We start from the raw sequence: 140800 nt of genomic DNA, 5'->3' as shown, positions 1-140800 counted from the left end.
ATCCTGAAACTGCAGAGAACCATCAAAGTGAGTTCTGTCTCTTTCTCCTTTTCTTTTCTTTTTTTTGAGTCCTGACTTGTCTTTAAGACGATAACCATACACTTTTTTCCCTCCACTGTAATTTATCATTTTAAGCAATTTGACTCTCATTCAGCCCTCAATTTTGCAGCTGAAAAGTGTCTCGGTAGGGTACCCGGTAGTAGGTATACCGTGCAGTATTGTATACTGTGGTGTTTTGTATGCTTTAAAATAACGTTGTGTTTTAGTCAAACGTGTTGCAGATTTGAATGTTTGTACAGCTGTTTTAGTTTTTTCTTAGACTCCTTCACAGTTACCGACTGATACCAATATTATTATGCTTCTCTAGTCTAGCCTTCACTTTCAGACACCACAGGTTCCACCACCTGGCCTAAAACCTAATAGGAAATAAGCAAGATTAAAACATTAAAATCAGTGATGGAACTGGCTTGACATGTCAAGCCAAGTGTCTATATACTACTACTACTACTACTATTAATAATAATAATTATAATAATAATAATAATAATAAAATAATAATAAAAGTGTCTGTTATAATTTTTTGTTTTTATTTTATAATTATAATAATAATTATTATTGTTGTTGTTAAATGCTTCCATTCTTCAGTATTTTGGGCAGACCATTTCTTATAGGTGTGATTTTTGTCCCTATCAGGAGCTGCGAGAGACAATGGGCAAGGAGGTCGACGAACACCAGCATGAACTGGCCGTGTTACAGGATGCCCACCGTCAGAAACTGGCCGACATCACAAAACGGCACAGAGAGGAACTTGCAGAGTACGAGGAGAGGATAGAGGAGCTGGAGGAGCAAATTCAAAGTGGTGAGGAGTTCTGATGACAGCCTAAGTTAAGCTCTGTTTTATTGATGAAGGGCATGAAGTGTGCAGGAATGGGTGGGTCCTGGATCGAGGTAAGATAACCTACACATTTGTAGACGTCTTTGGAAATAAACTCCATATGGTTTAGTTTCTCTTTTGTGTTTCCCTTTCACCAGGAGGTGGTGCCACGGTTGCCACGCCAGCAGCACCACAGGATCCCTCCAAACTCGAGGAGTTACAGGCCACTATTCGATCTCTGCGAGAGGAGGCGGGGCTGCAGAAGGTCAAGCATGATGAGCTGATGGCCAGTCTCGAGGAGGGTGGGCGTCTGAGAGCGGCGTTAGAACGTGAGAAGGAGGAGGCCAAGGCAGAGAACGCAGAACTCCTGCAGAACTACAGCCGCCTTCAGAGCTCCGTCAGTGAACTTCAGACTCGCGTGCAGGAGCAGGAGGGCAAGGCCATGTTCAAAGCCCATCAGGATGTCGAGATCCAGACCTTGAGGAAAGCCCTCGCAGGTAACTGTGATGCTGTCAGAATGTGCTTGAGGTGTACAGGTGATGGTTTCATGCGATTGGGGAATATGAATTGCCTCCAATATGTTTAATTTGTTATTCTGTAGCTGCTGAGCAGGAGATGTCCAGGCTGAAGTCCTTCAGTGAAGTAAGTCTGCTTCTGGTGCTTTTTTCATAACCGTTGTGACCAGCACCACATGAACATTATCATTATGATGGTCATGCTTCATGCTTTTCTTCAGACAATGTGTTGCTCAATTGTTTGTTTTCTTTATTTTCCTTTGACACCAATCAGAGCGAATCTAATGCAGAGGTTGAGCATGCTGACATCCTAGAGCTTAACACAATCATCGGTACCCTGAGACAGGAGAACGAGGAATTGGAGAAGGAGAAGGTTTGTTAATACGTCTTGAGGTCCTGCTTAGTTTTGTAGATGGCAAAAACCAAATAAGCAGTTCTGTGTCATTTTAACAGTGGATGGGGGGTTGGGGGGGGTTGCCAAATTCACTTGAGTAAACAAAAGTGTTCCAAAGCTGATAGGTTGCGCTCTGCCCCCTCCCCAAATATCACTGGGTCCACTGAATTACAAGGTCAGTGAGTAGTCAAAATACAAATATTGCTGCATGCATGTAGGGTTGCAGCGGTAACTGGTTTCACGGTGTACCACCGTATTAAAATGCACGGTTATCATACCGTACTTGTGCTCCTCGGCCAGTGACGTCACACTGAAGCACACAGCGGCGAAAATGACAGAGTAGAGAAATCTCTATAATGAAGATCATGTCCGAAATGATCCCCTCCGTCTGTAGTATCTGGTTATTATCCACTAACTTAGCACTAAAACAGATGCTTTTTTTTTTTTAGTTTTTTTTTTTACATCACAACTGTCATCACAAATAGTTCCACTACAATAAATCATTTATTATAAACAGAAACCCTTTCTTTATCGGTCAGTTTAAGTGCTAAAATATGTGAAATGCCGTGACACTGAAATATTTTCTGAGGCGGTTATCATACCGCGACAATTTCATACCGTTGCAACCCTTCATGCGTGTTAGTAGGCGTGTCCTGTGACTTAAATTTGGATTGAGGTCATACTTAGTTTTGTGGATGGCAAAAAAACCAAATAAGCAATGCTGGCTCTAAGGGTGTGTTCTGTTAACGGTGCCTTGAGGACACCAGATGTTTCTCTGAACACCTGAGTAAAAACAAAAACTCAAAACTGGATTGGGATTAAGAGCAGATACTCCATCCATTCAAATATCCCTGGATCGAATTGGGACATCCCTACATAAAAGTGCTTACCTCAGTGTGTATGAATTCTTCTTCTTTCTTTTTGGTAGTATTTTAATGTCCTGACTGCATCTTCTTTTTTCTGCCTCTGTCACCCTGAGCAGTCGACGTTAGTTGAGAAGTTAAGACTAGCAATGGAGAGAGAACTTTCAGCTCCACCTGAGGACTCTGGGGACCTGCAGCTGGAAATCTCAGACCTAAAGAACCAGCTGGATCAGAGAGAGCAGGCTCTAAAGCAAGCACATCTCGACATGGACACGCTCACAGCTGAGCTAGAGGAACTCGACCGGCAGAACCAGGACGCCACACAGGTTTGTTTCCAGTTGTGGACTGGGCATTTGCTTTTCATGTGTATGTAAGATCCAGTTAAATGTAGTGTATTGAATTTGAGCCTAAACTTTATGTCGTCAGTTTTCTTTACTTATTACTACTTTATTTTATTCAGCATCTCATCACTCTGAAGGATCAACTTGCTGCACAGAAATCTCAGGCAGAAGCTGAAGTTACCCGTCTGAAGGCAGAGCTTTCTGATTCTCTCGCTCAAAAAGAGCTGTTGAATCAAGAGCTGGAGTCTCAGAAGCACAAGCTCAGCCAGAGTGCCTTCACCCTCAACGACCTGCACATGGGCAAACAGCAACTGGAGGCCACGGTGAAGGAGCTGAGGGACAAATTGAGCAAGTCTCAGGAACTTGGTAAAGAGGCACGCCTCGAGGCCTCCGACTTGAAGAGGCTCGTGCAGGAAAAGGAAGCCCTGCTTTCTGCTGCTCGTGAGGAGCTTAGTCGTGCTGGAAAACAAGGGAGTGAAGTTGAAAGTGGAAAGATGTTTCTGGAGGAGAAGGATCGAGAGATCCAGGACTTGAGGAGAGAACTAGCAGAGCTGAAGATCTCATATGAGAAAAGTTCATCAGAGGACTTCGAACTGAAGATAGAGAACAGGAAGTTGAAGGAAGAGGGCGCTCAGGCTCTTGAGAAAGTGCAGAATCTGGACCGGCAGTTGCGGGATAACCAAACGTCTCTCAGCAGAGTGGTCTTGGAGAAGGACACTCGCATCGAGGCTTTGAAACTGGAGAAGAGCCAGCTAGAAGGAGAACTGAGTCATTTAGAGAAGCGGCTAGCGGATCAGGCTAAGCAGTACCAAGGAACCATTGAGGAGCTGACCAGAGCTCGCTCTATGGACGCCTCAGCGTTGCAAATGGAACACGAGCGTGCCGTGAAGCTGAACCAAGAAAAAGAGCTGATGATTGCAGACCTAAAGCATGAGCTGGAGCAGATGGCATCCGACCATAGAGACACCAACGAGATGTTGGAAATTACTGTGGCCGGACAGAAGCAGCTTACAGAGCTTCTGCAGGAGAAGGATGCTTTTGCAGCGTCACTCAAAGCTCAGGCTGCTGATATGCAGAAGGAGTTGGAGGCCAGCATCTCGCAGGTAAAGCAAGAAGGTGATGCCCTCAGGAAGTCCGGAGAGGAGAAGGACAAGCAGCTTGGGGCCATGAAGGAGGAGAACAGCCACCTGAAGGAAGAAATTGACCGTCTGCGGGACCAGCAGAGCAGACCGCAGCTGATGTCTGAACCGAGGACACTGGACATAATCACTGAGCTGGAAACAGAAGTTGCACAGCTCAAAGCCGCCAAAGACAAACTCCAAGAGGAGGCGGGAGCTTTGAGGACGGCCTCAGAAGAGCAGCTTGAATCGCTGTTGCGGTCTCAACACAGTCTGCAGGTGCAGCAGAGTGAGCTGGAGCAGGCGCGGTCAAGACATGAGCAAAGCACTCTCAACTACGAAAGGCTCATCAGTGCCAAGGACGAGGAAATTTCTCAGCTGCAGTCAGAGGTTGAAAGCCTCAGTGTGCAGAGGCAATCTCATCCTCAGACTGTGGACATCCTTCAAGAGGACAAGACTCGATCTCTCGGTGGTGAGAATGGCAACGAGAAGCATGACCTATCAAAGGTGGAGATTGAGAGGCTTGTGAAGGGCATCAAGGAGAAGGAGACCGAGATCATCCAACTGAACGAGAAGAATCTTTCGTTGGCCAAACAGCTAGATCAGCTCGTGGTCTCCCGCGATGAACTGGGCAGACTTTCACAGATGGTGCTTCAGAAGGATCTGGAGATCCAAGCGCTTCACGCGCGAGTGTCTGGTGGACACGGTCAAGAAGTTCTGTTGCTCCAGCAGCAGATGCAAGCTTACGCGGTGGAACGGGAGCAAGTGCTTGCTGTGCTGAATGAGAAAACTCGGGAGAACAGCCAGCTGCGGTCAGAATACCATCGCATCATGGATATCGTGGCAGCCAAAGAAGCTGCCCTGCTTAAAATTCAGCAGGAAAACCAGCGTCTGTCCACCATGAGCGACCCGTCAGGCAGTCAGGAAATGTTCAGAGAGACCATACAGAACTTGTCTCGAATCATTCGTGAGAAGGACATTGAGATTGACGCTCTTACGCAGAAATGCCAAACGCTGGTCACCGTCCTCCAAACATCCAGCGGAGACTCAGGAAGTGGTGGACAGGGCGGTGTGAGCAGCAACCAGTTTGAAGAGCTCTTGCAGGAGAGGGACACCCTCAAGCAACAGGTCAAGAAGATGGATGAGTGGAAGCAGCAGGTGATCACCACAGTGAAGAACATGCAGCACGAATCTGCCCAGCTTCAGGAGGAGCTTCTTAAACTGCAGGGACAGGTGTCTGCTGACAGCGATTGCAGCTCCAAACTCTCGGTCGACTACTCCAGACTCATCCAGAGCTACGAGCAGAAGGAGAAAAAGCTGGGCTCTTTGAGTCAAGAACTTGCTCAGGTACAACAGACCATCAGCCAGCTTAGTAGCACCAAAGATGTCCTGCTTGGTAAACTAGACAGTTTTTCTCAGGATCCAGATGTGTCCACGCCTACTGTCCAGATTGCTGAACAGCTCCAGGTTGCTTCAGGTCCACCTTCCAGAATCATGGATGAACCCTTAAGACAGGACTTGGAGTCCTTGCGGAGGCTGCTAGCAGAGAAGGAGGGTATGATCAGGACACTTCAGGAGAACAACCATCGCTTGTCAGATTCTGCATCGCTGTCCGAGAGTGAACAGCGGGGCCATGCAGAGGAGCTGAGGCAGTCCCGGGAAAGGATTGACACGCTACAGCGGTCCCTCCGAGAAAAAGACCTGCTTATCAAGACCAAGGGTGACCAGCTAATTCAGGTGAGTCCAGATATGGTATGGGTTTCCTAACAATTTTCTCACACATCTTTTATACACAAATGGTTGGATGACCACTGGAGAAAATCTAGGGAGTCTTCTTAAACTAAGGGGATGAGAGGCTGATGGATTGTGCCTGCTGGTGATGAGCCTTTCATTAAAAAAAGTTATGACCAGAACTGTGGTACATGTATATGTCCAGCAGGGGGTGCAAGAAGGCCTCAAAGCACAGTCATGTTTTAGTTGCCTCTCGTTAAATACCATCATTATTAAAAATTAAAAAATATTTTGCCTTTTCTAATTGTATCGTTTAATCCCCTGTCTGCTTCAGGTGAGTGAAAATTTGCGGAATCGTGAAAACGATAACGAGGTTTTGAAGCAGGCGGTCACAAACCTGAAGGAGCGGGCCCTGATTCTCGAGCTGGATGTCAAGAAGCTGAAAGATGAGAACGAAGCCATAGCGGTGAAATCACGAGAGAAGGAGACGGAGTTCCGTGCCCTGCAGGAGACCAACATGCAGGTGTCGCTGTTGCTCCGGGAACGAGAGTTTGAGTGGAAAGCAGTGAGCGAGAAGGCGGCAGCCATGGAGAAGTTGCTAAAAGATCGAGAACAGGTATGTGCATGTTAATGAGAACTTAGAATCTGTCAACTTGGTTCTTCTGGAGTGCAGTTTCTATTGCTGGAAAGCCTGTGAGAATCATGTATACTGGTCGTTAATGTCAAATCAGACACAACTTGGATTCGTAACATTGCTTTTGGTTTCTTAACATGGCGTAATCTCCTCTATAAAGTTAAGTAGGCCATGCTAATATTGTGTTTGCGTCTATCAGGGTAAGTCTGGAGAGCTCAACCAGCTGCTAAACGAAGTGAGGTCCATGCAGGAGAAGGCAATAGCCTTCCAACAGGAGAGAGACCAAGTGATGATGGCTCTAAAACAGAAGCAGATGGAGACGTCAGCACTACAGAGTGAGGTGGGCACCAGTGAGGGAGAGTTGGACAGTGTGGAAGTAACTGAAAAGTGCACTTGCTCACCATCTGTTGTCCAGTTCGGTATGAAGGATCACTATGGAAGGCTGGTTGAGGTTATTGGAATGTATGTAAGTCCAGACACCTCACTTAATTGGGTTTTCGAGTAAGACCGGAGTGTCCAGTCTTATATGCAAAGGATGCAGAGTGTAGAGGATGTGCCCCGTGTTTGTTAGCCATGTTAGCCTAGCATCTCCCAATCTATACTAAAGAAGCTGATGCCCGATAACAAACATGTCTTAGCTAATCGGCCGCATCCGAGATCAGTGATTAGTCCAGTTTCTTTGGTTTTTTATTTAAACCATTGCTCTAAGTGCTTTGTGGCACTGTATGATACACACAGTCGTACCAGAACGTTATGACCACCCTGGTTATGAACTCTGCCCATATATCATATATTACAGACTATATGTACAGTCTATCTGTGTCTCTGCATACTTTGTTAGCCTCCTTTCACCCTGTTCTTCAATGGTCAGGACCCCACAGGACTGACCGCCACAGATGGTGTGACATAATGGGCATTCATTCCAAATTCATTCCAAACCAGGGGTGCTCATAATATTCTGACATGACCGTGTAGGATGGTTACTGAACTCCAGATGAAACCTAAAAACAATTGTCTTGTTGGTGGCCATGTAGCTGCAGCACACTAAGGATAAGGAGCAGAGGCTGAAGTTGGAGTTGGAGCGCTTGCGTAATCACCTGCTGGAGATTGAGGACTCGTACACACGAGAGGCACTGGCAGCCGAGGACCGAGAGAGCGAGCTCAGGCGCAGGGTGGCACAGCTGGATGAGAAGCTGGCATCGTCCTGCAGCGCAGTGGAGAACGCCAGGTTAGAGAAAGACTGTCCGATAGCAAACCCTAAATGTATTAAAACTGTTTAATTGGGCCATATATCTCTCTGTTTGCTTGTGAAATCATGTGTAAATTGTAGAATGAATGCAGTTATTGATAAATGATCATTTATTGATATTAATTTTTTGTTTCTTAGAGGAACTTGCTTCAGTTTTTCGATGTAGTCCAGCTACTGCTTGCACTTACAGGATTGATTGATTAGCCCAAACATAAGTTGAATGATGCTAGTCACTCACAGTCCAGCAGCACTTTAGGGATGACTAAGCTATGCACTGACAGACAGACAGTCAGTCACAAATCACTGTTAATTTTAATAAAGACGCTTATGTGCTACTTCTCTTTTATTTAATGTTTGTTTATTGTAAATTAATGCATATTAAAACAAATAGCAATAGAAACAACAAAAATCAGCAAGCCTAGTTTTGCCAGATCACCACTGACTGCATAGAACGGTCAGTGGCATTTCAGTAATGGGAAGTTTGGGACCAAAATATCTGAGAAATTCTAAGATCAGTAGTTTTAAACCATTGAAATTATTCAAGACTATATTGTTTCTCACTAATAGTCTTTTGTTTTTTCATCTGGGTACAGTCAGCAGGCCAGTTTGCAGGTGGAGTCTCTTCAGGAACAGCTGAATGTAGTGGTCAGGCAGAGGGATGAGGCCTTGGTCCAGCTCCAGGCTGCTCAGGAACAAGTCAATCAGTATGCAGTGTCCCTCTCCAACCTGCAGATGGTGCTAGAGCAGTTCCAGCAAGGCAAGAACCCTCCTGACATACGCATACGCATAATCTACTGTAGCTGGACTTTGCTTGTTTGTTTGTTTGCATGCATAGATTTAACATCTCTCCACACTTAAGAACTGTACTACAGTAAAAAGGCTGGGGTCTGTGTTGAGATGGGTTTTGACTATATCCCCTTTTGTCTGCACACAGAGGAGAAAGCCATGTACTCAGCAGAGCTTGAAAAGCACAAAAAAGAGAAGGAGGACTGGCGAAGGAAGGCGGAGACGCTGGAGGACAAGGCATCCGCCCTCCAGGTGAAATCATTTCTCTGAGTGTTGGGCACTTTAGAAGCTGTAGGAAACACTCAAGCAGACATCGCCATATTCTAATGTGTCAGGATAATGAGTCAATTCTGTGCAATCTCACCCTGCCTTATTTTAAAACCGAAAAATGACCAAATACAACAGATTTTAAATTGTTCACAGGGTGACCAAGTGAACACTGCACAGCTTTAAATCAATCATTCAATGAATGAAGCTGGTTAGCATTAGCCTATTTGGCAGAATAACAATAATTCAGGTCTGTCTGACTAAAAGTCCACTTATAAATGTTGAGAAAATAAATAAATAAATAGATGAGATGAGAATGACTGACTGTCTAAGCTTGGGTCCAACACATCACCTAACAGACCTCACAGATCTCAGCCAACATTGCATATTGAGTGATGAGGTTAGAGCGTGCCATCCACCCACCCGGACCAATTGTGCCCCTTCTGCTCTCTCTGACTCCAGCTGCAGATGGTCAAGCGGCATGGCTTGGCATTCAAACTCGCAGCCCTCAGGCAAAAGTGTTAGACAGCTGAGCCACTCTGAGCCCTCCAAACATCTTGTGTAATTTCCACAGCATTAACAATAGAAAGGGACACTCTGGAGGTCACCATACATGAACATCTAGACACTGGATATTATAAATATTATAGATGCATTCTAATGTGAAATATTAGCCAGTATGGGACCGTTACACATCCACTGAGGTGTTTGTGTGTTTTTTATTATTTATTGCTACAGCTGAACTTGGATGAGGCGAACACTGCCTTAGAATCGGCCTCCCGGCTCACAGACCAGCTGGACCTGAAGGAGGAGCAGATCGAGGAGCTGAAGAAACAAGGTGAGAACTGCTCTGAGAAGCTTCTGCCATGATGCCACTGCTTCTTTAACATATGGAGACATCTGGGCTTTATTCAAGTGCTTTATTACTATTTTAATAGTCTTATAACTTGAAGCCCAGTTATTCAGCTTTCTCCCCAGTTTAGTCATTTCCAGTTCGCACCCAATAGCTAAAACTCCCCCATCACACCATGAAATGAGTGCAGGGAGGAGGAAGGCTAGCACAGCCTTGCTCAGAGACGCTCCGAAAGCTCCACCACATGTTTCAAACTGCTGCAAACACACCACCACTGGAGCTCAACACGCTTGCAGGAGAACACTAACTGCTGATTCGGTTAGCTCAGCTTGCATTGCCCAACTATGAGGGATGGAGGAGAGGGAGGGCCGTCCTACCCACTCAGGCAGTTTATGCTTTCTGGGACCCTGGGCGTTGGATGGCTGTGGCATCAAATCAGCGACATACCGATGATTGGGGCGCTTAGACCGTTGCACCACTCCATTATGCTGGATATATAGAGATTATATAGAGATGTAGTCTCATTTAGTCCATCCAGTTGACAGACAACGTGGACAGTGATAGGAGCACATTTTCCAGAGCTTTGATGTAATAAGCAGGACAGAAGGAGGGTGAGTATGCAGGTGTCTGTGTGTCTGTGTGTCTGTGTGTGTGTGTGTGTGTGTGTGTGTGTGTGTGTCCTCCTGGCAGGATGTTAAAGATGGTATGGATGCTTTGCATTCCTTGCTCTTTTCTCTTTGACAGAATTTTTTTTTTTATGATTTGGATAGGAAGGTCAGCCAAGCTTGTCGTAGAGAGACATAGTGAAATAGAAGAGAGAGAGTTTCACTTCTTCCACATTGCCTCCCTGTTTTTTATTATCCTCTGTCTCTCTCTCTCTCTCGCTGTCTCGCTCTCTCTTTGTGTGTGTGTGCGCTGTAGAGCAGTTCAGACTGATCATTACTGTCACGGCACACTGCGATTAGTTAGAGCCTCATTATCCTGTTGCAGCGTTCTGCCACATCAGCGCTGCGGAGGCCAGTATCACAATAGCGATTAGCCGCGATCTCGCTCAGCGTTAGATTGCAGACATTCCTTTGCGTTCTGCAGCCGTGAGCACATTCTCCTGCTCTTATCAAGCAGCTCAAATAAGCAAAATCCAAACAGTCTGCTTACAAGAAAAACTCGCTCCCACGGCTGTCACTGTATGAGACTGTATGTGTGTGTGAGAGGCCTTTCTTACATTACGTCAGTGCACTAGACCTACTCACACTTTTTACTCCTTCAGGGTTTTGATCTGATTTCAGAACATGCACTGCCTTGGGGTTTTAGACACCTAATCATGTGAATGCAGTTCATGTCTCTCAGCAATAAGGGAGAGTTCTTACTGTAGAATCTCCAGATCCCATTAGAACCAATATAGGTTCCGTTTGGTCAGAATTTCATGATGAACGTGAGGGTTCTGAGTGGTCCAGAAAAAAAGGGCACTGTCACTATGACCACAGGATCAGTTGCAGTTCGAATCCCGCTCATGCTACTAGCCATCGGCAGCCGGGGGACCCCGAGAGAGCAGGTAGGTGGCACTTTCTCCCCACGTCACTCCAGAGAAGTGCTGGCCGGCACTGGCATCTGCTGGCCGATGTGTTTTCTTGCTTGGTCCGGACCAGGAGAACAAAACCACATATAAAGTAGAAACACACCCTGAAAGGACTTCTTCAGGAATCAGGTGTGTTGGGAGAATTGAAAGGCTTCTCAGCGGGTGCTGTCCAGAGTAATGTTTTGAGGGTATCTCTTTCGAAAGCTGTTTATAGCTGATTTTAAACTCTGGAGCCAAAAATAAGTGGGCTTGTTCCATGACTGTGTTATAAGCACTTTACAGAGTTCGCCAAATTTACTGAGTCCTGTAGATGAACCCTGGTTTCGTCTGAAAATGTATGAAAACCAACACGCACATTTACACACACTCCACATGCGCAAAATATCCAGACTATGGGTCCTGATATTGCCTCTAATACATGCATTCACACACACACACCATCAGGAGTGTTCCAGACATTAGGTAGGCATTAGGTTGTTTTTATAAAACAGCCCATTGAAAGCTCTGAAGCAGCGCTGCAGTTAAAACAACACCGACTGCTTATGGAAGTGGTGACCGGTTTTCCTTACCATGCCCAAAAAAAAGACTCTCCACTCATGATTGTGCGTGTGTGTTGCAGTGGAGGTGAGGCAGGAGATGCTGGAGGAGGCCCAGAAAAAGCTGACCAACCTTCTTAGCAGCACAGAGGGCAAAGTGGACAAGTAAGTGAGGAGTGTGTGTGTTTTTGAGGAAAGGCTTTGGTTAAATTATCAGTATTTTAAGTGTTAACACTTGGCATAGTGCACAGACTGTGGTTCTCCAGGTGCACGTCTTCAGGTCGTCTTTAGGTTCTTCCTCCCTTTGACTTTAAATAAACCCCATAAACTACAACCCCTAAAATTGGCGAAACTTCAGAAGAAAAAAAAACTGTTATTTGAGTGTGGGTGTGTCCATAGCACCCCTTGTCCGCTCACTCCACATTGATAGACTGCCCCCAAATGCCTAGTTTTGGTGAAGGACTAGGGGTTTCTAGAATGAAAGGCGAGCAGGGTCGTGTCAGTGATGCATTATTAATAATTTATTTCATTATTTAAATTTATTCTATATGTAGCACTCTGATTTGTTATACGCTGATACTAAATTATCATGATTAGCTTTCTGGAGTACACTCACACTGGCCTACAGCGTGCTCCTCAGAACATGGAGATGGAGACCAGTAGAGGAGAACCTGTAAAGAACTACCAGTGATTGTGAACTGTGGATATAAGCTTATTTCATGTTTATGTCTCCCTCTCATGCTCTCTCCCTCTCTCCCTCCCCGTTAGAGTCCTAATGAAGAATCTGTTTTTGGGATATTTCCACACCCCACAAAACAAACGCGCCGAGGTTCTGAGGCTTATGGGCAATGTGCTTGGGTTGGAGCAGGACGAAGTGGAGCAGGTGGGGTGTCTCTCTCTCTCTCTCTCTCCTTTTCTCCCTGTTTAGCTTCTCCAGAATACCCTCCACCCTCCCTCTATCCTCACTCCTTTTGTTCTGCATGTCTTCAGTGTTTCCCTCGTTCTTCAGGCCTCTTTTATATCACCTCACAGGGCCATGAGTTCAGTTCAGTGCAGTGCAATGCTTCACCCACCTATAGACACCAGGCCAAGATGCTCTCAGAAGTCTGACTGGGAGAGAATTAAAACCTGGCAATACACCAATAATAGTAGTGACTGGAATCAGACACTAATGCTAGTTTGAGGCATTTTTATTAATGATTATACTGTTTTGTTCCTCAACCTGGTAGCAGCTTTAAAGGCTTAGTCGGCATAAGTCATGCCATAGCCATTCACTCGTAACTTCACAGAATTAGCTAGCTAGCTGCTTTATTAATGTTAAAACAAAAGAGGGTGGAAAGTCTGAAGAATTATGGCCAGTGAACAGGCCACAGAATCTGAGATACATTGACAAGAACCAAACAACTGAGTCAGAACATCTCCAAAATACCAGGCAGGTCTTGTGGGGTGCTCCTGGTATGCAGTGGTCAGTACCTACCAAAAGTGGTCCAATGAAGGACACTCTTGGCTCATGGATGCTTAAGTCTTATTCATTCACATGGAAGTCGCACCTCACAATTTACAGGGCTTAAAGGGTCTGCTGCTAACATTGGTCATGGTTCCAGATACCACAGGATATGTTCTAAGGTCTTGTGGAGTCCATATCTTGATGAGTCAGAGCTTTTGGTGGCGCAAGGGGATCTACACAGTATTAGGCAGGTGGTTTTAATGTTAGGACTGACTGTGGCTGGTTGCTATCATGAGATAGAAAGACCTAGATTATCAGCGACTAATATTGGGAGAAAATGTAGTTAAATAATATTAATAAAAACAATGACCGTCTACAAGCCTAAACTGACCTGTGATCTGTTCTTGGTCATTATCCATCAGAGTTAGGTCAGTGTGTAGTACTGTGCTGTTTTGCTTGGCCACCTGCAATCTGAAGCATGATTCTGTCCCCGTTCCCGAGCTGGAGGACTCTGAGGTTTGTATGAAAGTAAAAGGGTGGGATTTCAGTGAATCGGCTTCTATCAAGAGCCAATTCTAGATCTGCTATCTGAGGTAACCCCTCATGTTTTTGTTGGCTTTACAATAACAGTATTTCCTATTTCCTAATGAGCATTAACGCCCCCAAAGGCTCTTAGGGGACTGACGTGAGGCGTGCTGTGCCAGACAGGATGAAGACACTTCATGTTTTGATGTTTGACTATTTAATTTGAATTTAATTGTGAAATAATTCACACAGTCTTTCGTGAGTCGGAGGGGAATCACTGTTAGATCATTGGACCACATGGGATTCAGATTTGAGTGTGAACCAATTTGGGCTGTCTTGAGGAAGGGGGTGAATGCCTTGAGACTTTAACATATATTAAGTATCACATTAAAAATTGTAGGATTTATATCCTGTAAACGTGCATACAGGTCCTGGAACTGTGTGGCCTGTCTGTTCTCCAACATTTTATAATATATATGAAATATTTTAGAGCCAGAACTGAGGCATTAAACTATAAACATAATACTTGTGATTGCAGTTTCTTTTATTAATTGTTTGTCGTTACCATTATCATTTATAAATGTCCTGCGATGATGTAGAAACCTGGACAGTGTGTTTAAAGCAAAATAAAAAAAAACCTTGCTCTGTTATTGAAATATGGGCTTTAGAAAACAGCAAATCACATTGAAACGCAGATGCTAAGGTTAGCGGACAGCCCTAATGAGTGCTATGTTATTAGTCTGTCCGTAATAGTCTGCTTTTTGAATCATGGGATTGGGGTTTGTGGCTCGTACATGAAGCTGAAAGGACAGCGAGAGGAACCGAGACAGGCAGGCAGGCAGGCAGAGCGACAGACAGACACGCAGACATGCCACACTGGCGCTGAAAGACGGAAAGCTGTCCAGTCGTGTTAAAATGCAAGAGCAAAATCCTGGAAGGGTTAATACAGATAAGTAAGCTGGTTGGAATGTCATAGGTGGTCAGAGCGAGAAAGAGTGAGCGAGTTTGAACGGAATGAGGGAGAGAGAGAGAGAGAGACAGAAGGCCGTGCCAGGTCTCCCCTAAAAGCCCTTCTTTCCTTATTGGGCCTTCACCAAGTGGACTGGCTTTGAGCCAGTTGTGTCTAGCTGTACAACAGAACCGTACTGGACAGCTGTGATCAGGGCCCCGAACGAACACTCGCCTGAACAATCTTTGTGTGCGTGCGTGGGTGTTCTCCATTTCCATTTCTGCACCTCCACATCCAGTGCTTGCAACTAACAACCTTTGCATTATAATTATTCCGAGAAGCCATAAAAAAAAAAAAAAACACTTTCTGGTCCTGAAACTGGTCTAATGGGTCCGTACCGGCACGCGGCCTTAGTAACCAGTTAACCCTGCAGTGGAAAAGTGGTCATGATCTCTAATGGACTTGATGGCTGATGTGGTCTTAAAGAGCATTTTCCTGAATAAACACGTCTGCACCCAGGACCGATTCTGGGCTCGTTTCTGGGAGGGCTCGTTATCACTGGTTTGCTTTCACACTGATAAATTTCATACATCCGAGCCGAGAAGGTTTTTAGCCCTGCTGGTGATTAGGTGAAGCAGTCACATGCCAGGGTCCGGAAAAGACACTAGTGTAAGAATGCCCTCACGCTGTATGACTCACTATTAGCTATTAGCTTCGACCACCATGGCAGTGCTAATTGATGTACATAAGCCTCTATTACGTTAGCCACGTTAGTGTCGCAGCTTTTGAAGAGTACGCAAGGAGAGGGGACACGTGTGAAGCTATGTTTGTGCTGAATGATGACCAAAAAAAAAGTGGTCAGTTCTGTGGCCTTGTGTCCTCAAGAGAGGGTTGAATGCAGGCCGTGCTTTAGGGGATGAAGATAGTGAGGTGCTTTTAGACTGAGCCAGAGGTCACTGGGATTGGTTTAGGGTTTTGATGCCACCCTGTGGTTTGGTTTGGTTTTTAGGGACTGGAAAAAGATTTTTTGTTCCCATGATGGTCTATATCCAGCTCTGTTTGTACAGGCTGGACGTTTTTGTTGGGGTCTGTCAATATTATGTCTGCTGAAGGGCAGAGAGAAGGAGAGGGAGAGAGAGAGGTTGGTTGCCGGACCGCTTAGACATTTCCTCGTACTGATGATAAAAAGTGATAAGCTAAGATGCATATCTGTGCTACTGAGAGCAGTAGGAGATGAGGTTGGGTCTCCTTGCTTGAAAGATTAGCATACCGTTAAGTGATGTGAGGCACACTGTGACATTTATGTATCAGTAGCAATAGCACATTAGCCCAACAGTGCTACCGCGGCATTAGCAGCTTGCCGGCCGCACCTAGCACTGCAGCCACAGCATGCTGCTCGCTACCGTGGCATTTACGTTGCTACTGCGTTGACCACCGGCCTCATCCAGCGTTGCTACAGCGGTCACCAGCCATGTTTACAAGGCCCTGGACCCTTCATATCTATATATAGTGTAAATAAGTGGACACATCTTAAGGGTCTGAAGGCAAGGCTTAAATCCTTCACCAGGCAGGGTCACAGGAAATGCCACAGAACCTTTTTCACAATAAAGCTGAGCTGGATTTCTGGACCCAGACTGCCATTAAATGCCATTGACCGTTCCCAATTGTCGGCAAAAGAGGTTCCTCCACAGTTTCAAACTGAAAAACCTTGTACTTTTAACAGTGTATGATCCCTTGATAAGGTGCCATGCGCCCATGGCTCATCAGTGCAGGGCGATGAAGGCTATCTCGTCTGGGTGGAACTGACAGAAAAGCTACTGTGGTGTAAGTCACAGAGATTACAGGAGAAATATGTTGCACACATCACACAGTGCAGCGCCCCCTGCTGAGTGCCCATGCTTACCCCTGTCTACTGTCAAAACGCCCACAAAGGCCAATCCGGCATCAGGACTTTACCTCTGAGCAATAAAGGAAGGTGGCCTGGTCCAACAAATTCTGTTTTTGGGACCAAAGATGTGAGCATGGTGTACCTGTGGGAGGCACTTGAGAAGCAAATCTGATCTGCAGTGGCTTAAGTACCCAAGAACTTAGAGGTCGGATACCACAAATACCATCTTAAGGGGTCATGTGGACCCTAGCCTCAATATCCAAAACTAAATGATTTTGCCCTTGAAACCTGGAGCTTTGTGTGTGTGTGTGTGTGTGTGTGTGTGTGTGTGTGTGTGTGTGTGTGTGTGTACAGTGCTGTCTTACTGTCCCATTGACCTGTATACATAACATTCCTGTGTCTCCCTCTCTCGGTCTGTAGATGTTGAGTGATGAAGGGAAGAAAGGGGTTACCGGCTGGGTTTCTGGTTGGCTGGGCGGTGGCCGAGCGGTGCAGAGCGTGCCCAACACACCCCAAAGACCCACACACACCCAAAACCTCAACGGGGTAAGCTATTCCTCATACACAGCATAAACATCAGCCACATGCAAAACACATACCACCTACACTTCCAGTACACATTCCAGCACTCACTAACCACTCACATGCTGTGTTAAAGCTTTGTCCACACACACACATCCACGGAATGGGAGGGTTTAGCATAAGCTAACACACACACATTAGGTTTAGACTTTCACAGAAGAACAGTAGAACAGTCCTTGACCATCTCCTTTTTGTGTGTGTGTGTGTGTGTTTCATGCAGTCTTTCTCTGAGATGTTTGTGAAGTTTCTGGAAGTGGAGTCCAGTCCAGCAGCTCCTGCACCTAAACTGCCTGTTTACGACATTAAGCCCCTGAGCGCGCCCCCTTCTGGAAGGAGTAGCGCAGCCGCATCTGCAGCAGGTACTGCAGCACCGTGGCAAGCTTAAGCACACTACACACACTCACACACTCATCAGTGTAACAGTGTTACATGAGCTGGATTTTAGTACATTTACTCCATGTTTTCGGCCCCTCTTCTTCTGCAGGTGCAGCAGGCCCTGGTAAGCGCAGCGGGGAGTCCAATCCGTTTCTAGCCCCTCGTTCTGCAGCCATCCCTCTTTTGACCCCTGGCGCTCCCGGCGGTGGAGGACCTGCGAGCGGTCATCTGCTCATGAAGCCCATCTCGGACGCTCTGCCCACTTTCACGCCTATGCCTGTGTCCGCCGAGGCCAGCGCAGGGGCCGTCCTCAAAGACTTGCTTAAGCAGTGAGTGGTCAGACATGCTGCACTGCCACTTAAAGCACTTTAGCCAATCAGCCGGACACACACCAGACACTACACTACCAGTCTCCCCGGCTGGACAGCGGTGGCATCCATCGGAGCGTTTTCAACACCGGTGATGATGGCACTCATTAAAGGACCAATTAACTAGGTTAAGTAGAAAGCTCAAATATATATATATATATATATGCGATGTTGGGCAAAAGTTTGGGCACCCCCGTAATTCTTGAAGTTAAATGAGAACCCCCCCCCCCCCCCGCAACCCCACCCTGCACAGTTTATTTATATATGAAATGTTGTCACTGTCACATCAGACCTGCGTCTCCATGTTTTGAGTGAACCAATAGAAATGCTCCAAATTGACTTTTTACAGTACTGTGCAAAAGTTTTAGGCATGAGTGAAAGTTAGAATTAAAAGCTACTTATCAAATCCCGGGTCGTGCTGTTTGCTATCAGCAACCGGAACATGAGAGAGCACAACTAACCTTGCACTCTCTGGGTGGGAGATGGCTCTCACGCTCTCTCCCCAAATCACTTCAGTGTAATGCGTCAGCACAGTCGTCTGCAGGCCGATGCATCAGAGCTGGGTACCCGACTCTTTCCTCTGAGTGCGTTGGGTGCCCGGAGAAGGCATGTGTCAGTCTCACTCTCCCAGTGTCAGGAGCTTTACATGTGAAAGGGAAAGAGTATTAACGAGGGGGTTGGGTAATTGGTTCTGAAACTGGGAAGGAAAATTGATTTAAAATAAATAAATGAATAAAATATAATCAAATCTGGACAGTAAGTGTTTATCCCCTCAGTAAAACACTAAAATATAATATAATAACAGTCCTACAGAAAGTGGTGGTGGTTCTCCATCACTGTGTTCATCATTAGAACATCTCCAAAGTTCTCCTCATGGAGTCTAGAGTTCTCCTCAGATCAACACCTGGTTTGGTGGTAAATCAGGGCTTAATGATGGTAAATCAGGTGAGCTGCTGCTGCTGCTGCTGCTGCTGATGGAGTTGAACACAGGAGAACCCTGGAGGAACCGAGCTCTGTTCTTCAGACTAGCTCACCGACAAGATCTCACTACTTTCTTTCTTCAGAATGAGAAGCTCTTGTTTCTCCTTTTACTGGATTTATGTTCACCTGCTTTATCTGTTCTGATCAGATCTGGAGCTTCAACAGTAAAAACTCTCACCGATGAGAAACAGGGTTTACAATAAAGTGATCAGGGTCCTAAAACATCTGCACAGTGCTGTGTGTGAGTATATATATTCTGATACTGCACAGTATGGACACCAGTATTGTGGGATAATTTTCATTCTGTCATCTGCAGTCATCTGTTGAGTTACATGAATGCCCTGATTCATTAAAGCAACACACTCCCATCCGGAGCTGTGACTGTTGGGAAGCTAGGGTTGGATCTAACCAATCGGAGGCGTAAGAGGTGAGGAGAATTGTATTATCTTGGTATTATCTCAACACTTTCAGCACTCTTGCTTGGTATTTATTGCATGTGTAATCAACCGGTTTTGTTGGGTTTTTCTTTTTTCCCCTGCATTTACTCTGTATTTGCAGAGGATAATTTATCGATGATCCCATTCCATCTGGCTTCTGCCCGCCTGTGGGATTTATTAGACCCTTTCCGCATCTGTGAAAACCATACAAATAGCTCTGCAAAATACTCCCCACTCGCTTCTCTTTTCTTTTCTGTTTTTCCGGATGACTGCCAGTTTGGTGCGTGTCGGTTACAGTGATGGCTATAATGGACGGTTGAGGTTTGACGGCTGATTATTAGACTTCTGCTGTGTAAATCTATACTTCATAAATGTGTAGTTATATACACGGAAATCAGTTTGTGTTTTCCCTATTTTAATCACATGGGAAGTGGTCAAAAAGTAAATGAATCAGACTTGGAAGGTCACAGACGGGGGAAGAAACCCATACTTGTGTGTGTGTGTGTGTGTGTGTGCGTGTGTGTGTGTGTGTGTGTGTGTGTGTACATAATCCGATTCCAAGAGAAGCTGCATCTTGTTTTCCATTTTCATCCAAATGAAGGTTCTGTAAATGTAGCTGTACATTTTTTAATCAGTCAACAGGCAATAAAATTGGAAAGGAATGTATTTAAATTCCCAGAATTTCCCAAATATTAAAGTTATTTTGCCCCTGTATAAAGAAACGCAGTTTTATGGAAATACGGGCTCAGAAACGGGGTTGGTTTATTACTTTATTAAAAGTTTGAGTGAGTGCTGTGGCATTATATAAGGGCTGAAGGTGTGTTTACTTAACATTTTGGGGGGTTTCAGACACGGCCTGTGGTTTGAATTTGTGTCACTCTTCCAGTGTTTGTTACATCATGCAGAAAATAAAATCTCTGCGTATGCAACCATGTTGAGCTTTCTGATTTTATTTATTTATTTATTTATTTATTTATTCATTGACCAACTCTAAAAGCACTAATCTAGGACTTAAGCAGGTAAATTCTCTCAATAAACCCTGAACCTGCTCAGAGCAACTGTAGAGAGCAGAGAAGCATCTCAGAATGAGCAGTACAGCGTCCAATCTTGAGGAGGATGGATGGAAGAGCAGAAGACCACATCAGGTTCCACTTCTGTCAGCCAAGGACAGAAAGCTGAGGCTGCAGTGGCTCAGCACAGGCTCACCAACTCCTGGACAGGAAACTTAGCCTGATTTGATGGATCTCTGTGCAGGGATGCAGCTGTTTGGGTCAGAATGCGGCATTAAAAGCATGAATCCATGGATGCAACCCAACCTGGCTTGTGTCGACAGTCCAGGCTGGTAGAGGTGGTGTAACGGTGTGGGTAGGTTTTCGTGGCACACTTTGGACCGTTAATACTAATCAATCATTGCTTGAAAGCTGCAGACTTGCCTTGTTGCTGACCATGTGCATCCCTTCATGACCTCTTTACCAATCTTTATTGATTACTTTCAGTATGATAATTCATCATATTGCAAAGTAAAGGTCGTCTCAGACTGGTCTAACTTCTGAAGTCAAGGTCGAGCCCATATTAGAAACCCGGCTAACTGGGTTTCTCTCTGATAGAAATGAATGGGGTTTAACAAAATCGCTGCTGTCCAGACTGTGCACATTAAACCTTCAAACCCCAAACGTTTGTGCCACAGGATGTTCGGAATTATGGAAATTCATGAGTCAAAATAAGTATAATGCTACATCTGTGCTAAGCAGGCTAGCTAACACTTCTGCGCATCAGCTAAACTCTAGCTAATACTGTTGCATATCGACCCCAGCTACTCAGACTTCACTCTACTACTGCCACAAACACTCACCTAACCTCATTTTAGTAAGCTTCCTGGTTTGTTAGCAGGTATTTTCTCAGGTTACCATGTCAGTATAGTGCATGTTGGCTAGCAGTGTTCGCTAGCTCACATGTAGCAATTCAGAGCATCCAGTGGGTTTTAGAAGAAAACCCACTGAAACTCAGGAACACACTTCTGCTTACAACAGGCCGCGTTAGCCGCCATCATCAAATGTTAAATTAGCTTAGCTTAGAGTTGCTAACGGGAAGATATGACACCCACTACAGAATGACGACATGTCTTCAGCGGTCTGTGGGAATGAGACCGCCCAAGTACTCTGAGAAAACGCTGGAATTCGGCCCCGTGCTAGCACAGTTACACCTTAGCCTTCGCTATGACACAGTTGAACATTTTCCTCACACCTGCTGATGTTTGCGGCTGGAGGGTGTAGATAAAGTGAGGTATTAGGGGTAAACCGCACACTGAAGCTCACATTTCTCATCATACGTTTGTAATAATTGACCTGCTAAAGTGCTGAAGTGCTGAAGTGCTAGATTAGCGGTTTGTATGGAGCGCTCCTCCGGGCCGGGCCTGAGCTCAGGGTGGAGAAGGAATGTAAACCGTTTGCTCTGTAATGAGCTATTAAGGGGGGAAACAGAGTGGTCCTGGATTGTGCCGAGGTTTTCCTCGACATGTTGCACTGAGGTCGACCGAAAAGTGTGTGTGTGTGTGTGTGTGTGTGAGGCTTGTTTATGCTCTTACATATTAATAGCGTTTTTTCTGCCTTTGTACTGTAGTAACGGATTCTCCTGACTGTACTCAGTCAGTGTATATTAATGGCGTGGAGGGTCCAGTTCAAACGCGAGCTGCCTCTCTACAGCCAGGCATAATAAACCTGCACTTCTAAAAAGCACCTGATCCCAACGTCTGCATTCTTCTGCCCCATTTATTTATCTCCCGTGAAACATTCCGATATTCCGGACTCTCAGATCTCGCTTATCAGACGGCACCTAAACCCTTATATTTGACCGAGTATCACCAAAATATTCTTCACTCGTTTTTCTGAAGAGGACGAAGGCCATCATGATAAATATGCTCATTCCAACCTTACACAATATTTTACAACATTGTATAAAATAGGGCTCTAGACGAGTCCTGTGTTTCTCTCGTCATAGCTGAATAATGAGAGCTCAGCACACGGAAGTGACAAGCCGTGGACCTCAAACCGTGATGTTCCTCATTGAAGAGAACATCCAGCAGAACCAAAACGGAGTAGTAAAACAGGCCGATTCCAAAACCCCAAAACTGTTACATCACAGTCTTGATGACTTTGGTCATGGTAACTTTGGTTGAATGGTGTTGGTCATCACCTCCAGACTCTGCTAATTATGGGAATACACAGACAGGAACCAGGCCTCAAGACCACGGCTTTTCCTGTGCCAGCTAAGCTAACACTAGTCTTTTCATCATTGGCTCCCTAAAAAACAAACTGGGCTCCCTCAGCTGAACCAAACTGGAGCTAAACTCACATCAGAGGGGAAAGGTTTTTACGGCTTATGTTTTTACTGGTAAGCGTGAAAGCCAAAGCCGGGGAAATGAGCGGGGCAAGGCTAAAAGCTTAAGCTCTGCTAACAACACATCGCACTGAGAGGACACAATGAGAGGACATCAGCACTATCCGGTGAGACTTTGTTAAAGTGTATTTTTACCTCAAGGCAACTCACATACATTTACTTTTTATACATCAAACAACAACTTAAATACAAGTACTAATAAATATGATTATTTTAAAGGGTCTAATTATTAATAATAAATAATAAATATTCAATAAACATGTTTTTAGATGTCAGCTAAAACCTAATAATGACACAAGACTAGTACTAGTACTTTAGCTGTGAGAATACCACTGCAAGAATGCCACGCCAACCTATCCCAATGATACCAGACAAGGAATGAAGATTTCTCCACAAATGCCCTCTCTTCACTTGCATCTTCAGGGCTGAACAGTGAAAGCTCTGGCGCTGGAAGGACAGCGGGCTGAAGGAAGTTGGAGAGTACCTTGCAGGCGTGTGGGAGACTTAGGCTGCTGACAGGATCATTCCATCTCTCTCTCACTCGCCGAGGCCGCTGGGCCCTCCGTATCGACAGGCCCTCGAGACGGACTTACGCCGAAGTATGCGGGCTGTATTTAACGTAGCTGCACATCTGGTCTGTTTGGCTGCCAAGAAGGAGTCAGGACTGCTGAGTGAAGGAAAACACAGAGTGGCTGAGATGATGGCAGGTGGCTGATTTACATATCACTAAATATGTCTAAATATCATTGATCATCAAAGACAAACATGGATCTTTAAAAAAATTGTTTTTTAGGAAAATGGAGAATGTATTTTGGCCTAACAGCGATATTGCATTTATTAGGGGTGTAACAATGCATCGATACCTTCTGATGTCACTGAGTGCATTGTGGAGAAGATTGTGTGGCATTGTGGAAAACAGCCAGTAGGCCCAGACCTGCATTCTTAGTGCTTTATCTTCAGAACTACTCATCCAGCTTCCATTGTTCTCCAGGACTCTATGATCTGCTTTGGGGTGTAATAGGCATGGGATTCTGGGGAGGTATCTCTCTGTCTGTCTATCTATCTATCCATCTATCTATCTGTCTGTCTGTCTGTCCGTCCGTCCGTCCGTCCGTCCGTCCGTCTATCCGTCTGTCTGTCTGTCTGTCTGTCTGTCTGTCTGTCCGTCCGTCCGTCCGTCCATCTATCTATCTATCTATCTATCTATCTGACTGTCTGTCTGTCTGTCTATCTATCTATCTGTCTGTATGACTGTCTATCTCTATCTATCTATCTGACTGTCTGTCTGTCTATCTATCTATCTGACTGTCTGTATGAATGTCTATCTCTATCTATCTATCTTTATATCTATCTATCTATCTGTTTATCTGACTGTCTGTCTGTCTGTCTATCTATCTGTCTATCTGACTGTCTATCTCTCTATCTATCTATCTATCTATCTATCTATCTGTCTGTCTGTCTGTCTGTATGACTGTCTATCTCTATCTGTCTGTCTGTCTGTCTGTCTGTCGGTCTGTCTGTCGGTCTGTCTGATGGTCTGTCGATCTATCTACTTACCTACCTGTGTAATGTTGTGGAAAACAGCCAGGAGCTTCCAGTAGGCCCAGGCCTGAATTCTTAGTGCTTTAACTTGAGCACTACTCATCCAGCTTCCATCGTTCCATCCTTCCAGGGTGTAATAAGCATGGGATTCTGGGGAGGTAATTGTGATCTAATGCAACTGGAGTGTTCCAACACCAAAATATGTAAACAACTGGCATCAACCCACATCCCACTCCAGCATGCTCACATCATGCACTGCACTCCTCCCGCCTCCCAGCTCTAATCTCATTTATAGGTCATTATCTTGAGCCCTGTGAACTGAATGGTGGGCTGAGTGTATCGTTACACCCTGAGCATTAGCTGTAGGATTATGGGATTAAATTCAGCCAATAAAACTCTAACTCTACATTTAAAATGACCAACAGTCTTGAAGGTGGACTGGTAGGTGGACTGGCAGCGTAGGTGGTGTACAGTGGTTTAAATGTGTACTGAACGTTTAAAGGTTAGTGGTTCAGGGGTGATGTTGTATATTTGCTCTGAGTGACAGAACACTGCACTCACCTGATAACCTGTCTGTGGTGATGGGCACTGTATGATCTAGCAACAGAATTTATCTGTCTGTCTCTTTACCTCTATGTCTGTTTGTCTGTCTGCCTACCTGCCTTCCTATCTATCTATCTGTCTATCTATCTGTCTATCTATCTATCTGTCTCACTGGTCACTGTCTGTCTATCCATCTATCTATCTTTCTATCTATTTACCTGCCTGTCAGTCTATCCATATGTCTGTTTGTCTATATGTCTATCTTTCTCACTGTCTGTCTGTCTGTCTATACATCTATTTATCTATGTGTCTATCTATTTACCTCCCTGCCTGTCTATCTATCTATCTATCTGGCTGTTCAGACTGAGTCACATTGTCGCATATCTGATGTGTATCACATCGGACCGTGTTTTCTGTTGTTCACACTGCCACTCAGATAACACATCTGTGTCATGCATGATGAAAGAGCTCAGATTTGGGTCACTATAATGCAATAAAGTAGTTCCAGACCAGTTGTTAGACTGCATGTGTTTAATTATCACATTTGACAATATGTCAGGAATAATAGCATAGCCGTTTCTGCATTAGCGCTATAACCGGGTTTTAGGGAAAAAATGGATTATTCCTTTAAGACCTGATTTGAGGCTTTCTCCGTTAAGACACAGAGCCACATAGATGCACTGAAACATCTGTCTCCACATCTGCTTTTAGGTGAGGAGTGTAACCAGAGAGGCCCAACAGTAGCCTCCTCCAGCAGCCTGCTAAGCCTTACAAATTAGCGCTACGTCATAGCTTCATGGTTGTGATTTTTAGTCTTTTTTAAATATTTTTTATTTTTTCTGTCCATGTTGGCTCACGGGGTTCCGTGGCAGCTCGCAGAGCTTCTCACTCCAAACCAGGCTGTGTGCGTTTGATGGAGGCCAGCTGTGGCTGAAGGACTCTGGGCCTACGTTTATTTGCACTGCTAAACAGTCCGTGCACTGAAGTGGGCCGAGAAGGGGGACAGAACAGCACAATGCGTTTTGCAGGACACTCCCCCTTACTATCAACCCATGGGTCTATTGTAATTCGCTCCCTACCAGAGAACTAGTGCACTATGTGGTGGCCTGTTCACTCTTTTAGACCCATGATGCACTGTGTATTGTAACATACAGGTCAAAGCGAGCTGCAGCTGGCAGTGGATATTAGGATGGGAAGGTGACTTACCCAAGAGCCTGTCCAGTTGCCTTCTGAACAAGTGGTCTCATAAGAAGCCAATATGGCAATTAAGACACATGTAAGCATTGGATGAACATGTAAATAGCTGCCTTGCTAATATTAGGATGTTGGCATTTAACACAGATGGTCAGTGTGGTTGTAAAGCTAGTCAGTCAGGCTGAAACCTATGCTGGTAAGCTCGTTAGTTAACCAGCTCAGCTTTTGACCAGCAAACGACAGGCTAACCATCTATTCATTTGCTAACTGCCTTCATATTGAACTATGTAGATTTTTACCGATGTATGAAATGGCATGCTTACAATGCAATGTCACTCGCCATTCCCTTTAAGAGCCAGGTGCGGCCTTGCTTTGGCGGACTGCTATTTCAGGGGCGCAGCTACCTGCGTGTACGTGTTGACGTCTGCCTAGGACGTTTTCAGTCAGTGGAGCTCCTGTGTTTTCCGTTGCCAAGATGGCAATACGCCAGAAAGTGACCTGAGCACACTTCATTTGCAGACCACCGCGCCCATTAGCGTAGATATATTCACAAACACCAGCACTACTTAAACGCCACTGGCAGAAGGCGTGAAAATAGACTGTTGGTGGGATGTAAGATAGCAATGAGCATCGCGACTAGTCTGCACAGGGTGTAAGATAGGGCCCACAGTACCACCAAGACTGGTCTTACTGCTCAGGTGTACAAAATACTCCTATCATCATTTACGAATCATGATAATCATACTATAGTATAACTAATATCATCATAGTAGAGATGGTAAGAATAATAAGAGTAATGATGGTAATAATAATGGTGGCAGGAGGGTGGGCAGCTAGTCTGACACGGGTGACAGGGGAGCAGGGAGGAGGTAAAGAGACTTTAACACTTTTATTACTATATTATTATTACTTTAAATATATCTGCTCGTTTATTGGACGTGTTTTGTTGATGTTGCCAGGTCTTTTAGTGCCAGTTTATTGCGTGTTAGTAATGTGAGCTAGCTCACCTGTAGCAACATTCGTATTTCTACTCGTTAGCTTTATTGGGGCTCCTAATAAAGGCCTGCAGCTGACCAGTGATAACTTCAGTGGTTTCGTAGATCAGGGATCCAGTGACATTCAGTGGGAATGATAAGCCCCATATATAGTGGGTCAAGCTGTCCTGAGCACTGTACTGTACGTAGTATGTAATAACTAGTGTACAAGTGTGCAAGAACTGTAGTGTGCGAATCGGGACACAGCCTCATGCTGGGACCAAATACAGTTTCCATTGTCTAAAGGCTTCAACCAATCCGCAGCAGTGCAGTCTGATAGTGGGCGTGGTCTTGGCAGCGCATTATTTAGTTGTTTTAAATATGCCGTAACTCCACCCCCTGCGCGAGGCGGGATACTCTCGTCCATCCGTGGCGCAGGAGGCGTGGCACCTCAAGCCAATGCTGGCGCGGGAGGGCGTGGCCTAAGGGATTACGGAGCGGGGTAACCAAAGCCAGGTGTGGAGTTTCTGGTGCTGGGCGCTGCTTTTTGGTCCTGCGAGCCCCTCGTAGGGAGCAAGAAGGGAAAGTCATCGCTTTCTGCTGCCGTGCTGTGTTCGCTTTGGAGAGGGGAGACCACAAAAATCCATAAAAACATGCAGTTTGAAGGACGTGGCTTGCATTCCTCCACCTACGAGAGGTTCGTTTCATCCTTTTGGTTCTTTAAAAAAAAGGAGTTGCTGGTTATTTCTCTGGGTCCAGTGCCAGGAGCCAGGAGCTTCCCATAAGCCTTTGAAAATGTGATCAGAGCTTTTGGTTATGGAGCTAAATGAATGGAGCAGATAGTGGAGACAATGCTTTCCCTCAGGCTGGTCAGAGTTGGTCCTCATCAGTAATGCTTGTCTGTTGTTTTGCAGAATTTTGGCAGCTTTAATATTTGTGCTGTGCTGCTTTCAGTCAGGGAAAAGTCAGGTAAGTTGAGCCTTTGCTTTTGCTCTTCTGGCACAGTGACCCTGTGTGTCGCAACTGGCTTGTTTTTCCATCTTCATGGTCTTTCATGCTTTTGTTTTTTTTAGTTTTTTAGCTGTATTACTCATTTCGACACACACTTTTGCATGGGAAATGAATGAAAACCCTGGTACCATTTAGTTTCCACACACATACTTGTGTACTTGTGCACTACCTAGTCCATCCTAGTACACTAGCCACCATAAACCTAGTCTGCTTGTGTTCTTACTCACAGTGCTACCTCCTATTCTGGTGTTATTACTACCCTGCATTAGCTGGTGTTATTACTGTAGACTCGAGTGCTCCACCTGTGGTTCCACCTTTTTCCTCTCTTTGCAGAGATGCACCGAGGGATTTGCGTACGACCACCGCGCAAGGCAGTGCATCGGTCAGTAGGTCAAAGATCAGTAGTACGACAGAGCTGCGTTAGAGGTGATCAAAGCATGGATGTGTGACGTCTTGTTGTTCTTGCAGATGTGGACGAGTGCCGGACCGTGCCGGACCCTTGCCGGGGGGACATGCGCTGCGTGAACCAGAACGGGGGTTACCTGTGCCTGCCCCGGAGCCTTTACTCCCAGCCCTATGCCAGAGCAGAGCAGCCGGCCTACCCGGAGGCGTCCTACCCTGACACCTCCATTGGGGCTCCCGACCAGTTCCCACTTTCTCCTGCACTGGGCCCCAGAACTGGCCCTGGCCCGGGCCCAAGCTATCCCATAGTGAGCCGCTCCTCCACGCCATGCCTGCTGGGATACACGCTTGGAGAGGATGGGACGTGTGTTGGTGAGTGCGCCCTTTTTAGGGTCCATGATTGCCACAGTTCAGTTCCATATAATAATTAGTTAGGATTATCGAGGCTGCAGTTGAACGATATAATGTAAGTCTGGGGTTTGATGTGGAAAGCTCTGCTAAGCGCTTCCTATAATTGGCCAATTTATTAGAACCCCCAACCTTGTGTTTCCAATAACCCGCCACTTTATGATCTTCCTCTTCTACCTTATAGGCCCACTACATAGGTGTACGGTTACAGACTGCAGCCCAAACAGATGCACAGTTTGCCAGCTGCCCAGTACTCCATTCATCATTGGTCAGTTCTTGACCACAGGAGCGCTGCTGACCCAAATATATCCAGCAAGGAAAGGCGCTGTGGTCTGAAACTGACCACTGATGAAGGGTTACAGGATGGCTAACACATCCTGCATCAACAGATGGGCTACAGTCTCTAACTGCACACCAGAAATGTGGAGCTACACGATGGTTTCTGATAAAGTGGCCAATGGGTGTATAGAAAAAAAAGCATCTCTGATGCTGCTCATAAGTTAGCCTTGGGGCCTCAGGAAGTGCGTCAGATGTACCTGTTCACATTGATGTGGTTGTGATTGATCTGTCTTTGATCTGGATCTGATCTTTGTAAGAGCTGTGTGATGCGGGCTGCTGGTAGGATGTGTCTATCTGGGCAGGATGAGGCTTTGCTGTGGTGTTTACTCCATTCTGGGGTCTCTTTTAGTGGGTCATGCGTCTGTCGGTGTCTCAGACAGTGCACAGACACAATAAAAGCAGCGGGGCTGTAATTTACTCATATCTGTGGTGGTCTGCAGGGCTTCAGTGGGACGGGCTATCAGCTTAAAGACTTTAGCAGAGCTTCTCTCTACGGTTGGTCTGACTCATCTGTCTCCATTAAGCCACGGAGAGTAATACAGAAGCCTGGTGTGTATCTGTCGTAGCTTGCTGTGTAAAGTGGGTCTGCAGTGAGAAAGACCACCCTGTTAGATTCGATTAGGTGCAGTTAATTACGTCTTGTAATTGAGCTACATGTAATCCGTGCAACATGCTGAAAAACGTGCAAGTGGAATCCGGAGAATGGCCTTCAGTTAGTATTCCCTATGATTCTTTTTTTTAATAAAACTAGCAGATTAGAATTAAAATAGCTGGTGACTGATCTGCTTAGTTTATCAGTCGTTTTTACATTATTATTTTTTTTACAATTTTCAGTTGTTCCCAGCTACAACAAACCTAGCTTAAACTTTAGTTAAAGTTAAAGTAGCTTAAACTTAAAGTTTAAATAGCTAAAAGTAGCTCTGGTGATGTTCTGCTTAGTTTATCGGTAGTTGGGCCACTTGCAAATTTGATACACAAACTTTTAGTTATTCCCTATGTAAAAAATGTCTGTTACAAAATAAATGAGTTTATTTGGTACCTCAGTTAGCCAGTAACATCCAGAGAGCAGTCTTAAGTCATTCTAAACAATTAAAATAAATTGTGTTACAAATTAAGGTGGTGGTGCAAATGAACCTAGCTGAAACCTAGCTATGAAGAGGTGTAGTTGGGTCTGCTAGGTAATGGTGTTAATATAGCTGAAGCTGGTGAACGTTTAGCTTAGTATATCAGTAGTTAGGCCACTTACAATACTGCTAAAATATCCAGAGGGCAGTCTAAAGTTATTCCAAACTATGAAAAATGTGTTTTACAAATAAAGGTAGTGGTACCTCGTTTTAGCTGATGCTGCAGTAACTGTGCTAGCTATTGATGTTAAAATAGCTGAAGCGAGTGAACATTCTGCTTAGTTTATTGGTAGTTTAGCCATTTTTGGATATTGATATCTGGTATCCAGGGTCTGGTTTTTATTTTTTCCCAGCCACGACAAACGGCTGTTGCTGATAAACCTAGCTTAAATGTAGCTAACAAGAGGTGCAGTTGGGCCGGCTAGCTAATGATGGTAAAATAGCTGAAACTGGTGAAAGGGTTGTTAGGTTTATCAATAATTAGGCCACATCTAATACTGATCTGATACACAAACCATTAGTTATTCCCTATAAATTAATATACAATTTGGTACCCCTGTTAGCTAGGAACATTAAAATAGCTGGTGACTGGTCTGCTTAGTTTATCAGTAGTTAGGCCACTTTCAAACCCATTACACAATCTTTAGAAATATTATTACAAACTATGAAGACTTTGTGTTAGAAATAAAGGTAGTGGTACCTTGTTTTAGCTGTCAGCATTAAGATTACATTAATGTAAAGTAACGTTGCTAGAGGAACATTTTGCTTAGTTTATTAGTAGTTGGGCCACTTTCAAACTTATTACACAATCTTTAGTTATTTCTTGCCTGTTACAAAAAAGCTAGTTTATTTGGTACCTCTTTTAGCTAGGAATGTTCTACTTAGTGTATCAGTAGTTGGGCCACTTGCACTTCTAAAACAATACCCAGTAAATAACAACAGCTATTCAGAAATATGAAACATATCTGTTACAAATGAAGAAGGGTATTTTAACTAGTTAACTAGTGGCATTACAATTCTGCAGTAACTGCTAGCTGCTGTTGTTTAAATAGCTGAAGCTGATGAATGTTCTGCCTTGTTTATCAGTAGTTGGGCCACTTGCAAATCTGATCCTTCACTTATTCTCTATGACAAAATGACTGTTGCAAATAAAACTGGCTGTATAGAAGTGGAGGTTGCAGTGGTATCTCAGTTAGCTGGCAATATTAAAATACAGCACTTTCTCTTTCTTATTCTCTGGATATTGGAATATCCATGACCATTAACCAGAGTTTGGCCACTTCGGCTATTCCCTGTGAGAAATGCCTATTAAAATAAAGTTAGCATCCCATCAAGGGATGTACCTGTAACTGTATAGCCTAAAAATGGCTATTCCCAATATCGGCCACTTCCGCATATTGCGCATTTTCATTTTGCCAATCGCTTGGATGAAATAAATGGCATTCAAATTGCGGAAAAATGCCCGATAATGGGAACAGTCGCTTTTAGGGGAATATATATATTAGCTCAGTTAGCTTAAAAACTATTATTATTATTATTATTATTATTATTGTTATTAATATTAATAATAATCATCATCCAATTTGAAGCATTTTGAGCAACTACAGCTGGACAATATGAGCACTGATAGGTTAGCTAGAATATGTTGCAGTTGTGGATGGATTGACTGCAAGCCTAAATCTCATATAATCTTACTGATGTGGTTTCTGACAAGACTGCTTGCTAGTCTCTTACTTAACTATTTAGTATGTGATGATGTTGGCGTGCATGTTGCGTAATGCTAATGCTAATGTTAGCTTTTGACATATTTTTGATAGTTGTCTTAAAATAAATGATAAAATGATAATAAATACTGAACTCTTACTTTGATTACCTCTCTGTTGAACAAGGTGCCTGTGGAGTCTTTCTGCATTTGACAAATAGCAAAACAAATCCTTAAAATGTCAATCAAAAGTTCCTCCCACCTTCAAGAAACATCATCAGAAGGGGGTTCTAGTTTTATACTGGATAGACTGACTCTAGAGAGACTGCTGCTAGAGCGCTGCTGCAGGAGGCAAGCAGGCATGTTTACGACCGATTCAGCGATGACTGAAATTTTCATTTTGGTCATACTACTCCTTTAAGTGATGCAACTCATTTAGTAGTAATAACTGATGGCGGTGTGGTGAACTGTATTTTAGTGCTCCAGACTATAGCATGCTGTAATTTCAGAGTGTGCACATTGCTGGGGGAAGAGATGCCCGTCCCAAATGCGTTCTCCAGTCGTCTGCCAGTGTCTTTTAGGGTCACTTTGATAGATTTGCAACCCACTACGTCCACAAGGGATACGCTATAAAAAGAACGCATGCATTTTTCCAGAGAAATCCTGTTAGACGAAAGCCGCATTCCCCTGAAATCAAGTGGAACTGGGTAATAGGTGGAAAGTGGAGCCAGATATTCGGCTCAGGCTGCTCGTTTCTGCTTCGAGACAGATAATCAGCTCTTTTGGGATGTTAGGAAAGTCTCAGCCTTTTGGGTTCTGTAAGCCTTGTTTGGGTAAGCCGCGAAATAGCCCACTCTCTTCAGCATATTGTGGTAAGCCACGCCAGCGATGAAGTCATCAGATGTTGAAGGAGATTTCCTATTGGCCGGCTGGGGCACTCTGTCATTTGTTGGGGAGGGGTTATGGTGTATGTGTATGTGCTGAAAGAAGTTATGGAGCTGAAAATATGCAGACTCCAAGCATGCCATCCGTCATCTGACAGTAATGGCTTTGTGAGTGAGTGTGTGTGTAAGTGGGAGACTGTCTGTAGAGTGGGCAAGGCAGGGAATGCCCTAATGTTGTCAATGGCACCCAGTCGGTCGCGTCAGACTCTCTCAAGCTGTCCGTCACAGCTGTCAAGCGCACCTTGTTCCACAGCTCAGATAATAAAAAAAAATAATGCTCCGCCCACTAATGCATTTGTTCCTAGTTATTGTTGCTAGGTTGGACAAGCTTTAGAGAATGCGGGCTGAAATCCCGCTCAACCAAATAATAGCGTTTTTGTCAAAATACCCGCATTAACTGTGAGATTGATTTCTAATTTGTCGATTTTAACCCTTTTTCTCCCAATCTGGTACTGACCATTAACCCACCCGCTCGTAGCTCCCCCCAGCTTTAGCAATGCTTCCGACACTAGGAGGGTAAGGACTTCTTTCGGCGGGTCCCCAGTTCTGCCACACCAGCTAACAGATGCTTGTGCCGTGCCAACAGCGTTTAATGAGGCATGAGAGGAGAGAGCGCCATCTACCCACCAGGAGAGAGCCTGGCTAGTTGTGCTCTCTCTGACTCCGGCTGCTCATGGCAAAGCGGCATGGTTCGGAAATCATCTTGCCACCCCCAGGCCATAGTGGCAGCGCCTGGTGGCACATAGGCCATTGTCTTAGCTTTGATTAGCTACAATAAGACAGTCCAGCTTGGTAGCGGAGCATTTTAAAGGCCCATGTTAGGGCTTGGGGATTTTTTTTTTTACAGTATTGTGGTATTGTATTGTGGATGATATTTCATTTAGCATTAATAAAGTTCTGAGGATTCTGTTCCTCTTACAAACCTGATATAGGTTGTTTTGACTGAACCGAACTGAATTTTATGGCATTATATCAATATATTATATAATATTTTATCAATGTTTTTGAATTATATTAATTATTTGATATTAAAAGGCTCAGTTTCTCTGTCCTGTAGATTAATAGCAACTCAGTTTGCCCTTGCGCTTGTAACTAGAGATAGGCGATATGGCTAAAATATGATCATATTTTATTTTATTACCATACCTAAAGCCATGATATGATAAACAGCTTGCCCACCTCTGCTTGTAATTACTGAATAAAAGGGGTTCAGCTGGAAACTGTCTGTGATTTAGCAAATTTTAACCCAAATCAGCTGCAATGTCCCGTTAGGTTGAACAGGATTTGGGCCAGTGTTCTCTACAGCCTTGCATGAATTGCTTCAATGGAAGCATTTGTGGGCGGAGCTTGGATGCACAATTTGCAAGGCACTCAGTCTGCTGGCAACAGACCTGAGATCTAGAATTACTTTGAACTCTTATTAGGGTCTGGTGTTGTTTAGTCTATCCACAGCCCCCGTGTTCACGCTTTGCCGTTACGTCTGTAGGTAATGAGGTGTGTTTGGAGAGTGGTGGACCGTTTCATGTGTCCATCAACTCCACAGAATGTCCACTGGTGAGATCAGCCTCCAAACTGATGACATAATTGGAAAGGTTGTGGTTCAGAAGGCTGTATGTTGAGTTCCTCAAGTCAAGCAGGCAAGTGGGGCATTCATTAGTGTGGTATCAGTTTATTTACCATTATTAGAGTCTCCACTCCAGGTAGGCCTTAACACAGGCCTGCTTTCCAGGTTTCATACTAGACCAGGTGTACCACAGCGACCACCCTGCTCCTGTCGTACTGTATACCGTGTCTCACCTTAATTATACAACCTATCTACAGTGTTTTAGTCTTTTAACCCTGCAGAGGTGTTGCTTGACTGAACCGACCCACCAGGAAAGTGATGCAGATGAACGGGGGTAAAGGGCTTTGTGTTGTGTGTGGAATTCCCTTCATGCCTCCTTTTAACTGTAATCTCTTTATTATAGCTTCATGTAAGCAACCCGTGCATGGAGAGAGAGATGTGTGTGCTTAATCTTTGGGGTGAATGTTGTGTTCTGTGCAGTTGCTGAGACCTTTGTCGGGATTTGCCAGCTTGCATGCACTTCATCACATCACTGGATCTGATCTGGACGCCAAACCAGCGGCTGTATATTCCACAATCACCTCCTTTAGGTCTAGTGCAAAGTTCTGTATGGAAAATTGGCTCGCAGTGTCTGATATCCGTCTCTCTCTCTCTCTCTCTCTCTTTCTCTCTCCACACAATTTATCCCTTTTTCCCCTAATCTGCCCCCCTAACCCCAGTCGGTCTCTTTTTCGCTTTATCTTTCCCGCTTCGTCTGAATGATGAGTGCGGTAAGTTCAGGCCCTCGCTACGTTCCGCCAAACGAGTCTATATAAGGACCTGAAGTGAACCTTTCCAAAAACGGCCCAATTCTCCTCGCCCTGCTCCACATCTGCTAATTCTGCCCTGCTGTGGCGCATGTGTAGCCCACATGCCGTGCCCACCTCCCTCCGTTCCTCACTGGACTGCGCAGTCTTAAAGCAGTAGATCAGATTTACACATTTTTACCTCGTTCTTCCAAAAGCAGTCAATGTCCAAATGTTTGTGGACACCCCTTCTAATGAATGCATTCAGCTGCTTTTAGTTGCACCTGTTGCTGACACAGATATGCACAGTCCTGACATTCACAGAACGCAATCAAATCCTCACAGCAATGCTCCTCTGAAGACTAGTAGAAAGCCTTCTTTTCTGGACTGTAGAGACAGTTACTCCAACAAAAGACAAGAGCAGGATAAACTCTTTTTTAATACCCTTGATTTCAGAAGACAAAAGGAATGAACAGGTGTCCCAATACTTATGTCCAAATAGTGTATCTAACAAGTAGGCATGTCCAGATATACATATATTTTTTGTCCTTCAATCTGATCTGAGTATCGTCTGATCCAATTCTATCCAATCTGTGTAGTTTTATAGCTAATACAGTTTTAATAGATGATTATTACTTTATTATGTAAATGTTGTTTATTTGGGTGTTTTGGAGTGTTAGCAGTGCTAAAAACAGTGACGATAAGCTAGCCACAAGCTAATTTACACTCTCTGCTGTGTTTTTTATTTTTTTTATTTTTTTTATTTATTATTATAGCCTACTGCATGCTGTATAATCAGTAGTGCGTTGAACAAATTCAATTTAATATGCTGTATTAATACACTCTACAATTATTTGTTAATATAGCATCAATGCTAACTTACACCGAACATGTCTTAATTAGTCAACACCATTTGAGCTGAGGGGGATTACCCCCTTTTTTTTCAGTGCTATCAAGTGCTGGCCTGAGGTCGGATTGGAACACGGCCCGATTCTGAACCCCTATGCGGTGCTAGACGGTGGTCCCCCGAGCGCCGTCCGCTATCAGCCACCTCCAGCCTGGATAAACAGGACTAATTATCTGGAGTTAACACTCAGCCACCCCTCGACTCACACACACATACATGCACGCCATTTGCTCTCTTTTTAAGTGTGTGACTTCACTGTCTGAGAACCGAGTGGGGTTGTGATTTCCACATAAGGAAATATGCTGGTAATGGGACGCAGCGATACCAGAGCGAGTGGTCGAGAGAGAGAGAGAGAGCGTTGAGACTTGCACTGCAGAGTGTTAGTTTTAGATGGCTGCTGATGATTAAAAGGTGATGTATTTGAAGCCGTGGGAGAGCAGCTCGGTGGAGCCATAATGATGATGGATGTGGCCTGTAGGCATGTTCCCAGCTTTCTGTTCCATATGTATGCACTACACCCTTGGGTCACTTTATTTGGTTTGCAGACAGGTAAAGCGCTGCAAAAGTCCGGCCTGTAGTAGCCAAGCTAGTGTGTTTCCTGAAGGACTGATGTTCTCCCACAGATTTCCTGAGTAAACAAGTGTAGGAGTCCACTAATTCATGTTGCTAACATGAATTGAAAGCTTATGTACACCAATTAGCATCATCACACGCTCGCCCCAAACGTGTAGAGATGTTCAGTGATGGCTAATAAACTTGATTATGTGGTTTCTGACACTGTATGACTCACTGCTATCTAGAACATGGGCTGAAGTATGTTAGCATAGCTAAAAACTGGTGGTTGGTGTGGCGCAACAGATAACACCACCACCTACCATTGCGTTACAACAACACCATGTGGGAGACCAGGGTTCGATTCCCAGTCTGGGTGACTGTGCTGCGCTACACCAATAAGAGTCCTTGGGCAAGACACTGGCCCTCCTCTGTAATACCAGTAACCTTGTAAGTCGCTCTGGATAAGAGCGTCTGCTAAATGCCATAAATGTAAATGTAAATGTAAAAACAGTGGCCGCCACCTCAGAGCCTGGATTTTGGATCAGATCTATGAGAGATAACTGAACATCTCCAAACGGTCAGATGGTCTAAGCTGGTGTTTGATGGTCAAGGTGGTTAAAACTGGTCATCCAGGCAAAACATAGGCTACCCTATGCTAGTAAACCACCTGGCTAAGGTAGATAACCTGCTTAGCTCTTGACCAGTGTCGCTTGATGGACTATCAACATGACCAACTTGACCAAGCTAGTTGTCAAGCTAGTCATACTGGTTGACTCGTTGGGTAAAGCTGGTGGACCGGTTTGGTCAAGCTAGTCATACTGGTGGACCAGCATTGTCTTGACGGACAACAAGCTTGGTCATATTGGTTGACTGGCTTAGTCGGGTTGCTCATGCTGGTAGACCAGCTAAACCATCAAATTCAATAGAAAACATCTGCTAAGATGGTCCACCAGTTTAAGCAGGTGTTTTTTTTGTATGTGATGATTTACTGATACTGTTAGCACCATGTTAGCACCATGCTAATGTGTGGTAATTAACTTCAACTGCAAACTTGTTAGCTACTCTATCTGTTTGTATACATGGTTTTTGACGCACAGTTATCTCTAAAGATGGACTGAAGTGTGAAGCCCTTCTCCTCGTTCTTCTCTTCTCTTCTCACAGATATCGATGAGTGTGAGGCAGAATCCCATCAGTGCAATCCCACGCAGGTGTGTATAAACACGGCGGGCGGCTACACTTGCTCCTGTACAGAGGGCTACTGGCTGGTGGGTGGACAATGCCAGGGTGAGTATCATGCTGCGTCTTATCAGAGGAAAGCCAATGTAGATGCGGAGGCCCGTTTTTTCCCCCCTCTGGTTTGCGTTTGCAGGCGCATTACAGTCTAAACAAATACGAAACTACACAAACAGGCAAAATATCTGAGATTTCATAACAAACTAAACAAGAACAATAGCTTCATTGTGTGAATGGAATGTGCCGGCGTCCATGTGGTAGTGTGTTAGAGTAGCCTTTACTTCATATCAAGTGTCCGTTTGTTGAGGACACGCTCTTATTTGGACATATTGCACCAACTGTTTAGTTTAATATCAAAATACCACAGTTTCTCCTTCACTCCAGATGTAGTCGATCAGTCTAGTCGTGTTTGGTGTCTGTATTTTGCCTCTTTTGTAGATTTTGCACTAGAAGCTAATATATAACACCGTAATTAAAGCTTAAACCCCACCAGTTAGCATCACAGGCTTCAAATATCAGCTTCTTACCATAAACAGTGAACTAAATTCAGGCTGTTTTCACCAAGAGGATGACAAAGCTAGCGGTCCACTGGCATTTAGTTTGGAGCAACTTTTTAAATGACTGGTTTAAACTCTATAGTGTTTATTAACTTACCGTCCAGTCTGACTGACCCACCTGACCATTCAGCTTCCAGCTCCTTCACAGCTCACCACATTCTAACCATGCGGAATCCTCGCAAGCTCCTTTACCACCCTGTTATTGTATCTCAGAATTAAACACACTGATTATTCTTTAGTTTCTGAACAAAAAATTATAAGATCTGCCTGCCTAGCAACCGCTCGCTTTCAGAGATTTCAGAGGCTTTACGATTCCTTGTAGCGTAAGCCTTTAGCCTGTTTAACCTCACTTCCATGTTCTGTTGTAGCCGCCGCATTTAGCCGTAAAAGGCCGCGCTGATTAGTCTGTCCTACAGTCTAGAGTTTATTGAACTTGCCTCATCTCTTCTGTTTTAACCCCTCTACTCTCCTCCCATCCAGATATTGATGAGTGTCGCTATGGTTACTGCCAGCAGCTGTGTGCCAATCTGCCAGGCTCATATTCCTGCTCCTGCAACCCGGGATTTAACCTTAATACGGACAGCAGGACGTGCCAAGGTACACACACACACACACACACACACACGCAGGCAAACACACAGAATATCATTGGCTCAGCCATGCAGAGTTGAATGTCAATGGCCTTATCAAAAGAAATCTGCAGTGTCAAATAGCTGTGACTAAACTGGGGGAAGAAGGTTAAAAATAAAACTGTAAAATGTTCCAGAAATCAGAAATCAAGCTAGAAAGAAACATAAATCATTAAAGTAAGTTAACGTTGCTTAGAAATAAAATGAAAGCCATGGTTCCTGAGCTTTAAAAGTGGTTTAAATTTCTTTATTTTCTTTACTTTAATAGTTGTCTAACAGTGATTGAAAAAAGGTTCAGAAATGATGATTACTGGAACCCAAACAACCAGATAATATTTTGCTTTCCTCTGAAATTGATGGAGAACATTGATTGATGTTTAAATTACATTAAATCTCTCTCTTTTAGACTGGCCTTTAAACATGACTTTTGAATTAGCATTGTTGTTGAACATGTACTAGGGGTACATGGCGATATTTTTTGGAATCGGGATGAATTTTGTTATGGTGATGCACCTCACAGCACGATCAGTGCTTAAAGAACCAAGCAAGTTAGGTGTAATTACTCATGTTTAATTGGATGGAGTAGAAAAATAATAAGTGCATTAAAAATCACTGCACTTAGTATGGGAGTGTTTGGATAGCAGGACTTTTTATAGGGTTACATGAAAAAAGAACAGGATACATTTTACTATATTAGAGATATAGGATATGTACATGGAAGTGAAAGGAATAAAATCAGTACACTTTAAAATGAAAAAAAAAAAAAATAATAAAATTGAGGGAAAAGACAATAGAATAAACACACTTTTTTAACTTAAGGGAAAAGAAAAACCTTTTGTAAATCTTTTGTACACACACACATGCAAACACACAGCATATCATTGGTTCAGCCAGGCAGAGTTGACAGAATAATAGGCTGCACTGGATAATGGCACCATCATAAGAAATCTGTAGTGTCAAACTGGTAAGCGTTGATATGCATCGCAGTAAATATTGTGTGTGTCGTGAAAATGTCTTTCGCTCGCTTGTCCACTTGTTCAGCAAGAAGAGTAACATGATCACTGGTCTTAAAGTAGAAAAACAACTAGATTGCAACCAAGTGAAAGTGAATCCTGGCCACATAGGGCTTAATCTGCTGCACTTTTGCAATAGTAATGAAATGCTTGAGAAGATAAGCTGGATCAGACATGCCAACACATTATGATTCTTTGTATGTCTACATTTTATGGGCTAGTATTCTGTAAATAATTAAAAACAGTGTAAAATGACTCACCTGCAGGTGTGTAAATGTTGATGGATGTAGTGAGATTGGTGAAATTAGTGCCTCATTTTTTCTCTCTGCAGACATAGATGAGTGTGAGACTGACCCCTGCACTCACGGCTGTCTGAACACGTACGGCTCCTTCCTGTGCAACTGTGACGAAGGCTTCGAACTCGCTGCCGATGGAACGACCTGCAACGGTGAACAGAGGAGCACAGATAGGCCCTAGTCTCAGTCTATATACACTATATAGTGCACTATATGTTCTGCCTTAGATCCAGTGCATAGTCTTACACCCCACCGGTGCTCTATATAATACCCCTGATTTACCAATGTAGAAAACAGAGATATGGGTTCCAGGAGAACGGATCAGCAGAAAACGACTGATGAGGAATGGGAAATCCAAAGTTTAAAGAACTAAAGGATGCAGCCAGCATGTAAAAACTAAAAAAATACAAGAATAGAGATTCATACATACATTATATGGACGAAAGTATTGGGACACCTTCATATGCATTGTTTTTTTCTAAAATTAAGACTATTAAAAAAAGAGTTGATCCTGCTGTTGTCTCTATTGTCCAGGGAAGAAGGCTTTCTACTAGATTTTTGTATCTCCTCATATTGCTGTGAGGATTTGATTGCATTTGATTTGTAGAACTCACCCCAAAAGTATTGGATGCAGCTCCATCCATCATCCTAGAGAACACCGTTCCACTTCTCCACAACTCAATGCTGGGGGGCTTAATACCCTTCTAGCACTGTCCTATTCTTTCCTATTCTGTTGACAGTACTTTTGTACAGGGACTAGATAAGCTGTGTGTGTGTGCATTTGCACATCTGTGTCAGCAATAAGTGCAGCTTAAAGTAGCCGAATGCATTCATTAGAAGGGGTGTCCACAAACTTTTGAATGTATTGGACATATATATATATATATAGTACATATAGGACATATCATTACAGTAGAAATGTATGTACATGTATATAATACAAACGTGGCATATTATTAATATTATTATTATTATTATACTACATAATAATATATGATATACTGTATTATTATTAATACACATTGATACTTACAAATAGAAAACATACGACACCTGACTGTGTTTCCATGCAACATTTGTTTTTGAGATTTCTCTCCACTCTCCTTTCAGACCTGGATGAGTGCAGCTTCTCAGACTTCCTGTGTCAGCACACATGTTTAAACACTCCGGGGTCGTACTCATGTGCCTGTCCACCTGGCTACTACGTTTTTGAGGATGGCAGGACCTGTGAAGGTAGTACGCCTTCTTACCACCAAACCAAACCTGTACAGCTTGTACAGCTTGTTTTATTTTTTACTGTTTTTTGTTTTATTGTCAAAAAGTTTTAGAATGTATGGGAGCTGATATGCATGTACAGTATTACTGCATGTGTTTATTCTGTACTAAACAGCACTGTCTTATAAACATGTTATAACTTGTTAATGTGTTTCTTCTGCCTGTAGCTGTTACTAGTGATGATGATGATGCGAATGTTGATCATCCTGACCCCTAACTCACTGTTGTGTGTTTGATTTCAAAGACCTCAATGAATGTGAGTCTGGTAACAACACGTGTACAACAGCACAAGTGTGTTTCAATTTCCAGGGAGGGTACACATGCCTGGACCCCCTCACATGTCATCCGCCCTATGTAGAGCTCAGTGACAAGTAAGTAAGTCTGAGAAAGATCTCCTTTATAATATGCAGAGCTGTAGATGATCCTGAAATTACAGAAAAGAAAAGTTTGAATATTACCAGCATCCAGAAAACGTTACATTTGGAACAATGTGACCAAATCTTGAGGCAAACATTTTGACAAGAAACAGATAATTAGTAATTATTTTGGGGCAAGAATTATTAAGGCAGTGATTTCTGATTGGATAACTATTGTGATATGACATGTAATGCTGTGTCATGTGATTTATGGTAAATTATACACTTCTTTAAAAAGCAGATCTTTGATAAACACATTTAATAATACATTAAATACATGAATCAATTAAACTGCCTCAAATAATGTATCACAAATTGGGAAGTCTGTGGATTGATGCTGTATTTACATTCAAATACAAACATTTACATATGTTAATATTCTCCCCATTACAGTAAATGTTGCGGTATGTTATGTAGAATTTATACATTATTGGTGGCTTCAATATTGGAAAAAACATACAATATTGTGATGTGATATATATAAATTAAAAATCCAACGTGAAATTAATGTGTAGGACAGTGTAGTGTGCCTGTAGAAGTATATACTTATATATATATATATATATATATATATATATATATATATATATATATATATATATATATATTATATTATATGTCATTATTATTCTGTAGGGGCACTTTAATTGTAAATGTATTGATGTCACCTTAATCTTAGGCAAAGTATTATTTATGTCAATCTCTCTCTCTCTTTCTCTCTCTCTCTCTCTCTGTCTGTCTGTCTGTCTGTCTCTCGTTATCTCTCTCAGTCAGTGCGTGTGTTCTGCGGAGAACCCTGCCTGTAGAGACAGGCCGTTCACTGTTCTGTATCGCCACATGGACATGTCCTCTGGTCGGAGTGTTCCTGCAGATATTTTCCAGATGCAGGCGACCACCCGCTACCCAGGAGCCTTTTACATCTTTCAGATCAAGTCTGGCAACGAGGGGCGTGAGTTTTACATGCGGGTGAGTGGAGCTTTTCGTAGACTGAATTCATAGAATTTCAGACTACTCTCAATTCTCTGCCTCCAACACTCCCTGCTTTTCGACATGCCTGTTTTCTTTACAGTAACATTAAATTACACCTTTCAACCACATCCAGTCTGTGCTTTTAACAGATGTTTGGAGAAGAAAACTGTCCGATTCATCTGCAGATAAAAGCTGTTCCTCATACCAAGGAAGAGACTTTGAACATTCATCTGAGGGCTGCAGATAAATCTGCCTAAAGCTTTAGAGCTCAGCTTCGCTGAGGTTTTTAATACTAAAGCTCTTCTCGGCAGGGTGTTCCCATAGCTTTGACCGGTAGTATATATGGTGTAAAGTGAACCATGCCACTCTTTAAAGCATACATCCCATTTAGCATTCTGGGTGTTTGCAAAGTATGGCCAGAAGATGGAGCTATAAGCACAGGAATATGTGGGAAGCTCGCCATCCCAGTTTGCCTTCCGGATTTTGCTTGTCTGGCTTTGCTCTGGGGAGTAAAAGAACATCAGCATCCAAACAAAACTTCATATGATAACTAAATACAGGACTGAAAAGAAAATTAAAGGGAGTATATAATGGAAAATCTGATTATTATTTATTATTATTATTATTATTATTTATTATAATTTTTTTCTGCAATAATATTCAAATATGGGCACAAAGATGCATTTCAAATTGAAGGCATTTGCATTTGCATAATATGTTTATTGTAGGTTGAAGGTTTAACGGGGGTTTCTGACTGAACCCCAATTTAGCTAAACCAATTAACCCACCCGCTCACTAGGACAACACCCCCCCCCCCCCCCCCATCACTTGCAATGCACCTGGCACTAGGAGACTGAGGACAAGCACATGCCTCCTCTGGTACTCTGAACTGCCGCCAATGCAGCATCATTAGGCAGCCAACCATCAACCAACAGACGGGAAGAGTGCCATCTACCCACCTAGAGAGAGTACGGTCAATTGTGCTCTCTCAGGTTCCGGGTGCTGATGGCGAAGCGTAGTGTCAATGTCTTAGTCTATTCAAAGAATTTAACGAATCTGAGGCCCTGAACTGCTTTTTCAGTGACACTGAATTCAGGGCATCCAATAGAAACAGACATAATTTGCATATATCAGTCCTAAAGCCACAGTAACAAAAACATGGTTGATGCCACAGCCATCCGTGTTCAAGAGTCCCAAAGAGTGTAATGTCTTTTCTCTTTCTGGGTGGGTAGGGTCTTCCCCATCAATCAGCATGGGTAATGCTAGGCAGCACGGGTGTCTGTTAGCTCATGTAGCAGTTAGCATTGTCCATGCTTGTAGCAGCAGTTTGAGAAGATGTGGTAGAGCTTCTTCACGTGTGTCAGAGGCGCTGGTAGCACTGTGTGATACCAGGGCAGTCCTGGATAGTGTGTGGGGTTTAAAAATGACTAAATTGGGGAGAAAATTGGTTTTAAAAAGTCAAAATCACAGCAAAAGAATGTAAGCTTGGTATTTAACGCTTGCTGTTCTTCCTTTCACAGCAAACCAGCAACGTTAGCGCTACGCTGGTCCTGGCTCGGCCGATCAGAGGACCAAAGACGGTTGTCCTGGACCTGGAAATGGTCACCGTCAACAACGTCATCAACTTCCGCGGCAGTTCCATCATTCGCCTCACGATATTCGTCTCCGAGCACCCCTTCTGAAGCCCACCTACAAACAACTCTGACACGTGTCACCTTTCCGTGCCCCTTACCTCCATCATGGACTTTCTGTTACTGCATTACCCATCAGGCAGCTGCGTTTATTCATATCTGTTCTGGAATGTATTTTACACTGCTTTTTTCCTTATTTGTTTTGTTTTTTCGTCACCCTCCTCCTCATATTAAGTCTGGACTGATGTGTTGCACCAAATAGTGCCTCTCACCATCTGTGCCTCTTCACAGTGGACTTTTAATATACAAGCTGCCTTCTGCAACCCCTGCACCCCCTACATTTACCTACCTACATCCACTCAGAAGGATATTTATGTCGTTTTTCTTTGTTCCTGTTTGAGTTCGTGTTTGCGTTTCCTCTACGGGAAATGAAATGGTTCAAGCTCAGTTTCCTCATTCTTAAAGAGGCTTTTCTCAACGTTACACCACCTCCGGTTCTTTCCTCCAGTCAACTGTGAAAACCAACTTATATGAAAAAAAAGTCCACAGTTTTTAACTTTCCAACCAGAGCCAGTACTTTCCAGTCTTCCAGTGCTTGTATTCCATCTTGAAGCATTACAGTAGTTTTATACCTGAACCCTTAAAGCCTCCAGTCCAGCAGGCATCTGTCCCCTAAGTCATTTCTCTTCTCTGCCTTTTTTTATATGTCAGTGTAACAAGAGAGCCTGGTCAGTCCAATAAAGATGAACGTGATGACCTGAGAATATGTGTCGTGTCATTTCGTCACACTGCAGGTAATCTACATTTACACTTTATGGCTGAAGCTCTTGAAAATACATGTGAATCAGTTTACAAAATCTACCTTTAGCAGTCTTGCACAAGGACTCCTGTGGGGTGCTTGTCCAGCCTGGGAATCAAACCCTACCTTGCCACTGGAAGGACGGTGTTACCCACTATGCTACAAAAACCACATGGCTAAAGTAAAAAAAAGATAAAGTTAGTGTGTAAAATACTTCAGCCGAAACAACATGGTACAGTAGATGTAACTAATAGATGTAGATGTTGTTAGGGGTTCCCTGGAGGCCCTGAGGCCCTAAACTGCTCTGGTCACAGTGATAGCAATAGGGCTACCGAAGCACATGTTTATAGGTATAGCTTCCTAAATAAGTCTATATTTACTGATATTCTGATGTCAAAAAATATATAGTATAGTAAAATAAATGTATAGGTACTGATAGTGATCATTTGATAGCCCAAATGACATTATCACAAAATGACACCCATCTGTACCCATGCTTTTCCAGCTGTATCCATCTATAACCATCCATACCAATCAATCCCCATCAATACCCTCTCTCACCCATCTGTACCCACCTTTTCCATCTATATCCATCTATACCCATCATCATCTATAACCATCCCCATCAATACCCTCTCTCACCCATCTGTACCCACCTTTTCCATCTATATCCATCTATACCCATCATCATCTATAACCATACCCATCAATACCCTCTCTCACCCATCTGTACCCACCTTTTCCATCTATATCCATCTATACCCATCATCATCTATACCCATCCCCATCAATACCCTCTCACACCCATCTGTACCCATCCCTTTCCATCTATATCCATCTATACCCATCATCATCTATACCCATCCCCATCAATACCCTCTCACACCCATCTGTACCCATCCCTTTCCATCTATATCCATCTATACCCATCACCATCTATAACCATCCCCATCAATACCCTCTCACACCCATCTGTACCCACCTTTTCCATCTATATCCATCTATACCCATCACCATCTATAACAATCCCCATCAATACCCTCTCACACCCATCTGTACCCACCTTTTCCATCTATATCCATCTATACCCATCACCATCTATAACCATCCCCATCAATACCCTCTCACACCCATCTGTACCCATCCCTTTCCATCTATATCCATCTATACCCATCATCATCTATAACCATACCCATCAATACCCTCTCACACCCATCTGTACCCACCTTTTCCATCTATATCCATCTATACCCATCATCATCTATAACAATCCCCATCAATACCCTCTCTCACCCATCTGTACCCACCTTTTCCATCTATATCCATCACCATCTTTATGCTACAGAAGAAGCGCTGTGCGCATGTGCAGAAACCCTCGGACCCTAGTACGGATTGATAGGTGGCACAAATGGTAAATAGTTGTGTATTCAGTATATAAGTATACTGTACCTTTAGAAGCGAGCATTTCATAAGCTAGTATTGTTTTATATACGAAAGCATTAAAAATATATATTTAAAAATGTGTGAAAATGATGAATGAATCTTTCAAGGCAAACGCGAATGCAAATGAGATGCAAATCTACGTCACGTGACACGTTGCAGCGCCACCCTCGGGCTGTAGGCAGGTCTTCACTGTGAGGGGAAGTTTCTCAGTAGGACCGCCGGAGCAAGCAGACAGGATGAGCTGTGGAGAGACCCCCAGGTTCAGCTGAGAAACAAGCAGACGCGGATTATTGGAGGAAAACATGGCGACGGAATGTATTAAACACTGCTGCAGGTTTTTTATGACGAAGGAGAAAGAGCCAGAGCCCCAGAGTAAGACCCAGCGCCTTTACTTAGCTGAGTCCCCCCCTGACACTGAGGGGTATGACTGCAGCCTGTGTTTACTCTAACTGTGCATTAACTTTACTGAACTACTACATTTAACTTTTTAACTTTTTAAATCCTGCTCCAAATGTGTGTTTTTTTAGTTTTAACCAAAGCAAAGTAGAGCAGACTGAAGCTTCCTCAGTGTCAGTGGATGTGTACTTCATTAAAGTGTCTATTAAAGATATTTTAAGGGTTCTGTGCATTTAGAGTGAACATTTAAGCATTTCACATTTAGCTAAGTTAGTCCTAAAATTGTTTCATGAGCTTAAGAATCTATTTTGACTTTATTTAATCGTGTTCCAGATCAAAAACAGATAATTAGCTAAATATGATTTAACAAAAAATAGATTCTGGATGTAGCTGCTAAGAGGCACCACTGCACCCATATTATATATAGCTATATATATATATATATATGTAATAGTTTTAAGCTCTAATACTGCTTTACTATTGTTTTTGTTTTCCTGAGCATCTTTTTACTTCAGTATCTTTGTCCAGTGCCACTTTTCTAAAATGACAATTGCAGTTATTTGGCCAAATGTCTGCATTATTCAGTGGCTGTGTGACTGTTTAGTGTGAAATCTTGGTTCACTGCAGAGAAACCTGCCTCTTCAGATTTGAATTTTTTTGGACAGTGGTGGTGAATGGAGTCAGAGGTCCTGATGTGTAAAATGCAAAATACAGGGATTTTAATTACTAAACCCACCAGTTTACCAACACACATCATCTGAGGTTTATGTTGAACACCTGTGTCAGCAATGGGAGCTGAATTCACTGGTTAGAAAAGGGGCGTCTGGAAACTTTTGGCCATGTAATGTATATTAACTGCTTATCTACGTTCTGCCCCACTGAAGCGTTTCTTTGCCCTTTAATGCTGTTATAACTTGGGTCTTCTGAGTTTTTTGTGGAATGTTAATGATGGTGAAAGTAGTTCTTTAGGGACACACACCGCCCTGCGTGTATCCCTACACCATAGGGATGCACTGATTCATCCTTTTCTGTTCCGATACAGATACCGTTACATGAACTTTGCGCATCGGCCGATACCTGATACAGATCTGATACCATTGTTCAATTCATAAGCCATATACCTGACTATCGGGGAGAGGCTTAAGGCATCAGGCCTGATGTAATCACTTTTTTACTAATTTTGAACCCAATGAACCCCATTTCTCGGCACAGTGCTGTCTGGGCTCAGGGACTTTTGTTCTGAAATTCAAAGTCTGTGAGACTAAAGAGGAGCTAGCAGCTCCTCCCTTCTCGGTTCTCCTTCTATGGAAGACAGGCTGGATTACCCGCTGATAGTTGATGACAGGTTGAGGGCACCATGCAGGTTAGAGAGGAGGTAGGAGGGAGATAGAGGAAGTCTTGCTGTTTGCTATGATATGTGTGTGATGTCTGGAGGTGCTCTGATCCTGGGTTCTGAAGCCTAGAATACCGGCGGTGCGAGAATTGGGTTCTTTGAATGGACCGGCCCTTTGGATCAGACTAATTATACAATACCTGATCCAGCTAACTTTTCCAATATCGGATCGTTCATCCCTAGTAAAACATGTTAGGTCACACCCTTCTAAAACAGTGGACAATTCTGACTTCTCAAGACTGGAGCATTTCACATCCAGCCCACTCTAAATGACTTTGTTTACATATTAAAAGTATAATTTAAGATGTTTAATTTTAGAAAAAATCTGTGTGATTCCTCATTTAATCGTAAATTGTCTCTATGCAAGTCATTAAAGCTCCAGTCCCTGAGAAGGACGTGAAGGACAGTGAATGGAAGAAGAATGTCGGCGTCTCGGAGGATTATCTCCTCTCCAAACTGCCTCCTGATGGAAAAGAGGTCCCCTTTGTCCTCCCCTCCTTCAGACAGTCCTACGTCCAGCCCAAAGGACCCCCATTTCCCAGCTACCAGAGTGAGTTCACCTACAGTATATGTCCTAAAGTTTGCAGACACCTGCTCCATCTGTGTTTCTTCTGAAATCAAGGGTATTATTTGGGAGTTAGCTGGGAGCCCCCTTTTCCCTTCTTTGCTGCTTCCTTACAGACTCTAATCTTCTAGGAAGGCTTTACTCTGATGTTAAACCATTGCTGTGAGGTGCATTAGATTGCATTCAGCCACATAAGAGCATCAGTGAAGTATTATTCTTTCTGACAGTCCATCTCATCCTAAAGCTATTGGATGGAGCTCCAACCCTGCATAGCCTGTACACTGGCATGAGCTTTGGTGACTTTAGGCTCAGGACTCACTTATTACAAAGCAGCGTCTGGATACATTTGGCCATGTAATTTATCTTAACTGGTTATCTACATTCTACCCTACTGAAGCCATTTTTTATTCTACAGGGCTGCTGAAAAGTGTGGAATTACCCTTATAACATAGTCCTATAGAACGTCCTCCATTAATATAGAGGTCTGTTCATTATTCTGGACAAAAAAAGCAATTAGCGTTGGTTGTCTATTATTGAACATTGATGCTTTGGGTATTTGGGTGGTATTTGAGTTAGCATTAGCTTGTTTGCACAGGGAAGAAAATACATTAAAAGCTCTGTTTTAACTGATAACAGTATTAATCCATGCTCTGTTTCAGGTCCAGCATGGGCCACATATGCAGAGAGGAAGGCGGAGCTTGCAGCTGCTGGTCAAATCGTATATGATCCCAATGTACCCGTTCTCCCGGGTCACGTCATCAGCTTCGTATCACCAGGGTCTGCGAGACGACCCTTTCTGAGAGGCAATTCCAGTGGCCATGGGTCAGGTATGCCGTATATACGTCTGCACATTTTGGTTTTATCACTCATGATCTCACACCAAGGGGTCAGCAAGGTTTTAGTTTACTATAGGACGTATTACAATATTCCTAATCAGCCACAACATACTGTGTAGGCTCCCTTCATCACTCCAGATCAGCTCTGACCCATCAAGGCATGGACTTCTCAAGACCTCTGAAGGTGTTGGTCGCTATAACTCAGAGCTTTAATTTAAACCCTGTGAATGAGGAATGATCACTTTATGATGCCAGTGAATGAACACTGACTCATTGGTTGGTCCCATATGGTGGCTTGTATCTTTTATCACCTCTATGGTTGTTGAGAAATACTGCATGCCACAGTGGGGATGGTGTAACTCTGCTTGTCATATATAATATAGTTTCATCATAACATCTTTTTGCACGCTATGCTCCATTCAAATATTTACTCTTCTTTTTTCATGACATCCTTTGGTCTATATGGCCATTCCTCAACATAAGTCCTCTATTGTCTAGTTCAGGCTTTCCACTTGACTGTGGCCCAGTTTGTATTGTTTAGAGCCCAGGCCCATATTACACTGTTGTACTGCTGTGTGTTGTTTTGATTATGTGGGTAAAGACGGCTTTGAAACTATGCTCGTCTGTCCAATCAGACCCAAAACCTAACACACTTACTGACCGATGTGATGTAGCTGTTGATTGTGTGGTGAATCCACCAATAGCATCTGCTCTCATTCGTTACATGTGTTTATTTGATTTATTGATTGATTAAACACTGTTCATCAGGTGGGTGTATATATGTATGGATATGTATGGGTGTGGATGGGTATAGATAGGAAAGGATGGGTACAGACGAGTATGGTCGATACGGATGGTCATAGATGAGTATAGATGGGAAAGGATCTATAGATTGGTATGGAGGCATATAAATAGGTATAGATGGGGATGGTATGGTTGGGCATAGATAGAAAAGGCTATGTACAGTTTGACATGAATGGGTGTTGATGGGGATGGGTATGGATTATTATAGATGGGTATGGATGGATATAGATGGAAAAGCATGGATACAGATGGGTGTGGGGGTGTGTGATGCTTTGGTATGGATGGTTATATATAGTATAGATAGATGGATATAGATGTAATGCCCCCTCCTGCCTACTTTACACTGATAGCCCTCACCCTGTTTTTTGACAAATACATGATAACTGAGAGATGCTGTGAAAAGCCTGAGGTGTCCTATAGAGCCTAATTGGCTTCATTCTCTCTGGTTATGTAGGGTGGCCCTCCCTCTCCCTCTCCCTCCCATCCCTCAGCACAATGCAATGTCAGTGCAGCCCTGATTTGAAAGAACTGGCTCTTATTGTTCTCCTCCAAGCGTGTTGAGCTTCAGTAGTGTTGTGTTAGCAGCAGTTTGAACAGATATGATTGGCCGGGTCCCATGCTAATCTTCATCCTCCCAGCAGTGGTAGCATTAGGTAACTAGTGGGTGGAAATTGGAAATGCTTAATTTGGGTGAAAACAGTGTAAATATATAAAAGTAACAGCTCTTGACTGCACTGTTTCTCTCGTAGCCTGGGATCAGAGTGGACGACAGAGACTCAGCGCCTCTATGTTGGACCTGTCCAGCCCTCACGGCCACATGCAGGCATGTGCACCTACACTCCACCACTTCCTTATAACACACCAAAGCTAGAGGAGATCGAATTGAATCAATACTCAAAACAAAGTTCCTTTATTCATTTACTCTGCTGTGTGAAGGCCTTGGTCACGTTTCTTTAAAAAAAAAAAAAGCTCAAAACACTAGAGGAGCCACTTCAGATCAGTCTTCTCAGAAAACGTGACTTCATGAATAACGAATGTTGTGAACTAGGCCTTCATGTCGCTGTCAACACTTCAGATCAGGATCGGTAAACATCTAACAGGAATGTGACACGCTCAGCCGTACTGAACCGTTTTGTTGTGCTGTTGGAAGAACCGTGTTTCTACAAATAGACTGTATTTACTTATTCTGGGCTGGAGAGCACATTGCCAAGGGGGAGGCCAAGTTTAGCTGTGAGCGCAATGAATGAGGAACAAATCACACTGACGTCGAGTGTTTTACACAAAGCCAGGTGACAAGGCTGTGCTGGGCGAGGCCCCTTTTGTTACATGAGTTATATAAACGATATTGAGTCAGTTTGTCGTCAACAACACATTATCGAGAGCGGATATCTGATAGCTTCTCGTGTTTTATGTCTTGCCCAAGTTTCCAGCACTGCCTCAGTGCAGCTGCCACATCATTTAGGTACAGTTGGAATTTCTTGGACACCTAGGACTCAGCTAATGAGTTTTTGACAGAAGTTTGTATTTAAAAAAACAAACAAACACATTTTTCACAAGCATTGAGTATTAAAACCTTTTTTACAGTGTTTGTATCCCTGGTCGCATTAAGCAACGTCAAATCTTATAATTTGAAAGGCTACATTTTTACATGATGAAGATGTCACCTTTCAGCAGTGGGCGTGACAAAATGATATTAACCAATAATAGATCTCCTCTTCACACCTATCATGGGTAGAATTCGTTTGGCTAGCTCGGAGACCCCCCCGACTGTGATTTCTAGCATGCCAGCATGATTTGATAGCTTTGCCTTCAGCGACTGGAGTCCAGGCACACAGTTGGCCGTGCTCTCTCCGAGTGGGTAGGTGGCGCTCTCTCTCCACTCATCACTTTTAAGTGATGTTGGTTGGCACAGGCGTCTGTTAGCTGGAGTGGTGGAGCTGAGGACCCAGTGTTTTCCTCTGAGCGCGTCGGCTGCCCGGCAATGACGCTTCGGTGTCAGTTCCAAAAGATGCAGTAGCTGGCCTAGCGTACATCGGATGAGACATCGGGTCCTTACCCTCCTAGTGTCAGCCATTGCTAGTGCTAGGGGGAGCTACAAACGGGTGGGTTAATGTCAGTGTCATGTTGAAGTGTAAGTTTGTGCCCCCTCCCACCTTCTCCCATCAAGTATACTCTGAAGTTAGCTTGTTTAGCTTGTTCGGTTTCCAGAAAGTGGAGCATCAATGACACATTCAGTGTGTAAAAGACAGCTTTCATTTTTTAATGGTAAGAAAAAGATGAAATTGATCAAAAAGATTAAAAAAAAAATGGAGGGGTGGCTATGAAATGTTCTATTATTTTATGATTAATTGAGACGGGTGCCGCTCTCTCTCTGTGTGTCCACAGCGCTACGACTCTGTGTCCAGTGTCCAGAGCAGCACATCCTCCATCCGGGATTCCTTTGGGAGCAGCCGTAGCCTAGGTAGTGCATCTGAACCATGACCACAAACACAGTCCACTCCTAAGTAAACCAACCTTCTTGAATGGCTACGTCTTTAGTAGTATTTGTTTTCCCTTTTTCTTGAGCCCCTTCTGTCATTCCCCACCATACCCCTCCCCACCTACACACACTGCTCACACACACAGTGGGCCCTGGGCAGAGAAAGGTCTTGCGTAATGAATAATTCTCTATTTACAGAAATCTTGTTAAATAGTGAGAACTTTAAATAACTGAACTTTCACACACACACCTCTTGTAGCATTTGGTGAAAACAAGACATTTGTCCATTAAAAGCCGTTTTATACTGATAAATGACACTTTTGCTGTTTCAGATGTATTTAGTACGCTCCCTAGAGGATGAAAAGACATAATTTCTTAGGTTTTTGTGGCTTTCTGCAGATGATGGTGCACACCAACACATTCCCAAAGTCTAACCTGTTAAATGCATGCTGGTAACACTTTTGTGTGTGTGTGTGTGTGTGTGTGTGTGTGTGTGTGTGTGTGTGTGTGTGTGTGTGTGTTTGTGTTCACAGAGTCCATTACGCTGTCTGGCGACGAGCGGGAGCTGGGGAAAGTATGTGTGCTCCTGAGCTATCAGGAGTCAGTGGAGCAGGTGTGGATCACTCTAGTGCAGGTAAAGTTACAGCCCGGCGCAGAAGAGCCATACCGGGACACAGCGAGGCCTTTGTGTCCGTCTGTTCCCGCTTAATGGAGCCTCTGTCCCAAACACTGAGAGAGCAAAACTATCACATTCCTCTCCACTTTCTGAGCATTTTCCTTCTTCTTTCTCTCTCCTGATTCGATCTCTCTTTCCTGACCTTCTCCTTTCTCCCTCTCTCTTCCCTCTCACTCCTTCATCCTGCTCCTGCTTCCAAATAGCTTGGTTATTTTCCATTAGGGATATTCTTTACGTGGCAACATCAGGGCATAATGTGGTATTACCTCATTGGTAGATGTCTTGTCATTACGTCTGATGTTCATCAGTGCCAGTATAATACAGTCTTATGCAAAAGTTTGGGCCCCCCTATTGAAAGTCAGTTCAAAGAATAGAAATATGTTTGGTTTCCTGTAGAGATTTATTAACTTGCTGACAGTGAGAAAATCAATAATCAATGTGGTGCCCACATTTAATAAGTGATTTGTCATGTTAGGTAATGTTTTGTAGTGCAGAATTGCATCGTTTAGCCTCATCAGTTTGATAGAATTCTGTAATTTTTGTCAGTTAGTGTTTTCTCACTATATTACCAAGCATGCATCATACAAGCACTGGAAGACCTTCCACTAATGTAGAGGCTAATACATATAGACAAATGAAGACTGTGACTTTGTCTTTAAGTGGAGAAACTGAATTTGTTAAAGATAAAAATATGAAATTGTTTTTGTTTTCTGCCTTTTTAAAAGAAATTCTCCACTTTTAAAATATATAATCATCATATTTACAATACCTTTAAATAATCAGAAGGGGATTTTTACCATCCTTTAAACTCATAAATCCCGTTCTAGATATGACTGTGTATCTGCTTTAAAAGGCAGGCAAGCATGTTTACAACTGATTTAGCAATGTCAGTGCTTTTCATTATTTGTATTATTTTCTGTATTATTTATAAGTATTTACATTTAGACCTTAACAGATACTACACATTTACATATTACTCAATCATGCTATGTAATGTATTATTTTATGTATTTTATGTATGAATGTGCTACAGAACTTTATTCTGGCTCTGTTTTTGTGTCTGTTCCAGTGTAAGGACCTGAGTGTGTGTACAGAGGGGGCAGAGCAGCAGAGGGTTGGGATTAAAGGGGTCATCACCATGGCAAAGCCTGTGCAGTTTAAAACCTCAGTAAAGGACGCAACACCAGTGAGTATAGGCCTGCTGTTACACTACACACACACACACACACACACACACAGAACGCACAAACCACACAACAGACACTGTGTGTAACAGACAAAGCTATACCCATGCTTACCCTTTTTTTCTGCATGTTTTGAAGCACTGCCACAAGCATGTCCGCCTCAGCAGTGCAGGAAAACACAGGCATGTGTCTTTAGTGCGAATCTCAAGGTACTCTCGCCCTCTCTGATTAGGCCACGCTCCCTAGTCACCACTTCCTTTCATTAATTATTAGCTGTATTAGCTTTCTTGGCTCAGCGACTCGTTTAACAGACCTAAGGCTCTGAAGCAGTGTTGCCTGCCACATGCAGATATCTGGTCTGTGGTCAATCTGCCATAACATTAAAACCACTGACAGGTGAAGTGAACAACAATGATTGTCTGGTTCCAGTGGCTCCTGTCAAGGGCTGGGTATTTTAGGAGAGTGAACAGTCATTTCTTGAAGGTGATGAAGATGGTGAAGCAAGAAAAATGCCATAAAAAAGCATAAGATTGCATACAATTTTCAAATTCTTCGCTGACACGTTCGGAGGCAAGCACCTGGTCCCCAGCTTCAACTCACCAGCTAACACGCCTGTGCCGGCCAACATCGCTTAAGAGTACTGATGAGCGAGCACATATACCTGGATAGAGCACTGGCAGTTGTGCTGTCTCAGACTTTGGCTGCTGATGGCAAAGCTTCATGGCCTGGGATACGAACTCGTGTATGTATATATGTGTGTGTGTATGTATATATATATGTATGTATATGTATATATGTGTATGTATGGGTGTGCTCACTTATCTAATTATATAATCAGTTTCTCTTCCGGCCTCACAGTCCACCCATTATTGTTGAGAGTTAAACAAGTGTGCTCACATGAAGAAACGCCCCGTGCAGCACGTGCAGGTGTCTAATACGATGTAGATTAATGTTTATTCTATAGGTTTTTGGAGATATGGCTTTTTTTTGTTGTCCACCTGCTGCTTCTAGCCAGACAGAAATTACAGCGTGGGCATAAAAACTCAGATAAGACCTGGCTGGCTATAGGGGAGGCACTGTACTCTAAGCAAACAGTGATCTATATACTGTATTAGGACATTTCCCTCAAAAGAGGAATACCTTTTGAAACATGGGATTAGTGATTGGTGCAGTATGCCTACACTCGTGTGTAGGGTTCTTTCAGTTATGCCATATACCATTTTTGTAAAATTGTAAAGAACCTTTAAATGGTTTTACTCTGTAAACAGCATATGGCCCGTGTAGAGCCCCACCGGTTTGTACAGAAGTGCCTGTAGTTACTGAGCATTACGCCTCAGTGTGTAATAAGCCTGGACGTGTTAAGGAATAAGAACAAACTGGTGGGGCTATTCTCTGGTAATAGAAGTCTATAAGGAATCTTTTAGCCTGCCGGTGGGACATAGGTACCAGGAACAGATTCTTTTTTTAATGGGGTCACTCAAAGAACCCTTTGTAGCACCTTTATTTTTTTCAATAGTGTACATGTTCAGATAAGCATTCTCAGAGTTCTTGGAATCTGCATTGAAGCATTTAAATAGGCTAGCGACCGAGGAGCGGCTCAGTGACTGGTCTGTATTGAGGACAGAAGGCTAATGCGCACCTGTCTGTATATTACTGAGACATACAGTCCAAACCCACCAGTGAACCTACACGTGTCTTCTGAGTTTAATATGGCGCGTTGATGATGGTAAAATAGTGGCAACTTTAAAACGATGCAATCTGTTTTTTGCCACACTAATTAATAATACTTTTAGAAAAACGCAAAACAAGCAAGAATTTCCTGACATTTATAAAAGACTGCACTGATTTGAGACTTGACCCGCTCATATTCTCTCTCTCTGTCTTTCAGGACGTGGTGTTCATGGAGACGTTTGTGTTCTCGCTAAACCTGGAGCAGCTGCGCAGTTCTGCACTGCTGCTGCGCCTGCAGACACACACACCACGCAAGCGAACACTGGGGGAGTGTGTGTTATCTCTCAGAGCACTCGGACCGCAGGAGACACGACACTGGCTGGACATCAGGCCACCATCCAAGCCACGGGTGGGTCAATCTAATTACTAACTGCTAATTACTCTGTTCTCACCCCCTTCGAAACAACTTGCTCTTCCATCACAATTCCATCACCTCTGCTGAAATCCCAGCCTTGATCTTCAGCTTTCTAAGAGGTTCTATCCATGTTTCCATTTCAGTTCAGTTTCAGTTCTGACCTGTGCAGAAAACACAGTGGCACACACGAAGCACCTGACCGATGTATTATTTGTTAGATAAAACATTGCTAGAATATTAAGGTTATGTTATCATATTTAGCTTTTTAAAATTGACCATTTTTTAAGACCAGTTACATCATATGAGAGAGAGAGTGAGTGGGCGAGAGGTTGAGAGAAGGTTGGTTTTCTGGAGTCCAAATCTTCTGAAAGGAGATCATGCAAAAATAATGCATGCAGCTGTGGATGAAATGGTTAACGTAAGTCCTAAGCTTTGGAGTCGACTCTTAAATTTAAAAAAAGCCTAAAATTGGGTTTTTGGGGATTTTTGGGATCTCTAGCCACAACAGGAACTACAGTCTGTTGGCTCTTTAAACTTTTACTGTTTTATTACTTTAAGGATCAGAGCTGTATCTTGATTATCTCACAGAGGAGACATTACGCTTTTACGATGTGCATTGTGATATTGTAGTCTTCCTTATGTCACGCCTTTTACTGTATATGTTAATCTTCTTTAAGAGGAGTGTCAGGTGTCAGACAGCTTAACCACAAGGAATTGATGAGGATCATCGTCTCAAACGGAATATCCAGCCATAAAATCCCCAAACTGTTTTATTGTTTTATTTGTTTATGGGTTTAATTTGGCGTCGTATCTGTTGTTATCTTTCTGTAGCATCTGGTTAGCAGTTAGCACTTCCTTTTCCTAGCAGTGATTTTCACCTTGAGGCTTTGTGTGTGTGTGTGTGTGTGTGTGTGTGTGTGTGCGCACTCGACTTTTGAAGCAGAAATTGAAAATGGAAAATGTTTTTTTTTTATTATTTTACAGGTAACAGGTGGGAAATAGAGTGAAAAGTGGACATAGATTGTGGATTAATGAAAAGTGAATGTAGGCCAGTGGATTGCGTTCTAGCTCAAACTGGGTTATTTGTCTACCTTTTAGAAATCAGTTCTGTGTGTGTGTGCGCGGGTGTACATTAACAATAAGGGGCTGTGACCCATGGTGCTTCCAAAAAACCTGCACAGAATCATCTATTATAAGTCAAGACAATCAAATCCATTCGTTTTGGCTAACAGAGGACAGCCTTTCATCACAGTGTTTTATTCTAGAGTAGAGCTAGACATCAGACATCAGCAAGCAGGGCCCAGTGCTTACTACCCAGGTTTCAGTTTACTGGAGCATTCAGCTTTATAAGTGTCAGTAAGGTATTTTATTATATGTTAGGCTCTTAACATAGGTCTCTAATTCTTATGACGATTGTTCTTTTTCTCCTTTCTCTTGATATTTTACTAAACATGCTTTTTTAAAGTGTTGAATGTACGGTTTGATGCCCATGTGCTCATAGCTGCTCATAGCTGCTCATTACTGTCATCACACAAATATATTTGGGTATCAACACACAGCATAAAAACTGAAGACTGTGGAACGTTAATTCAGACTAAAAGTGTTTTGAATGTTGTTTGAAATGAATTGAAGTTATCTTTCAATTTCTAAGCCCTGACACTCTGCATGTTACTGTTTTGCTTAATTTTGTTGTTTATTTACCATTATGCATATTTATATTATTATTTTTTTAATGATTTTAGAAGTAGTAGTTGTTCATCATATTTTTATTTTTTATTCATTTATATTTAAGAAGTAGTTGTTTATTTTTATATACTTTTATATATTTTTTATACATATATATATTTCTATTTACTGTAATTGTTTTAAACTAGTTGTTGATCATTATTAATATTCTTATTGTTCTCATTCATATTATAGTTACATTTAAGACTTATTATATATAGTTATTATTGTTTTTTTATTATGTCGGTCATTTTGGTTTAATTTTAAAGTTTCTTTATTTAATCTTATGTTCTTGTTCTTTTTCTATTATTTTCTTGTTGTTGTTATTTATTAATGACATTTAGCAAAATGTTCATTTAATGTTTCTTATTTTCATATTTTGTACCGTTTTATCTCTTAATTCAAATTTTATTTGTCTTGGTTGATCAATTTCTATTTCTGTCTAATCCCCATCTCCAGTCTTTGAACAGATAAACATGAAATCAGTACAGAATAAATACAAGATATGATACAATCTCGATTACTCACACGTTATAACAGATGAACTGTTGGTTAAATAAAGTCTAACACTGCCTCTGTTGTGTTTTCACAGATTTGCCGTGCTGAGCTCCAGTTAGCTACGTGCTTTCAGCCAGTCAGCAGTCGGATCCAGCTCCAGATCCTCAGCGCTCAGAATCTACCATCATCATCCTCACTACTTACACAGTGTGAGCCACAGTTACCACATTTACCTCATCCCTCTTTAAGTGATAGCTTGGCAAAAAATGTAACCTTCGCAACCGGTTGCCGTTCAGCTGAGACCTGTTTGGTGAAGCTAACAAGTAATGGAAGCCATGCAGTTGTTCAGCCATCTCTAATAGACTTGCGTATATGGTATCTGATGCTGTATGTATGCCATATGGTTATTTTACAAATGGATGAAATTACACCTAGCACTTTCACAGCTGCAGGTTCTTTCTCTGTTCGGAGGGATTATGCTTTATAACAGCCGACCGTTTGTATAGGACTCTACTGTCATGTGGATGCAGCTGAAGTTTTCTTTTCTGTGTAGGTTTCTTTGTAAAAGTGGAGATGTTTAGTGATGGACACTTCATCCTGAAGAGGAAGACCAGGGTGGCCAAGTCATCTGGAGGTCAGGTCCAGTGGGGCGAATCAGTACTCCTACCAATAACCAACCAGGACCACAACCTACAGCTGTCCATCAAACTCTACAGCCGCGGATCCATACGCAGGAAACACCTGCTAGGACAGGTGAGTGTGAAAACACACACACACACTCACACACAGACTCTGAGACTCTGCTAGACAACCTGCATGTTAGGATGTTGAGACATGCGTGGACCTAAAGGCCAGTCTTCACAGCCGAGGTGATTTACTTATATACACGCTAAGCAAAAAGGGTTCTATATGGTTCTGAAAATGGGGTTCTTTGACTTGTAACAGTAGTGGAACCTTTTTAATGTATTCTACCAATGCTTAGAACCCTTTACCAGGCAAAGCATCATTTAAGCTTCCAGATGAAGTGAAGAAATCTTAATTAACCCTTTTTAATGGATGTATAAAGCCATTTTAAAGGTTCTTTAAACAGCTACATACAATTAGTTTATCATCATTCCCATCCATTCCAGACAGTAGCTTTTCAAACTTTTACACAACTTAAGATTCTCTTTGAACTTTTAAGGTTTTTTTAAGGTTCTTCTCACCAACACCATCTTATATACCGAAACAGTTATCTAACATACCCTAGTAGGGCATTGGTAATCAAGACACTGCTTAGGGACCCTCAGATTCTCTACATTCTTGCTCTGTGCTTGTTGTGAGTTTGACCAAAAATCTGGACCTTCTGTAAGGTCCTGAGGACAGGTTTGAGGACCACTGCCCTAAAGAATCTTTACTTTTCTGGAGATTGCAAACTGAGCCATTGAGCGAAGAAACCTTTTGGCATCTTTAAATGTAGGAGTGTTATTGTTTCACCACAAACTGTGATCGTGTGTGTGTGTTTCTGTCTCTAGGTCCTCATGGGTTTTGACAGCCCATCACCAGAAGCTGTGGAACAGTGGAAAGACTCCATCACACACCCTGAGAAAATAGTGACCGCATGGCATAGGGTCAGACACCCCTGAGAGAGAGAGAGAGAGAAAAGGACAAAGAGAGAGAGTGTAAAAAAGCAAAGACAGAGAAGTTGAAAGACAGGCAGGTACACGGTGTACACACACTGGCCGCTCATGAAATGAGAGCATGCATGTGAACATGTGTACACACACAGGGGTATAGTGTTTGTCCTGGAGCTATTTCTGAATTCAAGGTTTCTGCAAAATTGACGACAAAACAAGGTTTTCTGTGTTTGTTGTCTTAATTTGCTGATTTTGAGGCTTTATTTTACACACTGTAGGATAGACGACTGTGAAAACCTAGGAAGTCTCTCTTTGGCTTCAGTAGAACTTATCACTTTAAATTTGTCAGATATGTCAGCTTCCTAGTCTAATATGATGTAGATAAATATGAATTATATCTCGAGTGTCCTCACTATAATATCTGCATTTTAGTCGTTTAGTCTAAAGATTCAAATTTTAGATTTCTAACACTAATCCAGGTTAATGTTGCCACAATTTCTGTATTTTATAGATGTTTGTGTGTCAGCATCAGCAGATATGAAGAGAAAAGTAACAGAAACTGGCCCACAGTATCTGTGCATCCCTGGTTATTTGACACTGTCTAGTGTAAAACAGTGTAGATGAATAGGAACTCACCTCAGCTGTAGATCTTGGCTGATAATTTGCTTGGGTTTTCTCACTAAAATACATTGCCTATAAAAAAGTATCCACCCCTTGGATGTTTAACCCTATTATTGCTTTAGTGAATGGAATCATTGTCAGTGTGGATAATGATTCCATTATGGAATTCTCCATAATGGAGAATTCAGTGAATGTGTCTCAAGTGAGTGTAGTATAAATGCACCTGTCTGAAAGCTCTAGTCCCTGGTTAATCAGTATTGCTGGCAAAAGATCTCTCCACACCACTCAGAGAAAAGCTTATTGGGATGGATACAGAAAAAATGTCCCTTGGAGTTCAGTTAAATCCATCATTAAGAAATGGAAGGAATATGGCACATGTATAAATCTGAATAATTTTTTTTGTGTAAATTAATTTTAAATTTGATGATAATAATAAAAATAAATATAAAAAATATTGATAATTCAGTTTATAAAAGGGAAAATATTCATATATTAAACACTGTATTTGCATTTCAGTAATTTTACTGCTTTTATAAGACACCAGATTCATTATGGCTACAGCCTAAACATTTCTAACACTAATCCAGGGAGATTTGGCCCCAATTTCACTTTTCACCCAAACATTTGTGCTTCAGCTTCAGCAGATATGAAGAGAAAAGTAAGAGAAAAGATATTGGTTCACACACAGTTCCCATATCCGTGTTGTCCTGGGTGTATACACTGTTAAAGCTGTGTGTTACATGTGCGCATCATTTCCACATGAATACAATAAAGCATTACATCAGCACAGTTGTTGCCTTTCTTTTGGCAGTAATTGTACTGATGTAATACATTTTATGCAGGTAGAAACGTCCTTATTGGGAGTCTCTGAAGGCTGACACACTTTTAAAAATGCTTGTATTTTTAGAAGCTGAAACGGTTGTGTTGCGCCCCTGATGTGAAGGAAATTCAATACTTCAGTCCTTCACCTTTTTCCCCACAAAGACCTTAAGAGGTAGGATGAGAAAGAGGGAGAGAGAGAGGGAAAGAGAGTAGGACAAAGAAGGTTTTTTTAATGAGCACAAATTCAGTCAAAAGTCAGGCCAACAGTGATGCAATAACTGATTATAGTGTTTTTGAGTTAACTCTGTTTAGTCTAAAGTTCTCCTAGCTTGCATTTTCTGCATCTCAGTTTGATCAACAGTCCATATTGAGTTGAGCCTCAAAAACATTATTAAATGAGCTGCAGCTGAAACGTGTTAAATACTGTGTATTAGTCTGAGGCTCCGCCCCCTCAGTTGGTTTACTGTTTATTCCCATGTGAAGGGTAGAGCACCCCGTATCACAAGACGTCCCCAGACTCGGAAGGCTTTTGACAGTGGAGCGCTGAGATCTTGCTGGGACTTGAACTTAAGATCTCCTCACACTTGTTGAGCAGCAGTTAGACCGTAGGGCCGGTCTAGAGCTGTGAAATTGTAGGTAAATGAGTACATTTACCTTTCCCTTCTTTCTCAGACGCAAACATGTAGACAGCTTCACAGCTCTAACGGCCTGCTTGTCACAGGACTAAGGATAGCATATGTTCGATTCCATCAACATCACAACCCTCCAAAACAGTTTTATGAAATCGTTTGCTGTAGTTTCTTCATTTTTAATGAACTTAGAACTCCTCCCATCCAACCCACTTTAACCCTTACTGCCTTTCAGGTAAAAGTTATTTAAAATAATTAAATAAAACGAACCAAAAAATAATATGAAATGAATACAATTGTATGCATAAGAAAAGGGTTTTCCTGCAGATTAGATGAGGCTTTCCATTGGTGTTCATTCCCTATACCGACTGCAAGAAAAGGCTTCTCTTCCACTGAAAAGTGCTGCATTGAATTCACTCATCATTAATAAAAAACACATTCAAAAAACATATCACCTGAAAAAGTAATCAGACTGAAGGACTGAACTGTGTTGATGTATGTTTTATTAATATTGTATGTAAATTATATTTATTCATATATAGGTGTGTATGTTTATATACTAATTTGAATGAACTTCAGTGCGCTTTTTCTCTGAGGCTGAAATTAATGTTCAGGTCCACTGCTCACATTTACACTCATATATGCTTTATGTTACATAAAGGCCTTAAAGGCGTTACTGTGTTATTATTATTACGTAAGTGTCATTTTAACAGGTGTTTGAGCGCCGTCTGTTTTGTACTCAGCATTCACAAGGGGGTGACTTATCAAAATCTGGCAACCTGACATTACAGCTGTTAAGCTTTGGGCTGGATCTTTGATGGGTTTCCAAGTGAACAGTGCTGTGTGGAACTGAACTGAACTGAACTGGGGAAAGCTGCAGTTTCTCATCAGTTTATCATGTATTATATGTATTAGTACATAGTTGTGTATTATTATTTCTTATGAGAAAACCCTCATGTAGTGTCTGTTTAATCAAAGTAAACAAAGTCTGTATTACTGTTACATGTTTTTATCGTGCCTTTACTCGTCATCGCTACACTTTTGCTGAATTTATTATACTCAAATTCACATCATGCAAAAATAATGTGATATGTTACAAATATAAATAACGTGTAAACGTTTTTAAGAGGAGATTAAATTATTTTTTTAATGTTTCTGCATAATTCAGAGGTTGAGATGGGAACTCTCATTAAGGTGGGTTTGGTGTGAAATACTCTGGTTTATTTACAATGGTGGTGAATGGCAACAGATGTCACCATGACTACAACAACAACAAAAAAATAATACAGTGAGTCCAAGAAGTATTTGATCCCTTGCTGATTTTCTTTGTTTGCCCACTAATAAAGACACTATCCTTCTGCACTTTTAATGGTAGATATATTCTAACATGGAGAGACAGAATATCAAGACAAAAATCCAGAATATAATTTTAAAGAATATATTTTAATTAATTTGTATTTCAATGAGGAAAATAAGTATTTGATCCCTCTTGCCAAACACACTCAATACTTAGTGGCAAAGCCTTTGTTTGCAAGCACAGCGGTGAGACGTTTGTTGTAGTTAACCACAAGTTTAGCACACACACCAGGGGGAATTTTGGCCCACTCTTCTTTGCAGATCCTCTCTAAATCATGAAGGTTGGTGGGCTGTCGCTTGGCAACTCTGACCTTCAGCTCCCTCCATAGATTTTCGATCGGATTGAGGTCTGGCGACTGGCTGGGCCACTCCATGACCTTAATGTGATTTTTCTTGAGCCAATCCTTTGTTGCCTTTGCTGTATGTTTAGGGTCGTTATCATGTTGGAAGACCCAACCACGGCCCATTTTCAGATCCCTGGCAGAGGGGAGGAGGTTGTCCCTCAGGATTGTGCGGTACATGGCTCCATCCATCTTCCCAGTGATGCGGTGAAGTAGCCCTGTACCCTTGGCAGAGAAACACCCCCAAAACATTATGCTTCCACCTCCATGCTTGACGGTGGGCACAGTGTTCTTGGGGTCATAGGCAGCATTTTTCTTCCTCCACACATGGCGGGTGGAGTTGAGGCCAAAAAGTTCAATTTTGGTCTCGTCTGACCACAAAACCTTCTCCCAATAACTTGGTTCATCTTTCAAATGATCATTGGCATACTTGAGGCGCGCCTCCACATGTGCTCTCTTCAGCAGGGGTACCTTTCGGGCACTGCAGGATGTGAATCCATTGTTGCGCAAAGTGTTGCCAATTGTTTCCTTGCAAACTGTGGTCCCAGCTGCCTTCAGGTCATTTGCTAACTCCTGCCGAGTGGTTGCAGGACGATTTCTGACTGTTCTCAGCATCATTGCCACCCCACGAGGCGAAATCTTCTTTGGAGCACCGGGCCGAGGTCTGTTGATTGTCATGTTATACTCTTTAAACTTTCTGATAATTGCACCAATAGTTGTTACTTTCACATCCAACACCTTACTAATCTTTTTGTAGCCCATTCCAGCTTTGTGAAGGTCAACAATTCTGACTCTGAGGTCCTGTGACAGCTCTTTGGTTTTACCCATGTTGGAGACTTGAAATCTGTGTGATCTGTCTGATTCTGTGGACAGGTGTTTTTCACACAAGTGATTAGTGAGAACAGGTGGCTTCAGGTCAGGTAACAAGTTGATTGGGAGTGTCTAACTGGTCTGTAAAAGCCAGAACTGCTAATGAATACTAAGGGATCAAATACTTATTTCACTCCATGAAATACAAATCAATTAATATATATTCCTTAGATTTATTTTCTGGATTTTCTTTTTAATATTCTGTCTCTCCATGTAAGAATACATCTACCATTAAAAGTATAGAATGATCATGTCTTTATTAGTGGGCCAACGAAGAAAATCAGCAAGGGATCAAATACTTCTTGGACTCACTGTATATATATATATAACATTATTCACCATTAATGTAATTTTATTCACTATGCCCATACACCTATGCATGTATTCTGAGTTTATAAGGTTATATTGGTGTCAAAATCAACAAATCTCAAAGTAAGGTCTACATATTAACTGTTTATTATGCAGAAATGAAGTCTGAAGTCTAAAGTCCCAAGTTTGATCTTCAGTTTTGTGCTGGAACTACGAGGCTAGAGTAGCCACTTAAACCTCACCAGTTGGCTTTGTGCTACCAAATTCTTCACACACTCCCCTTAATGAATATATGATAAAAAAAATTAAAAAAAAACAAACAACAAAAAACACACACACACATAAGCTAGTCTATTAGAGATTACCAAACACCTCTACACGGTAGAGTGTCTTAGGCCTGCAGTTAGCACCATGCTAATTGGTGTACATAAGATTACATTACTTTTAGCTACGTTAGCCTTGTAGCTTGAGTGCTAGATAGTTTTGTATACGCTTTAATTCAAGTACATTAACTAACTTGGCTAGAGTTTTTTCGTATGTGTGTGTGTGTGTGGTACCAGGGACTCTCCTGAAGTCTCCGGAGGAGTGTGTCTGCATCCGGGAGGCCAGTGGAATTGACATCATCATTTACGTAACAGCTGTTTGAACAGGGTTAATGGTTACAAGCAGAGAGACACGCCTCACACACACTTTCACTCTCTGGGGTCCAGGTACAACACACCCCAAGCTCAGCAGCGATATGTGTGTGTGTGTGTATGTGAAAATGAGCGAAAGGGAATGTGTGTGAATGTGAATATGAGAGTGTATAAGAATGTGGCTTGTTTGCACAGTCGGCCCCGTCTACCTGTATAACAGAGCTCCTCCAGGTGTTCCTCAGTGGGCGAGCGTGGAGCTGCCCGGCAGCCTTGATATCAGTGAGTAATTATCAGCAAACACCAGTTCAAATTGACAGCTCAGATCTAGGGCCTATAAATGGCACACACAGACATGCAGACATAGCTCAGCTGTATTGATACACGATAAGGACAAAAGTATTGGGACACTTGTTCATTCATTGTTTCTGCCAACATACTCAGCTAACTTTTTTAGGGCACCAGTCGGTCATAGGCCCTTAAACTCATCCTAACTTTCCTCCCTATACAGCGCCCTTGTTCTCCTACCTTCAGCGTACATCATTAGATGATTAGTCTTTAAACTATGAAATGTCACTCTTGAGGGCAAGGGCGTACGTGGGTATGTGGGGCGGGAAGTTGGGACAATTCTAATGGCCTATGACTGACAGGGGCCCTACAAAATGCATGAATTGATTATTTAGGCTAGAGTTTCGGGGCCCAGTGTAGTGTCTTTTCATGGGGCCCAAAATCCCTGGCAGTGCCCTGCTTGTGCATTGGAGGCAGTAGCCATGTTTCCAACGGGTATAGCTAGCAATGGTTAGTTTTAATTTGGCTGGAGTGTGTGTTTAAGTAATCTAAGTTTAAGTAAGGTTGTTAGCTAAATTAGCCTCGTAACTCCAGTGCAAAACTGAAGAAGCAAACTTCAGACTTCAGGCATGTCTTGTTAATATGGGTTGCCAGGATGTTCACAGCACCCAGACGCTGTGAAAGCTGTGAGAGATCTTTCCACACTTGTGTTTTCCTTAGATTTGTCCCCCAAATGTGCAAACCGTGACCGTGGTGGTAATGGCAACAAGGCGTCAACATGACCATGAAATGTAGTCTACGTATTTACTATGCTAACCCACCCACCGGTGAACCCACAGCAGACTTCTATGTTGGTAAAATAGCAGAAATCTGAATCTGGGGACTGTTTTGTCTCACAGCACCCTGCATATATCCCTCCATCAAAAAATGCACTGTAGGCCTTCTCAGAACTCTGGTAGAACAGTGTCTCAGGCATTACGCCGTGCCTTCATCACCTTTAGGTGGAATAACCTTCTGTGAGGGAGCTTTTAGAGGGTCAGACGTCTGGTTGAATTCACCTCCACTGTGAACTCTAGTTCTGACTGGGTAGGTTTCTCCAGAACGCAGCTGTGGCCAGTCAGGTGGTGAGTGTGTGCTTTAGTGTGTCCAAAAGATCTTAATTAACAGAGGATCAGAGTTGTGTCCTGGTTCACCGCCTCGTCTCCAGGATGTCAATTCTACAACACAGGCTAGGTTAAGCAACACAAGTGTGTGTGTGGTTGTGTTTGTTTTTGAGCATTTTTGGGACGAAGTTCTGACTGAGTGACAAACTAAAATGGTTCTAAACAGAGTTTTCAAAGTTGATTTAAAGTTTTGTCATTAAAAAAAACTGAATGAACAACACTTAGTCCTTGTGGGAAAATTTCACAACCAGATGCTGGAAGGTTTGATTGCACTCAGCCACATGAGAGCATCACTCAGGTCAGGTACCGATGTTGAATGATTAGGTGTTGAATGGAGCTCCATTTCTCCAAAGAACCTGCTGGTGCTACATCAAACCATAAAAAAATTCCTCCAATGCAAAGAACCATTTAAGCCTCCATATGGTTCTTCGAGTTCAGGAACCCTTGAAGAACCTCTGTTTAAGAGTGAACACAGTTAGGGTTTATTTTATGTTGTTGATGTACTTCACAGCAGAGCTGTAGTGCCCTCTAGTGGTAAATGTGAAGCAATTGTATTTATGCTTTTCAGCTCATTTGTGTTTAGACTTGAAACTGGACCAGTTTAGTTGAACCTTTGAAATCTCACATGGGGGGCTGAAGTTACGGCGATTCTAAGAGCCTGTGACTGACAGGGGTGCTAAAAATGTATTTTGAGTAATTTGGCAGACTTGGTAGAGTTAGAGGGCTCCAGTCAAGTATCTTTTCCAAATGCAACAATGGCAAGGACAATTGAGGATGAAACCTTAGGAGGAACTAAGACTCACAGGAACTGGTCAGAATTGTTAATTATTAATTATTGCTAAACGTCACTGTACCACCATACCACGTTTTTCTGCTCAGGTGTGCTGAAATATTCACAATATAATATAAACAATATAATCATAGCAGGGAATGGTAAGAATAATGAGAGTAATAATGGTTAATGGTAATAATAATAATGTTATAATTATAATAATAATTATAATAATAATAACAGCAGCAAATAGAGTCCATGTAAACATAATAGTCTGTAGGCAGACAGGAGTAGTAGCTGGTCTGACGCAGGTAGCAGGGGAGCCTAGCGGTCAGTCTTCCAGCAGAATCAGGCAAGACAAGTATGGACTATAACAGGCTCATTAAAAGGGGAGAGCCAGGAGGTAACACAGACATGGGAGCACTAAAAACCTGAAGCGCTGGCATCCGTCTGCTCCACTGTCCTTAAACCTGATTTAATCACATCAGTGAGCTTTGGGCGCCCATTACCCTATCGCCAGTTCACCTGTTTTTGGCATGTACTCACCCTTTCATACTGGGAACACTCCACAGGACCTGCATTATGTTTTGGAGATGTTCTGACCCAGTCATTGTCTAAGACATCACAGTCTGGTTCTTGTCAAAGTGTCTCAGATTCTTATTCTTGCCCATTTTCCCTGCTTCTACACCTCTATCACTGTTCACTCACTGCCTAATAGATCCAGGAGCCATAGGAACCAGATAATCAGCGTTCTTCACTTCAGCTGTCAGTGGTTTTAATGTTATGACTGATTGGTGTGTTTCTATGTATGTGATCTACTTGGTAACCTTAATGTTTTCAGTTCTCAGGCCAAATCCTGGAATCCAGTACCATCTGGCTGAGGAGCTTAGTAAAGCTTTGAGGAATCACCAGCGTGTAACCATGGTGAACTGCAGAGATCAACAGCGGCACCGGCCGCCTGTGAGTCAACACCGATGGAGGTGACTCATGAGAAGCCACCAGTGCTTGCTTCCTGTCTGAAACGGGTCGAGCTCAGTCTGGTTCGAGCTCAAGAGTTCTCACGTTGATTTTTTTGTCGCTTGGTTCGTTTTTAAGGGTTTAAAAGACTTGCTCAGGGCACATATCTTTCCCTTCCCTTTTTATTGCTGTTCCCTGCACATACCTGTCAGGTCCCTACTGGCTTTTTTGCCCCCTGAGGCTCTGAGGTGTGCAGGGTGTGGAGCAGGTGATGACGAAATTTCAAGGGAATTCTTTGAGGGCTATAAAACACCACCAGTGCCAAGCTCACTTCAGAGGAGTGTGAATAAGCCATGGACACGGACGTGCAGGACAGGTCTATCCTTAAAGAAGGATTCTTGGTGAAGAGGGTAAGACACACCATTTCATTGCTGTTGCCTGAGTTGAAGGGTTTTGTTTGGTTGTAGGCTTACTAGGCTTCTTTGTAGAACCATGATGACTCAAAGGACCATTTAAATGCTGAGAATTCTGGTCCATTGCCTGCTTAAATTGTTCTTCACCCTTATGTATTAGCTCTCCCATGTGTTTCCTTTTGAAAACATTTTGCTGAAAAGCCCAAAAAAGAGTCAAAGGATGATATACAGTTGTGGTCAGAAGTTTACGAACACTCATTTGGACACGAATGTCAAGGGAATATTGGGCTTTTTTTCAGGTTAATATAAAAACATAATTCTACATACAGCGCTCCTTAAGGTATCACACACACACTTCCATGGTCCTACAACTTAGGCCTACTCAAAACCCACCAGCCTTTACATCCCAGCTATGGCGGATACCCATGTGTCCCCAGTGTTAAAAAAATAAATAAATAAAATCAATGGTTTTTAACCAGGTGTGTCCAAGCCTTTGACTGGCACTGTATATTCAATAGGGTTGAGGTCAGGACATTTCAGAAAGATCAGCCTGCTTTATCCATTCCACAACCCCCTCCGGGGAACTGTCAGTGGAACTGTGTGCAATGTGCCAGTTCCACTTACAGCTAAACAGCCCCAAAGCATGATGCTCCCACTACCATGCTTAACAGTTGGTGCAGTGTTCTTGGGGTTATGTACCCCACTTTTACTCCTCCAGAATTTTTTGTCTAGTCTGACCATAAACGTTTCCCCCTGAAGGCCTTTCCTTTCGTTGTTCTTGTGGTCAAAGTTATACAACTTCTAAGGGTGGTTCTATGTTGGTACTATAGAGAACCCTTCTTGCTAGAAGTGTAGGGTTCATCTAAAGTAACCAGGTAAATCTTCAAATTTGCTGTTTGTTCCTCTCCACAGGGTCATGTGGTTCACAACTGGAAGGTCCGGTGGTTCATCCTGAAAGCAAACAAGCTGCTGTATTACAGATACGAAGGAGGCAAACGAGACTCCTGCCATCGAGGGACTGTCCCTTTAACTGGCTGTGAGATTACCTGCCCATACCTGGAGTACGAAAACAGACCGGTGAGATAAAGCCACAGTGTGACGGCCGATCACTCGGCACTGATATATTGCTTATTTATTATTTACGGATTGTCGTGCTGTGGCTTGTTATATAGAGGTAATAAATGGTGTGTTTGGGATTTGATCTTGTTGTGGCGTGTTTTTGGCTGATTACACCACACACGCTTTAAATTGTAATAGAGAACATAATAAAACTCTGGGTCTGGATGTCTGGACATGCTGAACACACGTGTTTAGTGCAGAGTGAGCCGTGTGACCTCAGCCCAGTTCATCAGATAGAGTGGTGTGTTCGAGATGTGAGGCCAGAATTAGTTTTCACTGATAGTTCTATAAATGATCAGAATTGATTTACTGATTAGTGATGGTTGTAGTTTGGCGAAAGGAGAGCAGTCCTGAGGTTGTCATAGTAACCCGTTTGTGCCCCTCCAACAGCTGGTGCTGAGGCTGAAGACCAGATCCTCGGAGGAGTATTTCCTGGAGGCATGTTCGAGGGAGGAGCGGGACGAGTGGGCCACAGAGATTTTAGCTGTAATACAGAACCTCAACCCAGGGGGCGCTAACACTCCCCCTGAGCCTGTACGCAAAGGCTCCAAATCACTACAGCTTCACAATGTCAACCTCAGGTAAGGATCCTGAGAGGAACATTCAGAATTTTTATTCAGTATTTATATTTAACCAATATCCAAAATGGATTTATAACAAACTAATTAACCAACATTCAGAATGTATTTCTAATTAAGCAATATTCAGAATGTAATACTAAACTAAACTAATAAAGAAATATCTAGAGTGAATTTGTTACAAACAAATATCCAGAATGAACAGCCAAAATAAATTGATAACGAACAATTATGCAGAATAAATTACCAATAAACAAATATCCAGAATAAATTAACAAAGACATCTCCAGAATGAATTTATACAAAAACAAAAAAACTGACAAAAATATAATAATATCCAGAATATATTTATAACAAGCTAATAAACAAATATCAAAAGTCAATTTCTTACAAACAAATATGCAGAATTAATTTATAATTCCACAGTAAAATCATAATAATTGATATAAAGAACAGAGTTGTCGAGTTTATATTTTACTGATGTGTGCAGTATGAATTATTTAATAAAACAAGAGAAATTAGTAAATTAAGTTCATTTCAGTGTAGATGCACAGTTCTGAAGTGTGTGTCTCTGTGTATCAGTCAGGTGGTGGACTCCATGTATGACGTGCACAGCGGCATTAGGATGAACAGTCACATGGAGCAGGGCAGCACCTACATCAACTGCTTCTCAGGTCAGTGTTCATAACTTGTCAAACTGAGCATCACAGTTAACAGTTAGTGGGAAAGACCCCTATCACTGAACCCTGAATTCCCTTCACTTTTATATATGATCACCTACATTTATATATGTGTAGTACTTGGCTGGTGAAGTGATGTGGCGTGAGTACTGTTCTGCACTGTCCTGTACTGTTGCAGTGTGTACTGTAACTGTACTCTTACTGTGCTTATGTGTTCGATAGGCTCGGCAGTGGTGGACTGGCTGGTGTTCATGCAGCTGGCTCTGACGCGGGTGGAGGCCGTGACCCTGGCGTCCGCTCTGCTGGACGAAGGCTGTGTGAGAGCTGTGGGCATTAAGAGCGTGGAGGCCGTGCGGAACGCTGCTCTGGGGGAACAGTTCCTGGATGACTCCACCGCTCTCTACAGCTTTGTACGTTCCTACTCCTCCACCTCTCTCTCTTCTTTTGTTGCTCTTCACTTTTGGAACGTCATTTAGGAGGGTGGAGTAATGATGGCACCACTGTTTGTATCCTCACCATAAGTGTACATGTTTGTGTGTGTGTTCGGGGGGTCAGGCTGAGAGCTTTAAGAAGCGAGGGAGTGTGAAGGCGGAGAAGTCTTTGTCTGCGGTGGAGCTGAGCGGAAGAGTCCAGAAGAGAGGATACCTTCTCAAGCAGGTGAGGACTTCTATATTGTACTAAAAAAGGCGTCTATGGCTCATACAGAGAGCAGAACCCCTTTTGGCTCTACATTGGACCTGTATCTGAGGGGGAGAGTTCTGGTCCCTGTGGGCCGGGCTTTCTGCTTAAGCCCACCCCATTCCCATCTCCCCTGTTCATTGTCAGGTTTAGTCGGTTTGTTGGCCCTAAACACAATCTCATGTACCTTTTAGATGTTTGTTGATCACCTCTGAATATATACGTATGTGTGTGTGTGTGTGTGTTTCAGGGACATAAGGTTAAAAATTGGAAAGTGCGGCTGTTCGTTCTGAGGGCGGAGCCTGGCTTCTTGCACTACTATGACCCCAGCAAGGTGAGAGGAACTACGCTGCACCTCAAATGTGGGCTAGAGGGGGGTATAATGTCCCCCAGCATTGAGCTGTGGAGCAGTGGAAGAGCTGTGTTCTCTGGAATGATGGATGGTGGAGCTCCATCTAGTACTTTTGGGATGAGTTGGGAGGTTATCACAACATCCTGAATGTAATTAAATCTTCACAACAATGCTCCTCCAGACTCTTCTCTGGACAGTGGAGACAGATACTCCAACAGAAGCAGGAAAAACTCTTTTTAAGAGCAGGTGTCCCAATACTTTAGTCCGTATAGTGTGTGTATATATATATATATACTGGATGTGTATTTCCAGCTCTGTGTTGTTTTTGCGATGTTGCTGCTTTGCTCTGGGGATGTGTACTGACTCGTCTGCTTCCTCTAATGACTCCTCAGGATGATGTCACTCCAGCAGGCGGCTTCTCTTTACGCGGCTGTTTGGTTTCCTCCCTGAACGACAACGGCATTCCCTCAGGTGTGTGTGTGTGTGTGTGTGTGTGTGTGTGTCAGTCAGAGTGTGTTTTTAGAGTTTTGACAAAATCCCCTGAGAACAAAAACACGGCTGTTTTTATTACAGAAGGAAGATGTGGCCAAGGTTAAGGTTAGGGTTGGGTTAGAATCCTTTACACACACTCATACATCAGTACACTCACGTGTGTGTGTGTGTGTGTGTGTGTGTTTGTGTGTGTGTGTGTAGTTTGTAATTGTAGTTCAGATACTTTTTATTGTTATGATTGGTAGTAACCCTCAAACCTGACACCTCAAACAATGTAGGTTCCTCAATTCCTAAAATGTATTCTCTTCCTAAAAGGTTCTAGGTTAGAACAGTTCTGGATTCTGGAAGAATGTTTCATAGGAAGAGAACCTTTATAATATGTTGAGGTTCTTTAGGATCTTTAACCTGAATCTAACATCTCAAACTCAAACGATAAAGGTTCCTAAATGTCTCTACGTTAGAACATGGAGTTCTAGCAACAGTGTTTAATGGGAATGGAACCTTTATATTATGCTGAGGTTCTATAATCTTTAACCCTATCAAATCTAAAATCTCAAACCCAAACAATAAAGATTCCTAAATTGTTCTATGTTAGAACATGGAGTTCTAGGAACAGTGTTTAATGGGTTCTATGCATTTATATTATGCTGAGGTTCTGTAATCTTTAACCCTATCAAATCTAAAATCTTAAGACCAAAACAACATAGGTTCCTAATTGGTTCTAGGTTAGAACATGGAGTTCTAGGAAAAGTGTTTAATGGGTTCTATACCTTTATATGATGAGGTTCTTTTATCTATCAAATCTAACATCTCACACTCAAACAATAAAGGCTCCTAAGGTTCTAGGGGCTAGTAGCCAAGGTTCTAGGAGCTAAGCGATGAACAAGGAAGGGGAAAACCTGTTGTTGTATTTCGTAGAGCCGTAAACTCACCACAATAACACCCCTGAGCATCCAGACATGAGTCAGGTGTGGTCGCTGTGGCCGCCGGATGGGTGGGTGCTGACTGTTCCCAGGTAAACGATCCTGACGCTGCTGTTTGTTCTCCTGTGTAGGTGTGAAAGGTAAAGTCCAGGGCAACCTGTTCAAAATCATCACGCAGACGGACAGACATTACTTCATCCAGGCGCCCACGCGGCAGGAGAAGATGGAGTGGATCGAGGCCATTAAGCAGCTCACGTAAAGCCACTGTTAGCCAAGCCGCTATTAGTCATGGGGCCACTTCACCACTGAAGGAGAAACCGGAGCAAACGTGCTAATGAGGCTGATGAGAAGTGAGTGAATGGACGCTGGTGACCAGTTAGCTTCCTGATCAGTGGTCATTTGCATAGAGCTAATTAGTGCCAGTTCCTTTCCATTAGCTTTTTTAGAGTCACCAAGTGAAGGTGGAGACCGAGGCCAAAGTGTCTTCTTTGGATGGATGTACCATTACCTTCATCTGCTTTCTTTTACCAGTTCTCACTGTAAGCACTTTTCTTGTGTTTTGTTATTTTTTTATATTTAATATATGTTTTAATGTTTTAAATTTTATAGACACTACACTTCATTCTCTTTTTAATGACATGAGATGTGCAGCACAATGAACGATTCCTGGGTGTCTTAATCATTTCAAGCTCATGTTTTTGTAAAAATAAAGCTGTATTTTATTACGCAAAACAGATCCTACGTTTATAGGCTGGTGGGCTAAGTGTAACCGGAGTGGCAAAGACGAGGGACATTCACTCTATTACAGATGCTGCATGTGTTAGCTTTGGAAAAAGAGAGCTAGCTCTTGATTGTGGCTGCTGGGATGTAATCCGGGACTTAATAAACCCTGGAGAGGTCATCTGGGCTGATGTTGAAAGCCGCATTGACCCCAGGAACATCACTGATGATGCATCCCAGCACATCTAACAGATGTGCAACCTAGTGTTTTTATTTAGAAACTCTAAAAGTACCCATCTCACAGGCCAGAGGACTTCCCTTACTCTTTTCTTGACCTTACTAATGGACAGTATTTATAAGCCTTCCATTACAACCGGCATGAAGCTGCAGAAGCATTTATGAAGCTTATTTCAACAAGAACCACTTTCCCATAAAAGCTGCTTTTGTCATGCCATGCCACCGGCTTATGATGCTTTGGTAGAAGACTGTAAAAGAAGGGGAGGGGGGGGGCTCTTCTTGAAGTACCCCCCTGTAAACTCACCATTTGGAGATACATATCTAGAATTTTATCTCTAATTTTTAGTGAGTGCTGATTTTAGTAGTATTGCCAGACCAACACAAACCCAGGGTCAGTCTTTGAAAATGACTTAATCTGAGCACGCTTTAGACACGGGATCCACATTTTAAAGCAGCAGTCCATAATATTTTTTCCATACCAAAATATTGTAATGAATGGTATCAGTGTTCTGCACGACCTAATAAAAAATATTAATATTAATTATTAATTTGAATTAATAATGTTAATTCACATTAATAATATATTAATTCTAAATACAGACAGAGGGGTCTGGTAGGTGTTCATCCGGGTTTTACATATTTATGTCACATGCACAGCCTCTAAAAGAGGATCTAGCACTGTTTGCTGGCTACCTGCGCAGCCACAGCGCTGATACAAGCAGAACGGCTATGTTTAGGCTCGATGCAATTACACATTCTCACCAGAGAGGTCTCTAAATCCCCAAATTCCAAAACTTTATGGACTGTTGCTTTAAGTGTGCAGTTCATCTGTGCTTTTTAACCCCCAGCTCTATTAATAACCTCATTCTGCCTATTTCCCAAACACTCCCTCTTTATTGGCGCTCTGTGGAGTTTACGTTTGCTGATATGATTGCGGAGATATCATTCAAATCAAAAAACACCAAAAAGAAAATCCAGCCAATATTATTATACCTTTATTGTTTTCAACATCGCAAATCCACTGCCAAATAATGTCCAATTAATAATTACAACAAAACTTTCAGGAAACTTGTTTTCCTGCTTTCCTATCAAGCATTCAGACCCACAGGCTGTGCATTCATTGTACTAAATCTGATATACAAAAGGCAAGCTGCAATGCAGCATATATCAGTCTGACCACAGAACCCGCAGATAGCACAGGCGTGTCTACAACACATGCGCACCACCCTGTCAACTTCAACAGCCCCATGCAAGCTATTGTTTCAGCACTCTGCCCAGTCAGACCAGTCCTCCGTCGCAACAGCCAGCCGCACACACTCGTGAAGGCACTTCTGTTGTTATGCCAAGGCAGCGGCGAGTAGTAGCACACATTCGAGGGGGGGGGGGGTCGTTCAGAGTCGCCACTTTTGTGAAGATGAAATGTAGAGAAAAAAAACATTTAATGAGCAATGAATTCAAGAAATGAAAGAATACACACCCTGGCCACTTTACTGGAAACCCTGTCTGCTCTCTGACCTTGTGGGCCCGATATACAAGTATATAAGTAGCAGATGTCCTCCATCTATTACATTCTGTAAAATAAAGGTCTTCTATAGCAGCGCTTAAAGAAGCATTTGTAGCACCTATTTTTTAGGAGTGTATGTGTGTGGTGTGTGGTGTTACTAGTGTGTGGTGCTGGTAAGGTGGTGTTGCTGGGGGTTTCACACGTGTCACTGTCACTGCTGGGCTGAGAGTGGGTCCACCATCCTAAATTATCTAGTTTAGCTCTCTGTGGTCAGAAACTGAAAGGCTGGAGGTTGACTAACATCAGGAGATGGGCTACAGTCTCTAATGCTGTATTCCATTTACCTCGGAAGTCACATGTAGGCGCTGGGAATGATGCTGGGAATGACTTGACACCCGAGCTGACCAACATATGTCCCATTCTTATGTCCTGCGTTGGCATTGTCCCAAATTAGCATTGCTAGCGATACCAGTTGACAACAATGCATTATACTGTTTTTTGCATATCCAAACACCATAGAACCACATCCACAGATAGAAGATGGACAGTCCAGACTTTTCAAGTCGAAAAAATCGGACTTGTGGAGGCATTCCAGTTAGAAATTCCCTACTCTGAACTTACAAAGGAACTGTACACCAGCAAACTGGCTCACAAATACATCAGTGTCCCTAGCTAGCATTACTGGTAAGCTAAACAAGCTCTCGGTCATGCTGGTTGTGGACCATGGTCCATTTTTAAAGGAGGTAGATTTTAAAGAAAAGATCAATTCCTTCCTTATTTAGCACAAAAACAGGAATGGAGTTCCTTTAAAAACTGATCCACCTTAAAGATGCATCACCAGAACCTATTTTTAAGTGTGGTTTGTTTCACAGTGGTGGTGGGAAATGGAAATGGGAGGTCTGAAGAGTCTGAGCCTCCAAAAGCTCCCTTACAGAATGGTTATGAAGACACTGCCGGATGCCTGAGACACTGTTCTACCAGAGTCCCCTTTTATTTCATATTAAAATGAATAATAGTTTCACTGGTGGGTTTGAATAGTAAATAAAATGGTGAGGGGGTTCGAATGGTCCAGTGCACCAAGACGTTGCCCCGTGACCAGAGGATCGCTAGTTTGAATCCCGGGTCATGCTGCCTGCCATCAGCAGCCGGAGCCTGAGAGAGCACAACTGGCTTTGTTCTCTCTGAGTGGGTAGATGGCTCACTTCATTCTCCCCACATCACTGCAGTCTGATGCTGACTGGCACTGGCGTCTTTTAGCCAATACATCAGAGCCCGGTGATGTTGCATCAGTGGCGGTTCTAAAAGAGGCGGTGGCTGGTTAAGCATATGTCAGGCCTCACCCTCCCAGTGTCGGGAGCATTACACATGTGATGGGGGAGAGTACCAACCAAATATTAGATTAATAAAAAAAGTAAATAAATTAACCACAGTTTTACTCCAAACCCCCTACATTTGGTTCTGCCAATGAACCCACCAGTTTATAGCTCCCCCTAGCACTAGCAACGCTCCAGTCACTAGGAAGGTAACGACTAACACAGGCCTCCTCAGTACATGCAAAGCCAGCTACCGCCTCTTTCTAAACTGCTGCGGCAGTGCCGGGTGGCTTGACATGCTCAGAGGAAAGCGGTGGTTCCCCAGCTAACCAGCTAACAGACGCCTGTGCAGGCCAACATCACTTTGAGAGTGAAGAGGTGAGAGAGCGCCATCTACCCACCCCTAGAGAGCACAGCCAGTTGTGGTCTTTTGGACTCTAGACGCTGATGGCAAAGCGGCATGGCTCGGAATTCAAACTTGCGACCCCAAGGCCATGGTGGCAGCTCAGAACCAGAACCGGAGTGTAATTCAGCATCAGATTTGGAAGTGCTTGATCTGCAGAAGCTCCAGATGATCTGTGGACACCCTGCTGAAGGTACAGATGAACCTCATAAGAGAACATTGCTGATCTATATGATGAAAAACAAACAAACAAATAAAAAAGAATGGGTTTGTGGGAGAAATGAGAGCGTCTCTGGGCTGTCATGGCGACGGCCCCCATCAGGCGACCTTGGTGAGCTGCAGGTCCCCAGCCACGCGGAGGGAAGTGAGGGAGGCTAGCCGGGTCACCCTGTGAGTGAATCCACACAAGGGCTGACCGTCCACCAAAACACGGAACTGCTGGTGCTCACACACTATCTCCATCTGAGGGAGAGAGAGAGAGAGAGACAGAGAGAGAGACAGTGAGCTTATGTACACCAATTAGCATAGTTTAGCACCTGCAGGCCCAATACCACTCTCCTCAAACCATGTGGAGGTGTTCAGAAATCTCTAATAGACTTGCTGATGTGGTTTCCAACACTATATGACTCCCTGTTATCTAGAACGTGAACTAAAGAACAGTTTATGTGTTAGCAGTGTGCTGTGCGCTAGTCCATGTTTGTAGAAAACTGTGTGTCAAACATATGATTATGGCTGGGGTATGAATGAAGGACATTCCACCTTAAAAGACTCTCCGGCTGCGAAAGGGAAGAAGGACAGGGTGCTTTCGCAGGTTCCCCACTTTCCAGACATCCGGGAGTTGCGGCGCACGGCCTTCTCCGCGAAGCTCACAGTCATCTGCAGCCCCACGTCCCCCTCCTCTTCCTCGTCACCCTCGCCTTGAGGCGGGCAGGATACCGTCACCACCATACTGCAGGGAGAGGCACAGCGGTCAGTGGGTCCCAAAGAGGCCTAAAGGGACAAAAAAGCTGGAAATGCTGGAGGTTATTTAGAGGTCAAATCTGGACGGAACTGGTTGGATCAGTTTCATGAATCAGTCATGGGAGTCACATGTAGTTGCATTACAGCGCCCTCTGCTGGATGTTGGGCTATTGCGGAGGCTTCTTTTGAGTTTGATGGTTCAGCTAGTCAACCAGTATGACCACGCTTGTGGACCAGCATGACCACAGGGCATTACTAACCTGACCACGCTGGTCCACCAGTATGTCCACCAGCATGATCAGCGTGACCATCCTGACTATACTAGTCCACCAGTGACCAAGCTTGTGGACCAAGATTATGGACCAGTATGACCAGATTGCCCAAGTTGGACCATCCTGACTACACTAGTCCACCGGTTTGACCAAGCTGCTTGACCAGCATCTCCATGGTGTTGGACCAGCATGACCAGCATGATCAAGTTAGCTAGTCCTTCAAACTGAAATGTAAAAATGTATGCTATGCTGGTCAAGAGCTAAGCTGGTCAACCATCTTAACCAGCTGGTTTACCAGTATAGTTTATGTTTTTGCCTGGATGACCAGCTTCACAACCACCATGGCCATCAAAACCAGCAAGGACCATCTAATACCAGCTACCAGAAACAGCTGTCTTGGGCTGGATTTTGAACATCTCAAAGAAAGAATGCAAGATTGGCTCCATGTTCAGGATTGTTGCGCGGCGTGGGAAAAGAGCAAATCCCATGAAGTCTTGGTGGATCAGATGCTTTAGGGGAGGCCGGGCGTACAGTTTTACCCTTATTTGGAAAGTGATAGGAACGCTGGTCATGTGCGTAACTGCTTTACTGCAGCCTGTTTAGACTGACCATCAGTGATTCACACCGCTGACAAAATGGTTTTACTGGTGGGCACTGGAGTAAAGACCACAGTTCCCACTAGATCTGTGCCGAGACTGCAGGAAGCCCCAGGGCTCGGCCCAAGATGAGATGCTAACATTTTAACACTTACTCAGGAATCAGAACCAGCTACTGTGACATCTTTGCCTTGGTGGTCAACCAGATTATTCATACTGGTGGTCCAGCTTGGTGGTGCTGGTCATGGTGGTCAATCATCTTTGCCTTGCTGGTCAACCAGCTTATTCATACTGGTGGTCCAGCTTGGTAGTGCTGGTCATGCTGGTTGGCTGACATGGTCATGCTGGTCATGCTGATTAACCAGCATGGTCAAGCCTGATTATACTGTTGGTCTAGCTTGATCAGGTTGATGTTTGTAAACCAGCTAAACCATCAAACACCCTATTCTGATCAAATGCTAACCGGTCAACGAGCTTAACCAGCTTGACCGACTTGAGCTACCAGGCTGTTTATTAATCAGTTTATTACAGCATTCCTTAATATAAACAACCAGGCAACCAGAAGCTGTGCTAACACACTGACCACAGGCTAACAGGAGAGTGTTACTCGGGGAGAATCACAAACCTCAAATGGCTCACTATGCCCTGTTCCCTAGTGTGCTGCATGTCCAATAGGGAGGCATTTAGGGCTCTTCAGCTGGTGGCTGAACCCCAGATGGCTCCCAGATTAGAAATGAAGTGCCCTACTGGGGCATATTCAGCCCAGCGTCTAATCTCAGTTTGCTCTTTTTTGTGGAGTGCACTGTTGCTCCTCAGATAACTCCTAGCTCCTCTGCCTATTTAGATTTTAATAGCTTGCATTACTTTGTTATTATTATTATTATTATTATTATTATTATTAGAAATATTGCATTTCATGAACTGTCTAGTGCAGATTCCCTATATAGGGAGTAATTTGAGACTCGGTTGGAGACCAAGAGTCAGGTGTGTTTGTGAGTGAGTGAGTGTGTGTGTGTGTGTGTGTGTGTGTGTTACCTCTTGGGCTGTTTGTGAACAATGCCCATCACTACCAATCTCATAGACGGGCGCAGACCCCCTTTGATCTCCCCAGCATAGTCCTCCTCCTGCAGACAAAGGCAAAGCCCAGCTGAAGACCCTGCGCCACAGAGCCCCCTCACCCAGTACAGACATTTTTTTTTTAATTCATTCATATATATAAATATATATATTTATTATTGTTATTAGCCAAGTCCAGAGTCTTCAAAGCTAAAGTATCTCGGCTATTCTTAGAAAGCAGAGTAACAAAGGGCTTTGCACCATGCCAGCCCTCCACCGTGCCTGAAAATAAGCCTCTACACTGCTTTACTGCTCAATGTCATTCCAGCAGGGTGGCAGGGCACTCACATTTCAGCTAGAACAATGATGCACAGGGAGGATGCACAGGGAGGATGCACAGGGAGGATGCACAGAGAGGATGCACAGGGAGGATGCACAGTGGAAGGACACCACGCTCCAGACTGATGAATTATTACGCACTGTATACTATTTCTGCTGCAGAAAAAGACGGCGCGCGCACAGCATTCTGCGGTGAAATATGACCTCATCTATAGTGAGGAACGGCGCGAGGCTCGCACTGACCTGCCGTGTGTTCTCCGTGTCCGTCATCTTCTCCTCGGCGGGGCGAGTTTTTACAGTCCAGTATGAATGTAAATCAGGGGAGATGACAATAGCTGTCAGCAGTTTATGATCGCGGCGCGCAAGCTCAGAGCCCCGCCTTGGCCGCCTCGCGCCTCCGCGTTTCCTTGGAAACCGTCTCACGCTGTTCTTTTCCCGCCTGTATTCAGGCAGACCCCGCCCCTCCCCAGGGAGAGCACTTTATATAGAACATTAATGTAGTGATTATTATTATTATTATTATTATTATTATTATTGTTGTTGTTGTTGTTGTTGTCTGTGGTGGTTTTATAAAATAATATATATATTTATATATTTTCTTTTTTTATATAATCAAAATGAGTAAACAAGAACAAGAAAACATATTTTACACATTAACACTAATTATTATTATCGTTATCATCATCTTCATTGTAATTTTGTGTTATAATATATATATACACATGACACAATACTGACTTTGTAGAAGTCCCATATGAAAAATGTGTCAGATATTAATTAATGAGTTAAACAATTACTAACAACTAATAAAGTAAAAATGCAACAATACCAAAGAAACATCCATAGTAGTAGTTATGCCCTACTATGATCAATATATTTTTAAATTAATTATGTTATTATTTTGGATTTGGGATTATTATTATTATTGTTGTTGTTGTGGTGGTGGTTTAAAAATTATATTTATTACATTCAAACAAGAATAAGCACAATAACACAATAACATGTACATATTAACACTAATTAATTGTTATGTGTCCGATATTAATTAAACAATTAACAACAACAATATAAATAATAATAATAATAATAATAAATGCAACAATAACAAAAATCAAAACAGTATAACTAAGATCAAAATTATCATAATTGTATTTTTGAAATTGATAATGTTATTATTTTGGAATTATTACTATTATTCTTATTATTTACACATTCAGTAAATATAATACTACTCTTTATTGCTGAATGTAAACAGGCTAAGCGAGTGTTACCCGAGGGACATGCTGAGGTACGGTCACTAACGGCTACAGAGGAACTCTGTAGGGCAATTATCCTCCGCAGGTTTACTGTTCCTCAGGCTGGAACTGGTTCAACATGTCTCACAGCTACAGCTTCATCTAACAGAGCTCCTGATTTCCTCTTTAACTCCAGTGTCTCTCACTCACACTCTGACTCTCTCACTGCTGCTTCATCCTGAATGATCAGAGTGGACTGTGGGAGAGCAAGGCCCAAAGACCCCCCCCCACACACACACACACACACTCATGATCAGCCAGTCAGGTTTCACCTCTGAAAATGAGTATGGGGTCTAATCTGGCCCTTGTCTGGGCTTTGCTTCGCAGTCACAGATAAACGGGTGTTCTGACCACTGCATTATTTGTTTTTCGAGGAACTGCAGAATCAGTGTAAACCAGGGCAGGAGAGGAAACACTGCGACCCTTGAACAGCATGTGATTCAGCAACACCAGCCAGTAATGGTTCAAAATCTGCTGGAATAGATATGAGACTTTTATTTTGGAACTCAGAGCAGAATAAATACACACTGTGCATTCAGAGCCACACTGGAATATCAGAAATTTATTTAAAAATAAAAAAAAGGTGCACGTATTTGTCACTGTGGACTGTACAGCGAAATGTGTCCTCCGCATTTAACCCATCTGGTAGTGAACACACACTCACACGCACACATGTGTTAGGGGCAGTGAGTACACACACACACACCCAGAGCGGTGGGCAGCCAACTCCAGCGCCCGGGGAGCAGAGAGGGTAAAGGGCCTTGCTCAAGGGCCCAACAGTGGCAGCTTGCCGAGCCCGGGAATCGAACCCACAACCCTGTTATCGATATCCCGGCGCTCTAACCGCTGAGCCACCACTGCCCCTACATTTAAGCTCATTAGTGTATGACTATAAATAATTCTGTACTATTATTTACCACTATAGCTGCTTTGTCTAGCTTTGTCTGAGCTGCTCAGCCAGTATGTAAAAACAAAATTATGATGTATATTTTTTAACAAACATAAATCATAAATATTGTTTGAAAAAGTATAATAATAATATTTACTCCCCAATCCAGTAGAATATCCTTAAATTAAATCTCCTGTTTTAAATGCATGTTTTTTTGTGATTTTACAAAAATCAATTACGTTTAGCCCCGCCCCTTCATACTGAAGTTGTAAGCCGTGTTATAGCTCAAGTGTCCTCTTGCACGAGGTCAGCCAATCAGAACTAAGATCATTGACATAGATCAGTGTAAGACACAGTTACAAACACAGCCTGTTTAAAGGGACAAAGAGAGGTTGGAAAATGGCCATGTGAAATGGGGAAATGAGGTAAAATGTAAATAAGCTCACTTCTGATTGGCTGTCCAATATTGCGCCTCATTTAAAAATCTCTTTTTAATCTTTTTAGCTGGACTGTTCAGAGCTAAACTGAAGGCTGAACAGGTATATATGCAATATGTAAATTTGCTGTTTTTGTGACATCACAAAAACAATATATTTTGTTTTTTGCTTTTGTTTATAGACTGGGCCTACAGCTTTTTTAAGGCTACACACTACTGCACACGTTTTATTTAAAAAATATATAAAAACTACACTTTCTACCCCCCTCCCCTCCATTTGTCCTATAATATAGACCCTTTAAAAGCTCCAATTCTGATTAGGCTGTGAGTTTATAACTGAATTGGCTGTCCAGACTAAAACACCCCTCTAACCCAAGTGTGAATGGGCAAGGCAAAACAGCTGTAGGCTGAATAGGCAGATCTGGAACATCGCTGCGAGGATCTGATTGCACTCAGCCACAAGCGAGGTCAGGTTTCGATGCTTAATTGTGGACCAAAATAACTAATCGCTGAAGCAAAATCAGTGCCCGTGCTTTTAATTTGCAAGCAGAGTCACGTGGCTCGGATTCAGCTGATGAGGTCACATGATCGTAGCTACGTCAACGCGCCCATGGCCGCGCGGCTGATGTTGAGGACGTAAACATTAAACCTGCAAAACGAAGCAAACTGTGAGTTCGTTTATTATTATTATTATTTATTATTATTATTATTATTACAACACATTTTGAGGCATTTTCTCCAACATCTGAAGAGGGTAGGGGTTGTATTTGTATTTTTTTTTTAAATCACAGAGACGCCCGTTGCCGACAGCACTGCTGAAAAATGAAGTTAATATAATATTAATGTTTTATTTTCTCTATTTTTTTTTGTTTTTTCTTCTCAGTGTTTTCTAGTTATTGTTATTTTAATCGACTCTGTGTCCTCGTGATATGTTGTCAAGCTAGCGCGAGCTGTATTTATGAAGCCCTTAAGCCTGCCTGCAGCTTCTCCAGCTTCTCCAGCCGAATTGTCCGGTCCACCTTAACTGCCGCTGCACCTCCATGCAACCGCTGCACCTCTTAAGGTGGAACGGACAATTTCCCAATTTAAGCTTCGCGTTGGTGGGGGATTTTAGCACTATATAAGTGGTGTGGAGTTAGCTGGTGTCGTTTCAGGCTGATGTTTCATCCCCTTACAGCTGAAATCGTTCTGGAAAGCCTGCTGTGTCATTAACTAGCTAGCTAGCGCTAGCAGAACTGAGCGAATTAAGCCCTTTAGAAAGATAACTGACCCGTTGTAGCAGGGACACTCTCACTTTCCCCCTATTTCCTCCTTAATCTTACACATTTTGTCGGTGTTTCATTTCTAAGTCTTGTCGCCTCTTCCTCAGGTCCTGCTAACGGCAGCTGTCTGTCAGGTAGGGCTGGACGATACGGTTAAACACACGATAAACAGTCAACGATACACGGTAACGATCTCCGATGCTCAGAATAGTATTTTTATTATCAGCTGAAACTGCTGATTTTGAAGCAAGTTATATTGATTAAGTGCAGCAATGTAAGCAAAGCTGCATGTAAACAAACAGTTGGTAAGTGTTTACTGCATTAAGAACTACCACAGTAAACAAAGTTGTTTACTAATAAGTCTGATAAATCTGATTTTCACTGAATGAACGCAGGAGTTATATATTCATGCAGAGGCAGAGTCTGGTTTCTTTTCCAGTGAAGTGTTTCTAGTGCCACTGGCTGCAGCGCAGTCCTAATGAATGATCCATCCACCCCTGTGCTTAACAGTTGGAGAGGGGTTCTTTTCAGGAAATTCTGCACCCTTTTTTTCATATTACTGCTCGTTTTTGTTAGAAATTATTTTTTCTTCATCTTCCCTTTCTTTTCACTACAGATGAGGAAGTCTGGTAACTGTTGGCAGTGACCTAAGCAGTCGGAGGCTGGAAAGTGTGCCGCCATGCACCCGTTTGGCCGGGAGAAGGAGAGCTCCAGGCAGGACCTGTTCGGCTTCTTCACGCAGTGTTTGCAGCATGGAGAGTGGGAGCTGGCGGCCGCGTGCGTCCAGCAGCTCGGCCAGGCCGCTGGAGACGTCCCGCAGGAACCCAGCGACATCATTACTGCCATCGTCACACACCCTTACCAGCTGCAGTAAGTAGGACGTTTAGAGGCAGCAGACAGAGTTAACAGTCCTTAACTTTAAATAGCATCATCCATCCCAGGGACTGCAGATGGAAATAAGCCATTTTGGCTAAATCTGGCACGCTCTCACTGTGAAATGATGATGATGATGATGATGAATGTGTATTGTCTCTGTTTTAGTTAGTTAGTTAATGAATGAATGAATGAATGAATGAATGAATTACATTACATTACATTAGTTACAATGTTTTGGCCCCTCTCCACTACTGCTTTCAGTTAAAATAAAAAATCAAAAATCTGAAGAACTGCTGCTTTAACTGCAGCCATGCTAATGAGGACAGAAACACACCTGTGATTGGCTAAGGAACCAGGAGTGTTCAGTAAATCGAGCTGCTGCTGGTTGAACTGACTATGTTGTGTATCTTACGTAGTTGTTTTATGGATGTGAGGATGTTGGTCTGGGTTAACGTAGTGTTGTGTGTTATGGTGTCTGTTGTAGGTGGGATACAGTGGGAAGCCCTCACAGACTGGCCTGGTACTGGCTGCAGGTCCTTGAGAAACACTCAAAAGACAAGGTAAAGTGTTTCTAGCATGGTTCAGAACACGGTTCTCTCTTGTGAGGGTTTTCCTGTCTTACATCTTTCTCTTTTCTCTCTCTCTGCAGGTGTGTGAATCAGTAAGGAGAGAGCTGGCCTTTCTGCTGCTTTTAGAGGAGCTCGGGGAGGAGGTTCCTCTGACTGTACTGAAGGTGATTCTCTCGCTTGTCTTCGGCTTCTCTTCTTAAAAAATGGGAGGTGCTACATTTTGGACCACAAACTGAGAGATTTAAACTGGCTTTCAAATCAGAATGACATGTATAAATATTATAAATGTATATAAAAAAAAAGTTCCCAGAATACTCACAATACTCAATACATATAAAATAACACTGATTTAATATATAACCATAAATAAATGTAGTCCCAACACATAAGCTTCTTCCTTTCTCCGTTCCTATTTTCCCAGGAGTTACACCAGGCCTTCCTAGACTCTGAGTTTGTTGAGAAGAAGGACCCTCGCCCTCCTGTGCTCCCGCTGAGTGGTGCTGCTCTCTCCTGTGTCAGCTCCCTGTTGTCCCGGGGCAGGCCGCGGCTGGCTCATGCTCTGCTTGGTTTCCTAAGGGGCCGTGGACTGCAGGACGTCTTCCTCCAGCAGCTTCTGAAGCGTGTGACTGCAGCGGAACGGAGTGAGGGATGGGCAGAGGAGGTGTGTGCCATGCTGGCTCTGCTGCCTTGCAGTGCCGGGGGCTCCGGAGCCCAGTTGGAGGCCCTGTGGGAAGGGCTGTGGGGCGCCCGGGAGGGACCCCTGAGTGAGGAGAGGGTGCTGGGGTGCCTCCTGCGGCCACAAAGCCAAACTCTTCTCACACTGTACTGCTCCACAGCGCTCAGGCTGCTCCGGGATGGACTGCTCCGAGAGGCACCACACACACAAGGTGAGGAGAACATGAGGGGTTAAGGATTACACACATTGACTGGGGGGGGTATTAAAGGGTGCATTTTTTTGCATACCAACATAAGTTGTTGTTGTTTGATGTATAAATAGTAAGTGTGTGGGGGTGAGATCTGGATTAACAAGCCTATTTACCACCCTGTTATTTCCGCAGAATAAAACATGCAGATTTAAATAAATAAACAAATAAATATAAATATAAATATTATAATATTAAAAAAAAAATCTTACCAGACAGTGCTGCTGTCCTCCTGATGTGTCCTGCCAGCGTGATGTGCTGTTAGCAAGCTGAAGACAGTGTAGCTGGTTAACTTTTAGCCTTGCCTCCACTTGCTTTCCTGGATTTGTAGCAATGGTTTATGTAAATTTGGGCCTCTAAATATAACGAGTCAAGACTGCGATTATCAAGACTCCTTGTTCTCAACCATGATGAGATAAACATGGCACCTATTATTTAAGCAAGTGGTGTGTTGCGTGCCCTAAAGCCACTTCCATGTGGCCTACTTGTGGGTTTTGTGTTTTAGGGAAGTGAGAGGAGTTGAAGGCTTAATGTGCAGGCTTCATACTGTCGGCACATCACACTTCTGCTCATGAGGCCATTACCGGCTCAGCTGCTGCTGATTTTACATGCAGCCACACTCTTTGTGCTTATTAGAGCTGCACAGTGTAGACAAAGTACTTCTGATGTGTATTCTAATTATATTGCTATATCATTGGTAATAGTAGGAGAATATAATGACCACCCTTGATTTTTATATGATGGACCAACCCATGCCCAGCTCCACTTCCTATATAGGAGCACTGTGTATTTCTATAATTTCAGACTGTAGCCCATGTAGTTTCTCTGCATACTTTGTTAGCCTCCCTTCACCTTGTGTGTCAGTGGTCAGGACTGGCTACCCCCACAGAGCAGTTGGTATGTGGGTGGTGGGTCATTCTCACCACTGCAGTGACACTGACTGACTAACATGGTGGTGGTGTGTTAGTGTGTGTGTTGCACAAGGTGGACCAACGTGGTAAGAGTGTCCAGCAACACTGCTCTGTCTGATCCGATGTCTGATCCACCAGTGCAACACACACACTAACACACTCGCCACCGTGTCAGTGTCATAGTGTACTGATATGACTGTGTATAAGTATTGAAGATTTCTGACTAACTATCAATATGTTGTGCAGCTCTAGTGGCCTACTTATCTAACTGTGTGTGTGTGTGTGTGTGTGTGTGTGTGTGTGTGTGTCTCCTTAAAGCAGACTTACCTGAAGCAGAGAGGGTCATGCTTGGCCTGTGTTGTCATAGTGACCGGCCGACAGTTTGGAAAGCTATGTACTTTGAGTGCCTGAGTAGTGGAAAGCACTTTCTGGAGCAGGTGCTGGTAAGTGCCCGCAGGTGAATGATAGCCAACAGTCAGGACCAGCCTGGACAGTATTACTTAGTTAGTCCTGCTGTTTCACATCTCTATATAACAGGCTCTCTTCCACTTCCCTTTGGGGGAATCCCTGTGTCAGTCTAGTGCTTCTTGTTGTAGTCAGCATTATGCCCAAATAAGGAATTTCTAAGTCAGTTTTAAAAATATATAAATATTGAATGTCCAAGACAAATACATACAGATTTCTTAGTTTGAAATTACCTAAGTACAAATTTAGCTCATATTATTGTGTTATAATAAGGTTATAATATATAGAATATTATGTAATAATAAACAAAGTTACGCATTTTATTGTTTTCTGCTTTGAGCAGTCTATTTCAAATGTATAAAATGTGATGCATAGTAAAAGTCATATATCCAAAGTATTTATTTTTTTTATAAATTGTATAAAATTAAACAAATTATGACACGTGTCAAACAGTCAGAATATAAATAATGCTGCTGTCATGCTACAAGCAAGCTCATGCTCTTAAACATTGACATGACATGAAACGGCATGAACCTATAAACACAATTCTGTATAAACAGTAGCTACTTGCTGATGGGAGCAAAAAATTGGGTCAGAGCCAGTTGTTTGGAAAGCCTCTTCACTGCATCTTCAATTATATGCATAAAGTTGAGGAAACTCCCATTTGTCGCATTCCACTTGTTGCAACATCGTGGCCACAAATCACATTTTCCCATAGGAAATGACTGGTCGCTCTGTCTTCTGCTAGTGTGAATGCACAGTTAGACAGTTGTGCCACCCGGGAGCCCTTCTGGGTTCGTTTTGTGTGTTGTGGTAACGTCTCGTTTTGTTTGTAGGTAACTGGGCTTGACCTTATAAAGAAGGAGGAATTTTCCAAGCTGGAGGCCTTATTGGAGGCGGAGTTTCAGCCACTGTCCCGTCTCCTACTGTTGTTGGGATGGAAGCACTGCCAGAGCCTCGACTCAGCCCAGACGCTTCTCCGAATTCTGCACCAGCAGCAGGTCAGAGTTCCGAATATCAAAACAGTTGTCATAAGAAGGTGTTGAAGGTTTTAGCTATAAACTGAACTAATACGTCACCCATAAAGCTTCAGTTTTAATCCCATCCTGATTGGCTGGAGCAGTTATAATGCAAGAGTCAGAGTGGAGACTTGGTCATGTGCTTTATCTTGTTCATGCTGCTGCGTTGAATGTCTGAGATACGGTGTGCTTTGAAAAGTAATCTACGGAGTACGATTTGTATGAACTGTGGTCTTGCGTAGCTGGTCTTACACACACACACACACACACACACACACACACACACACACACACACACACACACACACACACACACACAGTTGAAACTGAAGTGCCAGGTGATGTCAGTGGGATAATCACTGCTAAACACAGACCTGTTCTTTATTCTCTATTGTGCCCAAGGCAAATTTTGTCTCCCTCTCTTTCTGCAGGCCCAGGCTAATGATACCGTACTTGGCGAGTTTGCGAATGTACTCTCGTCTCAGCTCGGAGTGTTGGAATGGTGTGTCAAGAACAACCCGTGAGTGCAACATACCTGTGAGGGTGATCCTCAGTGGCTCCTCTCCATGCTCTTCATATGGCTTCATTACTAGAACAACACCACCACCACTGTGTTCAGTTCATTTAAAATGTGTGTATAAATGGATGATAAATTACATGTATGTAATGTAAAAACTTGTATGTCCAATCTGTATGTCCAAAAATGTAAAAAGATTTTATTCCAAGGCATTTTAGATCATTTCTATTGGTCCATTCATCAGACAATGTATTAAATATAAAGAAAAACTTGGTTTTAGACATATAAAAACAGTACAAACTATATACATGTATGGACAAAGGTATTTGGACACCTCCACATTCCATCTATATGAGCTTTTCTGACATATCGTTTTAAACCCATAAGCATTAATAAGCAGCTGGTCCCCCTTTGCTCTAAGCTCTAACAGCATTGGAGGCTTTGCTGCCCTCTGCTCTGAGCTCAGCACTCGGCCCTGACCCCGCTCTGTAACTTTACGTGGTCTGACAGACACTCTGTGGCTGAGCTGCTCTCTGTGAGCTGTTCCTCCTAAACTCTTCCACTGTTCAATAGTAACACCACTCACAGCTGATGGAGGAAGATCTAGGAGGGAAGGTCTAAATTTCACCAGCTGACTTGTTGTTGTTGGTGCAGCGGTGTCTCCTATTACATACAGAACCACGCTGGAGTTCAGTGAGCTCTTCAGAACCTCCCGTTCTTTCACTGATGTGTGGAAGAAAGACAGACTGCAGGACTAGGGGCTTGATCGTACACACCTTTGGTAATGGGAATGAATCAAACACCTGAATTCAGTGATTATGAGGTGTGTCCCAATACTTTTGTCATTACTGTGTGTCCTCAACAGCGCAGTAAGATTTAATCCATGTGAATGTGGATGCTTGCCAGTACTATTTTTCCACAGCCATGGCCAGCTTTGCTTGCCTTATGCTGGCCTATTTCAGCTCCAGATCCTCATGCTTTGGCAGCACCACAACCCACAGCCTTTATTAAACTGCCTGGGTCATAATATAATATCTGCACTGTTGGCAGGATTAGACTTTGTACATTATATTAGTCAGTAACAGTGAAGTGGGAGAGATTGGAGGGGTTATTGTTCTGCTCCAAGATGCAGCTAAATAAAATATGAAAATTGCTAGATTTAAAATCATATTCTAATTAAGAAACATTTGAGATGGCAAATATGTGTCTGTTTGTATGAATAGAGGGATATCCCATGAGGCCTTAAAGTCTCAGTTGCATTCTCTGGATCACCACTCTGCTCTGTACGTGCTGCACTCTCTCACTCCTCTGGTCAAGTGTGAAGAGCGGAGAGTTTTGGAGCTTCTGCAAGCAGCAGGTACCACTCACTTAACAAAATTATAGTATATACAATCCTACACGTCCATATGTACACATGCTCACTACTCTACTGTTTCATAGGAGACCCTTCGCTGGGGGACACTCACAACAGCGCTGTCCAGCGGAACCTCACCCTCTTCAGAGGCTTCTGCGCCATGAAGTACGCTGTCTATGCTGTGTGTGTAAACGCTCACACGCACTCCGGCTGCTCAGACTGCGGTTTGCTGCATGCACGGCAGAGGGAACCGGCTCAGGAGACGCAGGAAACTGAAGGTGTGTGTACACTAAATGAGCTGCCCCTTCACCAGATTCAGTAGCTGTAAAACTAAGATGCAGGACAGCAATGACATACTAGGGGTCATTCATCAGCATCACACACTCTTAAATCAGCTGTCTGTTAGTTTAGTAGGTCTGCTGGAGCAAGGAAATTAGGGGGCCGGCCCCCATTGCCCACCCCTGATCAGCACCTTCTCTATTTTGCTGAAAAGAAGCATCTCACAGACAAAACTAAGCCATGAGTGGCGAGGCAGTAGAGATATGTCTAAAAAATACTAGTTAAAAGGCCACTTGTGTTTTAAGCAGTCTTTCTATGGTCACGTTGTGAGGAATGTTGCAGTCTGGGCTGCTTTTTACGTGTCTCACACTGGCATGGTAGCCAATAAGAACAGATCTCATTTACATATGAGAATTCCAAGAGCCTGAGAGGGTGTAAAAGGTTGATTTAAAAAAAAATCTAGTGGTTAAAGTACATTTAAATGACAATTATTTACTTTATTTGATTTACTTTCCAGGTCACTCGTCACTGTTCCAACATTACCTTTCGGAGTGCCAGCTCTACCTGGAAGCAGTTCCCGCAGTATTCCGCTTGGAGCTCCTAGAGAACGTCTTTTCTCTTCTCTTTTTGACTGACGCCGACTTCAGCCCTCAGATGGAGCCGTGTGCCGCCAGTACGGTGACCCAGAACCGTACTGCTGCAGAGATGGGACGAGAGAACACCAGCAATGACAAGCTCACGGAGGACAGCGGTGCAAAAGTAGAAAAGGAGGACCGGTCAGTAGGGCCGGCAGGGCCAGCAGATCAGTGGAGAATTGCTGGAGAGCCAGAAAGTAAGGGAAAGTGTTGGAGTGTGAGCTCCAGCCATGCGCTACCTGAGCTGAGCCACCTGGTTTCAGGGTGCCGGGGCTTTCTGCTGGACGCCTGTGGGTTGGAGGGCGTCCTGCGGCTGCTGAGGGAGGGGCTGGAGGGTATGTCTGCACTCGGTCAGGTGGATGGCCGGGCACTGGGTGCCGAGGCGGAGCTGGCAGAGAGCCTTGCCTGTTCCATTTCCGTGGATACGTTCAGCACACGCTTGCAGAGGCTATCCAAGCGAACGGCCGAAGCACAATGGAGGCTACAGATCATCACTAGTAACCAGGGTAACGTGGCGGGTGAGTTACTACAAATCACTAACAATACTAATGACTACCCGTTCCAATAGACCCACTCAAAGCAGTGGCTGAAGTTTTTCTTTTTTCTGATGGCATTGAGAATTTCAGAACCTAGATAGCAGACATTGTTACACTTTGCTGTAGTTTGAGGGCAGCCAATCAGAACAGACATTATTTACATACAGTGTTGGTCTTATAGGCACTGTAATGCATCCAGCCTACATAGACATAAAATATGTATTTATATTTAAGTCTTCACAGTTTTCGTGTGTGTCTGTGTGTGTGTGTGTGTGTGTGTGTGTGTGTGTGTGTAGGTGGAGCACTTCTGCCCCCCGCCGGAGTGAGCTCAGCTCGGTCCCTGAGACGCGCCAACAGCAGTGAGGTTTCTGGCCTGAGGAGGAAGAAACGAAGTCGAAGCCATCGCTCTGAACAGCGCTTCTCCTCAGAGCGACCGAACGGAGAGGTCAGCGCCAGCACTTCAGGTGAGTGAGCACTGTCCTCAGTGTAATTACCCCTGTCACGATAAATATGTTATTGACTTACCATACAGTCTCTGGACATGACCCCAGACATTTTCGCTGGTCTTGGTATTGCTCATTATGTTTACAAGAAGAGCCCATTAACTGGCATATGGACTTTTGGAGTTTAAAAACAGTGGTTTTATTTTAATTGTTTTTTTTATTTAAGATATAAAAAAATATTCAAATTCCAGTGTCTGAATGTTCATATTTTACTCTTTAAAAGGCTATAATTACATTATTTTACTATTATATTATCATTATATCTTGCATGCCATTATTCATAAAAGACAAAAGTATTGGGACACATGCATTTCATGGCATAAAATGGTAATTTATTACAATTATTTCTGGGACAGTGTATTGTTTGAAAGGTATTGTGACTGGTATAGTACTGTTAGGCTACACATTGACCTTTTATTAACTTAAAAAATATGATTGTCACTTTATATTTACATTTATATTTCTTGTTAGCTACATTAGACTCGTAGTAGCAGCATAAGACTAAAGAAGTAAACTTCAGACACCTGTTAGAAATTTGGCATATGGGATTCAGGAGACTGGCTCTTCAGCGTCAGACAGAAAATAAAACACGGGCACAACTTAGTGGATCAACAATCTGTCAGCAGTCTCATCCCGTCCTAAGAGTGCGTAGACTTTATGTACACTGAGGTGAGGAACAAGAGGCAAGTTTGCAAGAAGATAAAGGGGGAAATGGGTGAGGGTAAGGTGACAGTGGTAATGTTGTTAGGGGTTTGTTTACAGTTCGGAGATGCTAGGCTAATGATGCTAACAAACACTGGACCTAGGTTCATTTTACACTGATGTGAGTTTGGTTGGATGTTAAAATAGCCATAAAAAAACAAAACACAATAATTAAAAAGCACTATAGTATAAAGGGAATGTAGTGACGATTTGCATGTGTGCAGATGGTGGCAGTACAGCAGGGGTGTCTGTGGAGCAGGAAGGGTGTATGCTTGGAGGCCCTCAAAGCTGGCTGGTTCCCGCCATGCTGTCCCCGCCGGAGTCTCTCCTAATCTCCTGCATCTGCAAGGGCAATTACATGGAGGCCCACCAGGTTAGAAACATCATTCCATATGATTCATCATGCATTATACAGTGTTATTAATACATATTGTTTAGAAAAATAGACCATTTGTTGAACATATAATTGGATTTCTCAATTTGCATGTACTATTAATTGTATGTAGGACATTGGGTATTATTGTCGCTGGCGCTGTTTTTGAGCGTGATACTGGCAGTTGTTCTTTACATTCTGTCAAAATGGGCCAATAGAAATGATCCAAAAGGACTTGGAATAAAGTCTTTTTACATTGACTTCCATTGGAAGTGACAAAAGCCATTTTGGAGATTTTATATGACATATAATGAATGACCCCCACATCCTGATGAGGCTTAATAATGAGTGTAATGTAATAAGTGTGTGTGTGATGTGTAGGTGATGGTGATGTTTGGTCTGGAGAATGCCTCGTGTTCTGGAGAGCTTCTCTTCATGGAGCGTTACCGTGAGGTTCTGGTCGAGCTGGCTCAGGCGGAGCAGAAGATCGAGAGCCAGTCGCTCTCTTCGTCTTCTTCATCCTCAGAGGGCCTGGGGTCAGTGGGGGTCACGGTTCCTGGCCGGAGCCGACTGGGCAGCAGCAGCAGATCCACCCTTCAGAGCATCGGCAATGCAGCTGCAGCAGGTGGGAAGTCCTGCGCGAAATAGGACATGCATGGGCACAATAACATCAATAAGTCCTTACTGCCAATACAGTGTTCTTATACTCATATTTATGGGCAGTTTTTTGTAGAGCTGCATCATTTCAAACTGTCATTGGATGCGTTTACTTGTATTCAAGTGGTTCTTTGATGTATAAATAGTAAGGATGTGACTTTGGTTGGGGTGAAAAATGCTTAAATGTTATTATACAAGCATATTTACCACCCTGTTTATTTCCCTTGAAAACCTAGTGGGTGGAGTGTATGTACATTTTCAGGTTAATGAAAATAAGGTAAATATCAAGACTGTGATGTAACAGTTTAGGTTTTTGAGCTCTGTTGTGGTTCTACTAGATTTTTTTTTTAAAGGAGGAACAGCAGTGTGAGGTTCACGGGTTTGTCACCCCAAGATACATACAGCTTCTTGTTCAAGGCTACCTTTAAACCAAAAGTGAAAGCTATCCAGTAGTTTAATTTAACTCTTTACAATTTTCTGACCCGTTACAGGAGCAGACTTTATTAGCCAACATAAACCCTATTAGTTTCATTAAGTGCCCATGACGTCCCTTTTCTGCAGGGATGGCCTTTTACTCCATCTCAGACGTGGCTGACCGGCTCCTCAGCACGCCCGCTCGTCCACTGCCCTGTCTGGAGGAGAGTTACTGGCTCTCTCGACAGCTCTCCGACTCCTCGGGACATTTACTCCCTCTGCTGAACGAGCTGAGTCCTGCTGGCATGGCTGCCTTCGACCTGGCCTGCTGCCAGTGCCAGCTGTGGAAGAGTTCCCGGCAGCTTTTGGAGACGGCCGAGCGGAGACTGCATGCATCGCTGGAGAGCAGAGGTGTGTGCGTGTGTGTGTGTGTGCGCAGATTGCTCTGATGCTAGTTTACTTTCTATATGATAATTCTGTAAAGCTGAGAGAAGAAGCTCATCTTTTATTTGCTGTGTTTTTCACCTCCAGGTGTGAGAGTGGATCCAAAGCTTCTTCACAGTGAAGGAATCCATGGCTTCCCTTCTGTTCTGCAGCAGATCAGCAAGATCCTCAACAGAACAGCTGCCGGAAAAGGTCCACCCAAGTCAGGTACTGACGTCTCACGACTATAAACACAAATGGTGTGTTATTAAGGCCTGTAAAATGCAAGTTAGAGGTGTTGACTCAACTGCGGTGATTTAAGAATATACTGTATTGTGATCATTTTGAATAATATTCAGTGAATTATATGCTTATTTGTGGTCAGAATAAACCAAATAATTCAATGAGTCAAATTTAATGAAGCAAAATAATTGAACTGAATTGAGTTTTCGTGATTTATTACATTGTTTTCTGAAGAGTCAGTTCAGTATTGTGAATCAATATGATGAAAAAAACTATTCAGTCATCAGTCTTTAGTGGTCCGGTGTTTAACATATCCTCTCATTATTTCTCTCTCTCTCTCTCTCTCTCTCTCTCTCTCTCTCTCTCTCTCTCTCTCTCTCTCTCTCTCTCTCTCTCTCTCTCTCTCTCTCTCTCTCTCTCTCTCTCTCTCTCTCTCTCTCTCTCTCTCTCTCTCTCTCTCTCTCTCTCTCTCCCTCCCTCCCCCTCCCTCCCTCTATACAGACTGTAATGGGGAGGATGGTATGGTTTTGGCCCCTTTTGGCTGCAGCGCTCAGGAGGTGCTGCTGTGTTGTTATCCGTCTTTAACAGAAGAGAGCATTGCTGCCCGGCTCACTCTCAGCCAGCGCCTAGAGGCCACTCTGCAGACCTTGACTGCCGCCACAGAAATGGCTGGTAAGAGCATGTGTCAATCCTCACCCTCCATGTGTCGGGAGTATTACATATGTTCGGGGGAGAGTACTTACCGATGGGTTGGGAACTGACTGTGTGCTTGTGCCCTGCAGGTGAGAATCAGTCGTGCAGCTGGGTTTTAGCGTCCCTGCTGGAGCAGGCCGGGCTGAGGCCATCAGAGCTAGACTCTCACCCCATACGCTCTGCAATGAAGCAGCTACTGCGCTCGCTGGACCAGCTCTGCCCGTTTGAACCGGACAGCGCCACCTGCAGGCCAGACTACATGCGTAGCTTCTTGGACTACATCAACATGCTGGGGTCAGTGTTGGTCCGCAGCCTGGGATCCGAAGGTGAGATAAGGTGTTGCCTTAATGAGAAGCCGAGAGACTTGGAGAGCCATTTCTGCAAACGATGCTAACCCCTATATTCATCTGCGTATTCAGATCAGAGTTTGGAGGTGAAGCTGGGAAATCCTCTCCTGGTGCTGCTGCAGTCTCCCACCCAGCTCCTCTCACACCTGCTCTTCGACAGACAGGTGGCACCTGACAGGTAGATCATAAAGACTGGTTTTGTGCACATCATTTATACATATAAATAAATAAATACAATTTCAGCGCTCACATTTAACCAGAGCAGCTCAATGCTGCCTCTTTTGGGATCAACTGTGCCTCTGAACCATAGCAATACAGTTTTAACAGGCACAGTCCTATTATATGCTATTAAAGATGAGACTAAGCTGTCAATTTCCTCAAACCAGGGCGGGGTTTATATTGTGAGCCTACTACTGAGCCTACATTGGTGTATTTGTCTGTTTTTGTGTTTGTGTGTGCAGAGTATTGTCTCTACTACAGCAAGAGGGCCTGCATGTGAGCGTCCAACAGGTCATAGTACAGCGCTGCTGTGAGCCCCTGCCTCTATTTTACCCCTATACCCCAAAGATCACGGTAGCCACCGGCGGGGCCTTTGGTTCAGCCAGCATCTCCTCTCTGATCAAGCAGCATTCACAGGAGCATGCGCCCACCCTCCTCGAGCTTTCTGACCTCTCTGATATCTCCGACCCCGCCCCGGCCTCGGATCCCAGCTCTGAATCCGATGTGTCCGTGGAAATTAACCCTTCCATCTCCCCTCCCTCTCCATCGTCGTCCTCGTCATCATCCTCTGCCTTCCTCCTTACACCGTCTGCTCTGTCCTTCCTAAAGTCACGCTCTCCTCTAGTCGCCTCCCTAGCGTGCCTCAGCGCCGCCCGGGGTGAGGTGGCCCGGCCAGGTCCCTCCTCAGGGTGGCCCGGGCTGCCCTCGTACTTCCGGAGCACAGGGCGCAAAGAGGCACCGCTGGATGCTGAGCAGATCTCCAAAGAGGCAGAGGCGCTGCTGCGGGAATTCCCCGTGCTCAGGGCTTTCCTGCGGGATGCAGCCCAGCCAGTGTTGGGCTCGGCAGAGGGCTCAGACGGGCTGGGAGCGGCTCTGTGCGGGAAAGCCACGGTGGGGATGTTGTTCGGTGGGCCTCAGGGTGGGACGGGGCAGGCACTTGCGGCCGAAGCATTCCAGCAGGCTCTGAATGGAGGAGAACTGGACAGAGCTCTCGCTCTGCTGGAGCTGTATGCTCAGAGTAGCCAGCAGGAGGTGCTAAGGGACAGACTGCTCGCATGCACAGCACTGGAGGGTAAGAGCTATGCACTATTAAGTAGACATGCAATGATTTGAGTGAATGGCAAGTCTTCCAGAGCTTAATTGACCTTAATTGACCTTGCTATGTATGCAGGAGACCATGGCACTGAGCAGTTGTTTCGGGTGAAGGACTGGCAGCTTCGTGGCCGTGTGGCTCTTCAGGGTTTAGAGCGCTGGCCTCTGCAGAGCTGCCTGGATCTGCTGCGCTACTGCCTGAGTGACTCCAGCCCGGACAACCCGCTTACGCTGCAGCTGCAACAGAAGAAACATGAGCTTGACATGTACCACAAGGTCAGCCCCCCCCCAGTCCTTTATGCATCTAAATAATAGTGTATGCACACTGGTAGGGCTGCAACTAATGCTGACACATGTGTTTTGTGTGTTTGCGTCACTGTAGATGCTGAGCTTGCAGCCGCCGTTGGAATGGAGGACGTGGCAGGACTTGAAAGAGGAGTCCAGGAGGAATCCTGAGTTCATGCTCTCCCTCCTGCTGCAGACACGGGTCAGACTGTGCTGGATTATAGAGTGCTTTTGCTGTTATTGACGATATGATTATTATAATAATGCAACTCAATGCAACTACAATTATTTTTTGCAGTCAATTTTGTGTATGTATGTGTGTGTGTGTGTGTTGTCAGGAGTTTGAGCTGTGTGCTCAGTGGGTGCAGCTGTATCCTGTCTCAGAGAAGTCTAAACTGCAGCTCCAGACAGAACACCTGCTTTACCTGCTGGAGAAGGGCCGCACAGAGGAGGCCTTCCAGGTATGTGGGTGTGGGTGATGTCAAAAAAGCACATTTACTTACACTGTATGGACAAAAGTATTGGGACACCTGCTCATTTATTGTTTCTTCTGAAATCAAGGGTATTAAAAAGAGTTTCTCCTGCTTCTGTTGTATACTATCCAATGAAAAAGGCTTTATATTAGCTTTTGGAGCTCTATTTTTGTGAGGATTCGATTGCATTTAGCCACAAGAGCGTTAATGAGGTCAGGATGTTGGATGATAACCATCTCACCTCATCCCCCAACTCCCCAACTCCTCCCCAAAGTATTGTATGGAGCACTATCCACCATTCCAGAGAACACTGTTCTTCCACTGCTGCACAGCTCCTCAATGCTGGAGGCTTTATACCCCTCTAGCCCACGGCTGGCATTAGGCGGCATGGTGCAAATAGGTTAATGGTGTTCATCTGCTCCAGAGAGTCCTGTTTTATTAGCGTGTGTGCATTTGCACATCTGTGTCAACAATAGGTGCAACTTACAGTAGCTGATGCATGTTCATCTCAAAAGTAATATTTAAACAGTAATATCTGCATTTTCTCCTCTTACGGCAGCTCCTGGAGAGCCTCTCTGAGCCTCTGGCTCTGGAGGTCAGCGAGAGCGCTCTGGATCGAAGGCCCGGACTGGCTGCCTGCCACTTCCTGTCTGATTACCTCACGCTGCACTTTCAGAGTCAGATGACCCCGGCACGAAGACGCCACATACACTCCCTGCACCTAGGGTCCAAGGTGTGTGCGTAGTTGTACATACACTGATCAGCCATAACATTAGCACCACTGATGGATGAAGAGAAAAACATGGATTGATTATCGCTTCATCTACAGCGGCTCCTGTCAAGGGGTGGATAAATTAGGCTGCAAGTGAAAAGTCAGTTCTTAAAGGTGATGTGTTGAAGCAGTAGGTGATATGGTCAAGCGTAAGAATCAGAGACACTTTGACAAGAACTGTGATGTTCTAGACTCCTGGGTTAGAACATCTCCAAAACATCAGGCAGGTCTTTTGGGGTGTTCCCAGTATGTAGCGGTCAGTACCTACCAAAAGGCTCATTGATGCGATCCATGGAGGCTCCACCTGCTGCTAATGTCTTGATGCCAGATACCACAGGACACCTTTAGAGGTCTTATGGTGTTCATGCTTCGACAGGTCAGATCTGTTGTGGAGGACCTACTTAGTATAAGGCTGGTGGTACCAATGTTCTGGCTTTACAGGACAAGCAAAACATTGCAAACATTTTTTGGAGCATTTCTATTGGCCCATTCATCATTCTGTGAGAAAAGTGACTTGGTACTTTCTGAATATCCATTTCAGTAGGACGGCTCTTTGTAGCACAGAATTGTGTTTTAATTATTTGGTATTCTCAACAGGCCCCATCTCTAAATCTATGTTGTTGTTTTTCCCAATGTGCCTTCTTACTTATCCTTGAGAAACTAAGTTTTGACCAATGTCAGTAATCTTAAAAGTTTTGGCAAATATATGGTCTCCTCTCTGGAATTAAATTATTTTTATTATTTTTTAATGTATTCACAAATATTATAAATATTTTATTGTGTCTTGGTTTGCTTTCAGCTTACTGTTATATAGTAATCTCTTACTGACTTTTCAGATATATATTCATTATTATTATTATTGTTATTATTATTTCCCCTTTTAGATAGAGGTGAGCCACAAACTGTGTTGTATCATTTTGAACCTTAATTGTAATTGTTAAACAATTGCAACTTTCATTTAAAAGAAATGAAATAATAAAATAAAGCATCATAGCAGTCTAATCACCACCTATGCTTATTGTAGGGTAAATGTACTAATGGGTTTTAAAAATATATTCTGTAACATTATGGCAAATTTTGTTAATCATTTACTTAAAAATTAATTGGATCAGATTAATATGAATTTGGGTGGTTATATATTTTCACTGTAACTTATGCAAAAATGATATTTCCATTTTTGCCCGTTTTAAATTTTGACAACATGTGAATCTGGCAGTTGTTCTTTACAATCTTTCAGAATTTTATAGTGAATAGACCAATAGAAATGCTCCAAAATGACTAAAATAAAATCTTTCTGTACTGACTTCCATTGAAAGTTAAGAAGGTTTTTCCTCCTCCTGTAAAGCTGCTGTTTGCGTGACCTCAGTAGTACGATCCTGTATAAAACTTGATCATCAGTGTTCTTGTGCCCGTGTCTTCCTCAGGTGTTGCTGACGCTTCCGGAAGCTTCCCGTCAGGACTATTTCCAGCTACTGGCGGATCCTCTGCTCATGCTGGAGCAGCTGCTGATGAACCTGAAGGTAGATTGGGCCTCGGCTGCCGTCTCCACCCTCCGGAACCTTCTGCCTGCTCAGAATGCCGGCATCACCAACCAGCACATCGACGCACTGCTGGCTGAGTACGGCCGCAAAGCCCTTGACTTCCCCTACGCCCCCAGAGAGAGGTCCCGCAGCGGTGAGCGTGATTTATGGACCCATGTAGACACTGCAGACACACAGATGACACTATATGTTTTTTATATGTTTGCATAACACTGAAATGCAACCACCTAGCAACACAATAGCAACACCATAGTAACCACCTCACATCCATCCAGTACCACCATAGCAACCACCTGGAACACCTGTCATAGTCATTGTAAGAAAATGGTATCTACAGCTCTGTCTGGTAATCAATAACATATTTCTGTTTGTGTTTCTAGACTCGGTCATCAGTCTGCAGGAGCTCTCCCTGCAGTGTCCTGCTCAGGACGGCTCTCCGTCCTCCCCCAGCCACACCCCACCCCCCTCAGCAGGTCAGCACCGCAGCAGTCAGGCTGCACCTGCTTTGTAAACTAATGACAATTATATAGGTCATGGACTGTCATTAGCTAACAGTGTTTTACAATCCTGGTCCTGCAGGTCCTTTAGTGGACTCCATGTCTTTAACACACCCCCCTGTACTCAGGACCAGGGTTGACAAACACTGGGCTAAGAAATGCTTAAAAAAGATTTGTAATATTCTCACCTGTACTTCTTATATTTTAAATGATTGTTTTTTCATTATTATGAATTTTTAGCTACGTTCTTTGACTTAATTTGTACATTTGAAACCTTTTAGTTTTACACAAGCTTAGTTTTTGGTTCTCCTGTGCAGGTAGTACTCCCATTCACACCCCATCTAGGTCCACTCATGACAGAGAAAGAGGCTCCACTGGGAAAAGGCCTCGCTCCTCCGCCCTCTTTACGCCTCCTGAGAAAACACCAGAGCGCAAAGACTGGATACCTGACCACCAGAAGCATATCTGTATGGTCTGCCAAAGGGAGAGGTTTACCATGGTGAGACTTAACCACTTTACCTTGCTTTAAAATGTGGCCTGAGAACATTACTTCACCTCACCTCACCTCACCTCACCCCTCATCACCTCAGCAGGAGTATGTGTACTGTAGTGACACAACAGTGTCATATAGCGTGAGGTGAAATTCATGCTCAATTAGATTAAGGTCTGGTGATCTGACTCCTCCAAAGGATGGATTCATTTCTCTGTAAGTTTGCGGACAGCATGTTTCTGTAGACGTCATGCTGAATCCTGTAGGATTCATTCTGCTGCTAGCATCGTGAGTTAAGTCGTCCATAAAAATGAATGAGCCTGTTCGAGAAGCAGCCATGCAAGCTCAAGCCATGAGGCTACCTCCACCATGCTTAACGGATGAGCTTGTATGCTTTTGTATCATGAGCAGAACCTTTCTGTTCACCACTTTGCTAGTTGAAATGTGTGGTGATATGAAATTCATATGACTGTCCAGACACTGTGCCCTCCTAATGGATTCTCCTGATTCTCTTTCTGCTCCAGTTTAACCGGCGGCACCACTGCAGACGCTGTGGCAGACTGGTGTGTCACGCCTGCTCCACCAGGAAGATGGTGGTAGAGGGCTGTGAGGAGGCTGCCCGGGTGTGTGACCAGTGCTACAACTTTTTCCACCCAGAGTAAGCTTACAAACCCATGAACACATGCATATATGAAAAACAGACAAATGGTCCCACAAACACTTGGTAGAACTTTGTCTGGTAGGGGCAATCTGCTTTAAATCACCCTGCTGGGTGCTGTAATGAGTGGTTAGTTACTCTACCTGTGGTTGTGTGTGCTGATGCTAATTAATTGTGAGCTGATTGTCTCCCCCCCCCCCTCCTTCTTCTCTTATCGAATTGCAGCTCTGATGACGAGCTGGAGCAGGCAGAAGGTATTCCCTTCCATTCACTCAGTAGAATCACCGTATTTACCCGTGTGCTTCCTGCTGGATCTCACAGTGAAACAGTAATGATCTCTCTCTCTCTCTCTCTCTCTCTCTCTCTCTCTCTCTCTCTCTCTCTCTCTCTCTCTCTCTCTCTCTCTCTCTCTCTAGTAGCTGGCAGCCCTGTCTCCGTTGACGGGGTTCTGGACGGGCTTCTCAGTCTCCCAGAGGTTCCGCAGAAGCAGTTCCGGCTCAGCCCAAACCCAGCTGAGAACCAGCAGATAAACAGCGAGTTCTATTATGAGCAGGTTTGTTTCTAAAGCAGGTTGCTTCTCCAGGTGTATGTAGATGGCATGTAGATGACTGACCATGACAGTATTTTTGTGTACAAAAAATAGATTAAATATAGATTTAATTATATGCTAATTTGTAATACAGATGAGAGACTAGCATTGAGCAAAAACATGGTATCTCCATTTGTATCATTTTTCACTTTTTGACTTAATGTGTATCTGATAGTTTTTTCTTTACATTCTGTCAGAATATCTGGATCAGTGGACCAATAGAATTGCTCCAAATTGAATCTTTTTACATTGACTTCTCCTGTAAAGCTGTCATTTTGGAGTTTGAGTGACAGCAACACTATTTAATATTAATATTAAAAACTGAGGTGTTTGGTGTATAGATTTGTATCATTTATGCTATGTAAAATAACCAAAATCCACCACTGGTACTGGTATTGCACATCTACAGCCGTTAGATTAGCATTATTATATTATCATTTAGAATTAAATATTTAATTAAATAATTTATTTAATTGGATGCATTTTGTTTATTAGTGCATTTCATTTAATGTAATTCCTTTTTTTTTTGCTTTGTAAGCTGCCGCTGTGTTTGATTCAGATCACATCACTATTTCTCTGTGTTTTTCCATCAGGCTCCTAGTGCTTCCCTGTGTGTTGCCATCCTCACCCTCCACAGTGACCATGCTGCCTGCGGCCACCAGCTGATTGGCCACTGCCGCTCCATTTCCCGTAAACTGACCAATCCTGAGGTGGACGCCCGCCTCCTGACTGACGTGATGCAGCAGCTGATGTTCAGCGCTAAGCTGATGTTTGTTAGAGCTGGACGCAGCCAAGACCTGGCCCTCTGCGACAGGTAACACACACCATTCTGTCCATTCAATCCATGGCCCTACCTCCACCATGCTTAACTGATATGAGCTTGGTTGTTTAAAATCAAGAGCAGAACCTGGGCCAACCAGCCAATTACAGCTCAAAGCCATCCCAACGGTCCTGGTAACACTGAGGAGGGGGTGGCACAGTAGCACTTGCTTTCTAATGTTTTAGGCAGCTGGTTTTGGTGTATATTGATGATCTCTTATTGTGAACTTGCGTGTCAGCTGATAATGAGGTGGCAGAGAAGTACTGATGTGTCTATATTTCTGACCACGTGTGCTGCCCCCTCTTCCTCCGCAGCTATATCAGTAAAGTGGATGTGCTGAAGATTTTGGTCAGCGCTAATTATAAGTACATCCCATCCCTGGACGACATTCTGGAGACGGCCGCAGTAACACGTCTGCGGAACCAGCTGCTGGAGGCTGAGTATTATCAGCTGGCTGTGGAGGTGAGGAGCTCCAGCTAATACAGTTCCCTCCCAAATGGAGGCGACAGAAACAGGAGGGAGACCATTATTATCAGTCACATGATTGTTTTCTTCTGACCTGTCCTGAACAGGTGTCCACTAAAAGTGGCCTGGACCCTGGTGGCGTGTGGCATGCGTGGGGGTTGGCCTGTCTGAAGGCCGGACGTCTGAGTGGCGCCCGGGAGAAGTTCTCTCGCTGTCTGAAAGCTCCTGTGGACAGAAACCAGCTGAACATGGGTCCTAGGCTGCTGCAGGAGATCGTGCAGCACCTGGAGTCCACCGTCCGGCCCACGCTCAGCACGGTAAGGCCAAAGAGAGCCTCAGGAGCTGAGGTGACTCACTGAAACATGGGGCACATACTGTACTGTGCTTGTGTTCATGTTGTTGTAGGCAGTGGATGAGGACATCCTGGCATCTCTGACCGAGTTGGAGGAGGCTCTACGTGACCTGGCTCCTGTTGATCGGATGGAGGGCAGGGCACAGCGCTGTGGCCACTATCAAGAGTGCCTGTACTACCTGCTGACCTATGGCACTCACCTCAGCCTCATCAGCTTCTACCTGCGCCACGACGGCCTGAGGGATGCTCTCACGCACCTGCTCAGCAAGGTACGCACACTTTGTATTGTTTTACGGCTCTGAAACTTATTTAGTTTTTCAGCCTGTAAATGCTGTTGTTTCAGGCTTATTATACACTAGAGGGACAAAAGTATTGGGACACCTGCTCATACCACATTTCATCCAAAATCAAGAGAATTAAAGAGTTGATCCTTCTGCCGGGTTTCGTACCCTAACCTAGTATAATAGGGAAACTTTGTAAAGGTCCTAAAACTCAGTCCTGGCTGTCTTCCACTGTCTCTTCTTGTAGGAGTGTCCCGAGGACGTGTTTCTGGAGGGTGTCCTGCAGCCCTGTTTGGAGCGAGGGCGGTTGGGTTCTCTCCAGGCCCTGCTGGAGAGTCTGGACCCCACATTAGAGAGCTGGGGACGATACCTCATATCCGCCTGCCAGCTTCTCCAGCGTAAAGGCCATTATCACACACTCTACCAGCTCCAGCAGTTTATGATGGTAGGGTATGCAAACATGCACACACTGAATCACACACATACAACGCAGGGGATGTACCTGCAGGTTCAATGTCTGAGACCGTTGTGCTTTTTTTATTTGGTGCAAAGGAGGCATTTTTTATTTGTATGAATTAGAGTGAGGGTGTTTAAGGGCTCTCCAGGCACTTTCCAGGAGATTCCGGCCCCCTCATTATAAAATGTGGCGGTCATTGCTCATATCAGCCGTAACCATACACTGTGGGGGACCTAGGAGAGTTCTGATTGGTGTCTGTGTGTTTTAGGACCACGTTCGGGCTGCTATGACCTGTATCCGGTTCTTTGCGCATGGCGCACACTCCTATCTGCAGCTGGGCGAACAGCAGCGCTGGCTGGTTCGGGCCAAAGAACATCTGAGGACGTACCTGCAGGAGCAGCAGAACCGCAGGAAGCCTCACTCCACTGCCTCCTCCTTCAGGAAGAGGATGAGCTCCAGCGACGTCTCCAGGTCAGGATCATCTTTGTGTTGGTAGAGGGTGTCTTGTAGTTACTGACTGCTGTAAGTGAACCCTCTCTTTTGCAGCTCTACCTTGCTGGTGTTCAGTTAGAGACTGTAGAGGCTGGTTTGATGCTCAGTGTGTGTTGGACATCCTCTAGTCTTTCATCATTGGCCAGTTTCTGGCCTCAGAGTCGCTCTTGGTTGGATATTTTTGGGAGCTATGTATAAAAACCTCTGTACATTCGTACCACAGCTACATACAATGGCTAGAATGGTTCTCAGAAATAGACTACGAGTGAATGTACTAGCTGGTCTGTCCTGCTTTATCCCAGTTGCCATGGTAACCAGGCCTGTTATGTAATTGTTTTTTTTTTTCTCCTCTCTCCTCATGATCAGACACATTAACACCATCGAGCTGCAGCTGGAAGTGACACGTTTCTTGCATCGCTGCGAAAGCTCCTCTCCCTCTAGATCAACTATAACCCCCACCCCTTCAGGCAACAGTGCCCCGCCCACCCTGTTTGGAGCTAGCTCCATGAAAGTGGATGTGGCCTGTAAGGTAGGCTGAAAACACACACACACACACACACACACACACACACACACACACACACACACACACACACACACACACACACACACTTAGGCAACCCTTTTTCAGTAATCTTATTATTGTGCATGATCTGTATCTGGATAGTTTACGTTAATGTGGATGAGCTTGTCCAAAAGCAGGGCCAGAGCTCCAGTTTTGCAATGTTTCCAACCAATGACGTAAGCAGGGTTCTGTGCTGTCTGAAATTACCAGTTAATAATTATATACTTATTATAATTATCATCAAAGAAAATGCTGTAGGGTAGGGTCTGATATTTAAAGTTAAACGATAAGGCGCTAACTGAATGTGGATCATGATAATTCTTAGTCATATACACTTAATGTCCAAGTCTTTGCAGACACCCCTTCTAATGGATACACTAAGCTACTCTAAGTTTTCTAGTCCCTGTAGAGAAGTACTGCGGACAGAATAGGTCTCTCTGGTGCAGATATTGCCAGGCGAGGCCTAGACATGTAGAAAGCACCCCCCCAAAGCATTGAGCTGTTGAGCAGTGGAGCTGTGTTTTCTGGAATGATGGTGGTGCTCCATCCAATACTTAGGATGAGGTGGGGTGGTAATTGTCCAACAAGCTCACATCACTAACACTTTTGTCTTGAATGCAATCAAATCCTCACAGCAGTGCTCCATCCTCCAAAATCTAGTAGAATTCTACCTAATACACTTTATTTTAAAAGAAGCAGTGAACCAGCAGGTGTCCCAATACTTTTGTCACTATAGTGTATGTGACTTGTTTATTTCACGATGTGACTTAACAAAATAAACCTATTGTATAGTCTGATTGGGTAATAGTAAATAACTTTATAGATTCTTCAGTGACGCAGGGTGCAATGCTACCGTCTCCTTGCTCTGCAGGTGATGCTGGGTGGGAAGAACATCGAGGAGGGATTTGGCATCGCTTATCGGGTCATACAGGTGAGAACGCTGCTTTCTAGTGCTTTGCTTCCCAGGCAAATACGAATCAGATTTGATTGCCCGTACAGGAGGAAGCATAATGCTACCAGCACTGTGAGGGTGATGCCCCCCCCCCCCCACACACACACACACACACACACACACACACACACACACACACCATTGTGAGGATTATACAGTTTCATTTGTGATAAGACCCTCAGCTACAGCAGCTATACGCTCCACCTCTCTTTATTCAGGATTTCCAGTTGGAGGCATTGGCAGTGTACGAGCGTGTGGGCCAGCGGCTGGTGAGGCAGCGGCAGTACCAGGCCATCCGGCAGCTGCTGAAGTGTGTGGGGGAGTCGGGCACGGCCACTAAAAACGACTGCGACGCCATCGTCCTCAGCTGCGTATCGGTAGCGGAGAAAAGTCCAGCTGATGTGAGTGTGTCTCCTTTCTAAGATGATGATGATGATGATGGAATTCTGTCTCTGATGTATTCTGACCACTTCATGAGGAAATGTGATCAGTTTGATTTCTTTGCGAGAATTTTGATATGCTACGAAGCTGATTTAACGGTTGTAGTTATCAGGGTAGATCTACTCCTGGAGGAATGGAAACTATAGCTGGATAAGTACAGCTTTTTAGAGACCCGTAGTTAAGGTCTTCATGAAACGTCTCTAATGCTTACCCATGTGTTAACATTTTTCAGTTAAAGCGTTACCAAAGCCCTTCGTGTGCAGCTTTATGATCACTGCTTATGTGCATCACTCACTTTAGCAGGAGAGTTTGGATTGCTATTGCCTTCGTCTGTATCCTGGTGAGAATGATGATGATGATGATGATGATGGACTTTGAGCAGCTAATTACAGATCAGCACTCCGCTGACATGCTGACAGGCTGGTTCTTATGGAAGCTCAAAAGAGCATCCTCAGATTTCTGACGGGTATCTGTCTAATAGAAGCATGTAGGCGTTCAGGGCGCGTACTGAAGGTTCTGTGTGATCTCTGTGTGTTTAAGCACTGTGGTTTGTTCTTTGTCCAGGCCAAAGAGTTGGAGGCTCTGATTTTGGAGTCTAAAACGACAGAGAATAAGGTGAGTTTCTTACCTGCCTCCACATAGGCATGTACGGAGATCTATACCATAAAAGGACAAATCCATGGATTAACATGGCTAGGGCTGCAAAGGGGTGGGAAATTTCAGATAAATTTTCCAGTAAATTATCCTTAACTTTCCCTGGGAACTTTTCCAGAAATATTCCAGAATCAGAACTTTCCATGGAAATATTTTGGGAATTTTTTGGAATTAGTAGGAATTATTGGATAATTTAAAGGACTTTTATCATACACCATCATCAATGTACTGTTTGTTTTTTTTTGTCAACAGCAGACATGAAGGCATAACAGTACAAATAAATTGACCATGGGAATAAACGGGTAATTATGGGAAATAACAGGAATTAATGGGAATAAAATGGGAATATTCTAAACTAAAGGTGAGTAACTTGCATGTAGTTTGTAAACAATATACTCAAGCATAATCTTGGCTAAAATAATTAGATATGATACCAAAACAGCAGCAAAGCTGCTCCTCAATCTCGGGCACATGGCACATTATACACAGTGAAGGGCTGTTAAGACCACGCTCCCTGCATGCACTGTTCAGTCCTCCATCACATGTACAGCATATGTACAGGTGATTTCTAGAAACTTTTTATAGATGATTTCTAGAAATTAAATATTTTTTTAGCCAAGATTATGCTTCAGTATATTTTTTACCAACTACATGTAAGTTAATTCCCATTTTATTCCAGTGAATTCCCATTATGACCTGTTAACTCCCAATTTGGAAAATCCTGGAATTTTGCAACCCTAAATGTGGCTTAGACCTAATTGGAATGGTATGAGTCAGGATTCTGTACTCTGAATACGTAAATGTGACCTCAGTGGGGTACAGATACACCTAGTGTGTGTGTGTATTTATTTATCTATCTATTTATTTATTAATATTAGTATAATTAATTTTGCCATTCTAAAATCTATTTGGCTGAATCAGCACCTTCAGATCTGTGTAGAGCGATGAGTCAGTGCAGGTTTGCACCTCTGAAAAGTAACTTCCTGCTGCATGTGTTTATATTTCCGCGTAGATAAAGGCGTATCTGCAGTGCAGTAAGCTGAGGGCGGCGTACCTCTTGGCGGTGAAGCTGGACGTGGCTAAAGCGGGGCTGCTGGTGCAGGACGTCCTTCAAGCAGCCGAAAGCTCTGGGGACTCCATCATGCAGGACATCTGCCGTCAGTGGCTAACCGAACACCAGGCCACGCGGCACGGCAACAACAGGTAGCCAGCTGCGACGACTGCCGATAGACTTGAACTCCCATCAGCCTACTGGAAGTTGGAGCTCTGCTCTGATTGGTTGGTGTGGGTTAGTATGGATGCTGCTTGTGTATTTCACCAATGTGCCATCTCTGTTACGCGACCAGGCCAGATGACTTGAGGGCCAAATCCAAGGCCAACGGGTCATCCTGCTTCACATGCACTTGTGAAAGGGCGGAATGGCGGGATTCACTGCTAGACTAAACCCGTATCACCAGTGTAGGTAAACCACATCGTTTACAGTAAAGTTCCACCAAGAGCAAATTTGCTCGGCTGGTTCTAAGAGAAAGTCAGCGGGCCTTGATGTAGTTTACAGGATTCTGAGCGAGGGCTGCTGGCTCTCACTTTGAGTCAGTTAAATTGGAATGTGAATTTATGCATTTGGGTCAAATTCTTTTTTTTTTCCTGTTTCTGTTCAGATTTGGATTAAATACAGTCTCGGAACAAACAGTATTGAGCAAAGAATCCCCCTTAAAATTGCAGACTTTGTCTAGCACTGGACTGGAAATGTATTTCAGTGTTGTTCAACCTAATCTCCATCATTTTATATACACCGATTACCATGGACAATAATTTTAAACATCAATATAAATCACATATAATATTATAAAATTAATCAATCTGATTAGACTTTAATCTCACGTATGATAGAAGCCAAAGGACGGTGGCAGACATTCTGTGAATGTATGAAATGCATGACTTTATGATGTAAATTCGGGACTACATGAAATGAGTATTTGTGTAAATTAAAGGGGAAATTTGCAAAATTTCAAAATTCAAGCTTAACTAAGTGGTTAGAAGCTTAGCAAAGTCATCAAGGGCTTTAGTGTAAAATGCTTGGTTCTGTAGAAGCTTTCTGAGCCAGACTTGTTCACAGTGGTGGTGAATAGAACCAGATCTATGAACAATTGAATGCCTCCTAAAAGCTTCACAGGAAGCTGTTACACCAAATAGTTATGAGTTCACTGCCTGACGCTTAAGACACTGTTTTAACAGAGCTCTGAGAAGACTTTAGCCTGGAATAGCCTTTTGGGGAAGAAATTATAAATAAACAAACAAACAAATAAATAATTGTAGACACATATATAAAAAATAATAAATACTATATATTTTTTTTTAATCCCACATTTTTCCCCCCATCTTTCCCCATATTGTTTTATGATGTTGAACCCACATTTCCAAATCTGGAAAAATGCAGTAAAACTATGGTACTTTTTCTAAGGTTGCCTGGTGTCTGTGCACCCTTACACAGAAACCTGTTCAAACTGGCCCGCACAGGTACAGTGGGAACAAGTCATTGTGCATTATGAGGCTATTCACATTCCTGAAAGTGTAAGTTATATTATCTTATTATAGCTTTTTCCTGCAAGTAATAGTCAATCAGAGCTGGGGTTGGGTGTGAAAATAGTTGTTTACAGTGGTTCTGAGTTTAACATGGGATGTTGATGATGGTACAGTAGTGGAGAATCTAAAGGAATTAGGTTTTTTGGGGGACTACTTTGCTGCAGAAAACATGAATGTATCCTTCCACCATAAATTGATTGTTAAAAAAGGCTAAAATTTTCTCAGGACTCTGGTAAAACTGTGTTTCGTGCATCAGGCTGAGTGTACTCCTTACACTCAGCGTGGTGTAATAACTTTCTGTGAGGGAGCTTTTAGAGGCCTTAACCCCACTGGACGTTTGGTTTCATTCCCCACCACCCTGGGCCATTCTGACTCTAGTTGACTCGGACTCCCAAGTTGCTGTAGGACAAAGCATTTTACGTCACACCACTCAGCAACTTTAACTGTTTAATTATGCAGGAATTTAGAAATGGAAAGACGTCCCCCTTAATTTACAGAGACGCATGTAAATAACGGAATTGGGCCTCTGCCCGCTGGCCTCCGTTGTAAGTGCGGTTTTGAGCGTTCCTCTTAAATCCTAGTCTCAGAGGCAGCGTGATTGGAGCTCAACATGCTTGGAGGAGAATGCTAAGTGCTAGTTCTGTAATTCCAGCTAACAGACGCTTGCACAGGCTAGCATCGGGCTAAGCGATTGGGGCTAAAGGAAGGCCTGTCCTACTCTCCCCGAGAGAAGGTGTCCAGTGATGCTCTGTGGAACCCCTGGCCACGGCTGGCTGTAGCATCACCGGGGATGGAAACTCGTGATCTCGCTGATGAGGAACGCGTCACTTTCTCCAGTATTAATCTCACTTCCACCCCCCTACCTCAGCTGAACGGGGTTCTGCTTCATTAGCATTCCTGTTGATCCCTAAAGCATTTGGGCTTCGACTGGACTCCATGAGACCCATTGCTGTGTGTATGACTTGGCTTGTTGACCCACGTGTATTAAATGGCTCAGAACAGAGGACTGGTCCAGTATTCGCTTCAGCAGTTTAGTATATGCCTGATCTCTGTCTACCGCATCGGTAGCGTAGGGTCGATTATTACAAACGGTCATTTCCACGTATTTCTCCGTGCTTAAGCAAGAACCGAAAACCTGCTGACTTCAAATTCACATAATGGATGTTGATGGGCAGATGCTGAAGCAAGAGCCCACTGGCTGTGAGAGACAGAGACAGGATTGAAAGACACCGGAGAGTATTCCTCAAATGCCTTAATACTGTCCTAAAAAATATATAATAATTGCGCTTTACCCATAATCCCCATAGCATAAAAAAGGGAACTAGAGGGTACTTGAGGCTCTGGGGATGAGGGCATTAGTCAGACAATGAATAAAAACTTTTTTTTTCTTTTCTTTTTTTTTTTTTATAAAATCTATATAATACCTATAAGGGATCCTGTGGATGCCACAGGGATTTGAATAGCACATGTTCTAATGCTCCAAGCATTAGCCTAGCCTAGCATAGCCTCCATTAATATATCATATTAATGCATTGTTAATTATTGTCCAGCAATATTGACTGTCCTTAATCTGTACCTTACCTGATATGATGTGCACTGCCTTTGGATGTCAGAAGCCACTTTTGTCAAGTGTGTGTGTGTGTGTGTGTGTGTGTGTGTGTGTGTGTGTGTGTGTGTGTGTGTGTGTGTGTGTGTTTTTTTTCCTCATCACTGTGGTTCTTTATATGTACAAACATGCCTGCGATGACTGTCGGTGTGTAATTATGATGATGTGAACTGTCTCTGACCCGTGCTGTAATTCGGAGCACTCGCCCTGGACCTGTTTCTAGACCCAGTGTTTTTGTCTTAGTTCTGGACTGGCAAGGAATCTTCATTAAAAGGAATACTCCAGAAGTGTCCAAGCTAACATATGTCAGACAGAACAGTAGCATAGGGTTGATTACCACACAACACTTTTGGTGCGTACTTGGAAAAGGACCTCAAATCTCGCTTATATTAGAAGTCAATGGGCAGATGCTGAAGCTGCCGCCTACTGACATCTTTAATAAGTGAGTTTCTATTTGATTGGTTTTTCTGTTCTTTTCTATCTATCTAAAAATGCTGCCTTTCTAGCTATCTAAAAATGCTGCCTGGTGTATATAAATAAGTAAATTAATTAATTTAAAAACATTTCTATATATGTTATATTATATATATTCCCACATGTATTAGGTTGAGAACCTCTGGGGTATTCCTTTACCAGTGTAGCCCTGTACCGGTGTAGCACTCGTAGCTGTATGCTGGAGACTGGAACTAACTTGGTGTTTGAGTGTTTTCTATTCACACACTTGCCTTCAGTCACTTAATCAGTTGGTGAATTGGGAAATAAATAACTCCTAAAGGGACATACTCTGCTTCTGCTCTATAGCCACAGTGATGTCTAGTAGTAACAAAGAAATACGACGTCTGAATTAAACTTGTTTACACTGTCATTGTTTACAGTGTCACTTATGCACTTGGAATATAAAATGAGAATAAACTAAACGACTATCACAGTTTCAGTATCAGATATGGTTTCCATACTCGTAATGTTTTGGTTGTTATGGTTCTACGTCTACCATAGATCACATTTACACTGTAAAACCTGTTAATTTTGGTTTGGTTTCGAGGCTAATGTAGACTAATGTAAATACTGGATGCTGATTCCCTTCCATTCAGGTGGTGGTGATTACTGCTGTGTGAGTTATGCAATCTGCCTTCGCCTGGTTTTATAACTGCGTTCACTGCGTTGGCTTGATTGACGTGAACGCCTGGGTGGCTGCAAATGGGTGCTATGAGGGTGTTGCCTGCAAAATCGAGTAGATTTGAGGCTTCCTGTGTCAAGATGTATGTTCTTAATGTCCCCGCTTGACTACATTTGTGCTAAGGGAGAAATGGATCATTTTGAGTCCTATAAGTGAGATCGGACCACGGGTATGTCCTTTTGTTTGGGGAAACGTAGAAAAACGCTGCAAACATGAGACTTTTCTCTTTTTTCACACAATATATATTATTCAAATCTCGGCCTCTCTGGTCATGAATGTAACAATAGTAAAAAGGCATGTTCACATCTGTATAAAAACCTCAGAACAGTTCTAGGCAGCAGCAGTGTGGAGGTGATGAAATGGGAACGACTCCAATCCACATTCAAACTCCTAGTGGACGAACGGCATGAGAGAAGTATGAATACAGGGGTCCGCACCTCGGACAAAGCCAATTGCCCGAGTACAGTTTCGGGAACGCTGTTCAACCTCAAACTGGCAGGCAGTGCTCGGCCGCAGGTTCACAGACACAACGAGGCGTTTGGCAAATGGTAGAACAGGGTGGGAGGATGAGTGGGTGGGTGGGTGAGTAAGTGAGTGGGTGGGTGTTTGGGGGGGGGGCAAGGGAATGTGAACATGAGTCTGTGTGATACAATGAGGTACAGTGTGAGTTGATGTGGCTCAGATGGAGCGAGGGGGGGGGGCGGTGGGTGGGTGGAACGATGGAATGATTTCAGTCCCATTCGATGCCCAGCAGCTCACAGCTGACATCCCAGAGTTTCCGAGCCGTTTCCTCGCAGCGGCCCTGAGGAGCGACTGAGGCTGGAGCACAGTCGCTGTGAGTGAGAGAGAGAGAGAGAGAGAGAGAGAGAGGGAGAGAGACACGTTGTTAAATGAAGTAAAAAATATAAATTTGTAAAAAACTATATATATATATATATATATATATAATTAATTAATTAATTGAATTAATTAAAGACCCTGTCCACCTGCCAATACAATTGTCAACACAAGTCTTCAGATTTATGCTAGGACATGAACAGCTACACCCTCCAGACCCCCCATTCTGAAGCTGTACCTAGATGCAGTCTGAATTTATTTATTTATTTAGGGATTCGGGTTAGGAGTTGGGAAACTGGCCATATTGTTCATAACAGACCGGAACTGATTATGATTATTATTTTTTAAATTATTATTATTGTTATAATATAGTTTTTTTGTTTGTAATATTTAATTTTTTTTTAGTATATTTATATTTACTTTTTGTAACTTTATCACTAGTTTAATAATATTCTTTCTATTGCATTTTGTTATATTTATATATGTTTTTATTATATTATAAATACTCCCCCAATTACAAACTGTGTAGTTAAGCCTGTCTGTCTGAGATTTCATAGGAAATCCAGATATCTAGAACGTTGTAGGTCAAAGCACTGCAGCGTGATCCAAAGATGTTATTTTTACCCCATCATTAGCATCATTAGCATAATGAGGAACCTATAATGACACTATAAGGACATAAGTATTTGGATGCCTGTTCATTCATTGTTTCTTCTGAAAGTTTATCCTATCTTTACTGTCCAGGGAAGAAGGCTTTCTGCTAGATTTTGGAGGAGCATTGCTATGAGGACTTGATTGCAGTCAGTGAGGTCAGGATGTTTGTTGATGATCACCACCCCACCTCATCATCCCCAACTGCCCAATAGTATTGGGTAGAGCACCATCCATCATTCCAGAGAACACCACTGCTCCACAGGTCAATGCTGGGGGCAGTATTTCTCTTCAGGGACTAGACAAGTTGTGCGTGTGCATTTGCACATAGGTGCATCATAAAGCAGGCTAATCTGTTGGTCCATAGATTTGCTAATTTAGGATATTCCCAGAACGTGTGCATAAACGGACTGGCTACAGATACCAGTTGGTAATTTGGCACCTTCTCTAAAGCTCTGCACATGCTCTGTGAATTGAGTAGATAAGCTAGATAAATGGAAAGATAACTATAAGGAGGTCCCAGTCCTAAGCAGGGCCAGTAGAGGAAAGATCTTGTTCAAAGTCTAGTCATTTTTTATTTATAATGAAATAATAAAAACAAAAAGCCTGAAAAACCACCTAATCCCTACCTGAAGTGTTTGCCTGAGATGGAGTGCAACTCTTCGGCTGTGGCGCAGTAGATGGAGGTCTGCGCTCCCTCCCGCGGTGTCTTCAGGAACATGGAGAAGAGTGTGAACAGCAGGGACATCACTGTGGAGTGACGGACCAGCTCCGACTTCACTGTCCCCGGATGCACAGAGTTCACGGTCACGTTTGAACCTGACGGGGGTCAAAAAGTCACAACTACTCAGGTTAGTGACCATTAGCAGCACGAGTTCCACAATGACTGCTGGAGATAACCCGATAACATTTGGTCTACAGGGTTCCTGGGGTTACAAACTGACCAATAGTGAATGCGGTAGTGGACATAAGGCCGTGAAACTAGATGACCAGTTGTTGTTCAGTGATGCTGAAAAAAGAGGCCACTTTGTCAGAAACCCTCTCTTGCACAGAGCCTTTTTAAAGGTCTGGAAGTTTCTCAGCTACGTTTCTGACCACAGAGCTGCTCTAGCTGGACCTGCTCTCAACCTGCAGTCATGCTAGTGTGCGATCATGTGGTCAAACAGATGGGCTACAGTCTATAACTGTCCACCTGTATAGTGGACCTGTGAAGAAGGTGTTTCTGTGGAGTTCTCCGCAGGTGAGTTTCGTACCTGTCAGCCTGCGAGACAGCTCCCTGGTGAAGAGGACGTTGGCCAGCTTGCTCTGGCAGTAGGCCAGTCCACTGTTGTAGCTGCCCTGGCTGTGCAGGTCGTGGAAGCGGATCCAGCCGAAGTAGTGCGCCAGAGAGGAGACCACGACTACCCGCGCCGGGGCGCTGCGCTTCAGCAGGCCAATCAGCAGGTAGGTCAGCAGGAAGTGACCTTAGAGGGAGAGGAGGAGTGTGCACTGATTAGTGGAATATTGTGGGTGATGACACTGCCTTCCAAGTGGCCGACTGGGGTTCGATACCCCAGTCATGCCAGCACACTGCTATTTTAGGGCCCACCACAGTTTCATAGGCCCTAAATCAGAACCTTGTGGGATATAACAAAAGCTAATAAACTGGGCAGGCTATACATGGATTTATACATGGATTTAATGGCTACAGCATAAACATTTCTATTTATTTATTATTTAAACTTTAGTAAAACAGCATGCATAGACCTTAATTAGATATTTAAAGCCAATGTAAATCGGAAATCCTGTTTAACTAGCTTACCAAGGTGATTGACACCCAGCTGCATCTCAAAGCCGTCTGCTGTTTTCATGTAAGGGCACATCATCACCCCTGCGTTACTGATCAGGATGTGCAGGTGATTGACCTCTGTGTGAAAAGATGGGATAAGGGGAACCAGTTGCAGTGGCTGGCTAAGACTGTAGATCTGTATTCCAGTGTATTTATCTTCCCAGTGCTGAAGAACCGCCTCATCTTTTCAGACCGCCGGTAAAGCTCTGTCACTGGAGCTTTGTGTGCGTGTGTGTTTACCTCTGAGGAATCTCTGTGCAAAGGCTCTGATGGAGCAGGTATCCGCCAGGTCCAGCTCCCGAACCTCCACCTGAGCCCCGCCCACCCTCCTACGGATCTCCGCTGCTGTTTCTTCACCTTTCTCCACATCCCGACAGGCCAGGATCACCCGTGCACCTGCCCAGAAACACACACATCATTCACACATCCCCACACATGATCTGTTGTGTTTAAAGGTGTGTTAAAGCCCTTTCTCCGCAGTGAAGTGTTTGGCTGAGGTCCTCACTCACCCCGTAAGGCCAGGTCCAGCGCCGTCTCCTTTCCAATCCCACTGTTCGCTCCCGTAATCAGCGCCGTTTTCCCATCTAAGCGTGCCGTGGAAAGACACACTCCACCTGCTGCGTATTTCCTGCAGACACACAGGTTTGTTATTAAGCGCTGTGGTGTTGATATTCTTCACTGTTGGACAAAGTTTGTAGATATTAAGTGTATTATTCCAAACACTGTAGATTCATACTGGGTAAGCATCACAGTTATTACTGTCCCGTTGTAAACTCTCTGCAGATTCCTACTGGATAAACATAGATCTACAATTATTATTGTCAACATTGACTGTAAACACTACACACACTGCAAATTCATACTGGATACCATCGGCCCACGATTACAACCTTATTCAATCAAATATTCATGTAGGCATATATATATGTACATGTGGCATCATAAAATCTGTGAAATTGTCTTTTTTGTTTTGCATGTTAGCTTTCATATTTAGATTCACATTGGATACAAATAGCCCCACAATTACTACGGTCACGTAGTAAACTCACTACAGATTCATACTGGATAAACATCACTCCAGTATTATTATTATTATTCTTTTTATTTTAAGACTGTAAAAACTACACACTGCAGATTCATACTGGATAAACATCACTCCAGTATTATTATTATTATTATTTTTATTTTAAGACTGTAAAAACTACACACTGCAGATTCATACTGGATAAACATCACTCCAGTATTATTATTATTATTATTTTTATTTTAAGACTGTAAAAACTACACACTGCAGATTCATACTGGATAAACATCACTCCAGTATTATTATTATTATTATTTTTATTTTTAAGACTGTAAAAACTACACATTGCAGATTCATACTGGATAAACATCACTCCACTTCTTCTTCTTCTTATTTGTTATTATTATTATTATTATTATTATTATTTTAAGACTGTAAAAACTACGCACTGCAGATTCATACTGGATAAATATCACTCCACTATTATTATATTCAGCCGGTTTCAGTTCAGTCTCTTGTTTTGTTTCATCTCTATTAACATTTCATTTTAGACCAAAAGAGAACAACCTTCTAAGATCTAACCAACTTCAGTGTCCACACTGATGAGTGCACTAAGAGGTTCCACTGCAGTTCTGCATGGAGCTAAAAGGAACTTAAGGGCTTTTCCCCTATAGGCTGCTTATCGCCCTACTGTAGTCGCCATTCATTCTTTAAAGCACCAACACTTTATCTAGAACACAGTTCCAGCCTCCTCTGCCCACCTCTGAACACTACCACATGCCTCCAGGTGGTACGACCCACACATAATTACCATACGCAGTCATCTGCGGCCAATGGGTTTTCGCCTACACGTTGCATGCATAACTAGCCACGCCCCCTCCGAGCCATCCTATTGGTCGCGTTCCTAAACTGATCATATTCAGCGGAGGCGGTTACTATAGTGGTCGTGCACCATTCAACTGAACGAAACCACCTCTCAGAGCCCAGTAAGAAGGAGATAAACGTATAAACCACAACAAAACGGGCAAATATACTAAAAATAATACACACACGTTTTGTTAATATACCCAATTAAGGCCCATGTCCGAGAGCCTGTGCTTCAGTGGCCAGTGAATGCAGTCAGTCTCTGGATAAACACTTATATAAAGCATACACACGTTTATGCGAATTACTATATTAATATATGGTGCTTAAATCCTGCCGTACAACGCATTAATATATCAGTGCACGGTCATGTAGAGCCTACCTGATGTGGGAAGACAGCAGTCTTAACACTAAAGCCACGACTCCAAACCCTGCCATCGCAACAGCGAGCATCATCATCAGTCAATAAATAATAAAAAATAATTAAAATAAACACAAGACAAAAACGACGAGGGTTCGAGTATCCGTGAAACCGTGTGGCCGCTGATGCGAATGTGTGGAGCTGCACTCTCTCTAGCGCTCTACACAGCGCCCTGCAGGGAATCATGGGATTGTAGTTTTTGTGGGAGGAGATTGTAGTTTTACCTGCAGTTATGCTTTGTCGTCACCTAATTAGCTCACAAAAATTGTATATTCTGCGTAAGTGTCAGTTAAGCTCATATTAGCTGTTTTACACGGAAATCCTAAAGTATCAACGTAATAAAATATTATTATTAATATTATTGAGACATAAATCGTTCCCAGGATTTAACAAAGTGTTCCCTCAAATTAATCAAATATTGCCTCATCTTAAAGGGGGCGATGTAGTTAACTAAGGGGAACAACGATATGTTAAATCGATGGAATTATTTAATAAAATATAAATTTAAATAAAATATAAAACTGAGGGAATGATTTACTAAATCAGGGAAACGTTGATTAGCATGTACATGTGCGCATTATTTTATTATTTATTTTAAAGAACAATAAAAAGATATTTAACAGAGTTAGCTAAGTTTAAATGACGAGCGGTTATTTCGCCGCTTTGCACACAAAACTACATAGACCACAATGCATTGCTTCGTTAGGGACGCCGAGAGTCGCCGCAGAGATAATTCTAGTCAAATGTTACGTAAATTATAGATTTTTAGTCCGTTTATTAATATCAGGAAATATTTGCCACGTGTTTAAAAATAATCGTCGTGTTAAAAACGCAGAACTGCCTGATAACACGTACGGTTGACAATACAGCGTCATTTTATTAAGGCTTGTGCTGAGGACGCCTATGATCACGAGGTCCGAGGAGGAGGAGGAAGGGTCGGTGTGTTGTGTTTATTGTGGAGGAGCGAAAAGCTGGAGATTCTCTGGGATTTTAATGTAAAATTGGTGGTTTTCTCAGCTGGAATAACTGAAGAAACGGGCGAAATGTCGTCGGAGCAGTTTGAGAAACTTCATGAGATGTATAAATCATTATACGAGGAAGCGAAACTGATTCCTGATCGTGTGCTGCGGAGCCACGGCGGTATTTACACATTTACAGCGTTTATTAATCAATCAATCAATACATTAATTAATTATCTAACACAGGACACTGTCTGTAACAGCCTCTACGCTAAATAAATAAATAAATACGCAGCAGAAGTTGGTTTCTTGGTCAGCCTGAAATGGGACTGATTAACTCAAACCTCTCTATGATCACAGTGTCAATCAGTCTGCTATATACTGTTTAATATCAACGTGTTATTATTATTATTATTATTGCATCTATACACATGTACAGTGTAGCAGTATGACGGTTGTATCTGTTAACGTCCCTAAAGCTCAGTTGCAAAGATTAGCTATATCCTATTAGAGCTGGGCGATGTGGAGAAATGCTATATTACGATATTTAAAGACATCTTTTACGATATACAATATTTATCACAATATTTTGTCATGTGGATGACGTACAATTGATAAAAGCTGCTGTGCAAATACTCCCCTATACTGAGTACCATGATGTTTACTCAAAATATGCTTCACTGCATTGAATTAAATTAGACTGATTACACTCTTCTTTTTTTACTCTTTATTAAAGCATATTCTGTACCACGATAACAACATTTATCATGATACGATTAAATATTGTCATATTGCCTAATAGCTCTAAATCCTAGATTTATGTATTTTCCTGTCCTTCTTTTTTTTTATCCAGTGAAATTAGACTGTTGTTTCTGTTACTGTGCCTTTAAGACTGCACCCTGTGGGGGGACAGTTCTGTGACCCTCGGTGTGGTTTTTAGTTAAACTGCATAAAGGTGTGTTTTCTGTTCGTTAGAGGAGAAGAAGAAGCTGGTGAGAGTGTTTGATGAACGTCTTGGCGAAGCAGAGGAAGTAGTAAGTCAGCTCAGTTTGAAGCTCACTACGTTTTATTATTTTATTTTCCGTTGTTTTGATATAAAGTTAATCTGGCAAGTTGTTATATATATATAATATACGAATTTCATGATGAATGGACCAATAGAAATGCTCCTAAATGACTTATAATACAATCTATTTATATTGACTTCCATTGAAAATTAAGAAAGAATTTCCTTCTTCTGTAAAATAAGCATTTTTGGGCATTTTTAATATGCATAACACAAGTGATAGACAAGACATGACAACCATATTCATCATTAGTGTTGGACACAGGTGGAATTGGTCCTCATTTAACTCTTCTTTGCTCACAGGGGCCGAACAGTGGCAGCTTGCAGAGCCCGGGAATTGAATAGCCCTGTGCTGTTTTTATTTCACTCAATTTGGAGTATTTCTACTGGTCCGTTCATCGTGATAAATTTTTTTGCACTATATAACAGCCAGATTTAAATGTCTTAAAGTCAAAGAACACGGGAAAATGGAGACAGCAACGATATGTATAATTTACACGTCCCGTCATTTCATGGTGAAACATTGGTGAAAATTCCTCAAATAATGCAGTATATGGTATATCACGGGATGGAAAAACTATTGCAATGCCAGGGTTTCACCCTAATATTGTGCAGCTCTAGCGTAAACTGGAAGCAACCTCTAGTGGTTATTCCATTACAAATTTTATTTAAACCACAAGGGGGCACTAAAGGTGCATGCACTAAAGGGCAAATCCAAAACATCCCACAGCGTGTATCCCTCCACAATGAAGCGATTTAAAGATACCCTTTAGACCTACATGTATATCTACAAATTGTGTATTATGTATTGAGGGCTCTTTCAGACCGCACTGTGTTCTTTACCCGCCTCAGCTTCAGGGCATGGAACAGGAACTGTTTGGTGCTCCAGCCTCCTTCAGGAACCCCATGTCTACCAAAATCAGGCTGTACCGCAGAGACCTTTCCAAACTGCAGCGAGACCTTCACTCTAACACAGGCCTGGGCTTCTCCGGCCGCCCGGGAGAGGGCCGACTTGGTGTTTACGGGGCACAGAACGACCACAGTGTGAGTTTCCATTATTCCCAGGCTCAGAAGCTCTGTCCGCTGACGTTCACAGACTGTAGTGGAACTGCAGGAGGTTTGTCAGCTACAGTTGCTAATTGGTGTACATAAGCTTCCATTACGTGTTACTGCTACATTAGCCTCGCAGCAGCAGTGCAAAACTAAGGATGCAAACTTCAGACACCAGACATGTCTTGGCGGATCGGTTGCATTTGGGTTAAGAGGGGTCAAATTGTTTTATTGTTCATCTTGATCAACACACAGTCACGACTGTGCAGGACTTGCTGCAGCAGCAGCAGCATACTTTCAGGATTAGCTCATGTCAGATACAGCAGCCTGAACTTGCAACTGAATTTCAGAGACTATATCTGATCCCTGCATTACTGCTCTCTGTTCCACTTCCTGTACTGTAGAATTTTGGGACGTTTGGACACCCCTGTGCAAATGACCTACTTTGTTGGCATGTATAAATAAGTGAACAAATCCAATACCATATACCACCAACAAATGAGCATTAGAAGAGCTCTTGCTTACTGATTCTTAGCTGCAAGTTTGAAATGTCAGTGATGGTTTAAGGCCTGGGAATTTTAATTGTAAATACAGATAGGGCAGTATCCCTTGGGTATAATTTGCTAATCAAAGTCAAAAAATGAGCCGTTGCAACGCTCAGGGCCTCCAAACTCAGACAACGTTAGAATTGTGGTTATGCACTATGGCCCCTAGTGGGCACTATTGGGTTGTGTGTTCGAATCCCGTGGCATGCCACTTTGCCATCAGCAGCCGGAGTCCAAGGGGGCGCAATTGGCCGTGCTCTCTCCTTTTGTCACTCTAAAGCGTGGTTGGCTGGCACAGGCGATGGTTAGTTGGTGTGGTGGAGCTGGGGACCCGTCTCTTTTCTCCGAGTGTGTCGGCGGCCCGGTGATGCCGCATCGCCAGCAGTTAGAAAAGTGGTGGTCTCTGGCTTAACATGTAGCAGGAGACCCCGGTTAAGTCCTTATCCGCTGAGTGTCAGGACCATAGCTAGTGCTGGGGGGGGGGGAGCTACGAGCCAAATATAAAGGATTGATGTTTTATGCTTGATCAGCTACAGGCAGCGTTTACTATTTTCCAATTTATAAAATAATCATTAGGCCAAGGGTGCCCAAACTTTCGCACACAGCTGTAACATATCTGAGTTTTAAGAATGTGTGATGTTGGGTGTTTAATCCGGTGATTGGAGTGTAACCAGTCCCACAGTTTGGAAGTGTGTGTTGGCGGTCATTCAGTGTGTGATGAAGCTTAACAGTGGTCAGAGTGGAGGTGACCAATCAACAGTGTTTATTTAATAGAAGGCCTGTTGTCTTCTTCATAGCGTCTTCCCTCACTGCTGTGTTTTATATGTGTGTGTGTGTGTGTGTGTGTGTGTGTGTGTGCGTGGATGCGTTCAGACCCAGCAGCAGGCCCAGAGGGCTTTGCTAATCCAGGGTACGGAGTCTCTGAATAACGCCTCGCAGAGCATCGAGCGCAGCCAGCGCCTTGCAGCTGAAACCGACCGGATTGGCACCGACATCATTGAGGAGCTGGGAGAGCAGAGAGAACAGCTGGACCGGACCAGGGACAGGGTGAGTCACTCCCAGATGTTCAGCTTGTTATGTAATACATACAGTAATATTATATTATTAATCTAAGTATGCTTGGAGTAGACACAAAACCAAGCGCTGTTCATATCTGAGTAATAATGACATGTTTTCTGATCTGTGTTCAGTAGAGATTCAGTGTTTTTAGCAAAATAATCAATAATGAAGAAAAAAAATAAAATCATAGTTAATAAGTGTCTACCCAAATAGTGTTTATTTTGTATTATTATTATTATTATTATTATCATTATTATTAGGTGTGTTAGTAATTTATAATAATTATTACATTTCAGTTATTATTGTTTGTTTATCCTGTTTCTCAGCACTACTGCTGCTATTACTAATATAAATAAAAAAATAACTCATTATTATTATTATTATTATTATTTGTACTTTTGATGTCTTTTTTCTGTTTTTGTGTGCTGATGCATGGCAGTAATAATTGTATTATTATTATTATTATTATTATGTATTTATAGATGTTTAGAGGTAGGTTGAGCTGTGTAGGTGGAAAGCAGGTAGGGTGGGGGCTGTTGCAGTAGCAGAGGGCAGGAGAGAGGAGTTAATCTGTGGGTTTCGTTGAGCATGTCAGGACAGGAAACGTGTCATTAATCCTCTCTCGCTCTCTCACTCGCTCTCTCTCTCTCTCACCCACCACTCACTCACTTACTCCGTCACAGCTGGTAAACACAGGAGAGAACCTGAGCCGCAGCAGGAAGATCCTCAGAGCCATGTCCCGGCGGTGAGCTGTTGACCACTCGCTTTCACTCTCCCTGACCCACCAAATGCTAACTATACGAATCTCCTCAGTGCGATGCGGTTGTCTTCCTCACATGACCTCCTCTTTCTCTGCTCTGACAGACTGATGACCAATAAGCTTCTGCTGGCCGTCATCATCATTATGGAGCTGGCCATCCTGGGAGCTGTGGTCTACCTCAAATTCTTCAGACACTAATCGTCAGCACTGGACAGAGACGAACAGCCAACACAGACACACACACACTCTCTCTCTCTATCTCTCTCTCTCTCTCTCTCTCTCTCTCTCTATCTCTCTCTCTATCTCTCTCTCTATCTCTCTCTCTCTCTATCTCTGTCTCTATCTCTCTCTCTCTGAAGATGCTGGATGACGAGCAGTGAAGTGGGTCGTCCATCCTGTACAGTACAGAACTTTTGAGCTGGCCTTCTAAAGCCTGGGCTTGTGCTCGGTCAAAGGGCCATGATCTGCCCCATGATGTTGGAGCTGTGAAGGACTGTACAGCTACTTTAAGCATTTCCTGCCTCCATTGGTACAAAAATGAGTTTTGTTGATGGGAGGGGGGGTCATTTGTCCTTGATGCACTGATCACCATAGACTCTGGATGGGGTTAAGCAGGCTGGCGGTACAGTGATCTGTCCAGTCAAACCTGATTGATTATTTGCACACTTGTTTGATTTGTAACGGAGCTGTTACACATGACGGACAGACAGACAAGAGAAGGAATGGACGTGGGGGAAATGGACTTCACTTAAATGTCTTGACTTTTCGAACCTGACTCCTTTAGCTTAGCTATTGTGATAAAACTGACCTTTGTTTAAGAAATGATTTTTTTTAAACCTGTGATATTTAAAGGAAACTCTCTGTATTTGCCTCAGTGCTGTGGCAGTGTAAATATAGTATTAAATGAGCCATACCTTCATTTTTCCTTTATCTTATTTATTCCCATTCTGTCTTATTTTGATATTAGTTGGGTTTTTATACCAAGGAGAGCCAATTCATTGTTTTCCCAGCAAAATTAGCTTAATTTCTGCTTCTGGAGCGATGGATTTTGAGATGCAAATTTACTTTTCTTCCCCACCAAACTAATGAAAGCAAGTGAATACACACGTTTATATATATATATATATATATATATATATATATATATATATATATATATATATGACTCCTGCGAATTCTCCAAATGTAGGAAACCGGACTGCATCATTTCTGGTGACTCTGTTTGCACTCTCCCCTGATTTAGGGCAGTGGTGGCTCAGGGGTTAGAGCACTGGGCTGTTGGTGACGGGTTGTGGGTTCAACACCCAGGCTCAGCAAGCTGCCACTGTTAGGCCCTCAAGCAAGGCCCATCACGCTCTCTGCTTCTCGAGAGCCGCAGCACTTGCTGCTCACCACTCCGGGCATGTGTGTTCACTGCATTCATAGTGTGTGAGTGTGTGTGTGTGGTGAACTGGGCCTCTTATACATTTTGTAGTTTGTGGTAACCAGGTAGCTTCTTCTATCCTCTGTGTGAATGGAGGGAGCTGCTCCAGGAGGCTGAATAAGCGGTTATACATAAATGTGTTGGGGCTCAGAGTGGACCAGTGCAGTTTCTCTAAACCCTGGTTCTGGAGGCACCCTGCTCTGCCCTGCCTGTTTTAATAGATGTGTGTTTGGACCAGGGAAAGCACTAAAGCGTCCGGTCCCCCGGGCTAAGTGTCCTGTGGATTACTTTCCCAGTGTTGGGAGCGTAGGGTGTAATGGGGGAGTACTAATGAGTGGGTTGGGTAATTAATAATTTGGGCAAAAAAATATTGGGTTGAATTAAAAAAGTTTCAGTTTGTGAGGAGTGAGGGCGTCAGACTCCGCTTTACCAGTGTGCACACTGCATCAGCGTCCGTTTCTATGATGGAAAACATGCCTTCAAGCAAAGCGGCTGTTCCCGGGTGTGTGCAGACATTGAGTCATTCAGGGTGAAGGCAAACGCGTACACATGTAAGGGGTTGTGTAACATATTAGCTGGAGGTGGAGCATGCTTGAGGGTGTGTTGAGCGCGTGTGTGTGTGTGTGTGTGTTGACAGATCAGAAGGCTTAGGGGGTGTGTGAGGAGCACCTGTTGTGGAATTGGCTGCTTGTTTGTATCGGTGCACCCTGACCTATAGTGACCCACTGACCCGCCGTCGTTCATACTGGGATTCACGGCGGGAAGCTCTGCTTTCATGGCAGCAGGGGTGGTCGGCATGCCTAGAGGAGCTGGGATGATGGTGATGGTAGAGTAGAAGTAGAGATATAATAGGATTATTAGGCTGTATATAAAAGTAGATAGGCCACAGTTTGTGCACCCCCCCCCCTCATTTTAGGCTGATTACAGTTTATTTGCTGAATTTAATATTCTAAAAAAAAGCAACGGAAAGTGCCGGGATGTTTGCAGACGCCACATTTAATGTTTTGATTTATGAATTTGTAGAATTCAGTAAATATACAGTGATTGTCTAAATGCACACATCTGTTCCCTGACCTGTTTACACGTGATCATATCTGAATCAGACATTATCAGCAGATAATTGATTGTAAAAAGTCACCTTCAGACAGATGATTAGATCTCAAAGTCAAACCGAACTTTATTGTCAGTAAGACTACACAGCAGGAGGCATAGCTAAACGAGACTCCAGTGTGCAAATAAAACACAGATTTCACTGCACGAGTAAAAATATATATCTGACTGCGCTGATGAATTTATGAAGCTCCAGACAAGGTTTAGGTGTCGCTGGACTACTGCGTTTTTAATGATCTGCATTTTCCAGCAGATTTTCAATCCTCTACTAATAAAAGAATAAATGTTCTATTACTTTAATTCTGATCCAGGTGGGTTTAGTCCAGTTTTTAATTTTAATAAAAGTTTTATTGGCATCAGTAGAAATTGAAACTAAATATATTGGATATCAGCTTTGGTTTACAATACCCATATCCTTTGACCCCTGCAGGTTTAATGAATACAAAAATTAAAAAATGTTTGTTATTCTAAATCAGTCACAAATATGTTAAAAGCATTTGTTGGTTTATACACACACTGTTTGATGTTTCACCTTATGATCAGAGTTTCACAAAATAAAATCTGCAATGAAACCAACTGCTAACAAATTATATATATATATATATGCAAATAAATAAAGCCCATTAATAACCTCCAGTAATGCTCCTCACTCTCCTTGAGGACTGCAGTGTAATCCAGCTTAACTCAGACTGAAACCCAGTCAAAATTCCTAAAGCATCAAAATATCCGGAAAGAAAAGCTGAGGTCTTATTGTTTATTGATGGTTTAAGGTTTTTTTTTGTGAGAATAACCCTTTAAACCATCAATCATTATACAGAAAATCAATATTCACATTATGTCATTGAACTGTAAGAGCTCACTTTTGATTTCAATTTTTGCTGTTGTCTCCATAATGTGAATCTGGCAGTTGATCTTTATACAGTATCAGAATGTAATAAATGCTCACCAAAATAACTTAGAATAAACTCTTTACATGTACTTCAACTGACAGGTCCTCCGGTTTAGTTGCCATTTTGGAGATTAAGATTTTTTTTTATCCCACTTTGTTACAACCATAACCTTATTTACTTTTCTAATTATTATTATTTTTTAAAATATTTTGATTATTTTTACTTAACACTGTGTTCTGAGTCTGACGTTAAGTGAAGAAAAATCCTCATTAGCAGTCAGTAAGTTGTGGTAATGAAAGTAAAACAATATAAAATATTTTTTAATAATATATATATTATTTTATGGAATGGGTGTTGATTTGTCTTACTTGTGAGGACAGTGTGTACTGTCAGGTCCTGCTGATAGGAGGTTGGAAAAACATGTTTATGCCAGCCTGTGGGGCATGTACTGTCAGATACTGAAAGGAAGCCAGCAGGAGTTTACAGCAGTTCAACAGTTTATTACATAAATACTCCTCCCCCCCCCCCCCCCCCCCCCAACAGAACAAAACGGTTCAAAAGAAGCGTTATTAAAAAGAGTAAACGAACATAAAACAGAACGATGGTGAATTAGGTGGTGGTACAGTATTGGGGCTGGACTTTGTGAAGGACTGAAGTAATCTGTACTTTGAAAATGGAAAAACTGGGTTCAGTTCTTGAAAGGAAAATAACATCTATTTAAAGACTCGTTCCCAAACTACACTCAGTCAGAATCTACAGTTAAAACACAAACAATTAACAAAGAAAAAAAAACAAAACATACGATGCTAAATAAAATACAGTCAAACCACACCTGGTCCAAAAGTGCAAACATGTATCACCAAACTCAATGGGTCAATGGTTCATCTGCTGCCGATCTTTTCCAGTTTCAGCGAAGGGTTGCGGCAGTTGGGAAAAAGTTTAATTTAACTCACTTTTTTTCCTTCTCTCTTTTGAAGGCAGTCACTTAGCAGATTGGAGGATCATACCATTTCTGCCAGGAATCCCCAGCTCCACAGGCAACACCAGGGATGTACCCATACAAATTCTCATTAGGTAACATCCTGGATTGTTAATTGTTCATGATAAGTGGACACGTTTTCTCTCTCTCTTAATTGGCCATCTTTCACATCTGACAATGTCCAAGTTGGACTGAATTAAACAAACATCTGTAGCACAATGTAGGGATGTACAGATAAGGGAACTGTGGACGGATGTTTACATTTATAAAAAGTAGAAATAGGAAACCAGCGTTCTAGCACGTATTTCTGTAGAACTGTAAATGTGGTAAAATGAATAAAACGTAGAAACTTTACCACAATAGCCCAACGCCACCTAAACACACTGCTCTTGCATACATAATTACGTATCAGTTAAAAAAAAAGCCAGTGATCAGTTTCAAGGAGAACACGGATTCTGTTGATGCCACTGGCATATTGTAAGCTGTTAGCTGGTGTGAGGCAGTGCCAGTCCTTTTAGGTTTACGCTACATTTCTAAATCTAGGCTGCTATCGCTTTTTATTTCAGAGGGTAGCGCTGCCCCTCTTCTCAAACGGACCGCTGTGTGGTTTAAGGTGGATAACTCTCGCTCCTATGCGCCGTAGATTCCGTCTCGTTTCCAGTTTTGTGCAAATGGTTCGTTTTTGTGTTCAAACTTTGGAATGCCGAGTGGTTTATCCTTTTGTCATCCAGGTCCTTGAGTGAGCGGTCACTGTTCTACAGTCGGAGTTGTTCTGTGTCCTCTTTGGGAGCGGGAATCTCCTGCAAGGAGATGTGTGCACCCTCCCGCGTCTGACCAAGAGATGAAGCGATAACGTCCACCGCTAGGTTAACTGTAGCCTCCACTGCTTCAGGACTCCCTCCCAACACAGGGTTGACCTCAACCAGGTCCATTGCTGACAGCAGACCTGCGCAGAAAGACAATAAGAAATATTGATTGTAGAAAGCTGCTCCTTATCTGAGCAGTAAGAGTTCTCCTCAGTAAAACACTGATATTAGGATCAACACATAACACTCCTCCAGAAAGTGGTGGTGGTTATCTATCACTGTGTTCATTAGAACATCTCCAAAGTTCTCCTCATAGAGTCTAGTATTATTTAGAGTTCTCCTCCCTGCATCTGTTTTGATGAGATCTGGAGCTTCTACAGTAAAAACTGACGGAGACAGGAGAGATCGGGGTTTACAATTTGCTTAGGTACCTAAAACCTCTGCAGTTCTTGTATACATGAACCAGAGTTTGAGGGTCACTACTTTATCTCTTCCAGGTGGGGCTAATTAAATTTACTGTGAATAGTAGGCTGTTATGCCCGTTTCTGTTCAATTAGTAATATTGTTCTTTATCCTCACCAGAAAGAGGTGTTTAGGCGGCACAATAACAACAACAACAATAATACCACCACCACCATGTTGAACTTGTCTACACACTAACCTGTGTTATGGATCTCCTCTGTGATATAAATGCCCTCTCTGTAGGTCAGTCCTCCATTGACAGGAGTTCCCGTGGCGGGGGCCAGAGCTGGATCGAATGAGTCAATGTCAAAGCTCAGGTGGATGGGACGTTGTTTCCTGTGAGGTAATTAAATAAATAAATAAATAAAAAAAAATAAATAAAAAAAAAAAAAAAAAGGAGTTACTTTGAGAACTTCATACAGAACAAATTTGACAGTAGGTTTCACAGTGTACCAGAAGATCCAACATCATTACCACTTTAGGGAGGAAATAAAAAATTAAATTAAAATTATATAACAGATTTGAATCTCAGCCAATTGACCCAGGCACTCCAGGGGAAAACTTTGTTTAATGTTTTGTATGCTGCTAAGAAACCAGTCAGCCAACACAGTTAATTTGAAGGTACACCTTATTTATATGCATGTATAAGGACATGCAACGGTTTGGAAACTTTGTTTTAAATATCAGTTACTGGAAGGTTTCCTTCTCCAATATTAACATTGCCTGCCTCCCCCACCCCAAAAAAAAAAAAAAACCCTAGTAAGATCTACCTTGCCAGGAGATGATCCAGTGTAACTTCCATAACTCTCCGAATACCCATTCTGTCGATGTCCCGCATAGAGAAGTACTGTATTCCCAGGCTCTTCAGAATGACACTGAGAAGCACAGAGATCAAGAAAGGATGAGAGACAAGTCATGACTTATTTAAATATCTTAATGCCTGGCCTTTGCTCAGACATGACTGTTGTCAGTCCTCATGTTATTTTGTCTTATGGAGCACTGAAGCAGCTTGTCTACTGACGTCTAACATCTTTGTGTTCTTTGAGGAACACGTGTCACAAACCTTTGCTTTGTGAAAAGTCTCAAGCTTATCTTGGTAACCTCAGATAACTGTAGCCAACATGTTAGAAAGGACTGAAGTGTGGTCCTCTGGGTTAGGTGAGGGTGTTCGTTATTGGTTTGTAGGTCGAGACAGGGCATATCCCACTTACTGCTCGCCTGGGTCCACATCTCTCAGGCCAATGTAGACGAGATCTCTGGCGGTGAGAAAGGGTTTCATCCAGGAGAAACCAGGAACATCAGGCATCTGTAACCAAAAACAGCACAATAATAGGAATTAAGGAGACCAGCAAGACTGAATGAGATACTGGTTAGCTACATTAGTCTTGTAGCTCCAGTTCAAACTAAAGAAGAAACTTCAGAAAAACATCCAAGTAAGGCAAGAAAAGTGTTGTACCCGTTTATTGTGTATCTAGGCACCCATACTGTCTTGTTTGGTACTTTCTGTAGACTGATTTTCCATCAAGGACAGTTCCTAAGCTTGTGTTAAATGACATGACAGCCCAACAACACTGACTCATGTCAGAGCATAGATGGAAATCTGCCAGTACTCCACTGGGTATTTTCAGAGTGAACCAGACTTGCTGATGTTCTTTTGCATGTCTCGGATAAGTGCCAAGAATGCTAGATTGTTGTGCATGATAGCTGTTACATAACATATGACCTGATCATAGATACAGGTGACTCACCTTGTCTTGCAGCTCTTTGAGCATGAATGCCACAGACTGGCCATGGAGATTTCCAGAAGGTGAGGTCAGAGGGGTGTTGATGTCTGCATGTGCATCAACCCAGATTAGACAAAGATCTGGACACTGCTGGGCGTGACCTCCCACTGAGCCAATGGCCAAGCTGCAAGAATGAAACCAGCAGGTCAGCTTCGTTCCTGCTATCCTGTTATGCAAGTTTTCTAATTTCTCTAATCTCTGGGCTGGGTATAAAAACATCAATTGCACAGCAGGATTAGCACAACAATGGAGACTGTCATGCAAACTGTGGCATCCTCTGGTCATTAAAGCGCAAACAAACAGCCACACAGTTTCAGTCAGTACACCCAAACTGGAAAAACCAGTGACACGCAGCTACACAGAGGTTCAGGCCAGGACTGTTAGAAATTACATTAAGTCAGTGGTGAAGATGTACCTGTGGTCTCCTCCAAGCATGACTGTGGTGTGTCCAGCCTCCACGGCCCTGCTCACAGCTCCAGACACCAGCTGAGTGGCCCGTCCGACCGTGCGTGGGAAGGGAACGTGCATGAAGTGGTCATCCTTCTCCAGGTGCTGGAAGCTCAGGTCTCCAAAATCATGAACTGGGTATTCTGGAGAAGAGAAACCGAAGCGGCTGATTAAGAGATCGGTGCGGTAAAGTCATTCCTCCGGGTTTTCGGCTGCTGATTGATTATGCATTCTTTGGTGGGTGAACCACAAAAAGACCAGCTCCAAAAAGTGTGACCTTTTGGAAGCCTGGGTTCATACTAGCCAATTTAAGAAAATCTAACTATTACAAATAGCTAATTTTATTTCTAGTTCTCATGGCCTCTCTTGGCATTACTTCAGACCACGTCCAGCAGCATACTGCAGCTGTAATGCCTAGTTTCTTATTGTAGATATCCCTCATTTTAAGCAGCAGGTCATCACGGAGTGCTTCAGCGATTTAAAAATATATATCCTCCCCCTCCATGCCACTCCTACCCAGCTCTGACCAAGCACACACCTCTCCCACTCCTCCTGCATGACGAGCAAAGCAAATGCAGCGGCGGTTATTCGATCTCGTGTTTGGGGATGCCTGACGTAGCATTTTCCACCTGTCCCATTTCTCCACAGTCCTCTGCTCAGATTTCTCTAGACCCACGGGGCCTTAAGCTGCTCATCAGCATGGATGTTGAATGCATGGAAAGCGGTGGACGAGGCTAAACCCTACACTGAGGTAAACAAAGTGATGGACGTGGATTTGTGTATGAGTGAGGGGTGGAGCGGTTAAGTATGTAAATGTCTGGGTTGGGTGGATCCCTTTGAGTTGGGGAGGGGGCAGTTGGGCTTGCTGGTTTTGTGTTACTTGTGTCTCATCCCAATCCAATGATGCCCCCACTTCAACTTATTGCATTCAGACAGGAATAGCCTGGAACATCGCAGCCCTGTTTAAGCAATCAAAAGGAGCATGCTGGAAACGCTGGCCGTGCTTTCAGATGGAAAACGAGTTCATGAATGTGTTTGGAGAGCGGCCTGGAGGAACTGGTCTGCAGGTTTGTGCTGCCACGGGCGATATGGAGTGTCCAGTGTTGGATACTTAACATTTTTGGAATACAGAATACGCATCATTTCATTTTTCTGACATGTGTTAATGAGTTGCGGGTGGTGACACATTTCCAGGCTGGAAACTGATGACTATAGAAAAAGGGATAGGAGAAAGGACTTAATAGTAATAGAGTAAGATTAATTAACAGAGCCTACAGTACAATGCAGTGTATAATTTCTATATACTGGTTGCATATGTTATATTGACAAGATAATATACAGTACAGTGTGATGTTATTACTATGATAAGTATATTATATAGTACATATTAAGGCACCCCCCCAAAAAAAAAAAAAAAAGATTAATCAAAATGCCTACAAATACAGTCATATGCCAAAGTTTGATCACCTTGTTTAATATACATTGTTTATTTGAGTGTAAATAAGTGAACAAAACCTCTAGAGGGGAAAATGTAAATACATTTTATAAAAACATTTTTGGGGTATATTTCAGAATTGAGTGTGCATTAAATTATTAAACTGTTATAAAATCGAACAGTTCTCAGATTAAAATAAATAAATAACCCCACACCCTGTAGCCCTCTGCAGTATCAGTATTCTTTGCAGAGGCCAGGGCTGTGATTATTAACACTTCGTCAACATCTGAAAAGGAAGTGACCGCTTTTAGATGTTGCACAGCTAACCCATTTCCCAGCACCAAGCCAATCAGCTGATTCAGAGTATGGATTGCGTTGGTCTGGTCTGGTGTGGTGACTGTTAAGGGAACTGCCTCACTGTGATTACAGTCACTTCTCATCAGCAGCACCAGACTGTTCCAACATGTCCCAATGCGGCAGCCGCAGTGATGTGAATTAGGACGTCAGTGTTACGGAGTGTATGAAATTACATATGATTTGGATAATTAGAGCCTTCTGCCATGACTCGAGTGTCCTGCTCATATATGGTCAATGTGTTTGGAAGGCTCTCCTCGCCACGAATGCAAGGAGACTCTGCCTTACATCAGTCTCTACTAAATGGTGCAACAGGTCTGCAGTGTTGCACAGCATTCAACAAGACCCCAGTTAAAAGACTTCACTTGTAACTAAGCTTTTCTTAGTTGTAGAACTTATACTTATATAGTACTGTATAATATACCCTGTTTAAGTTACATGTAATGCACACTATTATTAAAAATCAGGTTTGAACAATTTGTGGGAAAGAAAACACTGAATGGGTTTCATGGACGGTCAGGCCTAATTCTTAAGTAGTCGTTTCTCATTTAAAGACATTATAGACTAGGATTAAGCGTAGTCTACTTAATATAATATAATTTAGATCATATTTTCTGTAACATGTTACTCCAAAAAGTAAGTCTGGCATTAAAACAGTCATTAAAGCAGTCAGTGGGCATATGCCGGCCTGTACAGCATCTGTGATGGTGGTGAAGAGTGGTGAAATGGTTAAAGTGGTTTAGAGCTAAACTGGGTACTGGGTGGATGCCAGACGTAGGTCACTTGTTCCCATTCAATGGAAAAAAAGCAGCATGGGCTTAAGATGGCCAGCAATATCCCATTACAGATTGAACACAGGGTTGCGTAACATCCCTGAATACGAGGCAATGTTTATCCCTTTGCCAGCTGAGAGACACTAGCCACAGTGACTTGCACATTCCGGGCACGACGCTGGAAACTGCCACCTCTACAACGGTTACCCAGCCAGGCTCAAGGGCAATTACTGTAACCCAAATGTAAAGCTTTACAAGCCAAAAACAAATCAGTAAAATTGTTCCACATTCTGGTCATAAACCTAAGATATGTTTTTCCAGTGGTAAAGAAGAAAAACTTTTATTGTAAATTTGTGAGTTGCAAAAATTAGGAGCCTTCATTTGGACTACATTCAGTTCAGAGTGCTGGGTTAGACTGAGAATAGTCTCAATTCCTATCTAGAAAACTGGCTTATAGTTAATAATAGTTAGTTATAATCAACAGTAAACCAGACATATAATAAAAGCACTTAATACAAACACTTACCCTACAATAGGATTAGCAGTAAACTCAAGATGAACACTGTAAATGTCAGGTTTTGCAGTAAACCTACGATCCAATACTGATAAGGGTTAGGATTAGCAGTAAACCCATCGTTAACACTGATGAAGGTTCAGATCTGCAGTAAACCTCAGATTTACATTAAAGGCTAAGATGTAAAGTAAACTCAATATTAACAATATTAATGTCAGGATTAGCTGAAAGGTTAAGATATCCAGTAAACCCAAGATTAACATTGATGTATGTTAATATTAGCAGCAAACCTTAGATCAACACTGACAGGTCAAGATTAGCAGTAAACCCATGGTTTACGCTGATAAGGGTTAGGATATGCAGTAAACCTAAGAGTAACACTAAAGGTAAAATTAGCAGTAATCCCATAGTTAACACTGATAAAGGTTCAGATCTGCAGTAAATGCAAGATTAATATTGATAAACATTAATATTCACAGTAAACCTTAGATTAACACTCAAAGCTCAAGATTAGCAGTAAACCCAAGGTTTACACTGATAAAGGTTCAGATCTGCAGTAAAGATTAATACTAAAGGTTCAGGATTAGCAGTACATTAATAAAGGTTAGGATGTACAGTAAACCCAAGATTAACACTGACACGTAATTATTAACTAGCAGCAAACCTTAGATTAACAATGCAAGGTTGAGCTCTGCAGTAAATCCAACATTAAACTGAAGGACAGATCTGCAGTAAATATTAATATTAATATCATTAATATTCATCTCCAGATTAGCAGCAGCAGCAGCAGTAAAGGCTGCGAAAGTAAATGGAAAGAGGTAAATTTCCCCAACGTTACGTAAGCCCAGCTAGACAGTGGCGCGTGGGAGGGGCAGGGATGGCTAGAGCTATGACGCAGACACACGCGCGTGCCATCTCCCTCGCGCACACAGACACGCGCACACGCACATGCTTGTGGCGCCCAACTTTGAGCGCGCGGGAGCGTCTTCCGAACGCACGAATTTGAAATCCCCCAACGTTCTAAAGCCAACGTTCATTAACGGCTGTAACGGATTTTAAGAGGCCGACCAATTAAAAGCCGGGTCTCTCCTCCACGTGACCCCGAAGCCGCGGATGGTGCGGCCGCCGCTCGCGGTTCTGTCACAGAGCCGCTTCAGGGAAACCGGAGCTTTGGGCTGAAGAACCAAACAAACACGTTAGAAATGGCTTCACTCACCCAAATTAGCCAGTCTCTCCACCAGACCGGCGTCCCGGATGGCTTTCGGGCCGTGCTCCACTCCTCTCCGTTTCTGAGGTAAAAACAGAAGACACACAGGACCGTGTTTTAGCTCGGTGGCTAACGCAGCGAACCAACAGGACTTAGCTAGTTTATTAGCTATAGCTAGCTGCCTCAGCTTACCTGTCCTTTGGAGAACGGAGCTCCCAGAATCGCCACAGAATGAGCCCGGCTGTGCTGACAGGAGCTCAGCGTGGACTGGAGGAAGCGGGAGAGAGGTCCTCTCAGCGCCATTGCGGTGCTTAAAAGTTCGCTCGAGTTTCAGTTCAGTTCGCGTGGATGTGGGAGCGAGTTCAGCCTCTGCTTATATCCCCGACTCTGCCTCTCTCTGTCTCTCCTCTCAGACGGATGCTGAAACTGGGCGGGAGGCTGGCTCTGGAGCTCTCGGCTAATGCATATTCATGAGGGATCGACTCCCAAAGCCCAGGAGTAGGAGGAAGCCGGTGCAGCTGTCGCCTTCGCCTCTGCTTCAGCGCCGGCTTTTATAACACGGTGAGAGGCGCGGCAGACCCAGTGACACACCTTCACTCCAGCCAATCAGAAGCGCCGCGCTGTGGGTTTGCGTGGAGGGGGCGTGGCTTCGGTAAGGCTGGGAAATTTCCGCTACCGCAGTGGAGATCAGGGTCTGCTGTCTGACACACACACACACACACACACCCTCACACACACGCATAGCACACCTTCATCGGGGTAAACAGAAACATTAGAGTCTCACTGACTCACTGACATCTGTCTGCCCATATATCTAAATCTGTATTTATACACACACTGCTTTACATGGGTAAATAACTATATATAAATGTTTCACTGAGACAAAATATATCAAATAAGTCATTAGAATCAGAAATACTTTGTTGGTCCCAGGAGGGTAACTGCAGTTGTTACAGGTGCAACCGTTCATGTAAGAATAAACACTCTATAAAATAAATTTATAACAAAGAGAGAAAATATTGAAATATGTACATATATATGAATTATAGGAAAAAAATAAAAAGATAAGCAGTTAAAAAGTTACGGAGTGCAGAGAGAAGTAGGTTACAGACTACTTATGCACTGTAATTAACACACCTTCAGGGGCGCAACAGAAATAGTCTCACCAGTCTTCCCA

At 43.1% G+C, this 140800-nt stretch overlaps 9 protein-coding genes across 19 annotated transcripts in view; 6 read left to right on the top strand and 3 right to left on the bottom strand.

The window, feature by feature from the left end:
• Window positions 1-20215, top strand: part of trip11 (thyroid hormone receptor interactor 11) — a 28017-nt gene extending 7802 nt beyond the window's left edge. Inside the window, exons 5-23 of one of the 3 annotated variants that reach the window (XM_072677315.1) lie at window positions 1-27; window positions 694-859; window positions 1033-1371; window positions 1476-1516; window positions 1664-1762; window positions 2766-2972; window positions 3107-5452; window positions 5525-5842; window positions 6171-6452; window positions 6670-6810; window positions 7505-7698; window positions 8313-8476; window positions 8654-8757; window positions 9511-9610; window positions 11821-11902; window positions 12506-12620; window positions 16967-17092; window positions 17349-17487; window positions 17613-20215. The exon at window positions 1-27 is cut by the window's left edge and continues 42 nt beyond it. In XM_072677315.1, coding sequence (XP_072533416.1) covers window positions 1-27; window positions 694-859; window positions 1033-1371; window positions 1476-1516; window positions 1664-1762; window positions 2766-2972; window positions 3107-5452; window positions 5525-5842; window positions 6171-6452; window positions 6670-6810; window positions 7505-7698; window positions 8313-8476; window positions 8654-8757; window positions 9511-9610; window positions 11821-11902; window positions 12506-12620; window positions 16967-17092; window positions 17349-17487; window positions 17613-17836 — 5214 coding nt within the window. In that variant the 3' untranslated portion in view covers window positions 17837-20215. Of the gene's footprint in view, window positions 28-693; window positions 860-1032; window positions 1372-1475; window positions 1517-1663; window positions 1763-2765; window positions 2973-3106; window positions 5843-6170; window positions 6453-6669; window positions 6811-7504; window positions 7699-8312; window positions 8477-8653; window positions 8758-9510; window positions 9611-11820; window positions 11903-12505; window positions 12621-16966; window positions 17093-17348; window positions 17488-17612 lie in introns of all 3 variants that reach the window. The other 2 variants (XM_072677314.1, XM_072677313.1) reach the window with 2 other exon arrangements.
• Window positions 20216-27465: 7250 nt separating this feature from the next.
• fbln5 (fibulin 5) lies at window positions 27466-45462 on the top strand. The gene is made up of 11 exons (XM_072676748.1): window positions 27466-27635; window positions 27853-27907; window positions 28283-28331; window positions 28418-28723; window positions 37841-37963; window positions 38950-39066; window positions 40443-40559; window positions 41518-41640; window positions 41927-42053; window positions 42869-43064; window positions 44588-45462. Exons 1-11 carry the CDS (start codon window positions 27592-27594, stop codon window positions 44747-44749), a joined length of 1419 nt encoding a protein of 472 aa, XP_072532849.1. The 5' UTR covers window positions 27466-27591; the 3' UTR covers window positions 44750-45462.
• A 1701-nt stretch (window positions 45463-47163) lies between these two features.
• LOC140554378 (tandem C2 domains nuclear protein) lies at window positions 47164-64290 on the top strand. The gene is made up of 11 exons (XM_072677312.1): window positions 47164-47312; window positions 49097-49279; window positions 49954-50121; window positions 51684-51757; window positions 53320-53395; window positions 53947-54047; window positions 55159-55275; window positions 57162-57353; window positions 59677-59791; window positions 60136-60335; window positions 61097-64290. The coding sequence occupies exons 1-11, from the start codon at window positions 47243-47245 to the stop codon at window positions 61205-61207; spliced, it is 1407 nt and encodes a 468-aa protein (XP_072533413.1). The 5' UTR covers window positions 47164-47242; the 3' UTR covers window positions 61208-64290.
• A 5730-nt stretch (window positions 64291-70020) lies between these two features.
• plek2 (pleckstrin 2) lies at window positions 70021-75894 on the top strand. Its single transcript, XM_072676747.1, has 9 exons — window positions 70021-70368; window positions 71284-71448; window positions 71881-72071; window positions 72651-72742; window positions 72971-73158; window positions 73304-73405; window positions 73677-73760; window positions 74171-74249; window positions 75325-75894. Exons 1-9 carry the CDS (start codon window positions 70312-70314, stop codon window positions 75450-75452), a joined length of 1086 nt encoding a protein of 361 aa, XP_072532848.1. The 5' UTR covers window positions 70021-70311; the 3' UTR covers window positions 75453-75894.
• Window positions 75895-77132: 1238 nt separating this feature from the next.
• Window positions 77133-82976, bottom strand: LOC140553952 (galectin-related protein A). The gene is made up of 4 exons (XM_072676746.1): window positions 82837-82976; window positions 82234-82322; window positions 80130-80319; window positions 77133-79832 (listed from the first exon to the last, which is right to left on the bottom strand). The coding sequence occupies exons 1-4, from the start codon at window positions 82861-82863 to the stop codon at window positions 79689-79691; spliced, it is 450 nt and encodes a 149-aa protein (XP_072532847.1). The 5' UTR covers window positions 82864-82976; the 3' UTR covers window positions 77133-79688.
• A 2816-nt stretch (window positions 82977-85792) lies between these two features.
• zfyve26 (zinc finger, FYVE domain containing 26) lies at window positions 85793-116140 on the top strand. 9 transcript variants are annotated; one of them, XM_072677303.1, is made up of 42 exons: window positions 85793-85881; window positions 86583-86609; window positions 87092-87345; window positions 87836-87911; window positions 88001-88084; window positions 88342-88807; window positions 90073-90197; window positions 91056-91220; window positions 91670-91758; window positions 92979-93112; window positions 93196-93387; window positions 93906-94541; window positions 94856-95023; window positions 95968-96137; window positions 96519-96762; window positions 97356-97619; window positions 97740-97859; window positions 98376-98546; window positions 98657-98893; window positions 98987-99092; window positions 99376-100205; window positions 100305-100501; window positions 100608-100712; window positions 100849-100971; window positions 101543-101716; window positions 103180-103429; window positions 103677-103769; window positions 104111-104292; window positions 104808-104941; window positions 105167-105195; window positions 105358-105494; window positions 106124-106344; window positions 106665-106812; window positions 106923-107132; window positions 107221-107436; window positions 107696-107893; window positions 108174-108376; window positions 108764-108926; window positions 109834-109893; window positions 110133-110315; window positions 110920-110970; window positions 112022-116140. In XM_072677303.1, the coding sequence occupies exons 3-42, from the start codon at window positions 87155-87157 to the stop codon at window positions 112214-112216; spliced, it is 7740 nt and encodes a 2579-aa protein (XP_072533404.1). In that variant the 5' UTR covers window positions 85793-85881; window positions 86583-86609; window positions 87092-87154; the 3' UTR covers window positions 112217-116140. The 9 variants fall into 9 exon arrangements, with proteins under 9 accessions (XP_072533404.1, XP_072533407.1, XP_072533410.1 ...); XM_072677306.1 differs by having other exon boundaries at window positions 86583-86660; window positions 90076-90197; XM_072677309.1 differs by having other exon boundaries at window positions 86583-86660; window positions 95989-96137; window positions 105361-105494.
• A 454-nt stretch (window positions 116141-116594) lies between these two features.
• On the bottom strand, window positions 116595-122153 carry rdh12 (retinol dehydrogenase 12). Its single transcript, XM_072676745.1, has 7 exons — window positions 121962-122153; window positions 120201-120319; window positions 119932-120087; window positions 119665-119769; window positions 119117-119326; window positions 118493-118682; window positions 116595-117208 (listed from the first exon to the last, which is right to left on the bottom strand). Exons 1-7 carry the CDS (start codon window positions 122036-122038, stop codon window positions 117106-117108), a joined length of 960 nt encoding a protein of 319 aa, XP_072532846.1. The 5' UTR covers window positions 122039-122153; the 3' UTR covers window positions 116595-117105.
• Window positions 122154-122924: 771 nt separating this feature from the next.
• Window positions 122925-128358, top strand: vti1b (vesicle transport through interaction with t-SNAREs 1B). Its single transcript, XM_072677300.1, has 6 exons — window positions 122925-123140; window positions 123935-123993; window positions 124878-125069; window positions 126494-126667; window positions 127363-127424; window positions 127544-128358. Exons 1-6 carry the CDS (start codon window positions 123044-123046, stop codon window positions 127635-127637), a joined length of 678 nt encoding a protein of 225 aa, XP_072533401.1. The 5' UTR covers window positions 122925-123043; the 3' UTR covers window positions 127638-128358.
• A 3044-nt stretch (window positions 128359-131402) lies between these two features.
• On the bottom strand, window positions 131403-140165 carry arg2 (arginase 2). The gene is made up of 8 exons (XM_072677299.1): window positions 139816-140165; window positions 139633-139705; window positions 135309-135483; window positions 134858-135017; window positions 134321-134415; window positions 133880-133984; window positions 133309-133445; window positions 131403-132787 (listed from the first exon to the last, which is right to left on the bottom strand). Exons 1-8 carry the CDS (start codon window positions 139924-139926, stop codon window positions 132597-132599), a joined length of 1047 nt encoding a protein of 348 aa, XP_072533400.1. The 5' UTR covers window positions 139927-140165; the 3' UTR covers window positions 131403-132596.
• Between the last annotated feature and the right edge of the window lie 635 nt (window positions 140166-140800).

This window comes from Salminus brasiliensis, chromosome 4, assembly GCF_030463535.1.
Source record: "Salminus brasiliensis chromosome 4, fSalBra1.hap2, whole genome shotgun sequence".
Lineage (NCBI taxonomy): Eukaryota > Metazoa > Chordata > Actinopteri > Characiformes > Bryconidae > Salminus > Salminus brasiliensis.
This window is presented reverse-complemented; position numbering and strand designations above follow the sequence as displayed.

What these genes read in the sequence shown, in the direction of transcription:
- arg2 (XM_072677299.1), bottom strand. Translation starts at nt 139,926, where the DNA reads ATGGCGCTGAGAGGACCTCTCTCCCGCTTCCTCCAGTCCACGCTGAGC. An exon ending in TCAAAGAGCTGCAAGACAAG is followed by an intron (nt 134,416 to 134,857) that starts GTGAGTCACCTG and finishes TTTTGGTTACAG; the next exon opens with ATGCCTGATGTTCCTGGTTT. An exon ending in CTGGATCATCTCCTGGCAAG is followed by an intron (nt 133,446 to 133,879) that starts GTAGATCTTACT and finishes ATTACCTCACAG; the next exon opens with GAAACAACGTCCCATCCACC.
- rdh12 (XM_072676745.1), bottom strand. Translation starts at nt 122,038, where the DNA reads ATGATGATGCTCGCTGTTGCGATGGCAGGGTTTGGAGTCGTGGCTTTA. An exon ending in GCTGGACCTGGCCTTACGGG is followed by an intron (nt 120,088 to 120,200) that starts GTGAGTGAGGAC and finishes GTTTCTGGGCAG; the next exon opens with GTGCACGGGTGATCCTGGCC. An exon ending in GCTGTCTCGCAGGCTGACAG is followed by an intron (nt 118,683 to 119,116) that starts GTACGAAACTCA and finishes GACCCCCGTCAG; the next exon opens with GTTCAAACGTGACCGTGAAC.
- LOC140554378 (XM_072677312.1), top strand. Translation starts at nt 47,243, where the DNA reads ATGGCGACGGAATGTATTAAACACTGCTGCAGGTTTTTTATGACGAAG. An exon ending in TGGGAGCAGCCGTAGCCTAG is followed by an intron (nt 53,396 to 53,946) that starts GTAGTGCATCTG and finishes TTGTGTTCACAG; the next exon opens with AGTCCATTACGCTGTCTGGC. An exon ending in TGTGGATCACTCTAGTGCAG is followed by an intron (nt 54,048 to 55,158) that starts GTAAAGTTACAG and finishes TGTCTGTTCCAG; the next exon opens with TGTAAGGACCTGAGTGTGTG.
- zfyve26 (XM_072677303.1), top strand. Translation starts at nt 87,155, where the DNA reads ATGCACCCGTTTGGCCGGGAGAAGGAGAGCTCCAGGCAGGACCTGTTC. An exon ending in TTCCTCTGACTGTACTGAAG is followed by an intron (nt 88,085 to 88,341) that starts GTGATTCTCTCG and finishes CTATTTTCCCAG; the next exon opens with GAGTTACACCAGGCCTTCCT. An exon ending in TCCGGCCCACGCTCAGCACG is followed by an intron (nt 107,133 to 107,220) that starts GTAAGGCCAAAG and finishes ATGTTGTTGTAG; the next exon opens with GCAGTGGATGAGGACATCCT.
- LOC140553952 (XM_072676746.1), bottom strand. Translation starts at nt 82,863, where the DNA reads ATGACGGACACGGAGAACACACGGCAG. An exon ending in ACACGGAGAACACACGGCAG is followed by an intron (nt 82,323 to 82,836) that starts GTCAGTGCGAGC and finishes CTTTGTCTGCAG; the next exon opens with GAGGAGGACTATGCTGGGGA. An exon ending in GTTCACAAACAGCCCAAGAG is followed by an intron (nt 80,320 to 82,233) that starts GTAACACACACA and finishes CTCTCCCTGCAG; the next exon opens with TATGGTGGTGACGGTATCCT.
- plek2 (XM_072676747.1), top strand. Translation starts at nt 70,312, where the DNA reads ATGGACACGGACGTGCAGGACAGGTCTATCCTTAAAGAAGGATTCTTG. An exon ending in ACTACTATGACCCCAGCAAG is followed by an intron (nt 73,761 to 74,170) that starts GTGAGAGGAACT and finishes ATGACTCCTCAG; the next exon opens with GATGATGTCACTCCAGCAGG. An exon ending in CGACAACGGCATTCCCTCAG is followed by an intron (nt 74,250 to 75,324) that starts GTGTGTGTGTGT and finishes TCTCCTGTGTAG; the next exon opens with GTGTGAAAGGTAAAGTCCAG.
- vti1b (XM_072677300.1), top strand. Translation starts at nt 123,044, where the DNA reads ATGTCGTCGGAGCAGTTTGAGAAACTTCATGAGATGTATAAATCATTA. An exon ending in TGTGCTGCGGAGCCACGGCG is followed by an intron (nt 123,141 to 123,934) that starts GTATTTACACAT and finishes TCTGTTCGTTAG; the next exon opens with AGGAGAAGAAGAAGCTGGTG. An exon ending in TTGGCGAAGCAGAGGAAGTA is followed by an intron (nt 123,994 to 124,877) that starts GTAAGTCAGCTC and finishes TACCCGCCTCAG; the next exon opens with CTTCAGGGCATGGAACAGGA.
- fbln5 (XM_072676748.1), top strand. Translation starts at nt 27,592, where the DNA reads ATGCAGTTTGAAGGACGTGGCTTGCATTCCTCCACCTACGAGAG. An exon ending in AGAGGATGGGACGTGTGTTG is followed by an intron (nt 28,724 to 37,840) that starts GTGAGTGCGCCC and finishes CTCTTCTCACAG; the next exon opens with ATATCGATGAGTGTGAGGCA. An exon ending in TATGTAGAGCTCAGTGACAA is followed by an intron (nt 42,054 to 42,868) that starts GTAAGTAAGTCT and finishes TATCTCTCTCAG; the next exon opens with TCAGTGCGTGTGTTCTGCGG.